General features: G+C 28.6%; 5 protein-coding genes across 6 annotated transcripts in view; 3 read left to right on the plus strand and 2 right to left on the minus strand.

Annotated features, from left to right (window-relative positions):
- The first annotated feature begins 1,756 nt into the window (after positions 1-1,756).
- Positions 1,757-8,601, plus strand: LOC129972864 (divergent protein kinase domain 1C-like). Of its 2 annotated transcripts, XM_056087163.1 has the most exons (4): positions 1,757-1,823; positions 2,083-2,218; positions 4,023-4,880; positions 5,959-8,601. In XM_056087163.1, the coding sequence occupies exons 1-4, from the start codon at positions 1,780-1,782 to the stop codon at positions 6,160-6,162; spliced, it is 1,242 nt and encodes a 413-aa protein (XP_055943138.1). In that variant the 5' UTR covers positions 1,757-1,779; the 3' UTR covers positions 6,163-8,601. The 2 variants fall into 2 exon arrangements, with proteins under 2 accessions (XP_055943138.1, XP_055943136.1); XM_056087161.1 differs by lacking the exon at positions 1,757-1,823 and having other exon boundaries at positions 1,847-2,218.
- Positions 8,602-11,549: 2,948 nt separating this feature from the next.
- On the minus strand, positions 11,550-26,551 carry LOC129971659 (DNA replication factor Cdt1-like). The gene is made up of 10 exons (XM_056085627.1): positions 25,912-26,551; positions 24,813-24,976; positions 22,236-22,457; positions 20,728-20,867; positions 20,506-20,621; positions 17,903-18,091; positions 17,283-17,411; positions 14,197-14,309; positions 12,844-12,932; positions 11,550-11,818 (listed from the first exon to the last, which is right to left on the minus strand). The coding sequence occupies exons 1-10, from the start codon at positions 26,284-26,286 to the stop codon at positions 11,679-11,681; spliced, it is 1,677 nt and encodes a 558-aa protein (XP_055941602.1). The 5' UTR covers positions 26,287-26,551; the 3' UTR covers positions 11,550-11,678.
- A 467-nt stretch (positions 26,552-27,018) lies between these two features.
- LOC129971581 (uncharacterized) lies at positions 27,019-46,744 on the plus strand. The gene is made up of 10 exons (XM_056085480.1): positions 27,019-27,282; positions 32,561-32,709; positions 34,814-36,203; positions 37,161-37,259; positions 37,835-37,980; positions 39,523-39,716; positions 40,564-40,660; positions 41,996-42,128; positions 44,276-44,548; positions 46,091-46,744. The coding sequence occupies exons 1-10, from the start codon at positions 27,175-27,177 to the stop codon at positions 46,334-46,336; spliced, it is 2,835 nt and encodes a 944-aa protein (XP_055941455.1). The 5' UTR covers positions 27,019-27,174; the 3' UTR covers positions 46,337-46,744.
- Positions 46,745-50,934: 4,190 nt separating this feature from the next.
- Positions 50,935-55,387, minus strand: LOC129972528 (acyl-coenzyme A diphosphatase FITM2-like). Its single transcript, XM_056086693.1, has one exon. It carries the CDS (start codon positions 55,373-55,375, stop codon positions 54,362-54,364), a length of 1,014 nt encoding a protein of 337 aa, XP_055942668.1. The 5' UTR covers positions 55,376-55,387; the 3' UTR covers positions 50,935-54,361.
- Positions 55,388-142,775: 87,388 nt separating this feature from the next.
- The window catches only part of LOC129972571 (protein fork head-like), a 1,598-nt gene continuing 194 nt past the window's right edge, over positions 142,776-144,179 (plus strand). The window contains exon 1 of the mRNA XM_056086756.1: positions 142,776-144,179. This exon is cut by the window's right edge and continues 194 nt beyond it. Coding sequence (XP_055942731.1) covers positions 142,863-144,119 — 1,257 coding nt within the window. The 5' untranslated portion in view covers positions 142,776-142,862 and the 3' untranslated portion in view covers positions 144,120-144,179.

Below are 144,179 nucleotides of genomic sequence, written 5' to 3' on the forward strand. Positions count from 1 at the left end.
GCAACGACATACTAAACGTTTGCAAATTGTTATTCCACTCATTTCGATCTGAAAATTGTAAAATTATTCTGTTATTTAATCTGTAAACTGTACAGCTAATAAATTATAATTTCGTAGAAGAAAAAGTGTTAACATTTTCTTCAGTGCAAATAGTGTTTTTATTCATTTCTTTCTTCATTAATTCACGAAATTTTCATTTTTTAAATTATTCCGAATTTTCGGAAATAAATATTTGTGAATCGATAAATATTAATATTAATATTAAAAAGTAAAAAAAATAAATAAATAAAATAGCATTGAACTTTTTTAGTTAATATCATTTTAAGTATTAAGTAGTCTCAATTATTTACTTTCGGAAATGTACATGCAGAATTGATAATTTTATTTTACTAATATAGTTCTATGATTCATCTTTAAACTATTCATAAAACATTCATATTAATATAAGAAAGCAATTACATGATCTTATGTTATTTTTAATATACTAAAACAACTGTAAAAAATTATGTAAAACTACAAAATTAAACTTACCCTTTTCCCCATTTTCCCCCTAATTAATATATAATTGGATCTTCAATAGGATGCAAATGTATTTCTTCTATAAATGAGGATATCAACATGTTTACGCTTATTTTAAAAACACTTTTATTTTTCATAAGAGTTATTTAAAATTGTAAATTCAAGATAATCAAAAATTGTATCCATAAACTGATAATAAAAATAATAACGATGTTAAACACGTGAAATTCTTTTATTAATTCCTTAGAGATTTTTACTACAACGTTTCATTACTACTATCACAGATAATAGAAATGGCCTGGCTGATAACGCAGCATTATTGATTTCTTTAAGCTTTTTAAATGAAATTTTTTATTATTCATTTTACATTGTTTTCTATTGTTTAAGACAACTTACTGAGATGGGAGAGGTACTGCAAAATAACAAAATAATGACCTTGTTACATTAAATAATTCATTATACCTGAAAGCAAGGCATAAAATTTGTTATTTTCTTATCACTTACACAAACTTGTTTTCTATCCAAATTCATTAGATAAAGATTCAAATGAAAGTATAGTACTTTGATACATCAAAGCAACCTTAACCTTTGATCAAAGTAACCTTCAAGTACGTATATATCAGTTGAGATAGAATACTGACGATGATAGTGAGGGTGGTTGCTTTCCTGGAGGATTTTCATACATCTTCTGGAAAGGGAAAACCTTGCTTCAGGAAAATCTTCCATATGCCTCTTCAGAAGAAAATGAGTCGCACCTGTGTTTCGTATGGGTAAAAACCGGGAAACTCTCGCACAACTTACTTGAAGCATAACGCATATACCATACATTGTGATATATTGAAATAAAATTTTATAATATTCGTAAAAAAAAAAAAAAAAAAAAAAATGTTTAACTGTCTGTGATGAATAGCATATAAGCCAATAACAGCTCTTCTACCCGAACAGCTGTTTTGGTAAAATGGTTTAGTTACTGGACTGCTAACCACAAAGTCCCAGGTTTTATCTTAGCGCATCTCATATCGCTAAATGTCAAATGCATCATTAATATTTTTCTGACAAAGTTTCTTTTGAAAATTCAATATTTTTTCTGAATTTTCATAAAAAATTTCTGTTCCAGGAGAACAAAATAAGGCTGCCGAATCCGTTGCAAAGAACTGGCATAAGAACTCTCACACATCCAACACTTCTCCTTCTTTACCGCAGGCCAGTGACCTCCTTTCACCCGAGGATCTGCTTCCCTGAAATTAGCTCTTATTCAGCATGTTTGTTGTTTGTTTGTCCACTTCAGTCACCAAAACTTCTAGGTGGTCATAACACAGTGCTTTTACTTTCATATATTAACCACTATCTTACATCACATTCACTTAAGCATTAATGACGAATTACTAGTATCCTAACTTCAACTTTCATTATAGACATTTCTAATGTTTGTATACGAAGACGCGTGAATTTTGAGTAAAGATGGGAAGAAATATTTTTGATTAATTAAGTTATTATGGCGATAGTGTTTAGCTATCGCTTTTTAGATCGCATTTTATATAGAATCAGATATTTTATTTGTAGGTGGATCTTGCGGAGAAGACCAATATGCTTTCTACTTATACTTATCATCTTCCTTATTATTTTCACTGCTTATATGACAATTATTTCGTATAGTCAATGTTCATTTTTAGAAGTAGAAAATGCCGTACATACTATCGTAAGTGTTGCAAAAGTTTGATTATCTCTCGCACATATAGATTATCTTTTAAATTTCGTTTAGGAAAAAGTGTTTAAATTAAAAAAATTTCAGAGAAATTGTAAAACGATACCTAACGTATCAAAGATTATTCAAAAAATCTTTCTTTTCTTTCTTTGATTATCTTTTGGTTCTCTTTCTACTTGTATCGTAACTCATTTGTTATTTTAACTAAGTTTTCTCTGATTTGTAGAAGTTCTTAACTAGCTTAATTTTTTATATTACTTTTATCGTTATTTAATAAGAATATACTAGTGTTATTTTGCAGACATATTTCAGTCAATTCTGTGTTATTAAGTAACAAGAGCTTCTGTGCCTAAGTGCTTTGGATTGATATTTAGACAAATTATTAAAATAATTATAAATAACAGTATAAAATTCAGTTTTAAGACAACTGAACTGAATCAACTTCACTAATTTACAATTATATTTAAATTTTGAATTTTTATTTTTCAAAATCTACCAATATTGCTATTTTTTTTTTTTTTTTTTTTTTTTTTTTATCATTCCATCTCAAATGCATTTAGAAATTTCTTCAATTAATTACTCTATTTTTATTTTAGAAAACATCAACTTTGTTACAATCATGACTTCATTGCATTTAGATTTGATAGTTTCTTCTCCTTATCATTTTTACAAGAATAAAAAATTTTAATTTCAAAAGTTTTAGATTAAAATTAAATAAATTATTAAAAGAATAATATCAAACACATAGATTTGTAAAAATTCAAAATAAATCTGAATAATGCATTGCATGAAAAAATGACTTATTATAACACATCTTTCAGTTTATAGAGATTTTGCATGTGAAAATAAGAATATTTTCAAAAATATTCCACTATTTATAAAATCTAAATTAATCTTTTGTTTATAATGTATTCTATTAAAACTTCCTATTCACTTTCATAAAATTGACTTCTATTTTAGTTAGAGTGCTTCATACTCACTAGCAGTTTAAATTGATTTCAGTTTGAGATTAACTAAATGCATTCATGAATGATAAAAAGAAAAGAGAGGACAAAATATAAATACTCAATTAGCTGTTTCTTTAAAATATACAAATGGATTTCAGAAAAATAAGGTTATATAGAATAGTAAAAGAATAAGGGAAGAAATTCTAAGCATTATAGTTGCAAATTTGTAATACTATAATGCTCTAAATTTGATTTAATTACATTCATATAATTTTATTTAACAGTGAAAAAGATATTACTGAATCAGTATCTGTAAACATATAATAATTTGTATTACTCACATATCTTCTTTAATACAGTGGAACTTAATTTATTGCAACTTTTTAAACTTAATTTTTTTTAATAATTGAGATTTTTCAGTCCATTGAATTTTCTGTTTAACACAATATTAATGGGACTCAGTTTAGTTTTATTTCAAATTTTATTGAAATAAAACAAAACTTTTAAAAATTTATTTTGGCATTGTTAGCTTTGAATTACCTGTTCTACAGTATATTGAACTTTGTTTAGATGTAAAGGTTAATTATATTTGTTTTAATATTTATCATAATTATTTTTTTAAATGTTAACAGTTAATTTTTTATGATTAAAGATCACTTATTATACAGAATAAAGATATTTTGAAAAAAGAAAGGAAATGTACTGTTAACCTTTTCTGTATAAAGCATAAAGAATTGAGATTTTTTTTAAATTTATTATTGTGCCATTTTATATGTGATTATTATTGGAGTGTTTTTCTAAAATTAATCTTTAATTTTACTTATAAATTATAATATGATTCTTTTTTTTAGTGTGATAAATATCAAAACCAAGAAGCACTTGGTAATCTGTGTGCAGATTTATGTGAATCAAATAACTTAAAACCAAACAGCTGCCTTCCTAATCATTTAGGGAAAGATGTAGTTTTTCAAGCTACTTATTTTGGCAATCATGTGGTTATGAAGTCAAGTAAACTAAACTCTGAGGATTTTGATCAAATTTATTACATTAATGAAGAAGGAATCAAAGTGCATCCAAGTATTGCCACTTTTTATTCTATGATTGCTAACACTGTACAGTCTGAGCTTCATGTTAATATTTCAAGCTTGAATGATAAATCTTTAGAAGTATTAAGCAAACTATGGACTCGAAATTTGAAAAAATTTTCTCTTTTACCAACTACTGTACAAAATGTTGCTATGAGTAATATTTGGTTTCTTGTACAACAAACTGAATATTTACTCATGAAATATTATGAAGATCTTAATATCTTTCCTAAAATTTTAGGAACATGTGGGCCTTTTTATGTAGTTGAATTCATACAGCCTCTCAATAATTTCTTTATTATGTTTTATCCATCTTGGAAAGAAGATTTCATCGAAAGAGCTGCACTAGCTTTGAAAATACTTAATTTTTTAGAAGAAACTGAGAGACATTTCCCATTTTTACATTTTTGTGATGTAAAAGTTGGCCATTTTGGGTTGAACAAAAATGGCGAGGTAAAATTGTTAGATATGGATATGGTTTTCTTTGAAGAATCATTGATAAGGAACATCAATGCTATCCAGAATTGCACGAAAAATCAAGATTGCTCCTTCATAGATTGTCAAGGATCCTGCGATATTGTTTCTAAAACATGTGAAGCTAAAGTAATCGATAATAATTTTCAGGTAAGAAATTTTACCTTTTAATAAATTAATACTAATTCCATATAAAATTTTATTTTAAATAGTCTTTCATGTTTTATTATTATTTCTTAATATCAAATCTTCATTTTGTTATACAAGGACTTGTAATAAAAAACAAAGATGAATGTAATAAAATTCTTTTAAACTTACTGAAATTTCTCCATTAGGAACTCTTTATTGATTGAAATATAATAGAGCTTAAAAAGTAATATTGCTTACATGATTTGTTGAGTCGCAATGAATTATAATATTTGCTTCATCCGCATTCTTTATTATCAAAGAGCAAAAATAGTTTTAAAGGGCATTTTGATTTCAGAATTTTTTTTTCATATTTAAATTATTTTAAGTTCTTTTGTTTATTATTCATAATGCTTCATTTTCTATTGTGTTCTTGTAACTTTTTTCTATTGTGTTCTTGTAACTTTTAAATATCTCATCAAATTGTACCAGTAGCACATGTACTCTTTGATCAGTACGCAACTGCTTGGTGTTTTCACTACTGCTCATAAATCATCAAAATTTGAATGATTCTATCCTGCCTCTAATGTCTTAAGTACTTCTCATATTTTAACAACTGATGTTTCTGTCTTTTTTAATGTGAGGTGGAAAATTATATTTCTCTGATATAGGAGGGTTGAAATTCTGGGATATTTCATGAGCAAGGTAGTGCTTCTCTATGCATATAATATGAGACTATAAGCTTTTGATATGTTAAGTTAGGATTTTAAAATTTTATGTGCTTCATAATAAAATTTTCAGGTATTGGATAAGATTGTTGAAAGAATAAGACACAGATTAGTTTGATCATGGTCATTGCTGTTGATGACTTACTTAGAAAGTACAGCCTGAATCTGTGGGTCTCATTATGTTTGAATATTTTTTTTAGTCCTGCCCTTATGTCACGCTGAAGTAATACATTGTGAATACTTTGTTATTTGTATTGAATTGTAATTTTTATATAATTTATTCTAATCCTCATAGTTGTTTATAGTGCAAGTATATATGCATGAATTACTTCATAAAATGAATAGTCTTTATTAATTTATCATCTTTATTTTAGAGAGTTTGTCGAAATATTCTGACTGGTAAATTAGTGAAATCCTACTTTGGTCTTCTAAGTTCACCTCCTAGATCCATCTATAAAGAGCTTTATAATTTGTTGAAAGAATGCTCAGAAGTACTGGATGATAAATCAGCTCATATTCTTGCAAGTCACTTGAAAAATTTGTTGGTTTTGTATGTACAAAAGGGTTTAACTTATTAGAATATATATCTGTTACATTATGCTTCAGAACAAATAAGAGAATCTTATATATTTATTTATAATATTTTTTAAAGGCTTATTTTTTTATTTACTATTAAGTTAGAAAGCACTTGATCTGCATTTAAATATATATATATAATTTAAATTTAAAATAATTCTTTTGATTTTAATTAACAAAACTTCCAAATATTATCCATATATTTGCATAGCCAATTAAGTCTTATCATGTATATTGATTGATAGATATTGAAATGTACAATTGATTAATGGAGAAATAGTCTATAAATTTTGTACTCAACCTACATAAGGTATATATCCTTTATCAAGGTTGTCACTAAAATATGATTTTAAAAAAAGTCCCCGAGTTTTCTTTGTGTATAAGTAGTATTGGATTAACTGCATGAATAGCATTCACATGCTATTTACAATAAAATAACAATATCCTCCTAGTGTTTTTTTATCAGTGGGAAAAAGCAAAAGGAAATACGCAACAAATCATCATTACCTGGAATATTATATTAAATGAATATTTACAAGCAGAATTTTTTTTCCTTTATTGCCTAAAATTCTGCTAAACTAATTCATATATTAAGGGAAAAAAGATATTGCTCATGCTGTCAAATGTAAAGTCACTTAAAATTAAAGACTTGGGCGAAATAAAATACACAATAGCATTCTTGCAATCATGATACAAACCATTTTAAAATTAATTAACAAAAAGCATTATAAAGCTTTTTTTTTTTTTTTTTGTCAATTTATATATTTGAGCATCTATTTCTGCAAATTTTTCAGTCATTCATCTCATTTTTTTTCCAACAGTTTAGTTTCCAAATTTGTTTTGCATTTGTTGGATGCTTTGTTTTTTTCATCCTGTACTTTTTTCTGCATTTTAAAATTCCACACCTCAGGTGCATAAATTTTGCATACTGTAGCAAATCTCTTGAGATTGGAACATTTAAGACACCTCCATAAAAGTTTATGGCATCAAACACAGTTCTTAAAAATTCTTTTTAAAGAATTTTTTTTTTTTTTTTTCAGAGTTTCAACAAACATATCCTTGTTGATACTAAATCCATTTTTCACAGTCACATTGCCATGCAATATATAATAATTATTTTTATGACTTGCCAAAAATCAAAAGCTTTTGGACCTCAAAATATTAGAATAAAAACCATCTAAACAAATTTCTTCATTAAATGAATCAAACTGTTCTTTTTAGTTTTTTAGAAAAATTTCAAACTGGATTTTTGCATATTCTGAACATAAAGCGGAAATTCTTGTTTTGGAAAAAATAAGTTGAAGCAAATCAATTATTTACTTTTCATTTAATATTGAATCATTTTTCAATAAATATGATTTAAAACATGGTGCAGTTTTTAAAACAATAAAATTTTTGGATGCACATTCAAATATTTCTTTTTGCAGTATTTTTCACAAATATAAAACACTCTGCTGCACTAATATTCAAGTAGCCTTTAGACCCTATTCTAATCAATATCAGTATTTTTTTCTGTTTTGGAAATTGGACTGCTCTATGCAGAAGTAAAAAGGATGAGCACTTGAGGTTTAACAGTCTCGAATAGTGTTTAATTTTTCAGAGCTATGGAGAAGATCTTTTATTCTTATATTGTTTAAAGAAATCAGCATTTTTTTTTTTTTTTTTGAGGAAAAAAATTAAGAAATCCAAAATTTGTTTTTATGGAAAATCTTAAAATTCCCTGTTTTTTAGATGATTTTCAAACTTTTCCCGGTGTCATGGCAACCCAGTTTATGCAATGAATACATTAAAAATATAACTATAATGTGAAAGAGCAATTAAGCCACATTGTGTAGAAAATCATCATATTAGACTTTTTTAGAGCAGTCTGAAAAAGCTTTGAACATTTCTGATAAAATTTAAACTGAGATGTGAAATTGAATTTTTACTTAATTATTATTAATTTATTTATTAAATATTAAAAGTGTTTGTATAAAAATGAAGAGCATTTAGTTAAACAAATATATTTTAAAAGATTAACTATATAAGAATTGTTTTTATTATTAGAAAATATATTTATAAAAAATGAACAATTAGACCTTAAGATGCTTTGCAGCAGAAGCTGTTGGGACAACTAATCTTGAAATCAATTGTAGTGCTTAAAATTTTCAGGTAAAAATAATCAATTTCTATAAACATTAAGAGTCAAGATCTATATATTCATTATTGGAATTTTTTTCTTTTCAAAAAATAATATAGCTGATAATTTCTAAAAAAATATTTTGATGAAATAAATGTTTTACTAACAGTGTTTTTTTTTTTTTTTTTTTCTTTCTGTGACATTATTGAGAAAACCTCCGATATGAGTCATTGATATTTATTATAATTAAATTGTTAATGAAAAACAAACTTGTTAAGAATTATTTTAAATTGTTTATAAATTTATTTACTTAGCTATTAACTCGTAAATCAGTTTCAAATATTATAATATCTTTACTTAATCTTCATAAATTTTACAAATGTTTTTTTTTTTTTTTATATACACACATACAAAAAAAAAATTACAAGTTGAATATTGCCCTTTTATAAGTGGTGAAAAAAGTCAAGCAACTTAAAATATCTTACAAAAAATAATTTTTTTTTATTGTTGGTCATAAATTTTCATCCAGGGCAACAATTTATTTTTTTAAAAAAATTTCTTCCAAGACTATGATTTAGGAAAATTTCCAAATTGAAAAGATATATTCAATATTTTTATTGAGAAATGTATACTGCTTTTAAAAGAATTAATAAAGTAAAAATGTTGTGTAGCTTATCATTTTTCAGAACAAAATTAATTTTAAATATACAGTGTATTGTCATATACGAGAAGTATTTAAACAATTTTTTTAAAAAGAAAAGAATTAGAATTTTTTTAATTGCATAATGAAATACAATGATTATATTATTATTCATGCCCTTGAAGTATTTATCATAATGGGTTGTGAAATTTAGAATGCCTTTGTAAGAAAATGCATTGATAAGGACATAATGCTAACTTCAGTTTTTAATCTTCTGTAAACAAATTATCATCAGTCAGAGGTCACCACCCAATTTGTCCTTCACTGGAACTTCATATACCACTTCTTTATCATTAAATCACTATTTCTTTTGCCAACAAATTTCACAAAGTGGTATCCGAATATCAGTTGGTTAGTATTCCTAACAAATGAAAATGGTGGAAAAAATGGCAGGATATTCAATTTTTAACTACTCAATATGTAGCTAATGGAATACTCAGCTATTAAAAAATATCTATTGCTTGCCAATAAGACAGCAAAGTGAACATGTATGTGTGAAATGAACACAACCCTTCTACTGCAAAGGCTGAAAATGGAACTTAGTTTCTTGGTATTTCAAATATAAAAATCTTTTATAAGTGATTTTCAAAAAAAATTATTGCAATTCTGTTTAGATTTTTTTAATATGTTGAAGAACAAACTGTATTTGTAATGTGTAGAACTTCTTTGATTTGTTAATCTTGTATTTCACTAAGCAGAGGTGGAGATCTAAAGGTTGTCATGTGTAAACATGTTTGTACTGGTGCCTTAATAAAATGGTATAATTTTATCAATTAGATTACCACTTCAACAATTTTGAAATGAAATATTTGTAAATGCAAAATTGAAGTTCCTACTTAAAGTCCAATATTTTCTCAACATAGTATATTGTATAACGAAACTAGATCAATAATGACAATACTTTAGAATGACTTAAAGCTTAATCAATACTATTAGATTAGACACCTTTTCAGTTATGATTAGCAGAAATAGTTGAACACTTGGAGATGAAAATAGGATCATCACTTATCCATTTTGAAATTCCAGGCTTGCTTTTACATAGCTAATCTTGACTGAAAATTAGAATATAAAATTACAGATGAAACAAATTTACCATATTCTTAGTTCTTCACAAATTCTGCTATTCACATTATGATTGAGCTAGGAAAAAGATTTTGCAATTTATGGAAAAAACTTCATACTTTTGTAGTTAAAACATGTAATGTTTCTACTTATAAAGTATCTTGAATATCAAAAACTGTCACACATTTTAATAAGTGCATTTAAATTCAGTTATAATTACATGTTTGGTACTCAAAGAGAAATTTAATCACTATACAAGAACTTTTAAACATTATCTATGAAATACTTACTGAGTTTGATTTTCAGCTGCAATATTTATTATTGAATTTTAAATTTGTACCTGTGTATTTATAGCTAGTCATTAATATAGAATTTTCTTTTGTTGTTGTTGTTAATCTTCTTTAAAATATTTATGCTTATCTTGTTATGTACTTAATTCTATTTAATTGTTCAAAGAAATAAAATTATTTTCTTATCTGTATCTGTTTGCATTTTATTTCAAAAAGCTTATAAAATCATTTTTTTATTAATATTTTTTAAATCTTCAAGTTCAAAACCAAAGTTTTCATTAAGGAACAGTTTAAAATTTACTATTATTCATGCTGGATACTCATCTATTTAAATTTCTTTCCATTTTGAATGATTCACTGCTGTTATTAAAGAGAAAATAAGAGATTTTATTATTTATTAAATTTTTAGGTCAGTAAAAACATGGATTTTTTAATTATAAACCAAAAAAAAGTTTAATATTATAAATCATCCTTCTTTGCTACACTAAAATACAGAAGATGTTTTTAAAAAAATGACTGATACCATCTACAAATAACATTTTACTCATTTAAATATTAACTTTTACACAATTGTTTCCTTCATGCCGTTTTGAAAGTCAGAAGAAATAATTCAATTTCCTTTCCAAATCATAAAATAGCAAAATTTTGTACAAGTATTTGACTTGCGGTTACAAGAATCAAATGATTATAATTATTCTTGTAAATAAAAAGTTTAAAAACAATACAACTAGCTCTGACAAAGAATAAATCAATTTGAGGCAAATATCACTTTTAGCGATTTTTCTATATAGATTATATATCTACACGGACAAAAGTCAAGCAAACTTCTTGGATGAGATTGCAACATTGTGTTGATTTCTAATGTGTCCAAATCTTTTAGTTTTTTCTAATGAAATAACTTTTAAGAAATACTTTTTCTTTGTTATGCTAGTGGATGTAAATAAACTTAAAGTATAAAAAAAACCTTTCAAAGTTCAATTTGTTAATATATAATTTTACTGCATTGATAACAGTAATGACAAAATGCCAAATCATTTTGCAGATAATATGCATTATAAATACAAAAATATCTATACAGAAAATATAATTAGTTATATTCAGTTATATTATATCTAATATTAATAATACACTTTTCTCTCTTGAAGCAAGGGGGGATAATTTCATATATTTGTAAAAGGTACTTCAAAAGTAAAAAGTTATAAAATACATTAACTGTAATTACTACAAATAAAATTTATTATATGAAATTCATTTATCTAAAACCATACAATTTATAGAAAGAAATACATATTAAAACATTTCTTGTAAACACTAAAAGAATTTTTTTTTAAATTCACAAGTCCATTATTAACATGCAAAATTAGCTAACATATCATTTATGTTCCTTTTCTTATCAATAGTAATATAAGTTCCTTTGGGAATTTTTACAAACGTCAGCCAACCAGGAAATGTTTCTGTTATTAGCTTCAAATGCTCTTTAACGTCATCTACAAATAAATAAGGAAGAAGGTAAAATTTGTAAAGCCTTATAAACAATAAATTAACAACTTTTGGCAGTAAAATAATACCAATGAAAGTAAAAAAAAGAAGTATTAAGCAAATTTTACAGATTATTAATGATAAAATTAAACAAAGCTAGGCAAATGGGATCAACTCCCAATTACAGATTTCAAGACACAGCAGTTTTCACAAGATATTATTAAAAAAAAAAGTATTAATCTTATCAAGTTATTTATATAAATAAAATATAGAGAAACATATTCAAATTCTCCATTTGTATGTATACATTTTTAGAAAATTTAGATGCATTTTTTAAAATAAAGCTAAAATTTGCAAAACATAAGCTGATTGCATATTAAGCCTAATATATTATGTATAATTCAAAATTACTTTTTAACAACTAAACCTAATTGATAAATTTGCAAATGCACTAAAATTATCTATAAAAAATTGTATAGATAATATGGATTAGAAATGTTAAAATTATAGTGGCTCTGATTTAGATTATATAAAACAAAACACAATTAGACTTTCTATTAATATCATTTACTACAATATTAGCAGATATCATCAAACACCAATACTGCAAAAACTATCTAGGTCAAGAAAAGTAATTGGAAATTTGGATAGCAATTTTTCTTCTTTTTCAATTAAAGTAACTATAATAAAACACTAAGATGTACCCACATATATCAAATGGTTAGGCATTTTGATACAATCAGATTCTTTGATTTTGCTACATTCTTTTCTTATGCATGGAGTACCAGAATTTTTATTCTTAGGAAAAACTGTCTCTCAACTTCATAATATTGAGACACACAGACATAATACGAGCAGAACAAAAGCTTAATCTAGTCATTAAAATTATATGTTTATATAATATATGGTATATTGATTTGGAAAGAAAATACTGAATAGTGGCTTACACTTATTAGTACACTAATAAATGTATTAAAAGTCAGTATTTAATATCATATTTGTATTAATAATATGAGCATTTAAAAATACCTACCAGGTGCTGACAATGTATTTAAACTATGAATAATTTTCTCAACTGCAACATCAACAGGAACAGCAGCTTTACGTTCAGCTATGAAGTAGCTGGGTACATTAAAGAAAAGTAACTACTATATACAAAATATTTTAATTTAAAATGAAATATAAAATATTGCAATTGTATTACTAACACAACTCTAAAAAGATATGTACATTCACTTGCATGTTAGTAAAGAAGGGGAAGGGAGAAAAGGAATTAGAAACAAAAGTGCACTTTAGTCTATATGGTAAACATAAACGAATTAATTACTATTACTTTAAAATGTGTCTATATATGCAATTCATTTTTAAGAAGTATTCATTAATTTGATTTTTAAACAAACACTGGTGCTCTTTGTAATTTTCTGATGTCTGTTCTTGCAGAATATATTGTTTTGAAGTAAGTAAAAATCTACACTTCTTGAAAAATCAAATAAATTCTCAAAATATTCCAATTTTCTCACTTCATTACAAAGGAATCTATAGTTTCCCTAAAGTTAGTACTGTTTATAGAAACATTCCACATCTTTTCTAATTTTATTTTTAAGGCTAAGAATCTTTATTTTTATTTTATTTATTTATTTTTGTGAATGTTGAAAATACAGCTACATCCTTCAGTTTTCATTCTGGATCTTTTTATGATGCAGACTTCTAAACTGCTTACATGTTTTTTAAAAGACTTGTGCCACATAATTTTAAAAAACATAAAAAATTTTCAAATACAAATTTGCATGTTCCATATGCCATGCTGCATTTTGCGTTATTTGTCTCCTCCAAATCATTCAATATATTGATCAAGGTTTTAAGAAGTTATAAAATTCCACTTCAAACAGCTCTTTCAACTTTCAATATTTGATATAATATACAAAATAGCATTCCTTTTCTAATTTTATTTACCTAAATTATGTTTTTAACAGGTTGTTGTATTATTCTTTAAAATTTGATTAGTTAAGATATACATTTTTATCCTGAAATATTAACACACATAAATAAAGCCAACTGCACAGTTAAAAAAAAGAAAAATTGCCTTTTTTTTTTTTTAGCTATTTATAACTTTTTAGAAAAAAAGAGGGGGATGAAAGTCATATAAAAGACTAGAAATGTAAGCAACAATTATTATTATTGACCTAAATATGACTTAAAATTTAAAATTTCATATTTTAAGTTAGGAAATTGCATCTGTTCCAAATCATAAAATGTAGAACAAAGTAACATATTTAAAACAGATCTTCATATAATTTGTAAATAATTCATGAATTCAACAGATGGAAAAAATTATACATCGTTATTTGTAAAAAGTATATATTATAAATAAATATATAAAGGATACTGCCACAAAATACTGATTATTTTTGGCAATCTTTCTAGCATTGCTTTTCTTTTTACTTCTCCAGGATCTCTAGTCATTGTTTCCAGAAGCTTTGCAGACTCCCGAGCACGAATCTAAAGGAGAGATGGAATTCTTATTTATTTTTTATGTAGAAATCAATGTCAAATTTAATAATGCAAAAAGTTATTAGTTTCATTGAAAGAAAGTGGTTAAGAAAACTATATCAACTAATGATAGAATACTTATAATTCTGATGCAGAAAGAGCTAGCAAGATTAATGATTAATATTAAAGGCATTAAAAGTTGGAATTAAAAGAATAAGTCTTTAATTTAATATGAAGTGTCACTATGCATAATAATGTGCATTGTGAAACTTTTCTGTGAGGATAGATCTGCATCTAAATGAGTAAAATGTATCTTGAGGATTTTTAGCAGGCTGTTTCTTTCTGGAGAGTGTGCTAATAATGTGCTTTCTAATTCTGGAGAGGATCTTCAATTCTTTTATACCTTTTCTTTCTCTTTGAATTAATAAAGGGCCATAGAATTTGTGTTTAAATTGTGTAGTAGGAAAATTTTTGTTGTAGTGGGGAGAAGGGGGAGGGTGTCATACACAGCCATAAAAGGTTCATTTTCACTCTAGGCAGATGGTGCATCTTTTGGTTTCATACCTTCTACTGTTCAGAGTAGGTTTTTTATTTTTCTTGGTCGGACATAGATTCTTTAAAGGAATTTGGAGATGAAGTTGACTCCCCATCCCCCTTTTGTACATGTTTATTCTTATGTTTGTTTCCCTTAAACTTTAACAGAATTTTTTGGATCACAAAGAATCAATTTTTTTAGACACAAATCTGACCTCTTAAAAAAAAAAAAAAAAAAAAAAAACTACTTCACATGTGGTTTGAATCCGAATGTGAAGGTAGTTTGATGAAGTCTCTATGCTACATTTTTAATGATTTTGGTCAATGCCATTTTTTGACACTTATTGTTTATATCTATTTATAACCTAACCAATTTTCTTTAAACATAGAAGAACGAAATAAAAACTAGATGTGGATTTTTTGTAATTTTTAATATCTGAAACACTAATATCTAGTGTGAGAAAGAAAATAGTTGATACAATTCTGGGTGTTTTTTTTTTTTTTTTTTTTACAAATTATTATGATATTTTTTTTTTTTTTTTTTTTTTTTTTTTTATAAAAGGCATAAAAATTGGAAAAGTAAAATCCAAGATTCATTTATAATTTAATTTGCGAAGAAAATTTAACTGTAATTTTTACATTTCTCAATTATTTTTTCTTCTCATTATTCATAAATTTTAATGGAAACAAAATATGAAAATTCTTACTATAAATCTATAAAAAAAAATAATATGCACAAATATGCTCAAACACTGTACACGTAGAATAATAAGTAATCAATTATTCATCTTTTTCCTCATCATTCAAGGTGGTGGTTGTACATTAAATAAATTAAAAAAAAAGACATTGAATACTTAAATCAATATGAATGAAAATATTAGTATCATATAGAAATTTTTGCTGAAAAACAAAGAAAAATTAAAAATAAATTGAATGCCAAATATTAAAAAAATATTACAAATTATTATTTCAATTAGTTATAACAATTAGTCATACAAGTTATAACAGAACAAGAAAGAATGCATAGAAGATAGAAGAAAAGAATATAAATATTACAGTCAGTGAACAACTCATGCTAACAATATAGAGAAAGCTAAGAGTGGTATCAGCATGCTAAGATATATTATCCTTAATATGATCCTAATGAACTGATGTACTTGAAAAGGATTTAATTTTAAAAACTAGCAATCAATAAATATACAGTGGGAAAAGAAGGAAAACCTTTCATATTTAAAATGGAACTTATTTCATAACTGCAGACCTTTTAACAACTCTAAATTACATGAAAACACACAGCCAATTATCAATGATTCAGTCATTTACACAGACATTTTGGATTGCAATGAAATAGCAATAATTTAGAAAATCACTTGCGAGATATTTCCTATGGAAATGCAATGTTCTTTTTCCTCAAAACTCAATTATTCAAAAGAAGCACTATAATTTATTTCAGATTTAAAAAAAAAAAAAAAACCTATTTGTATAGTATAACTGGCAATGCTCTATTTTCAAAATAAGTGTTTCATATTTCAGTTTTACATTCAAAGTCAGATAATGTATCCAGTAACAAAATTAAGACAAAAGCACCAAATAAAACAAACAGGTAATTAAATGCAATTTTGCCTGAACAGCATTTTCTTAATTGTACATAGCTAATAACATGAAACTGTTTATATCAATTAAGTAAATATATATTGCTTGATCAGAAACTTGCAAATAATGCTTTAAAATTCTATACTAATTAATAATTTAAATTGTACTTATTCAGTTTTTATTTTTCATGTTTTTTTATTTGTCAGTGTTGCACCGAAAAAGCTCTATAAAATCACATGATCAAAGGCTGTGCACTATGGCGAGAAATTGGATGTCTCTTGAAGTCGAAGAACTCTTATAAATTCCAGTCATTATATCCTCTATTAAGGACATTTTGTCAAAGCTCTTGTCTTTAGCTTCTCCTAATGTTAAAAGTTAACATACATTTAAAGTATTTAATGCTTTTTGAATATTTTACAATTTAATATGTAGAGTAATTTTTTTCTTCTTTCTTCTGGATCTATATGTGTTTTCTCTAGAGGGTTCTTTGTTGTTTGCAAGTATCCGATATCATCAAGTGTCGTTTGTTCTGCCGTGTTAGGTGGGGTTGCTTTTCAAGTTTCCTGCATGGCCTATGGCTAGATTTCGGTATTGCTTGCATATATTCTGTTATAATAAAATTAGTGTTAATAAAAAAAATATCATATTTCTATAATTTTGAAACACATTTTTCAAGGTTGCATGATTTTTATCCTTGATTTATCCTCAACAATAATGAAATTGAAAGGAAAAATTTATCTTTAAAACAAAATTTTCATTAGATTCAGCAGTTTTCATCTCTGAATGCAAATTTAATTCGATTTCTTTTTAAAACAAAATTTTTCTTATAAATTGTGTCAGAATACATCACATTACCTTTTCTATTAAGTCGGTACAAATGCCTTTTAAAGCAGATTTTGCATTTTCTGGTTTAGTGAGAATTATATCTCCTTTTTTCTCCTCAGCTGCAGATTCTTCAGCTACCCTCTGTAAAGCTTTTTCCACCTAAAATAAAAATCAAAACTGTTCATCAGAAAAAGCATAAGCAAATTTTCAATGCATATTTACTTCAGAAATTAATCATAGAACACAGTCAAATAAAATAAAATTCTGTGAAACATAGATGTTCTTGCAAAAAAAATTAACAGTTTCATGCTAAGTTCTTTCAAAATTGAGCATTTGATTCAAATTACTTAATAATTCTATGCATTAATTAAAAATAACTCTTCACTGTGAGTTTGAATTGCATTGAATGATAGTTGTTAGCATAACAAACATTTCAAAACAGTGTTTTTACTTACTATAAACAAATATATAAATAAAATTTCGTTTGCAGATGAATAATTATAAATATCATATGCAAATTCTACAATACAGAAACATTCTTTAATTTAATGTGTAAAAAAAACTTTCCACATCCATAAGATGGTGGGCTAAATATATAATGCTAAAAAATTAAATTAAAAATAGAGTTTTTGCTAAAAAAATTTACAAACCTTATTTTTACTTTTTAAAGAACCTTTTACTACATTTAAAACATCTTTGGCTGTATAAATTTTTGAGTCAGGCGGTTCAGGGAGTTCAGCAGGCTGAATATCTGGTATTGAATCGAGAGGAAATTTTGGATGCCAAAATTTAATGCTGGTACCAGAAACACTAGGAAAGTTTATTCTGTCTAAAAAGTCCTAAAATAAAAACATGTAAATATTCACGAGTGAGAAAAACAGAATTAATTAGAGAAATGTAAAATAAAATTCTTATTTAAGTTAAAACAAGCAAAATATATTTAAACTTGAAATTAAAAACAACAACAATTACTCATGAAAGTTAAAAAGCATCACTAAATTTAAGGAGTACTCTTTTCAAAAAGATATATATATATATTTCAATTTAAAAAAATTCAACACAAAAATTAAATAAAAATAGCATAATTTCAATTTGAAATAATAGTAAGAAATTTTATCAGTGACAGCATTTTAAATAAACTAGAAAAGAATGTTATCTTATGATTATTAAAAGAATTTTTGATTTTAAATACATGGTTCATACATACATGGTTCAGAAATACATACAATAATTTTATTAGCAGAATTTTAAAAAAAAATCCAAGTATATAAACAGATTTTAATGTCATTAAGTTTATAATTACAACTACTGAAATGAAATAAAATATTTTTCCTTGATGAATATTGCTCAAATCCTTATTCCTTCCTTGCCTCAGTAGGAATTTTTAGAGTTTATGACTTCATTAATTTAAATATTCAATAGATCAAAAAACTTCAAAAATCAATACACAAGAAATCTTCATGTACATCTGTATATTTAAAATAATATGGGCAGCCAAAGAGCCTATCACTCAGTCACGCTTACTAGACAGATTTCAATAATTTAAATTTTATATAAAAACCCATTACCTCTAGAGATGTGGAAAAGGTAACCTGCCCTCTTCCAATCCTTATTTTTTAAGGAAATAATAAAAACACTGTCCCATTACACATTACATAATTAGAAAAACTGTCGCATATTTCATAAGTCTCAACCCCTGGATTCATTACGAAAATTTTAATTTCATATATATCATCAATGGTAGATTGCTCTTCTAACTCTTTATTTCAAGAGAGTTACAACTACTCAAAATTTATTGTAAAATAAACCTTCAACAGGGTCTTTAACCTATATGATTGGATATAATTAACCAATTTTCATTGCCAATTTTGCCTCTTTAAAATTATAGCTAACGAGTCATAATGCTTTATCATTATTTACAAATTTTGCTTATATTATTATAATTATAATTTTATTATGATAAGATATAGATAATCAAAATTAGCATCATGAGCTTCCATATGAAATAAAATGGGGGAGACTGCACATTAGATATTTTATTTATAGACTCTGAATTCTGACAAAGATTTTCTTCTACAAAGAATATACAGTATGCTTTGGAGATTTCACTCAAACATGCATTGTGGTGGAGAACAGGGATCCACTGATGATATATCTAGATGTCATCAACTTTCAAGAGAAATTAAAGTTTGTGAAATTAGTTTCAGTTATTGTAACTGTGAAAGAGGTTTATTTAGTTTCACCAATTGTTTTGAATATCCTACAGATATTAGATAGTAGCTGAAAGCAATTAGTTATTAATGATTACAGTTATTTATGTTTACTCATTCATTCTTAGCTTTTTCATATTATTAATACATTTACTTAACGAATGAAAAAATATCTAACAATTAACAAAGCTTCCTTTTGTATCAGAAAATAAAATTTGCAAGATATTTACTAGAAAATGCAGAGCAGTATGCAAATTTGACGGGCAATAACAAAAGAGATTGTTTACATCTAGAAAAAAAGATTGAACTACTATAATTGTCTCCCCTTCTGAAAATTAATTTTATTACCATATTAAGAATTATTTCATACAACAGATCATCTCTTATCTCAGTACAAAATCTTTTTGAATTACTTAGTCATAAATACTGAGACCATATGAGAGTAGTATAGGTATTCTTCAAAAATACAAAAATATGTTATTGAATAGAATAACTACAGTGGTTAACACTTTTTTTTTAAGGGAATAGTGTGGGGGGGGGACAGAAAAGGAAATAAAATTTCCCAGATTATTAAATTTTTCTAATTTGGGTACAAATTTCAAGATAGTTACCCATAAAAAGTAAGAGAATATAAAAATTCTTCTATTATTATGATTTGAAAATATTTCTCAATTTCCAAACATGATATGAATATTTAAATTTTCACACATGATTAAAAAAAATCATGTAAAAAAGTTAATTTCTCATAAAAATCCTTACATCCAATGATTATTCTGAAAAGTGCTTTAAAAATCTTCAATTTTACATAATTAATATGAAACAAAAAATTGTGGTATTTATTTCACAAGTTTGACAACACTTGCTTTCAAGTATAGATGCTGGTAAAATAATAATAATAATAAATAAATAAATGCACAAAGCACAATTTTGCACTCTAATTAGAGAGAAATCATGAATTTTGGCAGCTAGAAAAGTATTAAATTTTTTGTTTCCATTTCCACTTAAACAATGTGACACGTCATATATAGAATATATACAAATACCTGATGATGTTTCTTCACCACTTCTAATATATTGTTATTAAATTCTCTTTTTCGATCAAGTAAGGTCTGGGGGTGCATAGATACAAATGCATCAGGCTTTGCTATATAATTGCCATCTACAGGGGCAGAAAAAAAGGAATAATTAAAATATCATAATTTTATCTGAGGGAAAAAAAAAAGCTTTGAAATGCAGTGTTAAGTAATATTTAAAAACTTATTTACCTTCATCTTTACACAAATTTGGTGAAATAATCAATTCATATTCTGCACCATCTATTTTCCTAGTAGGTTTTTTTAATTCCAAAGTATAAGCTGAAGGATATACAGTCATAATTTGACCAAGATGCAGTTTTGCAAAATTTCTGCAATTTAAAAAGACAAATGGAATTACATTAATTAGCTTACAAATCTGACAAATACAAAATCTATAATATTTAACGTATATCATAAAAATTATTATAATTATAGTCCATGACAACTTAAGATGACAATCAGCAAAAAGCTGCACGATACCATATCATGATGAGTGATGCTTTTTTTTGTTTTTTTTTCCCCTCCATTTTACATCTTGTCAAAAAAATTATATGGCATTAAACAATATTCATTTTAAATATAAATTTTTATTACATAGAATATCAATATTGGTATTTAAAATAAAATTATATCGAAGTACAGGGATTACTTTCAATTATATTAGATCCTATTCAAAGCTATCTAGATGAATTGATATACAGCATAGCTTTTCTTATATATCAGAAGCTGCTTAATATGATTATGGTTAATGATATCATTTGCTGTATATTGTCAAAATTCTTTGGTTCTAAACCAACACACTCAAATGCACACAAAAATATTGATTTATAGTTAACAATTTGAAGTAAGGAATGAATTCATCCTTTATTTTCAACCAGCATTAATAATTGACATTTGAAAAATTTCTTGTTCCACTTTGTAAGGAAACACCTGGCAATCGTTTTTTCTGAAAAATGAGATTCGTATTCTTTTCTCTGGGCAAGAGTGGTCTGGATTGATTTAAAAGGACAGCTATGTTGTCAAATGTTGGTTGAAATCTAAATAACCATTAACCACTACATGTATTTATGTTTGAAATACAAAATAAAAATGGATTTAAAAAGAGCAATGAGTTGAGTATTAAAGACAAAATTGAAATTCTTAGCAGGCATGAAGATTCACTTAAAATAAGATCAACACAATACTGCAGACGAGTCAAAATTTTCACAATCTCTTGTCTGTATAATTTTGAAAAACTGTAAGCTTTTTGTGAGCTAGGCTAAACAACAAATGTTGGCAATTTTGATGGGAATGAATTATTTAAAGAAAGTTTTCCAATAAAGGCTAAAATGAGTTAATTTTTTATTATTTTGAAATGTAGTGTGCAGCATCATATAATAAAATTTAAGATAGTACAAATATAAAAAATAAATGCTAAGGAATAATTGTGAACAAGTAATGATGAATGTTTTTAATTGTTATTTTTGAAATAATTATAAATGGCATGAGATACATGTTTGTATTATTTTCCTTTCATGTGATAAAAAATACAACTGATTTCCCCAAATTTAATTATTATAAACCAGTTAATGATATTTAATAAAAATATCAAAAAATTTTCCACTAAAAAAAGCATTAATTGTCTGTAAGAAATGCATATTGGTATAAAATATATATACAATAAAAAAATAAATAAATAGCATTAATTCATCTAATACCTTTTCATCATCTTCTGCACACCTTCTTTGACTTTCTCAAATGTTACTTTTTCTTTCCTGTTGTTCAATATACTTACAACTGTATCCATACTTTGAAACATCTCACAAAGTATTTTATATTTCACTGGTAATATTAAGGAAGTTGATGGAGATTCGACCAAATACCTAAATCTCTCATGAGCTGGTTTTACTGGAGATGTTTTTATGGGGGATGTCTTCTCACTAAAATGAAAATAATAATAATAATAAAATTATAATCTAATTAAGATAATATAAGGATGTTACAAAGTTTTCTTAATTTTTATTTCATTACTTGGTGAGAAATTGACAATGCAAGTATTCTTATAGATTTTTAACAATTTTTGTTAAAAAACTATATGATCTTTATGTGCATAAAGAAAATTATATAGTATATATAAGCTTCATAATTAGTAATAATTTTAATTTATAGTTAAAATTAAATCAACAGTGAAAGAAATTTATTCTAAGCAATATTTTCTAATATTTTGTTAATTCACAGAGAATAGCAAATATTATCTAATTTTAGGACAAATAGTACAGAAATATTTTTTAAACTTTATATTTAATTGTTTTATACTTTATAAGTCTTTTTTAATATAAAAAAATTATTACCATATCATTTAAGTTTGATAGGTTATGTTTATTCTAATTTTTGATCACAAATTGCATAAAAATTAAGAAGAAAAATCATAAAAATATGACCAGGTATTGTGAAAAATATGACTTGTTTCAAATAAATGTAATAACAAATATAAATAAAAACAAATCTCTTTCATTAATATAAAAGCTCATTTGTGATTAGCAATTTACAGAACAGACAGCTGAAACTATGACCACCAAATTATATTAGGATATTATTAGGAAGCTGAATATGTGCACTGCAGTGTTCTCAGCTACTTTTTTTACCACTCACTTCTAACAATAATTTTGTATCATTTTAAAGTGCAAAAAAAAAAAAAAAAAAATCAAATGACATCAGTCTGAATATCATACGATATTTCATTTCATTCTAATGAATTTTTTAAAATTATCATTACTTCATGGTATGCCAGTATAAATTGACATAAAGGAGGAGTATTTTCCATGTCTTCAAAGTTGAATATCAGTGATTTATATTGGTCATTTTTAATTTTATTCAATGTACAAGGAAATAATTATTCCTTTAACCAATTATAGCAATAATCTCTTTAATTTGTATTGGCACACAGCAAAAAAAAAAAAAAAAAAAAAAGCTTGAAGGTCAAATTCTTTAAATTCTTGAAGTTTCAATGAATTGTGAGCAATATCATTCAAAAAGTTGTAAAATTTTATCAAAATAAATAATTTGGTTAATTCTTGTAGTTGCAAGAACAACAACAATGAAAAATAAAAGGGGGATTTTCTTGTTGTAGCAGGAATGACTATGTTTGGCCATTCTCCTCAAATCTAAAACAATTGATAATAGCAAGTATATAGTTGAGAGGAAATTTATCTCAAACTTCAGGAATGAAGGTATATAAAAAATACCAACATTCCTGTATCAAATATCTCAGCTGACTTTCTGAAATTCTTTTGGTTAGTAAGTCTTACTGAATCCTTTATATGCTGATGTATATGAATTTTTGTTGGGAAAATCCAACCTAGAAATGTTATTTTCATTTGATAAACCAATAAGAACAATTCTACGATACTGAAAATTCTGACAATGCCACCTTTTTTTTTAATATTATGTATCCAAATTAGTAGAATATTAAAAATGATTGGATAATTTTCATCAATAACAAGAAAAACTTGACAGGCAGGATTTTTGGCTGAAAATGATTATGATGTAGGAAATTTACCCTTTTTAACAATCTCAACACAGTCATTCAACATTCTGATTAATTGTTCAACAATTGCTACATTTTTCAGCCACATGATTCTGTAAAATATTAACGGAAGTTTTCCCCCACTCTTTGGAAATAAGGTTATGTGTATAACAAAATATACACATACAAAATTTAAATTTTTGTATCCTTATAATGCTATGTACAAACATATTAATACATAATCTATTTTTAACGCATAAAACAATATCTTTGATTTTTTTTTTTTTTTTTTTTATAATTTGCAGTTATTATAGACAAAAATATACTTGCGTTTTAATTAACTTCAACATGAAAATTATTTTAGCTCAATAATTCAATTATTATAATTTAAATTATTTATTACTAAAGTAGAAATATCTTAAATCTTCTTTCTTATTCAAGAGTCTTTTACATCAACACTTTTTCAACAATTAAACATAAGGGAAATTACTTGCAAAAATTAACATTATGTGTAATTATGAAAATTTAGCATTAATACTTATATAACTCTGTCACTGTTTACTTTCCAATTTTCAAATAAATTATTTGATCTTTTACTGCAATTATTATTCCTTGTTTTCGAAAATTTAAATGAAGGAAATCTTAACCTTAATTATTAATAAATTATTATTATATGATTGTTGAACCAGCTGTGCCATAGATAGCTGTTATTCTATAAATATAAGGAAAAAAAATGAAAAGAAAAGAAAAAAATTGCAAATATACTTACATTTTGTTTGTAGATGATCTAGCAACAGATGTTATTTTACATGGGTTTGATTCAAAATCCTTTATCTTTGATGTTTTTTCTGAAAAGCTGGCTAATGCTTTTTTTAGCTCCTCTTTTTTAGAACTAAACAACAATCTAGATCGAGATTGGTTGATAAGTGCTTCCTATAAAAAAAATTCCTGAATTGGTATATTGATTTTTTTTTTTTGATAATTTACAGTTATATAATCAGGAAAGATTCCATTGATATGAATAAAATTTGTTATCCACCTATAATTATTTTATTTTGGTAATTTTTACATGATATGGCAGCTAAACATTGTACAATTCAAGTTACAGAATTTAGATCCTGAGAAACACAAGAAGGAATAAAGGCCACACAACTAAAAAGTTTGAATTTAAGTAATTAAAAAAAAATGTTATGGATGCTAATAATTGTTATACAAATTCAATATTTTTACATTTAACTTTTTTTTACTATACCCGTTTTCAAAATTTATAATTACTTAAGAAAAGCAGCTTCATGGCTGAGGATATGCATTTGCAGAAAAATACAAGTAGAATCCTATAACACTAAATTTCCATTTTGGATAAATAGCATTGTAAAATATAATTACTGAAGAATAAATATAAATTTATAGAAGTATTTTTCTGTTGGTATATGATGACTTATTTCTCGCAAGCTATTTTTTTTTCCATGTAAGATTTATTGGACACTGATAAGGTGGCAGTATTTATTGTAATCAAATATATAAACATTTAAAAAATTAACAGGTTTGTTATAGTATTCAGATATTAGAATTACAGACAGGTTTCGGATTTTATGACATAAAAACAAAGGAAATACATATGAAGCTTCTGCAATTTATGCAAATACAAAGATTAAATGAATTAATTTAAATGTATAACTGAATTCTCAAATTTAATCAAGTTCTTAATAATATTATGGACATGGGATTTTATACAAATCATTTCAATTAAAACATTACAGGTTTATGTTTGCTTTAAAGTTTCATTCAGAAAATGCAATGGGCAATAATCTGGTAACAAAATTAAATTATTTAGATAAATAAGATTTAAAAGATGTGAGAAAATTTACCAATTTTTCATCATCAGTCAATATTTTTTTAGGACTAGCAAGCTGATTTTTAGCATTTGGAGAGCTAACTTTCAATCCAGACATTGATTCATTTTCAAACTTGTTAACCTGCAATTTTCTGCGAGCTGGTTTCTTTGATTCTTTTGTAATATCACCTTGTACAGTCATAGTAGGCTTCTTTTTTGATGGAGTACTTTCTTCTGTTGTGTTTATATTTCGCTTAGGAGATTGGCAAACTGCTGCCTTAATTTCTTTCTTTTTACTAACATCCTTAGGTAAGGTTTCATCAGATAAATTCTTAACTAATTTTAAATCTTCGCTAGCTTTCCCACGTTTTCTAGTAGTATAAAATCGCGTTATAGTGGACTGTGCCATTGTTGTGGTAATGGTCAATTGACAATAATATCAATTCACAATTACGAAGTCCCAGGCGAATTGTTTGGGTTTTTCATTGACCAATCAGATGTGACGATTGGCGGTCTCTTTTTTTTCCAAAACACATAAACTTTAGGCAAATAATAACTTGTTAATTATTATAAATATTAATAATTCGAATATAAACCATTAGCAACAAAGAAAAATATTAAAAATAATAGAAAACATATAAATTAACTTTATAATAGGCGGGAATGTAACTGAGAACAGCTTCAGTCACAGTGATCAAACATAGGATTTTAAAAAAATTGATGAATCGAATGAACTACATTTTATTTAGAAAGTAGTAGGTAATTGGGTAATAAACTAATTAGATTAATAGATTTCTAATTTCATGATATAAATCCTGGTTATGAAAACGAAATAAATTCAATCTCATATCAATTCTCTTTATACAGAAGACATAACGTTTTCGCTGTAAATCAGAATATGCATCGTTTCTCTCTCAATTCTCACGTTTATAACAAGATTTTTAATTAGAAACAAAGCAAATGGAAGCACAATGCATCCATTATGTTTCACATATCACAAATCAACCATTTAATAAAAAGTATTCGGTTTCGACAAGTGTTCTAGGACGACTTTTATTCAAAGGCATCTTCTAAAATTCAGATACTATTCCTTAAATCTGGCAATGAAGAAACTTCATTCAATAAAGTTTTGGTATTCAATTCCAACAAGTGACAGGAATGTGCTTTCATGTATTGTCAACTCATTTATTTGCCATAAATATGCACTAAAATATGGCCTTTAAATATACAAGTATTACTTAATTGAGAAACTCAAAAAATGTTATTTGATCATTCTTTTGTTTCCTAATTCAAAGACATGTCTCAAAAAGTTGGAAAAATTGAAATTGTTATTAAAGGTGGACAGCCTTGGGGATTTCGTTTACAAGCTAAAGCTGAAAACAGGTCCGTCGTAATTGTGGATGAGGTAAGTGTATTTATTTACTTTGATTCTTTCTACGTTACGAATAAATCAAATACAAGAAAAATCGACCCACTTATGTCAATAATTATGAATATTTTGTAAATTAAGTTTAATTCTATTATATTGAATATATCGACCTAGAAAAGAATGCATTAAGAAAGGGTCTTTTTTTATTTGTTTTAACCATGAACTGATTTTTATTTTTCTGTTAAAAATATTATATGGTTGTTTTGGAAAGATGTTTTCGATCTGCTTTGTTGTAATATTATGAAATGATGTTTATGTACTTCATAAAAATTCTTATTAGGAAATATTCGGTTAACAAATTTCAAGAAGTATTTTTTTTTTCAGTGTTTATTTAATATAAATCAAATATATTCATTTTCTTATGATGCATATTATAATCCTGTTAAGAAATTGAAGATTCTTTTTTTAATAACTTCACTTTTTCTGTTTTGATGGTATCTTGGATATGTGCTATTAGAGACAATTTTTCAAATCTTATATGTTTGTTATGCAATGTTCATTTTTATAAATTTGCATCGGCTATTGAATTAATTCGAATTTAACACATTATGTATTCCAAGAAATGTAATTTTCCAGCTTAATAAATTTATATTTACTTTTGACTTTAGTTGAATAAAAACTTCCATATACTTTTAAGCAAATAGAAAACTATTTCATTAAAGCTAGCATTGAGCTTTTGGAAATTATTTATTTATTTCTTATATTTCCAGTAAAAAAAATGTAAATTTTAGATATGCATAGTTTTTAAATATCAGTTTGAAATTTTATACAGTTTTCTTAAAAACATAAAATTTGTTTTGCTTAATTAAATTTATTTTAGAATTAGATTCCATCTTTATCTAACTTTTATTCTAGCATCTATTTGATTTTCACTTTCTATTTTGTTCATATATATTTTTTATAGTCATTCAGGAAATGTTAAAAGTCCTATAATACAAATCACACACAAATATATATAATAATGCATGCTATCCCTGAACTTTTAGGCATCTAAATTAGAATTTACTTTATTTGCCCATTTCTTATTTGTATGATATAGTCATGGCATCTAAATATTCTGTATTTATAAGTATCTATTAGATAGTGAAAAAATATCGAACTGACTAACTATGATTGGTAGTAAATATAATATTACTTGAGTAAATATAATTTGAGTTATTAATACATATTATGATTTATTGAATCACAATATTTCTAATTTTTTTGTTATATATTATATTGATATATATAGCTATGTTAGTATTACCATTAAAATGTATTTAAAGAATGTATCTCTTTTTAATGTTACTATTTTATATATATAGTCTTTAAAAAATTTTTAATATAGGGAATGTTATATATGGATAGATTCCTTTAAATCTGTATACTATTAATTTAAAAATTTCAAATTCTGATCTAAAAATGATAAGAATTAAAAGTTGTCTTTTTCTTGCATTATGCTTTCAAAATTTTGAGGAAGCAATATTGCAATAAACTATTGTAATTGGAAACTTTCAATAAAAATCCATCTTCAAAACATCTTGAGGTATTGGATTTGTTCAGTGAGGAAAAAAAAGAAAAGAAAAATCTAACTCTGCATTTTCTTCAAATTATTTTTCTGCATTATGAGTAGTCTGATAGATTGTACTTTATTTTATTTTGGATGGTAAATTATATGCACTTAGATAGTCCATTGCATTGTGAGCCCAGACTCTGTAAAATATTTTCTACTTAAGGCCCATTCCACGGTAATGTATGTGACAATCGGACTAAAAGATATGCATAAATATCTGATAAATTTATGTACAAATGTAGTGAAAGTCAAAAATTTAATTTTGTTAGACAATTAAAAAAGAGTTTTAATAAATGGTAATGAAAAATATATTTGTATTTAAATTTTGAGAGACCTTTTAAAATTTTTTTTAGATAGTCACGTATGTGACAAAAATTGGAACTGTGATTTGATAACACCAACTTTCTTTAAAAAAATCAGTGAATTATATGCATGAAACGTGCTTAAAAAAAGTTTCCCATAAGAAAAAGGTTTAATGAAGACAAACTAATAAATGCATTAAATATTTCTTTAATTTTTCAATTAAAAAAAAAATGTAACTTTACAGGTCATGTATGTGACAAGTAGTCATGTATGTGACATCGTTCAATTTCACATAACTGCATTTTGAAATATTACAGTATTGCGACCGTTAATTATAGGTGTTGGCAATACTCTAATTATGTCATCCCGCTGAATAACTCCTATATCATTCTCTTGATAAATGAAGTTGCATACGGATACCTGCTTTAGGAAAATAACATTGATTTCGGTGTTATCTAATGCAGACACCTGTGCTACATAAGGCTTCCAGGACTTTTTTCCAAACACTTTTACAAGTAAAAACTTGCCAAGTGAAATATATGCAGAAGTGTGATTTTGTGCAAGTAATGGAGTTCTTTTCAAACACTGTTCTGTATTTTTACAAAAGCATAGCTCTTGCACAGTTGTATCCAAATTTTGCTGACTTGTAAATAAACAAATGTGTTCATCCAAACATTTAATTATGTGGGCTTTTTTAATTCCTGGAACATCCTTAGCTAAATTCCAATCAATTTGAGTTTTATCTATATCCTTTTGCAGCATAGGAATGACAGTGATATTTTGTACTACTTTTGCAGCAACTGTAGCAAAATCAACTGCATTCTGTACTATAGCTCTTCTTGCCTTTACTTCCGCATAGACTCGGGACTTTGCAGTACCTCCTATCCCATCAACAACTCCCTTTCCATGGGAAGTTGCTGAATATTTCCATTCGAAACTAGAAAAATGCTTTTGTGTTTTGAATAAAATAAAGAGGAAGTAACAAATAAATTTGTTTTTAAACTCGCTGGATGGTCCATCGCTCCAAATTATTAATTTTGGTTTATTTGCCTGAAATTTAATAATTTCCAAAAGCTTCAAAATGAAAGCAGACACAGATAGCTTAGATTTATCTTTAGTATCACTTACAATAAGATAACTCTGTGTTTTATGATTCTTTTCAAATAATGCAGCTGTAAACAAAGTTACGTTTTCCCGGCTCCATAGTGCAGACTGTATTTCACTTTGCCACTCACATGAATAACTCATAGCAAAATCTACTTGCAATACAACAGTATTGCTTTGCTTTATATCAGATTGAAAGGCAGCAGCTTGGATTCGTTTAATTTTTACATGCTGCTTAAAACTTTGAAAATTTTCTAAAACATTATCAGTTAATTCAGCTATGCAACCTTCATTGGTTTCTTTATAGAAGCGCTTATTTTCTGACTTAACCCATTGGTGCCATTGTACATTAGAAGCATTATTTAATCCTTTTTTGCCAATAAAATCTAAAAGCAATTTTCCAGCATTACATTTATCACATTTTGTTTCCCAACACTTTGATTCCAAGTCTGAATTGCACAGCACTTCTTTCCAAAAATCATTGTTATAATCAATATTTAATCCTTTTAACAAAAGAATGAAATTCTCATGACTCTTGCATTTACACTGATCACTAGGTGTGTCTTTAAGAAGAAGAACATTTTTAGGTCTTAAACTGCAAAATTTTGAATATCCAATATTAATGCTTGGATTTTCTTCCTTAAACAAAGCATGTGCTTCTTTCATATACATTGTAAGAAAATGTTTACGAACACGTTTTTTAATGCCATTTTCCCAAATTATCATTTCATCATGCATTCCTGGAGCAGTGTAGACTATGTCTGCTCGGCACAAGAAGTCTGCCACAAGTTCTTTGTTTTGATTATTATCACTGATATTGGACTCTCTTTCCTTTTGCAGTTTTAAACCTACCTTTTCCACTAAATTGCTGACTACAGCCATTCGTTTTCGAGGTGAGGTTGGTAAGGCTTTCAAAGTTTTTTTAACTGCTTTGCCAAGTGTCTGGGGAACTGTATAAGGAGAACATTCTGGGGTAGTCGCAATAGAAGAATTCAAACTTGAAATTTTTGTAGAATTACTTATCTTTTTGGCTGCTCTGCATTTCCTCTGCCTTTCTCTAGCTGCTTGCTTTTGTTTCTTTTTCTCCTTTTTTGTCATAGTTGCTGCTTTTAAATCTCTTATTTTTTTCTGCCTTAGCTTTTCTTTCTCTTTAAAATCAGGATCATTTCTTTTTTTCTCATAATATCTCTTTTGTTTAGTAGCATTTTTTATTCTTTGTTCATCATCCATATTTTAAGCTTAAAATAGCAAAATAAGACTAAGATGCTTAAAGATAGCAAAATCTGACTTGCAGCATACTTCAAACACAGTGTGCTGTGAACCTTTGCTTAAAAACAAACATTAGGTTATAGCTGGAGAAGTAAAGGAATGTACTGCCATCTGGTGAGATGAATTTAAAATAACTGCTTTGGATTTTATAATTCAATGTCACATACATAACTGCTTGAAGTCACATACCTGACCATTGAAAATTATAAATTAATTATAATATTTTTTAAATTTTTAAATGCAGTTTCATCAAATAGTATGATTATATTTAGAAAATAAAAATTTAGAACTTTCTATTAATTTAATGATGCAAAAAATAAAAAAAAAGTTTTAATGGTCATGTATGTGACACTCCACAATCTTCATTAGCTTTGATTGTTAAAACAAAGCCAAAATAGACATTAATTTGTAATTTTTTGATATAGTATTACTAAAAACATATTAACAATTGAAAATTAAAATTCTATAGGCACCTTATGAAAGGTGAAATAATTATAGAAACCTTTAAAAAATATAATAATGAAACAGGCCATTTACAAATTCTCAGCCAAGGTTTTAAAAAATGCAATTTTTGATGAGATCTAATATTTTTACACAAAAATCAAGTCAACAACAAGCAAAATCAGATATTTTTCATTAAAATTATGTGTTATAACCATGATAATAGATTAAAAAAAAATTTGCCCCTTGGTTTCAAAATCCATGGAATGGGCCTTAATTGTATGACTAGACTCTTTGTTATCTTGTAATAATTTATTAGAAAAATTAAGCAGAGAAGAAACTTATTAGAACTTCATCATTGTCAGTTTTTAGCATTTTTTTTAATGAACTGAATTGTTTTCAATCTTTATAAAATATATTCATGAAATTAAGTTCAGTATATTGTGATTTAAACTAGAAAATTTTCCTATGTTAATGCATAAGATTAATATCGTTTATAAATATGTTTAGCTTTTTTTTTTTTTCTGTTTTTCCTTTATTATACTGAAAGCATGATAAAATTTAATTACTATATATTTCTTACAGATTGTAAGAGGTGGAAGAGCTGATCAACAAGGAGAGCTGAAAGTTGGTGATCATGTAATAAAAATAAATGGTATCCAATGCTTATCTTTAGCAGATGCTTTGCAGCTTATTGATTCTGCATTTCGCACACTTACAATTGTTGTTTGGAGGTAAGCTTTGCTACTATTATCTATGATGCACCTTCAAATGGTGTGGTTGTGGCCAAGCATAAGTTTCATTAGAATCCAATTTAAAATGTTTCTTTTCGCCTAAGAAATAATGATTTAAAGAATTGTCAAAAATAAATAAGATAAATTTTCGTTTGAAAATATTACTTAAAAAAATTCTAATGCTATATTTTCCAAAATTAATTCTTTCATAACAAATAATTTGTTATGTAAAGGATTGCAAATAGTTCAATTTTATTCTGTAACTAGCGTATTTGAATACAGTTTAAACTTTTCAAACTGAAATTTATAAAATCTGCAATGTTTTTTGAATGTGTAAATGTGTTCATTTAATTCTTTGTTTACATTATTATTGTTGGAATTATAGTTTATTCTATATTAACATAATCCTTAAAATCAAATCATTGCTTTTAATAATATATATTCTATATTTATAGCAATATGGTAATAGTGAATATAAATAGATAGTTAAAATGTTCAGCGAAAAGATATGCAATGTCTGTGATATTCCTTCATATGTTATTATTTTTTATATATATTCTGAATATATTTGAAAGGGAAAGCTAATATATGGAAACAAGTTTTGTAAAAGCAAGTTTTTGAGGTAATGTCTTCTGGTATTGATTAGATGAAATTGAGATTAAAAGTATCACTATAAATAATTTTTACAAAAATTAAAAGAGGAATAGTATTAATGATCAATCAAAATAAAGAAGCAGATTTAAAATATTTATTTCTAATAAATAATAGTAAATAGATACATTAGGTAGAGGAATGTTTAAAGTTTTAATCTTTAAATTTGAATAATCCCTTTTAAAGTTATGATGTTATTTGTTTATAACATCATAACTTTAGTGCAGTGCCTCAAGAAAAATAATTTTATATACTACTGTCTGGAGAGAGTTAATTTGCTATTGTGTTGCATCATGCAGTTTATTGTAAGTTAACAAAGAATTGCCTTGATATAAACAGAAATGCAGCTAGTTCAAGAAATTCATAAAGAATGGAAAAAGTACTTTTCATCCTTGCTAGTCAAATGAAGACATTGATTATATCTAAACTATTTTCAAGCATATTCATAGGAAATTTGCAAGTAAAGGAAGCAAAGAACTTAGAATTATGCAACCAGTGATATAGTGTGTGCTGCATGCATACACCTGTTTCTATTCAAGAACAAATTGTTACAATAGCGAGCTTCATAATCAGGACCAGTTACATCACAAATGGCAAAAAGTTGACTTTTGATTTGATATTTGTTGAAAAACAGATGAAACTCATTTTTGATTCTTGGAATAAAATTCTGAACTTTCCTCTATCCAGTAATGTATTATATGTCTCACTACCAATTATTATTTATTAGAAATAAATATTTTAAGTTTGCTCTTTCTCTTTTTTTGTTTTTTTGTTTTTTTTACAGTTGCACCACAAAGGAAGATTTATCTTCAACTAATATATCAAAATTTATGTCATTTATGTGTTTTTTTATTATTTATTTAAGTTGCATACCTGAAAAATTTAAAATTTTTCATAGAAAGCAGATTATCACATAATATTTAAAATGCTGCTTAAATAAATTGTACAACTTATGTGGCTTGTCAGACTAGAAAATCAATATAAATTTATTGCATAATCCATTCGATATTATTCATAGCTTCTATATCATAGAATCTATCAAGCTAATCATTTAACAATATTGTATCAACTCAGAAATAAACAGTGCCAAAATAAATAAAATTCTCAGAGGCTGAAAATTGTTTGTCTGAAAAAGAGTAATTATCACCTTAAATGAGGTATGTTTATATAATGACTGTATGCTCCTTTCAATTTTTTTTTGTCTGAAAAAGAGTAATTATCACCTTAAATGAGGTATATTTATATGACTGTATGCTCCTTTCAATTTTTTTTTTTTTTACATGATTGTTTTTTGATGGACAGTTACATTTTTTGTTTTTTGATGGACCGTTACATTTTTTGTCAGATATATTTTCACTTGAATAAAGCTGTTTTCTAATGATTATTAAATTCATGCTTAATTTTTGGTTTTTCAATGAAGAAGTAATAGAAATTATTATTTTTCTCTTTGCAGGACAAACAACTTCTTAAGTAAAGATAAGCCAAAAGATTATTTTGATGCTGTGCATCAATTTGATCAGATGCCAAACAATGCTCCTTATGAATCCCAAAGTACTCCACAAAGTACATCAATCTATGAAAATATTAATTTTACATTTCAAGAAGGAAAACAAAGAAGCAGAAAATTCTCCCCTATTGAAAAATTTTGCCATGTTAATAACAAAGATATTTTGACCACCAATTCTCAACATTTACCTTCCAATACCTCCAAAGTGTATCCTGCAAAGAATGACTATTATAAAAATAATTTTAAAACACCATATTCTTGTGTAGATAAAACATTCAAAATTGAACCAGAAAATAAGGCTGCTTATGTTTATAATCCTGAAAGGAAACATCATTCCAAAACACAGAAAGATTTGCATCTCTATAGCAATGTGCAACCACTTCCTGCTTTAAATTATATGCCTGAAATTAATAAATATGAAAGAAGACATTTTTCTAGAACTCCAAAAGAAACTAGGCAGTATAGCAATGTACATTATTTTAACAATTCAACATATGGAAAGATATTTAATATTTCTGAATCCCCAGACACAACACCTGTGCCATCCATTCCAATTCAAGGAAATAATATGCCCACTGCCAATCATAATTTGGGGCAGTACCCTATTAATAACACACCAACCAATAATACCAAAGTCTCAACTGAATATGATTGTTGTAGATACCCCAACTGCCATAATAAATACTTCAACTGTAAAATACATTCACCTCCTGAAAGAGATGTTACATATCCTGCTAGACAGTCATTTAAAAATGATTATGAAAATATTGATTTTATTTCTCAACCTAATTTTACTTATAAAGATCAAAATAACTGTGATAATTTAAATTATGAACAAAACATTGAAGAACCAATTTTAAATTCTGTGCCTTTTGGAAATGAAAAGAAAGAGCTTGATTATAAAACTTTAAAATGGAAGAACGATTCTGTGCCATCAAATTCCTGTGATTTTCCTGTAATCAAATCATCAAATAATCCTTCTAATTACAAATTAGAAGAATCATTAAATTATATTGTTCCTAAAACAACCTCAGATACTCCTACTAACTCAGTGGGTGAAAATTCAGTGTCACCTTTGTGCCATTTTTCAAACAGTGCTTATGAGACAAAAGTTAATTCTTCAGTTAAAGCTGATGATTTAACTTGTCAATCTCTTAAAGATTCTAATATTTTTCATGATAAAACAGTATATGGTCAAATTAACCATGTGTCATACAATGTGCAAGGAAAAGAATCAACAAGTAAATGTTTATATTCTTCCTGGAGCAAGCCATCCTTTAGCAAAAGGATGTTTAGTTCTATGAATAATGCTTCTTTTATCAAAGAAAATGATATGGTAAGATAATAGCTTCTATTATAAACTGCTGTTATTTTTTTACTACAAAATTTATTGATGTATTCTCCCATTTATATTCAGATAGGGAAAAAAGATTAGCATTTTATATCAGTTCTCTATAAATTTATTAATAAGAATATCTTAAAATCATGGTAATGTATTTTATAAGGCTTAAAGTTTTCTCCATCAAAAAAAAAAAAAAAAAACTCTTAAAAGTATTGATATTTTATATATGAAATATACTTAATAGATTGTAAACCTTTTGTATTAGAATTAGTGTAATATGCATAGTCAAACAGTATGAAGAAAAATATATTAAGTATGGTGTAATACTTTGAAATAGTTATTGAGATATTGTACTGATGAAAGAAATCTTTTATGTTTTTATAAATTTTGAGATTTTTCAAAATTTTATGCTGAATGAAATTTGTATTAAAATAATAATCAAGAGACTTCTTAATGCTTGAAAAATTTAATGTGATTGAGTCTAATTCAAAGAAATTTTATTTGTATTAAAGCAAACAAAATTTCTTTATTAACATAACTTCAAATTTCATGTATTTGTATGTTTAAAAATTATTTGCAAATTTGTAATAGAAAAGGTAATTATTATATTGATAATTAAGATATATGTGTATATATTAAGAATAACTGTCATAGGGATAAAGTAAATAATTAATAGAAAAATAATGATAAAAAATTGATAAATTTTATTATTTTGTTATTGTTATTTTCTTTGTCAATGTGATTTTAGGCATATTTTAAATTTCATTATTATGTATTTTTTTTCTATTGTTCTTTAAGAAAGAGGATGAAAAAATGACATTAAAATAAAGTTCAAATTTAATTGGTAATTTCGTTTTATTATGTCAGCTATTTACTTGGATTTTAGAATTTTTTATATTAAAATAGTGAAATCATCAATCCACTAAATCATTCATTTATTCCTTTGTTTAGTTTTTTGGTGCCAGTAACAACTCTATGTGTATGATTTCTAAAGAAGCAGCTGTTGTGAAACTCGTTTCATCAAGACCTCAACAAATATATGTAGATGAAGTATTGAACTTTGTTTTAATTTTTAGTTTAACATTTATGTCTTCTAAATAATAACAGTTGCAGTCTTGTTTTTTATTGTAAATAATTATATTGAAGTAAACATATTCTCCTTTTGTTTTCTATATTTTAAGAAATTTAAAATTACACTAATTTTATCTGCTTACTCCAGAATATTACCTTTCTTTTATTCTGTATACTTGCTTTCCTATTTTAATTTTTATAGTAATTATTATTAATAGAAGCAAAATGGGTTTGTATTAAAGAAGAAAATGCTGTAATTTAATGAAAATACTTATTACTCTTTTGAAATTATTGTTGTTTAATTATAAATTTATTTAATTTACCTATTATTTTCTTGTATTATTTTACAGAATATTGGGGGAAAAAACCCAAATGTATTTGGAAAAATAGGAGTAATTCATTAATTTATGCATGACTGAATGATTAATTGAGACTTCAAAGAACTTATTTTATTATTATTATTAAAGATATTTATTTAATATAATAGCATATATCACATGCTGAATTTATTGCATTCCTTATTATAATAATTTATGGATTAACGTATTTTAAAGGATGACGAATTGAAAGAAATTGATGCAAACAGGAATAGAATTGCTGCATCTTTTTCACCAATTAATGCATCTCCACCTTTACCATCACCACCACCTGAAAATGACACAGAAATATTACCATATCATGAGCCACTTCCATCACCTCCGTAAGTTGCAATTCTGTTTTTATGAATTTGCCTAATAAAGCAATATACTATAAAATATATCAACAAAACTAGAATCAGCAGGTTTCAGAATATTTATGTGATTGTAAATATTCTTATCTCAGCTTTTTTAAGCAGGTATAACAGTATTTATATGGTTTTGCAGCTTATAGATTGTAGTGATGAACAAAGTTTTACTTTACTTCTTATGAAATATTGCATGCTTCATGTCGAAAATCATGCAGTAGTATTTTCAATAAAATATCATCCAAGTTATTATTCTGAATTAATTTGCTAGCACTCTTAATTTTAAAAAAAAGAATGAAAATGTATTTTTTTCCCCTTCACTATAGCTTTTGTTTCTTATTAGGTTTTATTTTAACAAAATTGGTTATTAATGCTAATAATAAAATGTACTAATAGTAAAATTAAAAAATAATTAATTATAACACTATTATAATTAATTCCTGCAATGAAACATTCTTATTGAGACATTCCTAAAATGTTTTTGCAAGTAAAATTCATATATATATATATATATATATATATATATATATATATATATATATATATATATATATATATATATATAATATTGAAATAACAATTTTGATGTTGCCATTTGTGAATTATATGCTCTTTATAGAATTGCTTGCAAGATATATTGAGCATGGGGCATAAAATGATATATGTACTTTTAAAACTTAGAATTGATATTCACAATTTATGCTGAAGGATACAGATATGCGTGTATGCTGATACTTTTTCATTGTTTTTTCTGGGGCTACATCAAACAACAGATGTTTTTCTCTGCTACCAATTGACGATTAATAAACTTAAGGCATGAATATCTGCAAGCTTTCAAAGCATCGCATCAGAGATGCTTAGAGAATATGAGATAAACAATCATTTAATCCTGATTTTTTTTGGAGATGCTTATGATGAACATTTATTATTGTGTTGAATTTAAAGTTTCAACTGTTATTTGTAATTTCCAGTAGCACTACTTTGCTAGCTAATTTGAAAACATCAAACAAATCCTAAGAATAATGTTTTGGCCATTTTGATTAAAAGATATTATGTCTTGAAATGAGAGTTTTGCTAAATACTATTCAGATATCTACAACCTTCTTTGGAATTTCAACTCCCTATTTGAGAAGCTGTGTTATAGAGTATAATCATATAGGTCATTGACATAGTTTTATTCTTTTTGTCAAAAGTAACCGAGAATGAATTATATTACATTATTCAAAAATATACAGGAAAAAGCAATAAATAAAAAAGTAAATAAATAAAAAAGTGATTGAAAGATTGATTAATGATTTTATTTAATGTATAAATCTTCAAATTACTGTGGTTTATGTGCTATCAGTACTAGTGCTGTTTTTTATTTTTATGTGGTGTTTTCCTGAGTATTAAAATATAACTTCTTTCTATTTCAATATTATCTTATTTGAATTTTTTTGCAGTTCCAATTTTTTTTTCTGAAGTAAATTTCCAAAGACTATTTTTTATTTTTAATTATAATTCTTTTACTTTTTATAGATTATTTGTTTCTGAACAAAAGCAAAATAATGGCAGTGAAAGGGTTGAAACCATTTATGCAAACTTAGAAATGTTAAAAATTCAATACTCTGTTGTAAGTTCTACTTCGCAAACAAATACCTCAAATGAAAAACATTCTGTAAAATATTCAAGCAGTGTGGAAGATATTGCTAGCAACATCTCTTCAGAAGAAAGTAGGTTTTTTTTAATCATAAAAGTGCTAGTTGTTATTTTAAGCTGGAATTAGAAGTTCTTGTTTTTAATCTATTATGTATTTCTGAATATAAGTCCATCTTTGTATAAGTTGGAAGTGGATTTTTTTTCTTCAAAAATTTAGCTGAAATTCAATAAATATAGGCTAAAATAAAAATCTGTAAAAAAAAAAAAAAAAAAAAACTTTTGATTCTCTGATATATTATTATAAGATGAGAATATTGCCAAGGATGGATTAAATATTTTCCAATTGAGCCATTTGAAAATAAAATGCCAGGTGCCAATATCGATATTTTTTATCCTAATAATGCTATATAAAGCTAGCACATATTTTGCATTCATTTGCAATTGCATTCTTATATATGATTTGTCATATTTGTGCTAATCTTATTCTTGGTTACATTTTATTTTGTGTTTGGAAAAATGAGTAAAAAAAGAAATTCTTAGGCAGCAAATTTCAGACTGCAGGTGATCAGTTTTGGTATTTTTTCATTAAAACACAGCTAACTGTACAAATATTATATATTTTGTTTTGGCGACAACACAACAAGTAAATCAATGTCCTGAAAATCATTTCAACTTAACAAATAATTTATTTCATTTGCAATTTTTTCTTAAGCTTAAGAAATGTTATATTTGGCATTTTATTGTTTGCACTTCGCTGACAGTAAAGTATCAATCTTTTTGTTAAGTAAGTTTGTCTGTATATAAGCCAATCCTTGTAATTTAGCTTAAAGATTCTGAAAATATCTTGACCTGTATACAAAAATATATGGCATTTGTGATTTTTTTTTAAAAAAATTTCTGATTTAAAAATTACTTTTACAGGTACATCTCATTCAGTCCAGTCGGAGTTTGTTGAGGCAAAGCCCCAAGTTGATGATCCATTTATGGAAAAGATATTTCAAAATCAAGAAAAAAATTTGTAGGCAACTTTTTTTATTTTTAATATTTCTTTGATCCTTTATTATTTTTAATCATTTCTTGTAAAAATTTCTTAATAAATAAGATGTTTGTATAGTGAGGAAAGGATATAGTCGATAAAGGATATAAATAGGCAATTGCCAACTTATGATTCGTAATTTCTCTTTTGGAAAATTGAATAATCTTTTGCAATCAAAACTATTGTCATAATTCAGGGAGGGAGGGAGGGTATATTCAGAAATGATATTTCAGGACAATTCAATTGAATCTGAATTATTACAAGTTATTACAGAATTATCTACAAGTTTCTATCTGATTTGTTATCTACAATAGCAAATTATTTTCAAATTTTTTAAAATTTAATTCAAATTTTGATTCCATACCAAATTTTTAAGCACACATAACCGTCATAATTGTTTCTATCTTTATCTATAGTATAGTGTAAGAGGATTTAGAGATATAAACAAATAAATAAATAGTTCATTTTGTTTTACTGAAGAGGAAGTTAATATTTGCACTACACACGTACTAGCATTTGAGATTTATTTAAGGTTACTCCTATGGCAGAAAATTTCAAGTACTGACTATAAATAGATTAACTTATTGTATATGAGATAAATTTTGTATGTATTGAAGGGTAAAAAAAGAATTGAAAGAATGCTGAAAGATTTGGGCAAAACACAATCAAATTAAATTTTCTGTATTCCTGATAGGTATTGCATTTATGTCTGAAATGCAAGTTATATGAAAAAAAAATATACAAATATCAAGGGCAACCTTTTTTCTTTTATTAAAAGAGCTAATAAAATAAGAAATAACTGTCCAAAATTTGGAATCAAAGTAACGATAGATATGTTGTAATGTTTCAAAAAATGATGCATTTATTAAAGGGTTAAGATATGTCACTACTTTGAAAAGGTCAAAGATTATTTATTTATAAATTAAATACAATATTGGTAATAAAATATAATACTATATACTATAATAATACTATATAGAATAAATTTGAACCTTACTTTTGATATAAAAAAAATACTTTGCATACTCTCTCTCTCTTTGTTTTAATTTGGCATCTTTAGTCATTAAAGGTTTAGTATTTTGCAAAATTTCTTTAGAAATTAATTATTGAATACAAAAGGATGTATGGAAATTGCATTTTACATTAAGTATATAATATACTTCTTATTAATTCCTGAATTTTGCTTTTTTGAGTAATAAAGAATACATATCAAATTCTAAATAGCTTATCAAGAAATGTTAAAAGAATTTATTGTATCCATAATTTAATATTTTTTTGCTAAATTTATGTTTATTTAGTTTCTTTTCTTTCCCCCAGGAGAATGCTTAATCTTCCATTTAATAGTGCATACTTTACTACCTCAGTACCAAAAGCAAAGCTTCTTACTCGTTATACATCTAAACTTCACCCCAATAAGATGACTGAAGTAAAAGAACTTTCTAATGAAAAGGTAATTATTTATTTGCAGGCTTCTATAGTATTTATAACTGATATGCATAAATTAATCTTTTTTGGTTTGTTAAGCAATCTGGATCAATATATTTTTTAATTCTAATATAACAGATCTTTATTAGATTAGCTTTTTTTCATGAAGATTTAATGGTTTAAATATTTTTGTGAGCTAACCGAAATGTATGAGCAATGTAATTATTGAAATCTCTGAAGGTTTATTTTTTCAATATCATGTTTTATTTTGCAAGTTATTGCTATAGTTGTGAAAATTTCATATCCATTAGTTATATTATTTTAATTTTTTTATTAACAGTTTTTTTATTGTTTTTTAAAAAGTTTCTTATTTGTAACTAAGCAATTTCATGATTTAATAAATAAATAAAAAAGCAATTAACCACATCATCTGGAAATGATAGTAGTGCTTAAGTTTCTTATATTTTCTTCTGTTCCTTCTTTTCTCATTGTTAACTGCAAATATTTTAAGACCATTAATTTCGATTCCAAAAGTAAAATGCTGCAATTTTTATCCTTAGACTGGTCAACATTAGAGTTTTTTAACTTTCATGATTCTTCCACTCTTATTTTAGAAAACTGGGGTTCTTTCAATTTACCTCAACTTCAATTATATTCCATTAAAAGTCTTTGAATATCGAAGTTAATTTTTTGATTTCTTTGCTAGTTAAATTTTGATTAAGTGCAGTGACATACATTCTGTGATGTATGCCACTGTATAGTATTGTATGTTACCGTTGTTCCAAATCGCAGATCTATTATTTTCCTAGTGTTTTATGAATATTTAGATAATACTCGATAATATTTTCAAACTTTATTAATAATTAATTTATTTAATTTTGCTTGTAATATTTAAACCCATCAGCAATATAACACTATTTACCTTTTAGAGCTTTTAGCCTTAGATGGAAAATGGAAGGAATAACTATTATAATTCCTTAAATATATCCACCCTTATTCAGAAAATGTCACTCTTTATAGGAGAAAAAGAACTTTTTGAAGATTGCATTTTCAATTAGTCTCAATGTTCTACTGCTGCACATATATATACATTAACTTAATTCAATAATTTGAATTTTCTTCAAATTGTAACACCGGAGACATTAGAAAGAAACATTTTTTTTTCCAATAAAGAAAACTTTTTCACGGGCTTCAGAATATGAAACAAAATAAGAAAATATTTGATAGTCAAAGACAAAAAGAAAAAATTCACATGAAATAATTATAGTTATATTTGATGAATTTTTTTTATCTTTTAAAAGATCCTTTAATAATTTTTATTTTCAAATATTATGGAGTTTAACAGAAGTCATCCTTAATGCTTCTATGATTGCAGTATGATTCTATTTGGAGAAAATTTTAGAAGCTCTTACTTGGAATAAAACATGGGTAGCAGCATCAAGGAATAAAATTTCTTCAAAAATTTTATTTATTTATTGTAAATCTTTATGAATGTATTAAGGAATGCAGAAAAGTAATTGAAAAATTAATTATCTATTTCAGGTAAAAATGTTCTAAATATTTTATTTGATTAACTAAGTATCTAACAGTTCAAAATTAATTAAAGACAAAATTTGTAAATGGTGTAAACATGCAACAATATGTAGTTATGGTACTGTGAAATTACAATATCCTCCATGATTGTGTCATCACTGTCATTTGTTGCAAATCATGCTTTTGATTATTTTTTTTTTTTTTGTATATCATTCTTATATATCAACAATATAATACATGTGTTGATGTATCAAATTAGTATTAGATTAAAAACTTTTAAATTTAATATTTATCTTAACCAGTCATGTTATATTACATGTACATGAAAATATTCTAAAAGTTAGGTTTTGCAAGCTTTGTATTCTTGAACTGTAAATCTACTAGTTAGAATTGTTTTAATACTTATTGTTTCTTCTGCTTTTATAGTTTTATAATTATAGTGCTTTTCCATCTTGATTATTTATAAAGATACAAAATATGTGATGAAATTTATCTTTTGAATATTAAAATGTCTGCAACTGCTTCCTTATAATGGTACAAGTAAATATAAATATACAGTACTTACAAAACATATGAGACTTAAAACCAGTTTTGAAAAATACTATCCATGCTATTGGTATTAAATTTTTCTCTCTTTAGGAGGAATTAATTGCAAGTCTCAGGAAGAAATTAAATATTTTACTTGAAGAAGAAGCTGCTCTACAGGATGAATTGCGACAAAATGAGGAATTAGGAAATAATCTTTCAGATAAATTAGATGGCACTGCCACACAAAATGAATTGAAAAAATTTAGAAATCATGTCCAGGAATTGGAAAAAATTACCAACTTATTATTATCCTTATCTGGAAGATTAGCAAGAACTAAAAATGCTCTTTTGATTTTACCATCTGATGCTTCAGCTGAAGAAAAGGTAAGTAATATATATATTATGAAAAATGAGTTTTTTTTTTAAAGATTAGTTTTTATTAGCATTACATACATATTTTTGTTAGCTTTATATGATATTTAGAAGTAAAAAAAGTATTTAATTAATAATAAGCCAAGTACATTATAAATCAATAAAAAAAATTCCAATGTTAAATTACATATAACTCAAAGGTTCAGAAATTGAACCATTTTTAATTAAATGCTGATTTAAAATACTCCAAATTTCCGTTTGTTAAACAGAATGGATCATAAATCTAGTGATCTTATCTGAAACTAGCCCTGTGATTAACTTTTATTTACAATTTGTTTTTTCCAGAATAATTATCTTGATTTCAATTGTTTAGGATCCATAATAAGATACTACTTCTTGAGGGAATTCATTTATTGAAGTGTACAGCTCCCTTTGTATATTTTCAAAATTATTTAAGAAATGATGGTATAATATATGATTATGTTAAATGACTGAGTTACTTATATTTGATGGTATCTCATGGGATGTGGAAGATTATTATTTATTTTATTCTTTGAAAATATATCAATTTTCATCTGCAACTAAGGCTTAAATTTTCAGTAATAAATAGAGTTAGTAGTATTCAATTAATATTTTGCAGTGCATCTTTCCATGACCTTGTTTCTTCCTTTCATTTCTTTTCTGCATCTGCTAATATGAATACTTCAAATTCTAATCAAATACCCGAAATGTTAAGTGAAAACATATTGTAAACATCAAAATGTTTTGCTTGTCAAATTGAACCTTTCAATTACAAGAAAAGAAAAGTGTAAATTATATGATTCCCAGAATTTTACCCCTCCTAAATAAGCAATTTTAAAAGAAGTGTAAGAAAAAATTGTTATTAATATTTTTTGCTCAAAATTATTATTACTATGAATATGTAAAAATAGAAGGTTATTACCCTATTAATTATATTAAAAACACCAAAAAGGAGAAACTATAAAATTATGATTTTTAAAAAACTATAAAAAAATGAATATAAAAAAAAATATTTAACATTTTTATAGATATGTATGAGAAGATTTTAATTTTTGCCTTTCCTCAAAAATAAATCTGTTAAAAAATTCCAAAGATGATATTTTGACTTGAAAATCTAATTCATGATATATGTCAAAAACTCCTAAGAATTTTGTGCATACATGTTGATTGCAAATAGTTGATTTTGTGATACATGCAAATAGTTTCAGTTTATCCATGGAAGTAAAATGAAAAGGCTGGAGCTCCAATTGTAGCAATTTGTAGCTCCAAAATTTGTCCTATAAATAGCACACAGGTTGTTAACTGGCTTTTGCAGATAAAGAAGGCTTGTAAAATACTTCTGTATGCTATGTGGGCTACAACAAAAACTATGCCACTAATTTTATACTATGAAAATAATTAATGGTATGACTATATTCTAAAAATTTTAATCGGATACCTTTTCTGGTGGATTTTATTTTTGCATATTACTTATTTAATTATTTTTTATTTAGTATATTTTCATCAAACTGTTATTTTTGCTTCCTTTTCTAGGTGCTTTTGGACACGAAGTATAAGAAACTCACTCAGCAATATGAGGAAGCTCTTCATCTTCAAAAAGATATCGATAATAGAAACAAACAAGTATTAGTTTACTTGCAAAAGTATTTAAATAAAGATGAGCTTGCTGATTACAATCACTTTATTAAGATGAAAGTCAAGCTTTTAGTGGATTACAAAGAGTTAGTGGAAAAAATTAAATTGGGGGAAGAACAGCTTAAAGCTCTAACAAACAGTTAACTCATTGATTCTCACATTGAAAAATGACGTTTATAGTTTGTGTGTGTATATATATATTTATATTAATTTAAAATACTGCTGGACAATGACAAATTTAGGAAAAAAAATTTTAACTTATTAAATGAAGCATTTTTGCTATTATTGTTTGTAAGAATTTTTGTTACTTCCTTTACTCTCAGGAAATGGAGTGTGATATATTTAATATTTGAAAATGAAGTGAAAAAAAAACAATAAGTATAAGAGTACTTTTACAACAAATCAGCTAAGACAGAATTGCATATTTTTCTAATGTGCCTTATTTTATATTTTTGTTTAAAATGTAACTAAACATGTTACATAGTTAAAGGTGTTGCTGTTATATTGCTTTTTTTGTATTTTTATGTGCTAGAATTTTAAGAAAATGATTTTGTAAAGTAGCTCATTTATTTTTGAGAATTTTAATTTCAAAAAGTTAGGATTTTTAAACAAATGTTTGAATACTTTACAATTGTTTTTTATGATATATGTTATTAAATTTTTAAAAAAAAAAAAAGTAGAAAATCTGTCTTGAGTTTTTATTGATTGATTGATTACTGATTTCATTTACTTCATGGAAATCATTTGCTAATTCATTTTTCCAACTTAATCAGCTTGTACAAATCGTAATACTTACCAAAATTTAATTATAAAGAGCAGAGTTATAAAGCATTTTTACTCTAACAGAAATTTGAAGTTTTTAGTTTTGGACAATGATACAAAAGAATCTAAAAACACTATTAGCAATTTTTTCACCCAACTATTAAACAATTAAGAAAGAACATCCATTTTTCTGACAGAATAAGTTTCATGGTATTGTTTAAATATCACCAGAATGCTTTAGAAATAATTTTTTAAATCAAAGTAGAAATCTTTCAGATATGTTAATTTAATTTCGTAAAATTATTTATATCATTAGTGTAATGGGAAAAAAATTGGATGGTAAATTAGTACAATGAAATTATATGATATGCCTTCATATTTTTCAAGTAATGAGTTTTTTCTTTCTAATTATACATGATTTTCAGCTGCGATGTTTAATCTGAATTGTTTCGAAAATTTCTTTCCAGTTGTTGAAAGAATCAAAGAAAAATGAACAAATAAGTTAAAATAGAATGTGTAACATTATATAAGGCAAGATTTGTTTCAGAAAATGTTGAAACTGTTTGCTTCAGGAAAGAGTGTTTATTGACTTAGAAACCAAAATGCAGATTGTTCACAACAAGCAATCTAGAAAGATATATGTATGTAAAGGATATATTTCTGCTCATCAAGGTATGCTTGGAATGACATGAAATACATTTTGAGACAGCATTTCACACTTATTTTTCACCTTATATGTAAGGAACAGATTGATGTTTTGAGAATATGGATATGAGGCATTGCTGTTCTGAATCCTTTGAGTTATTTCTTTTTGATGACAAAATCCATTCTTAAAAAAATCGTTTTAAAACTCTTGACTGACCAGCAGGACCCTCCCCTCATCTTTCCCAAACACCTGCACTTTGTAATATATGAAAAAAGCAAATATGCCCCTTTCCTGCATTTGATTAGTTCCAATTTTCAACACTATCTATAATTTTAATGACAAGACCCTCACCAAATTTTATTTATCCAGTATATTGGGTTTTTGAGTAGATTTTATACCATTCATGTATTGCATTAAAGGTATATAATTAACATGTTGCGAGATTTGGTCCAAAATTTGATAACAGATTTTGAATTATGGTTTAAATTAGTTGGCTTGTTATATTTTTAGATTATCTTGTTTACAAGCACGCAAATGTAAAGATCATGTACCAGATTTCATTTGTCTAGTTTGCCATAGTTTTGAATTATGTTCACATATTGGCTAAAAATTGCAGAATTATATTTTTGTGCTCAATGCATGTGTAAACAATGGAAATATCAAAATTCAAATTTTAATGTTGATTACAATACATTGTTTTATATGCAAGAAAATAAAGTAGGCACTCAAAAAATTTATATATTTCATAGTTTAAATTTATTTTGCTCACAGCTATATTTTAAGGTTTAATTTATTGAAATATCATAACTTTATCTTATGTTCAAAAAATACAATTCTAGTATAAGTTATTTTAGGTTTGGAATTCTATTTCAAAGTTATAGCCTTACACTGTTTAGGAGTATTTTTCATTTATACATAGTTATGAAATAAAATTAAATAACTTTAATTAATGTAATAATGTACTGTAATCAAGATAGTGAAAATTTGGAAGATAAAATTAATGTGTAAATTATAAAATTAGAGATATATTAGTTATTGAACTCCTTAAAAATTAAATTTAAAACTGATTAATGCTTGCTTCCCATAGTTATAATTTTAAATTATTTTTTGACCTTTGTAAAAAAAAATCAAAATTGTAGCACTAATTTTTCCTGATTGAAATTGTTTACTTGTATATTTTGTTAAACTTTTTTTGAAATTCATTATTATATTTTTCCCAACCTCAAATGAAATAGTATCCTAGTGATCTGATAGACAGGTTTTCTATGGTATATAAACAGTAACACAAAAGTAACTTCAGGTTCACCCTGAATCCGAAATATGTTCCATTCTGATATACAAGCTCCAACAATTAAAAAAAATAAAGCTGTGAAATTTTGAATGAGAGAGTAAATAAATTTAATATTTCTAATAATTTTTGTAATCAGCATAAAAAGTTATGTTTTAGTCAATTAAAAAAATTTATATAAATATTTTCATTCGATTTAGATTTATATTTGCAAGAAGTAATTGGTCTGTTGCAGTTGGAACCATTCACTTTTGGTTATGATTTAAATTTCTAGATTGACACTTTGTAGCTACATTGAGTTATAGTGATAAAAGTTTTTTTTATCACTATCAGATGCAGATATTGTTACCCAATTAGATACTGTTACTCCTATTTCCAGACACATGCTTGTGCATAAATGTCTGATAATCAAGTGATAAACCCTAGCCAAGGTAGCCAATTGTTTTTATAAAACTAACTTTCAAAACTGTGATGTTTTGATTTGATCATCAAGCTGGGACTCTTAATATGCAATTTCTGCCCTCAATTTTAAGCATCTTCAGTGAAATTCAATTTTATCTAATTATGATAATGATTTGGCATAATTTCTATAAATTGTGTGATGTGATTATATGGATTGCAGATAACAGACAAATTTTTGGTGTAAAAGTTACCAAATTTAGCACATACTGGGTAATAATGTTCAATTTTTAAAAAACTTCAATAATCAGTTTTTTATTATGAATCGTCAATGTTTTATAAGGCTAACATTTTTATAATTGCTATTTCAACAAAAAATTATTTAAATTTTCAAAACTAAAATTATTTCAATTTCCCAATATTGTGAAATCTATTAAATGTGTGTGTATATATGTGTTCGTTTTTATTATTATTATATAATCCAAAAAGGTTGCTTTTTAAATTTCTCATTAATATACGAGATGCAATAATAAAAACTATACTTCTTGTATTTTAGATATAAATAAATTAGCATTAAATTCACAGGACAAAATTATTTATCAAAGATTCATGAATCACAATATTTAAATTTTGGTGAATAATAACTAAATGGAATTTTATGCTTAATAATCTAAAATGAATTGTAGTGATGTATTAATTTCAACAGGAGCAATGTATACTATTTTCTCAGACATTAACAAGAAAAAATAAAATCTGTATTTTCTTTTAAATATCTATAACATAGATTATAGAAATAAGTTTTCTGTGCCATTTGATGCAAAAGGATTTGATTTTTACACCAAGTGTTGCATTTTATAAAATTGCCATCATTACTTTTCCTGTTAAATTGCTGTGTTTTATATTCCAGACCTACTCTCCTCCCCCTTTCCTACTATTACTTTAGTGAACTTTTTTCTCATTCCAAAAGTTTAGACAAATAAAGCAAGCATATTTTAGATTAATAAAAAAATAGAAAGAATTAGTGTTTGTAAAATTGTAAAAAAAAAATTATTCAAATGAAGATGGATTTCTGCATTATTTCACTAATTTTGGAAAATCCAACAGAAGTACTTGAGAGACCACTAAAATTACAGATTTAGATACAAATGAGATTAACATCTCATTTTAAACTACATAAGAGTTATTTTTTATGGACCTCATAATTTTAATCGTGGTCAGACAAAAAAGATATCTGATTGCACCCCGACCCTGTCTAGTTCAGAACACACTAATACATTTCAAAGATTAATACAGTTCCTCTTAGAAGGATTTCTCGTACAAAATGCTAAATAGATTGATACGCATTCATATATAAAACTGACAATTTATATCAATGTATAATACTTTTTGTACAATAAAGTAAATTCAATATTTTGTAATTGTTAAAAATTCACAAAATTTTGTTAGCATATTAATGAATAGCTAGATAATGAAATAATAAGCTTTAGAAAAAAAAATTGTAATTTTCTGCTCATTTTTTATAATTAATGTTATGCTTCTGTACACTGAAACCATAACAGATTGATAGAGTGATTTTAAAGTTAATAATCTCATTAAACTTGTTGTGTTAATTTTGCAATAAATTTCTAAAAGTATGACAGACAAATATTATTAATAACAGACCTTTAATCAAAGCATAAAATATTTATAAAACAACAAATATTGCATGCATATTAAGATTTCTAAAAAGGTAATACAAGTATAGCTATGATAAAAATGTCTGTGGTTTTATTTACTTAAACAATGAAGCCACTGAATTCAGTTGTAAGATGTTCAAACAGAATGTATAGCATAATAATAATAATACACGATACTGTTTGGGGATTTTAAGAAACTAAAAAATTATTCGTATAGGAAGAAATAATAATATTTCAAAAAATACTTGGTTAACAGTCTTGATTTTCAATTATTGTAAGTTATTTTAATAAAACATGTAGTACTTTATAATATATATATTGAGTTTCAAAGACATTCAGTAAACAGAGCCAATAAATTAAACTGTGAATGAATTAAAAAGAGTACATGTGTAGATAGAAAATAAAAAATTATTAACTAGTTTCATTTACATGTAATAATGATTTAAGATTAAATGAAAATATCAAGATATTTTAATACACTGCATTATATTGCAATGAAAAGTTCATTAAGTACTATTCTAAATCATATAATACTATCAAAAAGATTCATTTTCACTCAACAAACATAATATATACTAACCTAAATCCTCATTAAAAAAAGAATAAAAGAAAACAGTTGTAAATGAATTAATAACATTTCAGCAATGCTGCTTTATCAGATGTTCAGAGAGTTTTATTACCACGCATATATTTAGAATAGGAAAAAAATCTAGAAACCAAAAATCACAGCAGTAGAAAATTACAAATACACAGCAAACATAATATAGAAAGATATTTTCTATTGAAAAGAACTTTTTAATAAATTAAGTGTATTTATATTTACATGACACAGATGTGCTTAAATTTTTCTTTTTACATATTGTTTAAATTATGAATATATATATTAATATTCTATAAACAATAATGCATCAAATGAAATAAAGTGAAGAAGGCCTAAACATTCTTACTTTAGCACCATCTAATACAATTTTCATTGCCAAAGCCTTAGCAGCCATTTATAAAAAGATTGTATGACTTCATAATGCATCTCAGGAAGTCTCAATACTTGTTATAAAAAATATTTACAAAAACTATAATGATCTAAAGATTTTATAAAAATCACATGTCATAAATAAATAAATAAAGACATACAAATACAGAGAATTGCATCTAATGTAATTCTCACTATAATTGACCATCCATGTCCATCATAAGTAGCAGACAAATCTCATATGGACATGCCTGTTTCCTCTTGTCTTAATAGGAACATAACAGGTCTAATAAGAAGTTAAAAGTACCAAATAGATATAGAGAATCAATTTCATTGAATTAATAATGATCAAATTTTAGTTATATTTTTTTAAATATTTATAATTATACTAAGAGAATAATTGATTTTATCAAATTATTTTTGTTAAAACACAGTCATTTATTTTAATGATATTTCAAACTGCATGTCATATTAAAATAGTTACTTATATAGAAATGATATAGAAAATAAATATTAATATAAACAGCTGAACATCAATTCACACAAAACAACAAAAAAAAAACACTAATTACTTCTCTAGATGAAATAACAAAAAAAGTAAAAAGAATAATTCAGATATATTTCATCACACAGGTATATTGATGTTTTATGTTATAAAGTATTAGCAAAAGGAAGTAATTAGTAAAAGGAAGTTCTTAAAGCCTCACCGGTATTATCTAATTCAATAGAGAAATTTCCTGATTTACAAATCATCAGCACTTTTTTTTTTTTGTCTTGAAGATACTTTTAATATGGAGACCCACTTTCACCCCTTACAGTTTTGAATGATAAAGCAAAATATGAATCTCTCTTTACAGAATGAATGATATATTTTGTTTTATCATCACTCTATTCAATGATACATCAAAGCATCTTCAACACATTTTACAATCTGAAATTATTGCTCTCTCTCTCTCTCATTTTTTAACTCACTAGTTAACGAAATTAAGCAAGGAATTGCAGTGACAAACAATAAACAGAATTCTACCTTTCATATAATTTGTAAAACAGATACCAAATGGGTTTTGTAATTTCTTAAATTAAAAGGCTACTGTATTATAATATAAATAACAAAAAAAAATTTTATCTATAAATTTGAAACTGCTATTTTTTTAAATTTAACTAAGAGTAATTTAACTATTTTGTAACAAAAAATATCATCTAAGCATTTTAAAACCAGCTTTTCTCATTTAAACTATAATGTAAATTTAATAATTTTATGTTAAAAAATGACATTTTAACTTGACATTTCAACTTTTTAGGATAAAATCTCAAATAACAAACTCCAAAGTTACTAGTTTATTTGAACTTACTGTTTGTTACTTATTGTCAGACCAAGTTTCAAATTTAACAGGTCTTTACAATTTATTACTTTTTAACTCATTAAGAATAATTGGGCTTCAAAGTCATTTTAAATTGAGGATCAGAAATATTAATATATATATATGATACATTTCCTAATTTCTCAAGGAAAAAAGAATATTTTTCAAACTTAAAAGTTTTCTTGTATCAAAATTTTTAAAAATAATAATAATTAAACCTTATTAATCATTGAATAAAATCTGACAAGCCTTGTACAAAAAAAATATCACATTATCTAATACAACCCTAGCCTTCATACATAGAAAAACGAGATCAATTTAAATACTAGAGCAAGTCTTAAACTATGGATTCTTGACTTCTGGTAAGTCATAAATGTGGACTTCTGATTAAAAAAACATTAAAACAATTATATTAGTTTGAATTATTAACATTTCAAAGTAGATATTATTGAGAAAATCACTATGATTAGAAATATTTACATTTCAGTGATAAAAATACTTATTTTTAATTCTTTTTGTTTACTAAGAATAAAAAGATTATTTTTTCTCTTTATATGCATACTTGGGAATTTAAAAAAAATGTAGGCATAATTCTAATAAAAGTGCTCCAGATAAAATTTTAAAAAATGAACAAGAAATACCGACATTAATAAAGCAATGGCAAGAGTTGGTGATAATTTTAGTCCCATTACAGAAATAATAATAAAACTATTAGAATTTTAAATATTTTGGGTATTTCCGAAATGGGATAGAGAATCTTAAAATCTCAGAAAGAAAAGTTACCAAAACTCACAACCTAAAAGAAAAAAAGATGCTTAGAGAATAAGAAAAGTAACAACAACAATAATTATATATTAGATTCAGATCAAATATAAGTAATCATTCTATTTATTATATAATAAATTGTATATTTACAATATTTAAATAAATTGTTAGAACATGCCATTAAGGTCATGTAAGTAAATAATATAAAAACCTTTAGGTTATAGAACATGTTCATTTCTGCAATAGGAAAAATTGTACTTAAAATTAAGATATGATTTTTTACAATGGAGTATATTAAATATCTATTGAAAAAATCCATGAACACACGATTTTTTAGATGAAGATATCTGTTCACAGTATTTGAAGCATCCTTGTCCAGGAAGACCTGGAGACATACCACCTGGTTGTTTATACCACCATTTGTATGTGAAATACCATACTAATATTGCTACTCCACCTCCTACAACTTTTTGTACCATAGAATGAAAATACAATATTGTTGCAACAAGCATTACATCCCACAATATAGCAAACAGAGTGAGAGTAATAAATGCACTCCTGATGTAAGGAGTTAATTTACTATAATTATCTTTCAAGTGTTCAAGCTCTTTTTCTGTTAACGGCTTGAGAGGGCTTTCTTCATCAAATTCTTCATTACGTATTAAATCACCTATTCTTTCCCATCCACGGATAGCTTTGGCTTCTTCTGCGATAAGTAAGCTGCAATATATTAATAAAAATGCATGCCCTGATATATCAAAACCTTTCCAAACTGACCCGCCTTGTAAACAACTGGCTTTGGTAGTATATTTGGGAGATAAACAACCCATAGTATAAGCTTCTATCAGAATGAAAGCTTTCGTAAAACAGAACCACACGCCAGTTCCTATCAAAAGACGGTAGAAGTGTTTTTTAATTCTGTCTGTATTTCCACAGCAATATACGTACGATGTTAAACCCAAAAACGCTGAAACTGTTAATAGAGTCCAGGCCCAACCCCATTTAACAAAATAATAATTAAATAAATTGGTTTTTCTAGAGAAATAAGATCGAGGTAAGGGTGCAAAATCTCCAATCAACGATCCACACACCAATGCTGCAAGGTAAATAGTGATCTTGATTTCAGTCTCAAAAAGAACGATTTTTCGACAAACATGCATGACAAGCATAACAATTATATTTTTCAATGTAGTGGGCTCCGGCAAGGTTTTCTTTCCAGCTGAAGAGCTTTTTGCATAGAAATTTTGCCATTTCAATTCCCGAGCAGATTTCCTTTTCACGCCACCCATGTTTATTTTCCTTTTACTCGCATCCATATGAAAGAAGTGTTGAGTTGTTGCAATTTCACTTCCAAAGATAGAATTTAGAAATTGTTAGGAAACTAGAACAGAATGATGGACCTAGTAATTAAAAGCAATTATTCTCAAATAAATAGATTAATTGCTCAAATAAAGCTGAAAATATTCCTCAAGTTTTACATGATTACCTTGAATTGTTACACTCCAATCATAGCAGCAGTAGTACTAAAAAAAAAAGTTCAGTTTCAAATATTTTTGTACAGAAAATGCTTTTAATTAGTTTTATAGTTATTTCATTTCGTGTTTTGTTCTGTCCCTTTTTAGAATTAACGACAGACAGATAATAATTAAAAATAATACTGGAAAGCATTTGATTGAAATGTAAAAGCCAAGTATCCGGTTTCGGCGCTTTGAAGACTGAAAATCGAACCACAGTTCAATTTTCAATACTTATCCAAACTAATTTTATTTAACTAAAGTAAAAGGGGTATTCAGAATTTATTTAATATTAGCATACAGCCTCATATAAAATAAAACTCCTTAAGCATTTCTCCTTTACCATAATATACGAAGAGGGATTTCGAGTTTCGATAGTTCAGTAGATAAAATGTCGATCAATCAACTCAAAGCTCCCATGTTCAAAACACCAATAAGTTGGAAATGGTTGAAACGAGAGATTAAATAAAAAATAGCTCATAGAATTAATGAGAGATACTTATATAGATGGTAAAAACTTAATTTTTTTAAAGTCATGATAAATAAATTTTATATTTTCAGCATTGCATAATATTATATAATACTTATAACTTTATTCAATACTGCATAATTTTACAAGGTATTGTATAGCATTGTTTAATATGACAAAAAATTTTGCATAATATTATAAGATTCTTACATTTTACACTGTTTTACTATTGGGGAAAATTTTGTATAAAATTACCTTTGCAGCTTTTGTGATATTCTACGGTATTATGTAGAACTTGGACGGCTTCACATATATGATTTGCAAATGAATTTCTGATGAATAATTCTAAAACTCGAAATACTACCATTACGTAAAGTAACGTCTTTTCATTACTTAAGGAAGTGCTAAACTTTTATAGATGTCTGAAAGTATTCGTATTAATATCTTTTAAAGCTGTGGCGTATTTACAATGAGTGAGGATAGAACCTGGAACCTTATGGTTCGTAGCCGAGTAACATGACCACAATACAAAAGCAATTACTCGTGTAGCGTAGCTGTTAACTGGTTTATAAGCTTTCACCACAAAGACATGAAATGAAATTGATAATTCATGGCAAAAAAAATTCCACAATTGAAGGAATACAATTAATAAATAATTAAAAGTGTTCTTTGTGTGAAATTAATTGAAGACATCCCCAAATTCTAAGAGATTCTAAGAGAAATTATTATCTGACTTTCACGGTATAGCGAGATTAAACAGCACACGAGATGAAGTATTTATTGTTCATCCTTCCTTGGATCCCATTTTGGCTTTGAAAACTTAAAATAAGCACAAAAATATTACTTTCTCGAGTTACAAGACTGATGCATAAAGCATCATATCTTACTCCTTGCTACGCCATAGATTAGCGCAAGATATTTTGCGATGTTACTACAGCGAGTTCGCAAATTGTACAGACTAACTCTATGGCAAAGGATACCGACGTGCTCTGATTGGTTTAAGCCTTGGCAATGTTTTGTACTCATAATAGTGTAGTTATCGCTTATTTGGCTCAAACCTTGCAAAACTGTGCCAAACTGTTTCCGATCTTTGTTGATATTCTTGAATCCATTTCTAAAATATGTGTTATAGAAATGCAAGAAATAAGTTTTCAAAAGAAATGTATAAACTATTTACGTATATATTTATAAATCTTAATATTAAGTTAATAACAAATGTCAAGATTAATAATTAGATTGTTAATAACTATATGAATCTAAATATCTTAACAAATATAGCACATTTGCAGATAGACATCTTATGGTAATAATTTCAATATGAACTTAATAAATAAATATCTCCTTATTTTATTTTGCATGAATATTCAATAAGAATTATAATGATTTCTATTCCGTTTAATGTCATCTAAATATCTTAATAAATATAGTATATTTGCATATAAATATTTTATGGTAATGATTTTAATGTGAAAATTTAATAAAAAAATTGGTCGATCATTTCCCTTAAAATGAAAGCTTAATTTTCAAGTCTTATTTTAATAATACTCCACAGAAAAATTGCTACCTGTGCTAATTCTTTATTCACAAGATCTGAAATACGAAAAATAGCTCTATTGTCATCAATCTCAATTATTTTATAATTGTATTTCTCTGGAAGATTTAATTTCTCTATTTTAAAAAATAACAGGCAAAAAAAAAAAAAAAAAAAAAACGTTGAAACCAAACAATGCAACAGGGTTGCAGCAGCTCCAGCATAGAAAGTCTGTGCGAAATGAAATCGACCAATCAGAGCACGTCGATATCCTTTGCCATAGAGTTAGTCTGTACAATTTGTTACATTGTACTACATTGTTACTACATTGTTGTTTTCATTTTTGATTCGGTTTTTAATTCAGTAAAATATCGTGAAGATATAAATATAATAATATTTTGCATTTTGTGTTAATAGGGCAGGCCCTTAATCAAAGTAAATATTTCTTTATTACAATCCACTACTGTTTCGCTGGAAGACGTAAATACAATTATTATATATCGTAGACTGCAGTATAAATTTAGATGATGTGAATAAAGCAGTTATATCAGTATAAAATTGGATGATGAGTTTTGTTTATGAATCTGCTTAAGCATAGAACTGAATAACCCATCTTAGCAGTTGTAATCCTTGAGTTAAATCCGTAATATTTGAAATTAGTAATAAATGTTCACCGAAATATTTTTAAATTAAAATTTCTGAATCAAATAAATTATTATTTTTTAAAAGATGAAAAATAAAGTAGACGAATCAAATTGATTATTTCTATTGTTGGAAGAAAGTTTTTTAATCTAAATATTTAGATTTTAGTTCCAAAAACTAAATATTACTGAATTAAATTTAATGTTAATAGAAAAGAAAATAAATGAAGTTATCTAATAACATTACTTCAATGTTAGGAATAGCATTTTAAGCTAGAATTTGGAAAGTTAGAAGAAAATTCAAAGGCAAAAATAGATATAGGTGAAGTTTTTTTTAATAAATTAATCATTCCAATGAGAATGTAAATCGGGGGGAGGGGGGGATCTGTTGTTCTGCAGTTGTTTACTCTTTCTCTCTCTCACAAACACCACAAATTTTGCGAGGCAATGTTATTAAACCTAAGGAAGACTAAGAGAAAATTTCCTGAAAATTAATTAAAATATTAATTTTTTATTAGTTAATGACTCCGTTGTGTGTTTTCCACAGAGTGCAAGGAAAAAGTTGAGACACCAGATTGAATTCAAGGTAGTTAAAATACGGGAAAAAAGAATATTCAAATAAGATTTTTTTTTCTAAGATATAGGAAAAAACTGTCTTGAAAAGCGTTTTGATATTTTCTATTTTAACTTGCACGTACTCAAAATATAGAGTATGAATCATAATCGTCAAAAAAATTCGAATTCGAGATTCCGACGAATTTCCACGTGTCAGACCTTCCTGAGTTCGGAAAATACATCTTTGTCATTATGTCTTACACACGATAACTGAAAACTCTTTCAGCTAGATGGATGAAGTTTGACATATAGATTTTAAACCAAATTTGTTGATTTCTGATAAATTTTGAAAGAAATCCATTATGAAGAAATTTTTCTGTCCGATTGCTCAAGTACAAGAGAGCATGAAAGTTATAAAACTTTAAGAATCTAGATAGATAAAACTTGGTATCCAACTTCAACATCTAACATTCTTATCAAGCTTCGAATCAAATGTTGACCATCAGTCAGTCTGTATTTTTACTTGCATGTAAAGGCAATAATTCATAAAAGGAATGACATAAATGAATAAAATCCGGTGTATGATCTTGTGACTACAACTATACATGGTGGTACATGTGTTAACCACCACAATACCACTACTGTTTCGCTGGAAGACGTAAATACAATTATTATATATCGTAGACTGCAGTATAAATTTAGATGATGTGAATAAAGCAGTTATATCAGTATAAAATTGGATGATGAGTTTTGTTTATGAATCTGCTTAAGCATAGAACTGAATAACCCATCTTAGCAGTTGTAATCCTTGAGTTAAATCCGTAATATTTGAAATTAGTAATAAATGTTCACCGAAATATTTTTAAATTAAAATTTCTGAATCAAATAAATTATTATTTTTTAAAAGATGAAAAATAAAGTAGACGAATCAAATTGATTATTTCTATTGTTGGAAGAAAGTTTTTTAATCTAAATATTTAGATTTTAGTTCCAAAAACTAAATATTACTGAATTAAATTTAATGTTAATAGAAAAGAAAATAAATGAAGTTATCTAATAACATTACTTCAATGTTAGGAATAGCATTTTAAGCTAGAATTTGGAAAGTTAGAAGAAAATTCAAAGGCAAAAATAGATATAGGTGAAGTTTTTTTTAATAAATTAATCATTCCAATGAGAATGTAAATCGGGGGGAGGGGGGGATCTGTTGTTCTGCAGTTGTTTACTCTTTCTCTCTCTCACAAACACCACAAATTTTGCGAGGCAATGTTATTAAACCTAAGGAAGACTAAGAGAAAATTTCCTGAAAATTAATTAAAATATTAATTTTTTATTAGTTAATGACTCCGTTGTGTGTTTTCCACAGAGTGCAAGGAAAAAGTTGAGACACCAGATTGAATTCAAGGTAGTTAAAATACGGGAAAAAAGAATATTCAAATAAGATTTTTTTTTCTAAGATATAGGAAAAAACTGTCTTGAAAAGCGTTTTGATATTTTCTATTTTAACTTGCACGTACTCAAAATATAGAGTATGAATCATAATCGTCAAAAAAATTCGAATTCGAGATTCCGACGAATTTCCACGTGTCAGACCTTCCTGAGTTCGGAAAATACATCTTTGTCATTATGTCTTACACACGATAACTGAAAACTCTTTCAGCTAGATGGATGAAGTTTGACATATAGATTTTAAACCAAATTTGTTGATTTCTGATAAATTTTGAAAGAAATCCATTATGAAGAAATTTTTCTGTCCGATTGCTCAAGTACAAGAGAGCATGAAAGTTATAAAACTTTAAGAATCTAGATAGATAAAACTTGGTATCCAACTTCAACATCTAACATTCTTATCAAGCTTCGAATCAAATGTTGACCATCAGTCAGTCTGTATTTTTACTTGCATGTAAAGGCAATAATTCATAAAAGGAATGACATAAATGAATAAAATCCGGTGTATGATCTTGTGACTACAACTATACATGGTGGTACATGTGTTAACCACCACAATACCCCACCACCACCACCAGTAAGTCGGTGGAGTTTATCACGCCAGTTATGACGAGCGACGAACGCGATTATCGCGCCAGGAGTTATGGCGAGCGACGAACGTTGTTATCGCGCCAAGCGTTATGGCGGGCGACGGCGAGTGTGTGTGAGTGGTTGCTAAAGGTAGATGGAGCCACGACAACTGAACGAAGGATGCGGCTGTTCAGAACGAGAGTCACCAATATGCAAGTTTGAAGGTTCGAATTCGCAACGTTAGTGTTCATAGCCGAGTAACAAAGCCACTAGACAAAAATGTACACTCCTCTCCGGAAGTTGTTATTTGGCTTATGATGTTACCACCACAATATCATGCCAAATTTGGTTCATTCGATCGCCAAAAAGGCGCTCATAATACATATTCGCATGAGAGATTCCGTAAAAATGTTAGATTAAATTAAAGATCTATATTTTGTAACTACTGGCCGCCAAGCAAGGCCGTTAATTTTATGCTAGAGTGCTGGGGGAATAAAACCTTAATTGGAAATTATGCCAGAAAGTTTCAAAGAGACCATTCGAGGTGGTTTAAAAGTTGATTTAAAACACGACTACTTGCTTTTAACGATCGACGAAGTTTCAAATTGTTCAAAACGAATGACTTCATATTTGATGGAGAAGATTGGTATTTAGTTTGCCATGCTTAATTAAATTTTGTAAAAATTTTCAAAAATTATGAATAACTTATGAAGAAATAAATTTTCTGTTGCACTTAACACTTATAGCACTTAAATAAGAATTAAATAAGCACTTAAGTAAGCACTTAAGTGCTTCTTTAATAGCACTTAAGTAAGAATTAAAATGATATGGTTTTACTGTCTGTTTGTTGGAATCATGGGAAAAAATATCCAAACGATTTAACTTGAATTAAATAAAACCAATAGCTCCGGTGAATTAGCTGAACGCAATAAATAAACAAACACAAAAAGTAATTTTTTGAGATTAGGATTAAGGTCAGGAATTGAACGAAAAAGAAATTAATTTGCTATTTAATTTTAATCAATCTGATTATATTTGTTTTTCAATCAAAAAAATTATATAGTGAAAAATATTAAAGAAAAATATTAAAGGATTTAAATAATAAATACGCTTACAATCTCAAATAATCATAAGTAGTGAATAAGCAAATGAAACACAAATAAGTATACTATAAATGACAAAATTGCAAATATAGTGAGGAGCGATTAAATACTGTCCTCATTGACAAGAAACGGGGGTAAAGAATTATTTCCAGATTATGGCAATAGATGTCGCTCCAATAAATACTTCTTGCTATTACTTTTCTGCCTTTTTTTTTTTTTTTTTGTGTGTGTGTGTGTGTGTGTGTGTGTGTGTGTTTACATTTAACTTATCGAAATATACTAAGTAGGCTTAAGAAAATAATCAGCAATTTAATAATAATTTTTTTAAAAATCACATTTGCAAAATTTCGTTTCGCCGACACAAATTTAAACAATAGAAAATTGAGCTTAAAATGTATAAAGGAAAAATTTTCAAGATATAGCGAAAATAATATACTATTTTTCATTGCCAAATTTCATTTTAAAATGAAGAAGAAACGTAAATACCAGCTTCTGTGACAATAAAATTACTTTAAATTTGATTCTATTTTGAAAAATTCGTTTGATCGCTTTTATTATATAACACATGTTTATGTATAGCAAGATTGTTTTTACTAATAGCAAACAATAAATTGCAAAAATTTTCAAATTTTATGATAACAAAACATGAATAGATTTATGCTATCAATTCAAGAAATTACAACAGGAATTCACAGAAGATTTTTTAACGGAAAATTTTGAAGGTATGTACTACAGAACCGGACAAACAAGAGATTTTCTTCCTTATGATGAATATAAATTTGGAATACTATTTAATTCTTCTTCTTTTCAGAGATTAAAATCCAACTCAGTATTTGTCATGTTGTACAGATCAGAATTATTATATATTTTTTTTTTTCTTGTAGATGTGTGAAATCTTCATGTTAGTTGTATTGTGCACGTAACATTTTCTATCTTTTGCAGTGTACCATTATACTAATACAATTTTCTTTTCTTTTTAACAATTTAATCTTTATGTATAAGTTTTTGGAAAAAAAACCATCTTTACATCTTTTATAAAAGCTATAGGGATTTTTAAAAAAGTTTTTGAACTTTAAATTTCCTTATTCTTGAAGCTTTTATTTCAGACTAACAGTGCCTGCACGGCGTTGCCATTGACATAATGAAATATTAGCGAAATCAAAACCAAAAAAGTTTAAAATGAAGCTATCAAAATGAAGTGAAACAAAATTTATTTTATTTTATTTTCGTGAAAAACCACGGCAGTGCTCGTCAGTTCCAACCACAGGATCAATTTCAGAAATTTTAATTTCATATAAAAGCTTATGACCTCAGATATGTCATTAATTGTCACTTGCTCTTCTTCATTTTCCATTTTCCGGAGAAATGGAAACAATTCTCTTTCACTTTTTGTTTTCGAGATGAAAAAGTATCGACTGAATCCCCACATAACCATTGTACCGATTTAGAAATTCATTATTTCATATCAGTACTCATGACTCTCAGATATGTTATCAATGCTCTATCGCCTTTTTCAAAAGATATATAAATAGTACAAAACATATCTCGCCATTTGCAGAACCAATACTGCAACCAATACAATGCAATACAATACATATGAACGTTGACTCTAATAATGTTACATTGTAATTGATCACAATTAAGCGAGTTTCTTTGTACATGCTGGAACTAAATTTTGCAAAGAACATATTGATGCATCTTGGCTTTAAATTCAATTTATAATTAAAATTGAGTTAATAAAATTCATTTTTCTGAAACTATCTAATCTTTTAAAAAAATTTTTGTCCCAGATTTTCCACCGATTTATACATAACAATTCAGATTTGCGAAATGTTGCCAAACGGCGATTGACAAATTCACCAAGATCTTGCACTCGTATAAATATTTTTTATGCCTAAATTTTTATGATTTATGATTTCCTAATTTGGCAACGCGTCAAGTCAATGAAAAAATGAAATTTCATGGGAATTTTTTTTAAATTTTTCACTGATTGGATCAACGAAAATAAAATCGTTGAAATCCGGAAAACAATTAATTAAAAACCAATGAATGAAAATATTCTTGTTTGAAATTAAAAATCGAATAATTACTTACAATAGTTTAAAAAAGATGACGGAATAGAAAATTGGAGGCAGAAATTTTAGTTTAAATTTTTAAATCTTTCCTGGAAAAGGGATCCATTTTTTAAATCTTTCTTAAGTAAATTATGTGTTAATTGTGTGGGCTATTATGTTATTAAACAAATTTCTATTGTGCGATAATTGTTTGCTCTTTTTGTTAGTACAATGAATTTTTTCCTGTAACATTAAAAACCATACTGTGTGCATATAAATGTAATAAATAAACCAAAACAATACAAAACATTAAATTAAAAAATTCTACATATGCATCTCTTTTACATCTTGTACCATTTTTTCGTAAATTATTTTATTATTCATATAAATATGATGGCTCTATGGAAATATTTATATTTGCTTTTTAGAGCAGTTTTAAATAATTTTGTATCGGTAATTTTTTTTTCTTAGAGTTAAGAGTGTGGCGAATTGTGATGAGCGAGGATAGATCCTGAGACCTTGTGGTTCGCAGCCCAGTAACATGACCATGATTCAAAAGCAATTGCTCGGGTAGCGTAGCTGTTTACTGGCTTATAAGCTTTCACCACAGACTCTCCCTCCAGTGAGATGAACGATATGGCTGTTGAGTGGTGATGTATTTAGCTGTTGAATCTAATGTACCTGTACTCATTAGAGTAGCGCCAAGCGTTATGGCGAGCGTGTGTGGGTGAGTGGTTGCTGATGCTGTTGCTACGTCAAGTGAGTCTGACGTCTTTGGTCTGCTGTGGGTAGATGGCGCCACAACAGCTGTACGAAAGTTGAATGATCATGTCCGGGTCACCAATGTAGCGGATTGATATGAGTGAGGATAGATCCTGAGACCTTGTGGCTCGCAGCCCAGTAACATGACCATGATACAAAAGCAATTGCTCGGGTAGCGTAGCTGTTAACTGGCTTATAAGCTTTCACCACAAGAGTTTATTGGAATTGTGGTTCACAACTTTTATCTTGAAATTATTAATTTGGTTTTCATGTATAATTAGAAAATAAAATATTATTTTTAACTTGGAAATAAATAGATAAAGTTTTGTTTTGCAAATTATTTTTCTGCATTATAGGCTGCCCAATGTTAATGAGTCCTAAATGGTGTTAGATGTTGAACAATATTTGAACCTTTGTAAGCATTGTATAACATTATTAACTAATATAACTTCTGTTGATCAGAATGCTTTCTTACCTAATATTTTTTTAAACAAAAAAATCCCTTTGCAAAAAGTCAATTTATTGTCTGAAATATCTTTAATAAAAATGGGAATATCAGTTGAATCAGCCAATTTTTAAACATCAGTTCTAAAGTTTTATACTTCAAAATCATCTGCATCTACTCAACTCAGCATTTTTACTATTTTTACATTAGGAAAATCACGTATCGAAATTTAAAGAAAGTAGCTGGCTCATACACATTGATATATTTAAAATAATAAAAGCCATAGCCATTAACAGCCATTGGCTCGATTTCACCATAAAAGTTCATAATCTCCAGATATGTCATCAATGGTCGCATGTTCTCATTTTTCGATCGGGGGAAAAATATTTCGTTAGTAAAAAGAAATTCAATAAATTTAAAGGTGACCAAAACTTTTCCCTCTTTTTTTTATAATCTAACTTCACTATAAATTATTAAAAAAATAAACCTCAAACATTTTTGTTTCCATCAAATAATTTATACCATTATAAATTTCTATACTTTCTACTTTATCTCTTGTTAGTTACAGATATCTGAAGCTTAGGTTCTATTACTCCTATCTAGTAATGGATTGAGACACTTTGCGGTCCTATGCAGTGCTCAATACGAGTCCCCCTCCCCTTTTTTTTAATAAACTAGTAAAATTGTATTCACATTTTTAATTTAACAGATAAGTAATCATTCATTTTAGATTAATTATTTTCTTTAGTAAATTTGTCAAAATGGGTGTCTTATTTGTTTATTAATCACGATTTAAGATTCTCTGTATCCATGCTTGTGCACAAGGTTATTTAAATAAACACTTGAGGTTTTTGAATGATATAGTAATTATATAATGGAATGGATAGAAATATGATAGATAATATATGATAAAATGCAAATATTCGCCTAATATTGTATATTTCATATTTTTTTATAAATTTATTCATTTGAAAACTAAATAATAACATTTTAATCAACCTGTTTGCGATCCTTTGTCAGTCCAACGACCTTATTCAGCTGCTAGTAAGAAATCCACCCCTGCTCCTGTGTCCGATTTATACATTACCATATATTTCACACGTGTATAAAGCGAGTCATTTAACTTTCTTAATGCATTTCTATATTTATATGCGCTTCAAAAGGTGCAATAACAGATGGAATCAAATTTTCTCACAGCACTCGACAAGAGCAGCGCCACGCAAGAGAAAGTCAAGCAGGGAGGCCTTCTCAATAAATAGCTCCCTGAAAGTGAGATCTCAATACCAAATATTATACATTACGATTACATCCATCTCTTTGTCACTTTCCCACGCGAGGTGTCCAAACATTCCTTTTCACTCGCCCATTTAATCTGTTATTGATCGGACAACATATCGGTTAGACTTAAATCACCATTAGACCCACGACGAAACCGGAAACTGTTTGCTCTAATCCTCCCTTTCTAGTTACATTTCAATCAATGGGTGTTATTTTGATCGGCGGCGAATCTGCAGAAAAAGTAGGGGGATGGGTTGGATTTGCGAAAGCTTTCTTTCTTTTTCTTTTTTTCCCTCCTTCAAATATAACTGGAGAACCTGCAGCAAGCTGGTGACTGGATTGCGCTTTGAAGAGCTTTTAGCAGCTTCTGGATTTGATGTCTTTATTTATGTACATGCAATTTCGTTTATCGTTGTTGGAGAGATTTGAAATCGATATATTTTTTTTTATTATTTAGTTTTGATGTTTTATCAGGGCCGTTTTTTTATAACTAGTAATTCTAAACGACCGCGAAACACTCTCAAACAGTGGCGCACTTGTGCATCAGTCAGAACATACTAATGACTTTATACATGTACTTTGACTTTGCACTTGTACAGGTGCATTAAAATGACTAGCCGATAAACCATTTGTGACGAAAGATTGGTAAGAATATCAATTGCAAAAGGAATTGCATCTAATCATCAATGCATACATTTGCAATAACAAAAACCAAATGATAGAAACATTATTTCCTCTTAATAAATATTAAATTGTAATACATATTCAAAACTTAATTATAAATGAATATTATTAAATTATCTATGAATTTAAAAGCAGCAATCTTTGACGTTCAACTGTTTCACCGGGTGTATTGTTTGTGTTTATTTCAATTAAATTTCTTATATATAACTTCTCTTGGATCATAACTTGATTTCTTCTTTAAGGTTTTAAAACTATGTTATTTTAATAGCTTTGCCCTTGTTCTATTTATTGAGAATTTAAACATTCCTAATGGAGCCGTGCCCCTTCATAGTGCGATTTAATTTAAGTGTTTGAGTAATTTTTTTCAAGTTCCAACATTTTTCTGGATATAATGTAAATTTACTTACTGAATTCGCATGTTTAATTAGAAAATTCCTTTTTAAGTCTTCAATAATGGATGAAAGTCAAGCGATTAATTAATTGATGGAACAAAGAAAACGGTTTGAATTCCATTGTAAAAATGAAATCTATTGCTGAAAAATAAAGCACAAAAATATTTTTATTCAAATTCAGAAAAAAAAAGTATGCAACAATTAAATCAATTTCATTGAAACGGCATTTTCTTATATAATAAAATATTGCAGAAATCAGTTTTGCGTATATTTGCAATTACTGCTCAAATAATGCCAAAATGTAGAGGGTGATTCGTCAAAATATTGAGTTCGAATTCTTTGAAAATTATAACATTTCTTTTTTATGTATTTCCTAATCGAAAAAGTAAAAATTGAAATTTTACACATCTAATGAGCAAAATTCAACCTCCGTTTCCCGCACTAAAAAAATATTTTTAAGCAAAAAAATATTTTACATCATCAATTGCGAATTGTTCAGGTCAATCATGACTTGTATTCCCCGCATTGCTCCTCTATTCACGCGAGAGGTGATCGCGTTTTCGTGTTTATTTATTTTGCGAAGGTGACGACATACAATGAGTTGACATTGGGGATTCTTAGGCAGTATAAATTTGTTGCAGGTGATGTCATGCTCCCCTGGTTAAACAAACTCCTGGCCGTGACTAACGGATGGCAAGTCAGTTGTTTGCTCTCCACAACTGCCTGACAACCAACTGTATTCGCTTTGCGGTTCGAATTTCTTCAAATTGAACAGTTTTAAGACTAAGCAGAACTTGAGAAAGAAAAAAAAAAGTTTTCATTTGAACTACAAATCTCTACAAATAATAAAAGAGAATGTGTGTCTTCAATATTGTATTTACGCATAAGCTATACAAACAATAGCTTAGGTCACCATATTCCCCTCCCCTTCGTCTCTTGTAGGGATAGGGAGTCCCCAAAAATTGTCTCAGTCAACGAATGTCATTTATGATATATGAACTACTTAAATGGAATAATAAAGGTTCCTAAACTCAAATAACTCAAATGGCTTAGTTTCTCAACTTCTAAACCCGACATTAGCGTTTTGTCTGTTTCTTCTATCTCTTTTTATGTGCATGAGTATTTGTGGTTTACTAGACAAATCGTTTGATTTTCAGATTTGGCACAAATATGCTTTACGTGAATGCACACTACGGGGCGGGTTTTTCCAAACTTTAATTAATTAAAAATTAAGCAAAATATTCTAGTTTTTCTGCAATAATTCCTGAAAATATTCAACAAAATTAATTTTTACTTCATTTTAAAATTTTAAAAAATGATACTTTTAGAGATATCAATTTAATTATTATAAAAATTTTCCTACATTTTTTTCCATTCAATTTTTTTTCCTGCATAATTTTTTTGATGGTCTGAAATTTAAACCGTTTTCCACGTTCCGTGATTTTTTTTCCATTTTTAAATGCTATATAAGAAATTTGTTTAATATCTATAATTTATATGATGAATTAGAAAGTGAAGTTGATACTAACTACTACGAAAACTTGAAGATAGATTATTTAAATAATTTCGTTATAATAGCATTATGATGCCGTGGTTATTATGATGTTTTATAATCACAAAAGCAAAATTGATGTAAAGTTTTTAAAATAATACATTTTTGTTGTCTGTCATAATTTGAGCCTTTAAAATATTTTCTTGTGGAAATCATGAACATTAAACCACGCATAAGACATTTAAGTGAAAGTAAACACAATTAATATTCTCAGAGAGCCAACTGATCTTCAAAGACGGCTAGTAATCAACATAGAAAGTGATGGGGAAAAAGAAAGAAACTGAGTGAAAAGAAGTTCAGTTATTAAAGTAATCTTTAAGGAAAGGGCTTTGAAGTAGAAGTCATTTATAAAGTTGTCCACTCTCTTCAGTTAGTTGGAAAAATCCACAGTAATGTCAACAAAGTCATCGAATTTAAATTTAGTTCTCTTAATAATTTTTATATATGCATCAAGGACAACAAAACTTCTGACTCATCAACCTTCTTTCTATCTAATTTTATTATAATACTAATTTGAAAAAAATATATAGAGTTTATATTCACGTTATTTGATGTAAGAACACTTCCAGAAACAAAAGGTTTGATGTTGTGCTTTTAATATGTTAATAAATAATGATGTTAGATTAAATAAATTAAGAACATAACTAATGATGAAAAAATTCTGCATGTAGTAATTTTCAAGTGTCTTATTGCTCTAGTTTATTTGTCTAGCTGTTCCACAACTAAAATAAGAACAATAATAAATTCTTTTAAATACTTTTTCTTTCTTGTAGATTGAGAAATAATGCATTAGAAAATGATGCAAAAGTCAAAAAACAAACAAAATTGACTGGAAATCTCATAGTTGTCTTGTATCTTTACTGTATCGACATGTTCGAAAAAAAATATATGCTTTAGCTACCCAAAACAGTGATGTTTAGATTGATGGTCTTTAAACGGAAACAAATGTCTGTTTTAAATTGCGGAACAAACTCTGCAACGGAAATAAATTTTGTTGCATAATCCATATATACATACATACATACATACAAAAATCTATCGGGCTAAACCAGCATAATATATAAATATTTATTTTTTCCATTTATTTATTCGCACCCACATTATAGATGTTGTTGGGAATTATTTTCTCTACTTTCATCATTACCCACGTTTTGCTTCTTATTATTTGCTTTTTATATGTTCTTGCAATTTAAGTTACATATTGACATCAATCTTTGAAAATGCCTGTTTTATTTGTTACAAGCTGCCTTTGGCGTCTATATAGATAGCAGGAATTATTGGTAATCCAAAATTTCAATTGAATCTTTTGTTCAAAACTTACTTTTAATTTCTTCTATAGCACAGTATTTTTAAAGTCCAAATTTCGGTAACTATGTAATCGCACTATTTTATTTTTAAGACGAAATTTTTTTTTCATAGTACTATACGATTCTTTAATTTCCTCTCATCTCTGATAAAATTTGTACTTTAATTTGAAAAGAAAATGAATAAGCCTCACCTAATCCAATGACATGCTTACTAAATCGAAGCCGTTTTTAAAAAATATAAGAACAGGAAAAATAATTCATTTCTGCAGTTTTGTATATTCCACTGAATATACTTTCTGATTAATGTAATATATCAGCGGATAATTTATTAAACATATATCTGTATTAATATAAAAAATTCAACTTAATACAATAAAAAACAAAACATCAAGCTACTTTAAAAATATTTTAAAATGTGCGAACATTAAAAAATACTCATAGTTGCTTACCTCTAAAATTAAAGTTTAGCTGTAATTGGTAGTCACTATTATAATTAGCTGCAATATGTAGTCACATCGGATTATTAAAATCATTATTAAATAAATTATATGTAAAGTATATAAGTATATATAAATATAAAGTACATTAAGTATATAGTATATATAAATATAGATAAAGTGCATAAGTTATTTATTTATAATGAAATATTACTTATTCTATTTGTTATAATCCATGTTTTTTACACGTTACATTCATTTATGTTTCATGTTATATTCTTTTTGATAGGTCATACAGAATAATAATTTTTAATGACAGACTTGCTTGAATTTCATTATTTCCTCTTAATCTGTCATAATAATCAGATGTTTTTAATGTAAGTTTGTAAGTAAGAAAGGAAATCATTAATTTATACTTATTGTTAACGCTGAAAGAATTTTTTATTTTAATAAAGTTTCTCTTGATATATAATATAGTAATAAATAAATAAATAAGCACTTGTATAGTTTTACTAATTTCTGCTAATAAAAAGTAAACTTTAGTAAACCATTAACATCTTGACTAATTTTTTAAAAAAATCGTTGAAATGTGAAATTGAATTAACTAGTTATTGTAAATGTGACTTAATATTGTGCATTGCTTGCGATTGTAGAATTTTTAAATCCGACTCTGATTTTATACAAAAGTAGAATTTAAAAGTCCCCCCCCCCCGAATATTAGATTTAAAATAGTGCTGCACTCAAAAATTATCCATGGCATGGCTGAAAATTGTAAACTTTGGATTTAGTCAAAAATCTATAATATAAAAATGTTAGCTTTTCATAGAAGTATATAGAAAAGTCAGGAGCGTAAACCTCCTGATCCCCCTCCCACCCGAACTACAACTAAAAGTATAAGTGTATTGGAGGAGGAGATATAGTTTCCTAGAAAAAGTCGTTTTATAAATGAGTCGACAGAAACTGTCATCCCCTAACGCCAAGATATAGTTGTCACCAATTTTTTTGGCGCCTGAGACTCGAAATTTTGCTGATGATTACGAACATAATTGATTTGTCTCCGATGGTCACAGCAGGAATAAGCAACACCCCCTCATTAGGGAAACTTCCTTTCTTTCGTATGTAACCCTTTCCTACCTTTTCCCATCTGTATCGTCTATCGCGACCGTAGAGTTCAGCTCTATAGTAGCGACACTGTGTCTTATCATGGCGCCGTAAGTTAACCTACAAGGGTGGAAGGGTTAAATATGAGGGACATTAATTTCTCAGAGGGTGGATATATGTCTTTGTACACGTGACAAAGAAATTCGTGTGAAGAAAGAAAGAATGGCGTCTTATTTAAGTCTTAAAAAAAAGAGAAGACAGAGATATGTGGGAAGATAACATACTATTGCTTCTTTTGGACTAAAAAAAAAAAAAAAAAAAAAAAAAAAAAAAACATTTTTTTTTTTTTTTTTTTGCTTAGTAAAGATTGAATTTAAATATTTAAATCTAAGTAGCTTAGAAAGCTGATGACGAAAGATATCATAGCCGACTCTTTTTGTGTTCTTGAAATTACAGGTTGCAAATTTTTTCTTAGTCTGTGAAATAGGATTAGAAGATTAGAAGCATTTAGTAAATCCATTTTTATTTCTGTCATATAGAAGATGGTTTACAAATTATTCGGTGTACGAGCTGATACACTTGTGTTGCTGAAAATAAAAGCACTTTTATTTTTTATATTAATAAAAAAACTATTTAATGAGTTGTTCATGAAACTTGCACTAAAATCTTTCTTTTGATTCAGCTTTTTTAAATAAAATTTGAAATGCTTATAGCATAACAATGATTTAATTTTAGTTCCAAATCAGCTGTTATTGGTTTCATGGTCCAAACGATATATGAGAAATAATCTCAACCCTTGGTTGAATGTTAACAATACGCCAATAATTCTGTTTTTTTAAAAACATATATAATAGTTTTAAAGAATAAAAAAATATATTTACATAAATAATAATAGCTTTATGTACAGTAATAATTATGCTACTAAAAAGGTCTCTTGTTAAAAGGTACTTTACTTTTAAATAAAGTAAGAATGGTATTTGCTCGAAAAGAATTTTAATTCGCTTAGCAAATTCAAAAAAAAAAAAAAAAAAAATGCAGACTACACTAAGAGATTTCGAAAACACATGGGAAATCAGTTTTTACAAACTATTAATAAATATTAACGATTCATATAAAATTTAATTGATTAGATTTAAGAAATAGCAATTCGGTAGAAAATAAAGAATGAGTTTAAAAGATCCATAATATACTCATTTAAAATGAATGCAAATGCTAAAAATAAAATTACCTTTTCCGTATACGGGAATAGAATATTTAATTAATAAAAAAATTGCAATTTAATTCAGGGTTAATAAAAACTAACTATTTAATGCAATACCGTATCATTTATAGCTTAATAAGCCTTGTCAAAGCGCCGCTGGTTGCACATATAGGATAGAAGAGTTAAATATAATGGGCATTAATTTTCAAAAGTAGCATATCCGCTTTCTTTGCGTGTGTATGGCAGAGTCAAAGACAGAGATAATCTTCTTATTTAAGTAAAAAAAAAGGGGGGGATAGATATAAGGGTAGATAACATACCAGTTCTTCTTCGCGTCAAAAAAAATCTCTTGAGTGGCTTAACAAAGATTAAGTTAGAATTTTTAAATCTAAGATATCTAGAAAGGAGATATGGTAAGATTACTCATTTAGCCAATTCAGAATTCAAAATATATGTTGAGATTTTCCACCTTTGACTTCGAATTAACCTAAATAAATTCAAATTACAGAACGATATTTTAAAATTACTTTAATAGAAAAATCTTGGAATTGAAAAAGAAAAGAAAATTGGATTTCGTGTTGATACATTTAAAAAAAATGATTGTTTTAATTGAATTTGTCTGGATTACGGACGAATTCAATTAAAAACTTCTGGATCTGTCGAGTAATACTATACTTTATTATTATCACAAAATACGTTTGTGTGTATTTTGAAATTTTCAATCATTTGGATTCTGATTTTCCCACTCGAAATTAAGCCACCTTTTCCAGTCCCAACACACGCATCATAAGAATTTATCCCCAGATAATAATGCAATAATGGAGAAACGAACCCCTAAACGGCGTTCAAGCTAGGAGGGGTGAGAAACGGAAAAACAGCAAATTGTTCCAATTTCTATAGTCCGTTGTGGCTCAAATAGTCAAATCCAGACGGACTTGCGTCCATCATGAGTATACGGACTGTTGCATTTTTCTCAGCCCTCGTGTCAATCGGGGGCAGCTGCGGTTAACACGTGGCGTGTCACTCCCCTTTGTCCAGGCGACATCGGGGGTCAGGCTGATAATGCTCGTTGCAGGGAGGGTCGCTACAGCAATTGACCCGGTACGTTACTATTACGTTTTATGCAACGGATGAGAAACTTATATGATGTGGGAGCATTGTTATAGGATGTAATTACGGCCTGCAGGGTAAAGGTGGGAATGATTCAACAGGTGATATGTTGTGGTACTGTGATTTGTAACCGACCCGGACTTGATTGGAAAGGTCCAAATTACCTTGCGGATGAAGTGGTGGGAATAAATGTACTGGTGACTCTATTGATGTATACCCTATCGGCTAGTAGATATTTGAAATCCCCTCCCACCGAAAATATGGTATACGTTGAGAGGAAATTGGAATTTCAGTTATGTAGATTTTTATTTATAGTATACATTCATAAAATTTAAAATATAAAATCATTTTTATTAAAGTGGGAACTAACTTTCTCCAGAGCCTCTTGGGAATACGTGTTTTCCGATAATTACCTCTTAAATTTTAGTTTTGTCTTATTAATATGAGAGATTTTATAAGAATTTCTTGAAAAAACTTGTATGAAACCAAGATATACCAATTAAATGACAAAACCTTTTTTAAAAATTGAAAAGAAAAAAAAAAGCTTTAACCTTAAAGCTTTTGCCTTAAGCTTTAAAAAAAGCTTTAAAGCTTAAGGCACCCAAAGAGATATAAAGAAAAAACCTTTTAGTTCAGAGGTTTATCAAATGATTTTCTTAAAATTTCGCAGCTAGCTCAAGAATTATATAACTTTATTTCTGTACTAAAATATAAGCTGTCTATCCATCCACTATTTAGATAATGAATTTGACAAAAAAAAAAAAAAAAAAAAAAGATGACATTTTCAATTTTTTTAAGCAATGGAAAGCATTACAATAACTATAGAATATTTCTAAATGAATAGATTACTAACTCTCTAGTTCAGGAATTGCATAACATACTGAGAAATTATTATGCTAAATTTAAACAAAAATATACATTAAATTTTAATTTATGAGGGTTTTTTTTAGAAGATTCTATCAAAGATAAGAATTTTAGAAAATTGCTTCTAACGATATAAAATAGCATTAAAAAGTATTTAAATGTAAATATGAAAATCTATGAAATCCCCACCCCGCGAAGAAAAAATGGATAAAATTCAAACGGTTTTATTAAGAAAATTGTTTCAACCGTAAGAATATTAAATAAAAAAAATCATATTTTCACAACAGCAACAACAAAAAACGGTTATTTTTCCTTAATCTTCCTTAAACCAACATAATTGATTCCATACATGTTAATAATGTTACAAAAATGTTATTAAACATGTCTTTGTCTGAATATATGCGTTTTGAAAGTATTCAACTAGTTCGTCAATTATATCGCACCTTGATCCAGCCACCGAGCTTTTTTTTTAATGGTAAATTTTTTTGCAATATATTGTACCATTGCCCTCACTGTCAGTGAATTATTGTAATTCGATAATTGGAAAATATGCCCAAAATATTTTTAAAAAGGATTAAAAATTGAAAAAAAAAAAAAAAGCTTTTACAACAAACTGATATATATCATTAAAAATATATTTTTTTTAAATTTTACGTTGAAAAAAATTTATTTTTGGGCTGTAATATTTTCTGTTATTATCGCGAAAAAAATGAAAAAAATTCACTTAATTTTTAATTAATTAAATTTCTAATTTAAAAAAAAATAATAAATCTCTTTGAGGCACCCAAATTAAATGATGTAGCATGTAGAGTGACAATACACAGACATACACACGCATTCATCTTTTTTTATAAACAAAGTTGAGTCCTGATGAAATTGAAAATGCAAATATTAAATGTTTCCTCGTCATTTCCGCTGTATTCAAATGAAATTGCATGTATGCATAATCTTATAATGAGGTAAATGTAGTTATAGTAAATGTTGAATCTTCCCTGTCAATTTCATAGCTCAAAAGAGCAAACGAATAATAATGTTCTAAATTAAAGAGAAAAGTGGATCTTAAAAACTATTGCCTATTGTAATCATATATGTAGAAATTTCTGCATGGAAATCTGGTTTTATTCTTGAACATGGACTACTTTGATACAGTGCATGAATCGAAAATTTGAGCGCAGGTAGCGTTTCTTTATTCAACCGTCTTTTAAATGGTAGCACCGTGCAGGCGATAGGTGATGATTTATATGACAAATATTATTTGATAGAGAATAATTATGAAAAAGTTCGAAGACATCTATTTAGAGAGAAGTATGGTTTATAATACTAGAGGGCAGAAGGTTTTCATTCAGTTGTAAGTGCGTTTCTTTTACAAATCTATTAGTTGAGTCCGAATTTCGCTATGATGAGAGGAAGCCAAGTTGGATTTTGCTCATGGAAATTAAAGCTGATTTTCTCTTTTTTGTTTTCTTTCAATGCCGAATGTCAGTTTTCTGAATTCATATAAATTAATCGCGTTGATCTCTTTAAAAATCATCTTAAGATAATCTTTACTTACAAAAGGTAATTGTTAATTCATTTCCCAATGTTTATTGTGAAGAGTGTATGACACTAAATAATAATATACAGTAGAATCTCAGTTATCTGGCATTCAGTTATTTAACATTCCATTTTAGCTGACATCAATTCTGCAATAAATTAAAATTATAAATTGAAAAATTCTGCATGACATTGAATAATATTCAGTAGAATCTCAGTTAGCTGGCATTCAGTTATTTAACATTCCATTTTAGCTGACATCAACTCTGCAATAAATTTAAAAAAATTCTGCATGACATTAAATAATATTCAGTAGAATCTCAGTTATCTGGCATTCAGTTATTTAACATTCCATTTTAGCTGACATCAACACTGCAATAAATTAAAATTATAAATTGAAAAATTCTGCATGACATTAAATAATATTCAGTAGAATCTCAGTTAGCTGGCATTCAGTTGCTTAACATTCCATTTTAGCTGACATCAACTCAGCAATAAATTAAAATTATGAACTGAAAAATTCTCTTCAACAGCCGTGAGAGATCAGTAAAGTCAAAATGATTTCTAAGGATGAACTTTTCTTCTTCCTTACTGAAATAATGTTGAAATGTATTGAACAAAAGGAGAAAATGAGATGTATAGAAAATGCGCTGTTTTTTGACGAGACATGATATAACAGCCAAAAAACATGGATTTGCATAGGAGCATTTTATTAATACATCCTTAAAATAGACTGTTTTGCTTTCATAAATTGTTTAAAGTCTCATTTATTTTTTAAATTAAGTAAACCTATTTTATTAAGTAAGAAGCCAATTCTTTTCTCTTTTTACCGTTAATTACGGTACATCTTGACAAATATTGTTTAAATACGAATCATTTTCCAAAAAAAAAAAAAAAAAAAAAAAAAATGTAATTCCCTCTTTTTTGTACTATAACTCAGTATTTTCTCTTATATTAGAACTGTCTGCATATTTTGGTTTGTTAAGTCTCTATTATATGTGAAATCACAAAACAAATATCCTAACTTCGGTTATATAAGAAAGAACAATATTTTCGCCTCGAATGCGCTTCTGGTCATCTGAATCACCGAATCAGAAAAATGCCGAATCTGTTTAGAAAATTTAAAACAGAGCATTCATCTGATGCAAGACAATCCGTCTAAGTGGAGCAAACTTCCTTTCAGTAATCTTATCTAATCGAATATGTACATTCTGCCGTGGGTTAAATGTACTCACGTCTGTATGATATAGGACTTTGGACAGGGAATGACTGTTGAGACTTTGTCCTCCCTCTGGTCAGGGCTGTAAATTTTGAGGCACACCCCCGTCAGACCTCACGCAGCCGCAATATGATGCGCTAATCTTATCTAACATAACTTCAGTTCCGTCCAACAAAACTTTCCAAACCAGTCAAAATAGTCCTGAAATATTCTAGAAGTACTCAAGTTAAAAACTTCAGGTGTACAGAAATTATTTATGTTTAGGATGTTTTATAATTAATTTTTTTGTGTCGTTATATTTTATATTTCATGAGAAAGGAAGAGTTTAAATATTAGCAATTTTCATTAATGTATATTCTGATTACTACTCAGTTACAAATGTGACTATATTTTTATTGAATTCAGATAATTATTTGACGTAAGACTAAAATGTGAGGCGTTTTAACTCTAGCAAAATTATTATTGCGTACAATACATCCAGCTATATGTAATTTCATGGAATAAAATTCAATGTATGTACATCAGTGGAACAAATGTTTTCAATTTCAAAACAAGTATCAAAAGATGATACCAGATGATGCATTTCGATGCTGTAAGAGAAATATATATATGATAAATGGATCCGTAAATTCAGTTTATGTAATCACATTCGCATAACAAGTATAACAAATGCAAAACAAATATATAAAAATTGTAGCATTATCATACAATTACAGTATGTGTATGTGGCTTCAATCAACATTTATTTCTGTATTTATTTATATTGTTGAATTTTGTACAAACTTTTTAGCGAAAAATGAATTATTTTTCTGTTAAACAAATTGTAAGGCCAAAAAAGAAATCTGACTACCGTACGAAAATATTTTTCAAATCTCCTTTAATAGTTCAGATTTATTTTTAAAGTAATTACTGTTAATAATATCTGATGTATGATTTCATAGATTAATTAGTGAAAACTGTATAGAAAATCTCGTGCACATCTCGAGAGGGTTTAGGAAATTAAATAAAAATATTATTTGTATTACACTTTAGATTTAAATTTATAACAACATTAAATGGGAATATTCATTACAGTGAAATATTCTATGTTTACAATGTTATCGAACACTCAAATTAATCTAATTACTAAAACAGGTTTGAAATAAATAGTGATCCCCTATCAGAAAAAAAATCAGGCATGACACATATTTGAAATAAACAAACAAACAAAAAAAGCCAAACATAAATATCAAGAAGTAAAATAAATACGATTAAACGAGCAAAGATATTACTAAATTTATATAAAAGCTGCTTGAGATATTAAAAATATAGCATAATTATTCATGAAAGAAAATCATTCTATCTTTAAAATGATAGAATTCGATTACACAAATACTGAAATCGGCATTTCTACAAAGGCAACACAGAATGTACAGTAAAAATAATGTTGAACGAAAATAGGAACAATAACTTGCAATTCAAAAGAGAATATTATGAATCAACAGATCTCAGGTTATTCACTTTTGTTACAATTTTGATAAAAAATGTAAATAAAAATTGTAATCTAATTGTAAAAATTGTAAGTTGCATCATGGAATCGTAATTTACTAACATTCTTAGTGATTAGTTATTTTCCATATTTATCTTTTCAACGTATAAAAGAAAGTAAATAAAAACTGAAGATTACGATCCTGTTACTGTTATTCAAGTTCGTAATCATTAAAAAGTAACAACCTTTCGCCAAAACAGAAGTTGGATAGGCGCCAAAAGAGTGTTACGGGATACTTTAATTAATTCTAATACTATAAAGAAATGAACTAATTCGGCAACGCAATTTGAAATTAATTCAAACCACATTATGTACGTTGAATTACACGAATTTACTCAATAAATTAATAAATCTACAGCATTTTTAATGTAGATAAAATTTTATTCAATTACATTATCTTGTTTGTATAGTTCTCTTTCTAAAAGACTTTTTTTTTAAAAAAAGGCTAAAGATTATTTATTTATTTTTTTGAAAAAAAAAAGTCTAAAAATTATTTTTTTTATTTTCCCGAGACAATAATGTTTATTCGTGATAAAAAATTTATAAAAAGCATAAAGTTGTCTAATCATGAATTTAAATCATGTTATAAATTCAGAAAGATAATGCAATTTAAATAACGTCCCAATAATGTTAGCCAATATTATATTGTAATTATTATATAAACAGAAAATAACAACAAAACACGGTAATTTGAATGGGACTCAAAGGTTCCTAATTTCTGATTATTACTTTAATTGACAATCGTATAAATTTAAATTGTGCCTTATTATTTTATATCGATATGAAATAAAAATTAAATAATGTATGAGTCAAAATAAAAGAAATAAATTAAATAGACAAGAGTTAAGAACTAATTACAAATAAATAAAACTTAATTAAAACTTTAATGTATAGAGTTATAGAAAAAACACTGAATTCAAAATATATACAGTCATTTCAAACGACCAAAAAATGTTTCTCACCTTTCGTGTAGATATTAATTATCGTCGATCATTTGTGAGATTGAATCAACTCCATTTTAAATCGAAGCAATAAACGATAATTTTAACAATATATAGCAAAATCTAATTATTAACTAGTTGATATAGTGACGTTAGTTGAAATGAAAATATTTCGAAATCTAAATATAAGTAATACTTTTAATGTAAAAAAATATTTTTTTATGAATTTATATTATTTTTAATACACAAAATCCTCTTAACTTCAGCTTCTTCGTTTTTAATCAAAATGAGAAAATCAGTTAAAACTAAAACTTTTCGAAAAATCGCACTGCAGCAAACGATTTTTTTAAAAAAAATCGTCCAAAATGTAACTTTATTCACAATTATTAAATTTTTTTTTAAAGAATAGCACGAAATATAATTAAATTTTATGAATGGCAATTCGCAGATAATAAATAAATGATTTAAAATATTTATAATAATTTCATTCTATAATGGTGGCAATTCTAAATCTAATCTATTCTTGGTATGGAAGCACAGTTTTTAATTTAAATACAAAAAAACTAAGTATCCAATTAACTGCTTTGAAAACTTCTCGAGAAAATATTTAAGGTAAGGTTTAAGGTATCATATACTTGCGAAAAAAATTATATAAAATCTATTGCATGGATTGGAAATTTATATCATATGAATTTTATTTATATAGTTGCAAATCGTATTGACAGTGGCAAATGGTTTACTGGCTTCAGTTGCAGCTGCATGCGATATACTATATTTTACAGCGAGGAGCTCAACTTATTTGTAGACACAGAATAATATTTAATAGTTTAATATGTTTCCAAACATAAGCACAAAAGGATGGATAATATTCCATTGCTGATGATAATTAGTGGAAATGATCTCTTCGAAACATTTTCATACATTCTTTAATAAATATGCATTACTAATCATATGCCATTATTGAACAATGTTTACGAAAAAGCCATTTAGCGTGCTATCTTTGGCGATTAATCGTTGAAATACGGTTAATATATAAGTACCATACAACCGAATAATCATTTTGGATTCCCTTTTTTTCCCAAAAAGATTGAAATCGAAACTTAGCCCCGAACTACATTTAAAATCGTAAGTAGGCAGATCAAATTTCACATACTTAAGTCATTGTGTTTTTGAGCTATAGCGTATACATATTTGTGAAAGTACCGAGCATTTTCACAGTTAACCCTTTGAGAGATGTGGCACAAAATTTGATAAATATCTAAACGTTACTTGCTAAAATTATAAGTCATATCACTCACTCACCGACCGGCCCGAAGGCACACGGATAAAGAAAACTGAATGACCGGACCGCCGCAACAGCAACACTGGCGGGAACTGTGGTTGAGTCCTAAGGGCCATCACCGGCCACGGTACAACTCTTCCCGAAGGAAGTACGTCCCGTCATCGATTAGAGGAGCCAGATCCCCCATCTTTTGCATACCCTCCCTGGTAGTGAGATCCAACCACCATACCGGAAGCATCTCATCCTCTTTTCGAGGTGAATCCCCGGGGGTCATGCTAAAATTATAAACCAAATTTCATTTACTTAAATTGTTATACTTTAGAATTACTTAATGCGGTGATTATAGGACAGCAGTAAACTTGACTGATTTGGTTGCAAATTTGATAGGTATCTACACTTTAAATGTTAAATCTATATATTAGATTTTATCCATCTAGCTCATTACATTTTGTAAATATCGAGTTCATTTGTACTCGGACAACAGGACAGACTTTTCCTGAATGGATTTTGTCGAAAATTTGATATTAAGACAATATACAAAATTTTATCCATCTAGCTGAAGGCATTTTTGAGTTATCATGTTCACCCACAAATGGACACAATTCTAAAAATGCGTTTTTCATGTTCAAGGACGTCTGAAACGTGGAAATTCGTCAAAATCTTGAGTTCGAAATTTCTTGACAATCACAATGTTTTTTCTTTGCATACGAGAAAGTAAAGAAAACATCGTCGCGAGTGTATCGTATCGCGATTGGTAGCAATTGATAATCGATGTCTGCGAATTATTTCGCTTATAAATAAAATAAATTAAGGTTGTTGTATAAAAGAAAAACATTGTCTTAATATATTTAGTTTAAAGATATTCTCTAAACTGAAATTTTCAAGGTTTGAAGTTTATTTCAGTTCTAAAGCACGATTAAATGAAGTCAGCACAAATGAAAGCTACTTATTCTATGAATAAAGATAAACCTTTTTTTCGTCTTGACGATTGCTCAACATGGAACGAGGATATGTACTATTAATTTCTTTAAGAAACAACGCACAAATTTGGATTCGACTTTTGTTATTTAATTTTCTTTTTTCAAAAGTTAAAACTACATCTTCTACTTTGCACTGAATCGAATATTGAATTTATACAGTTTTATTTCAAAGGTTCATTAAAGGACTTAGAACGCTTTCCGTTGCCGGCGTCCTTGGAGAGGGGTAGCGCATCTTCCCCGTGATCTGGGCGTCTCGGGTTCGAATCCCGGTTCGGGCATGGTTGTTCTTCACCTGTGTTCTATCTGTGAGGTGTACTATGTCCCCCCCCACTCCTATAAAAAGGGGTTGTGTAAGCGAATTTGTGAGTTTCATCTACATATGAGCTAGAAGTCAGACTTCTGTCCTCGGATGCTCAGGGGTCTTTGCCCTCAGAAGCTACTGCATCCTCTTTCCGTGGTAACGCGGACACGACATCATCAACACTTTCCGTTACTTTATGCCTCTCCTGTCTATATTTTAATTGAAGATGTCCCCACTGGAAACTGTTTAAATCTCTATTTTAATCTACTTCTAGAATATCATTAGAGGAATCTACGGTTAAATTAATTGAAAACTATATTGCGCAGTTACATATGTATATCGGGCACACCATGACATATGACGGAAAGTCGGTAGACCGAAGATAAAATGTTTTTATTTGCTATTCATTATTGAACAATAGAATTATGTGTTTGGTTAACGATATCTGCAAGTTCGAACATTCCATATTATTAATTTAATATACTTTTATCGCTATATTCAACGTACTGCATTCTTTCTGGGTCTTAACCTTGACGTTTCCAAGCACCGAAACCAAAACTTACCAAATAATTCAAATTACTAGATTCATTTTTCGATTTATGGATTTTATTTAACTCAGAACCGATATTAATTATGATCGAATGTCGGATAACTGAATTTTTACTTTCATATTCTTAGTTTTAATTAATATTTAATATCAAATTTTTGAAATAATTAAACGTATCTTTTCTTGAAGATCTATTAGAATTAAATAGCTTTTAAATTCTGATATGTAGTACAATTTCCAATTTGCTTCAATATTTTCCGGCATTCAATCAGCTCCTTCGACTCACCAAACTGTTCAGCTTAAATAAAAAGCAGCAAAGTTCAAGCAATAAAGGTTAGGCATTGGAGATTGTGGCCTCTTGAATTCTTGTGCTCCGTTATTTGGTCATCCCTATTTGGATATTAAAGCGTCTTAAGACATTAACGTCTTAGGCTTATCATTAATGAAAATTTAACAGTTGATTCGATTTAAGTGTACGTGGCAAATGGCAAGGACATCAAGTCAGCTTAGCTTGGGGATGTTTGTAATATTACATCACAGCACAACATAGGAGAATGTACAGTTATACTTCTCTTCGTGACAGTTGTGTCACGCGTATTACTCCATTCTTTGATAATTCCAAAATTTTATTTCAAATGACAAACTTATGGTTAACAAATCAAATAACATCTTTTATCTGATAAGACGATTGAATTTTTTTTATTTTCATAAAATAGTGTGATAAATTATGTATAGTTAAATTCCTTTACGTGATGATATGTTAATTACAGAACTTTCCCGTTTCTGTAATCAACTGTTGTTGTGCATGGTTAACTTTGCTATTCAAAAACAAACATGGGTCAGGCGAAGGTCATTCTGATAGCCTTGATTAGGGTATGGGCACGTGCCCAGGCCAATTATCACAATAACATCGAATACAACAAAAATAGTTTACATAAGAGGCATTATAACACCAAACTAACAAATACATATTTACAAAAGCCATCTTCAAACCAAACCAGCATATCAAGTGTAAATTTCTAGATATCTAAAAGTAAAGAAAGTAAACGCAGTCTGGTTTCTTGCATTATCGATATTCGATATGTCGCACTGCACGTTAAATACTTAAACCACGGGACATCATAGGGGGAAAAAATAGAATAATTGAGAAATGTTTTTTCAATTGCAAAAAACATTTTTTTATTAATAATTCGGGGGGTTATTTTTCAAATTTTTTTGGAAATTTGTTATTTAAATAGTATTGATAATCATCTATGTTAGAAAATAAAAGCTGTTTAATATGAAAATAATATCAAATTTTAAACTAAAGATTGATATAGCAGTATTGATATAGCTTTTAAATTTGAACGGTGTATAGTTCAGGAGTTGTCCTTGTTATTTTATTAGGTTTACAGTCACAAAATCTCTCTACAACAGACGTCATATAGGACTCCTACTTTTTCTTGTATATAGTAAAATCTAGGTTAAACAAGCTAAAAAAGGGGATTGTAGTTTTGCAATGAATATATATTATTGTATCAATGAATATTATTTTATGTCTAAATACAGGCGCAATTAATTCTGAAATGCTCTGATTAAAAAACAAATTCAAAACTTTCTTTGTAGGTTAAATTAATGTTCGTTTGTAAAGTTAATTTTATTAGTCTCAGTTATTTCGCTAATTTATGAGAGTTATAGCAATTACTTCCGTATACTACAGTACATGCTTTTTGAATTTTGCAATTTCAGATACGTTTCAGATAGCCAGGATTTCGGTTATCCAAAAGGTCAAAAAGGTCAAGGAAAAACATTCGAGTTCGTCATCTTTGATTTAGAGAATCACGTGTTAAAATGGCTACTTTCAAACTAAGCAAACTTTAGGGAATTTATTTTCATTAAAAGAAAATGCCGCCTTTATTAAGATTTTAGTTTATGGTGAATACTTTATAGCAAGAGACACGAAAGTAGAGAAGTACTGACAAATGAAGTAATAAACTCTAAGCATTAAAACTAAAATAAGAAATTCCTTTTAATACTAAAAAAAAATATTACCTTATAAGGCATTTGTGGGCATCAATGCTTCGTTTTGAAGTTGTTGGCGCTCGTAATTTGCTTTGGGTAAAACTACATAATTTTGACTCTTTGATATAAGAAGAAATGATACCCGAGCTGGCGTCCCTTTTACTTTCTAGTATAAAAAGTATAGAAAAAATATTGTAATCGTCAAAATAATAATAATAATAATAAATAAATAAAAAAAAAATCAAACTTGGGATTTTGATGAATCTCCATTTTTTTTAATTATTTCACGAATTCGAAAAACATAATTTTAATATTATGTCTATCCATCTACCTGTCTAACTCAAAAACGCTCTAAACTAGATTGATGTAATTTGGCTTATGATCATTACATCAAATTCATAGATTTCTGTCAAATTTGGGGCGAAATCCACTCATAGGAAGTCTTTCTGTCCGGCCATTCGAATATAAATTAACACGATGACAAGGAGAGCTGAATGGATAAAATACGGTACACAGAATTAACGTCTAAAGTTTAATATCCCAACAAAATTTGAAACCAGATTTATCAAAATATTGATTTTTCTGTCGGGTTTGTACTTTCATAAGTACCAGAAACGTAATGACTTAAATATATGAAAATTTGGCATGAGATTTTGTGACTACAGTTGCAGTCAAATTTTAGTTTCAGTCGGTTGGAAACTGTGCGTCTAAAACATAAATTCGATTTTCGTGTTGTTATTCGCAGGGACTAATTACGAAAAATAATTCCCAAGGATTACATGATAGATTTAGTAAAAATATTAGATTCACGAAAAGTTCGATATATCGTAGCTATCCTTTGCCACTGCCAAACAAAGAGTCTGAAACCTTAGCAAGGTTCACAATTTTATGCGGGGGCTGGAGGAGAGATAACATTATTATTAGAGAGTATACGCGGAATTTTTGGGGGAGATCGATTCCCGCTGATTTGCACACGATATCATCGAAAAGATATTTGACTCCGAGAAGTTTAACATGCACGTCTTTTCTACAAACGAATATGTATTGGAATCGAGTGTCGAATCCACAATTCTCCTACCGCAAGCGCAGGAAGGTATCAATGGGATATCATAGCTCTTAAGTATTGATAAATAAGTCTCAGACCATAGTAGTGTTGTGAAGAGCTTATAAGCTAGTTAACAGCTACGAAACACGAGCAATTGCTTTTGTCTTGTGGTGTTGTTACTCGGCTGTGAACCAGGAGGTCCCAGGTTCTATCTTCGCTCAATTCAATCCCTTCAGTAGTTCCTGTATAGATATTGAGGTACTGTGATGCCTACAGTTGTTTTTTACGGGTAAATTCAATCTCTAATTTTGCATATAATTCTTTAAAAAGTTTAACGCATTTTGCCTTTTAGAGCTTTTAGTCTCCAAGGAAAAAGCAAAGGAAATCTGCATGCTTTCATTACTTCATAGAGTTGGGAGAGCGGGGGTGGGGGAGACCTTCTCAAATAATTCCAATATCACTGAGATATGAATTATCTTCCAAATGTGCATTAATAATGCTAGTTTTTTTTCAAACATAAGATTTTAATTGAAGATGAACTTTAGTAAAGTGTAATTATTGATATGTTAGCTATTAGTTTTTTTTTAGCTTGTAAAAATTTTATTCAAAATTCGAAAATGAATGAGAAAAAAAAAAAAGGGATGTTTAATGATTTATAAAAAAAAAGTGATCAAAAATAACGCCGAAAAAGTTTTCCTTAAATAATGTTGATAATAGTTACCTTATTTAATTTTACCTTACATTTCAATTTCTTTCTTTCTTTCTTTTTTTCTTCCACAATTATGCAAATCTATATGAATGAGAGCAAGGAATGAAAAAAAATTAGATAAGAACATTTATTTTAAAGTTAAATTTTCAAAAAAAAAAAAAAAAAAAAACAATTAATTAGAAGTTAAAAAATGTTTAGCTAAGAGCTCTTAGTTAAAAACTTAAATATATGAAGTCAAAATTTTAAGTATTTATCTCTTATTAACTAAACATTAACTTATTCAAAATTTGTTATGAAGAAGCTGCGTAAAATTTTACGACTAGACAGACTATGTAGCTGCCTAGAGAGGCAGAAATAAAGGAGATCATAAAAGATCGGTTAAAGACTGTTATCGGTTTAATTGTGAAATAAATCGATTTATACCAAATACTCATTTTAAATGAATTATAAAATATTAGCATAACATTCACTCTTTGACAATTATGCGAAACATAAGGCCTAAATACTAAGAATACGTTGTTTTCGATGAAATCTTCCATTTGTTTCGGCATTACGTATATTTTCAGTGCTCTTGATTTGCTCTGCATTCTTTGCTTGACTTTTCAATCTCGGAAACAGAAAGTTAGTACATATTTAATAAGAAGCTATTCGTTTTGGAAATATCAAATGTCATTGAAAGGAAACAAAAGGGAATAAAAATAATTTGGAAAAAAAAAAAAGAGGGTGGCAACAGAAATATATATAGAAAATGGAGCTCAAATACCAAAAGTTGGACAAGGCAGTGTAATCTTTGTTTCGACACTACATATATTTTCTGAGCTCTTAAATGGTTCAACATACTTTCTCTATTTTTTTCTACACATTTACTACATATACAGAGCTCTTAAATGGTTCAATATATTTTTTTTGTTTTTTCAATCTAATATGTAGAAAGTGGGAATGTATTTACTAAGGAGTCACTCGTTCTGGAAAAATCAAAACTCATTGAAAGAAAGCAAAAATAATCAAAAATAATTCGAAAAATTCAGTTGCCAAAGTCGGTACGAAAAATGGGGCCCAAATCCTAAAAGCTGGGATTCCTTGTTTTCAAAGTAATCTTTGATTTGTTTCAGCGTTACATATGATTTTCAGAGCTCTTAAGTTGTTCCGCATACTTTCCTTAACTTTTCAATCTAATAAGTAGAAAGTTAGGAATATATTTAGTAAGGAGTCACTCATTCTGGAAACATCGGAAGGCAGCAGATCTGAACAAATTAAAGCCAGACTAGTCTGAAGGAAATATTTAAATATCCTGAACGCCGAAACATCTCCCGAAGTAATGTCGCTCTCCCGTTCCATCATAAGAAAATTAACGATGCTTGCCAACATCCCCTGCTCCCCACACTTTCTCTGTTCTCTCACAAACACTCCCCAAATGAGCTTCTCGTTAGGGAAAGACGTTCGAAAATTTCGTAAATTTATCTTCAGAACAGACTCCTGGCTAAATAGTTCGAGAACTCCTGTTATTAGTATTCAAGGATTGTATCTCGTGTGACGAAAGTTAATTTTGTTGCATTTGTCAAAACACTGATTGCGGAACCCTTGAAGAATCTCTTCAGGCTAGTAGGCGCATGCGCTTGAGTGCATGGAATAGGTTTCGTTGCTGTGATTAATGGCAGGGAATTTTATAGGGAAATTGGGGAATGATCATTTTCTTCTGTATGTTGTAATGATAGTCCTGAAATATTAGATGGAAGTTCTTGTAAAATATAATTTTTATTCTATCATATGCGAAATATAGAGAAAGTGCTGCATTAGTCAAAATATTAGAGGAATGACTTTAGATTTTTACTACCTATCTAAATTTGGAAATAAATCTATTTAAATTTTTATTTTCTCGTATATGTTGTATAGAGAAAATATAATAAACGTCAAAAAAATTCGAACTTGAGATTTTGATGAATCTCCGTGAATCTCCTCAAAAAAGCTTTGAGATAGACGATTGAAATCTGGTATAGGATCTTTACACCAAAATTCAATTTTCTATCAGTAAAATCTGTTGAGATTAAGTCCGTCTGTCCGGGTGTTTGAACATAAGTGAACACGATAACTACAAAACGAAAAGAGCTAGATCGATAAGATTCGGTACATAGATTTAAAATCTATTATGTAGACACTTGTCAAAGTGTGAGCCAAACCCAACAAAGGGTTTACTGTCTGTCGGTCTGTATTTTCAGAAACATGTAAACGCTATAATTCAAAAACACAATGACTTAAATATACAAGTTAGGTGTGGGATTTTGGAACTGCAAGAGTAGTTTTTTTTCTTTTTGTCATATTTTTGTTTCAGGCGGTTAAGTAAACCCTACCGACTAAAGCACAAATTCAATTTTCGATTACAATTAATCGCATGTTAGGAATTAATAATAATAATAAAAACAAACCCCTCGCCACAGGTGATACGAGAGAGCCAGAAAAAATACTAAATTCACACTCAAAGGTAAATATTACGTAAATATTGTACGACAATATCATACATAGGGTTCTTTGGCATAGCAAGTTTATTAGAAAATATGCCAGAAAGTTTTGAGGAAACTACACCTGCTGATTGTCTGTGTATACATGATATAATTCGAAAACCCAACCAGTTAGGCCGATATAATTTGACATGTGGTTTTTCTTACTCCAAAATTTTAAATCCAAATCAAATTATAAATGCAATCTTGCAGTTGAAACGGCATTTTCTTCAAACACATTCGGTTTTCTAAAAACCACTTTATAAGATTAAATACACATACACTCGCGCTGGCAAACAACACGCATACATCTTAATCCATTTGCGAAAAAAAATTATAAGCATGCACATTTAATGAAAAAACTGTACAAATTTTTACTAATTGCATCAATTTTTTACCACTTTTTTTTACCACAGAAAAATATAATCAAAATGTTAAGTCAGTACTCTTGTTGAAATGCACTTTATCACTCAGTCTAGTAACTTATCCCATTTATTTAAATGCATCCTGGATTTGGAAATTTAAAAATCTGTCAACTGACCTGGACAAAAAAAATTGAACTATTCTAATTCGTTAAAGCCTGTAAAGGGGTTAATACAAGTGAGTGAGTTCTTAGAGAGATTATATAACCTAAACGGATAAGCCTTTCCTCCCCTAAGTAATCGCCTGCTGAGGTTACTACACCGCACCATACCGCACATAATGTGACAGGCTTAGATAAAAAAATGAAACGATCCTTTTACAGTTCTTATCAAAGTTTTGGCCATTCAAAATAAGAATCTAAGAATCGAATTTAGATGGATTCCTAGAAAATCGGCTAACTATTATTTCTCAGATATTGTGAGAATAAGTGAAGTATATTCTACAAAGTATTTTAATAATAATTTCTGAAGTATATTCATACAAAGCGGATTAGAAAATGCACTGGGTACAGGAATAAAAGATCTATAGAAAGAAGAGCCTTCCATGTATACCTTAGAACTTGTTCTAAGAAACCGAAATTATTCTTCTAAGAAACTGATGAATCATCCTTAGTCAGCCTATATCTGAACAACAAATAAAAAGCTATCGTTTTGGAAGAAGAAATGTTTCTTCCAAAAAGAGTTTTCTGAAAAAAAGTTGAAAATGCCTATATATATATATATATAAAGAGAACCTCTTCTTTTAATAATAAAGACGAATGTGCTTGCTTGTATGTATGTGTGCTTTGACGCTCTACAAGATGCATGCACCATTTGATAAAGAATTACCAATGTTAGCTTATTGGAAAGTAGAATGCGTTCCTCGAGAGAATTTTAATGGAAACTTTAATAAATTGAAAATTAAGTGAAATATCAGTGTTTTTCTGAATATAGGTTATATGTTTATTAAAATTAAAGTTTAAAAAATAGTTTATTAATGTAGCTATTAAGACCATGTTACACAAAATATTTAATTAAAATTGTTAGTAACAATTAAGTCCGCTGAACTATCTATTCACTAAAAATAGCTAATCTCCAGTAAAAAATGACAAAAAAAAAAAAAAAAAAAACTGACGAAAGTGCTTGAAATGGATTCAATAAGCATACGGAAGGGCTTAGTTTACTTTTATGTCATGAAGCCAGTTGGAAACTGATCTTTTTTTTTTCGCTGTGGTTCAGGCATCCATTCTTTTTCTGTAAAGTAAAAAATGGCAAACCTTTCCTTACCTAAACGTTGCATAGTTGCTAATCGATCGCATGCCAAATGGTCAAAGGATAATAATTAAATTTCTTGGTAACCTTCTTTGATTCTTATAGAGATTTAGGAAATATCTGCGTTCGAATTACTAAGTCTTCCGAAAGTAATGAAGGTGCAAATACGAATGTGAATAAGAAAGATATTTTGAAAGCAGAATAAGGGAGGATTACTTTAAATGGATTTCAAGAACCCGAAATTTTTCTATCAAAATCCTGACGAATCATTTCTTAATCAAAAATTCCGTGATCTAATTGTTGAATACAAAACTACTGCTTTTTATTATCAGAAAGTTAAAATGTTCTTTTAAAGAAAGTAAAGAAAATCACCAACGAAAGCGAGATTAGAAAATCCGAGATACATAGTTTTAAGTGGATTTAATGTCATAAAAGGCATTTCAGATTTTCTGTGCATCTGTAGATTTATGTTATATTGCCATTGCGCCTTTGCATACTGTATAAGAATGTTGAATTTTTCCAAGTACGAATTTTTCACGCGATGTTCAATTGTTAATAGATCAATAATCAGCTGATCAAAAAAAAAAAAAAAAAGGTGAATGAATTTCTTCGTAAAGCTCTTTTTTTATTCTTACAAAGATTTTAAAAAATAACTGGCCACGAATGAATGATTGTGCATTTCGAAAGTGCAAATTTACAAACGGTATTTGAATAAGGAAAAGAAAAAAAAAGATTATAGGAAAGAAGACACTTTCTTTAAAGCGCTTTAGAGTTAACTCTAAAATTCATTTCAAAAATAACAATTTTTTTCTATCATCCTTTAAATCTCTTAATTATTATTAATCTTTTGTTTTTATGTTTGATACCTTTTTATAGAATTTTATTAGATTGAGATCATTTTCGAAATTATCCAATAAGTCTCTTGCATTTTGCATATTTTATACATTCAATGCTCGAAACTGCTCTGGATATTTTTGCCCTATATACACTCAATACTAATTTTATTTTTATTTTCTCTGCTGATAAATTTTTATTTACAGCAACCTTGAATATGGAATTCTTCATGATGTATTTGGTTTGTATTAGTTGCTTTGCTTCTGTGAAGAAGAAATTTGATTCGTCACTTTTACAAAGTGAAATGGCAACGCTTGCGAATATCATTTCCCCCTCTCTAAGAAAATTCTAATAAAAGGAATTCGATGTTGTTAACATTCTTCTTGTGAATATATTTTGTAAATAAACAATTTTTTTTTCTTCCACTCATTTTATAGTACGTGTTGAGTGACAAAAAGAAATAAATTTTTTTTCCCCCACTGTTTTCCTAAGAAGGATTATCCTCCATATATAGAAACTACTATAATATTTTTGATTGTTTTGCATTAATTAGATTTTATGAAATCTGAGACGTTATTTACTTTACCCTTATACCCAAAATAAAAAATAATAATATAAATAAAATTTTAATTATATGTATTAATAATATTTAAAATAAAATTTTAATGTCCATATATGCGTCAGACGATTATTTAAAACGATGCCAAAAATGTTATTAACAGATAATCGAGAGAAGGGGAAACCCCAAAACAAATATTGCAGTAACATTTTGTCCTAGTCTTAAAAATATAATCGTAATGTGATATAATATACAAGAAATCATCATCGTTATTTCCTGTAAATTATATTACAGTCTATCCAATTTAGTAAGTGTTTCATTTGAATAAAAAAATAAATTTTTTCGACAAATTATACATTATTTTAAAATGGACTTCTTTTCTTATAATTACAGCAAACAAAAAATTAGAAGCATAATAAATTTTTGTCCATCTTTGTACATTATTAATCTTTCGGATTCGTATTCGATTTAAAAAGCTGTGCCTGTGAATTATTTTGAAACAGCAAAACATTTTTTTAAAATTCGCATTAACAAAATTCTTTACAGTAAGATTAGCTCTCTTGAAATGACAAAGGCAGCACATATTCTTTGTTCTTTTAAAACCGAAAAATTATGAGACGCCTTTCCGATTGATATGGTGGCCATAAATTCAAAATCGGAGCATTTAAGGAATCTATACTGATTGTAGTTGAAAGAACCCGAAAGACAGGGTGACCATAAATTCAAAGACAAAGCATTTAAAGAAAGTATTCTATTGTTGACAAAAGACGCAACACAGTATTTTGCCGCTATCATGCTTTGAGCAGGTTGCGTCATTGAAAATTCAACAATGTGTCGCTTCGGCAACTTATGTTATCTCATTCGGATTGTGAGATGATTATCTGGATGAAGTGACCACTAAATTTCTTGTCGGAAAGGTTTAGAGACTCACCCACCTTTTATTGCTAGAAACAAAAATAGAAAAGACCCCAGATTGTTTCGTTTGAATATCCGAGCGTTTTGCTTATCGGAAACGCTGCTACAGGAGGTCTTGACCCTAGAAGCATGTAACAGATTTTCTGATTAGACAATTCTGTTCGATTGTACATTCAAAGAAGAAGAATGAGCTGCCCAGGCATTCTGGTTAGATAATCGAGATAGTATATAGCTTTTAAATTACTCAAATACTACTTATCTTTGCCAAATAGTTAGAATACCGATTATTCTTGAAGCAACTGTAGTTGATACCCGCAGATAATTGATTCCTCTATTATAGATTCCGAATCAGATTATGAAATAGGCAAAGTAGACAATTGTCTCTGGGTTTTACAACTTTATATGGCCTCGAATCCTTCGCGGTATTTTCAAAGTCCTTTAATTTTGTGCTTTCATTTACTTACACTGACCATGAAATTGAACTTATTCAAGTTAAAATCAAGTATTGCTTAAATTATTTTTGGAGCATCATCCTAGCAACATTTCTTAACCAAGCTCCATTTGCAAGTTTTATATTATACTATTTTATAATTTAAAAAAATGAGGCGCTTTATAATTAAAAAATACCTATCCTTTTATTAAAAACTATTTTGCCGGCGTCCTGGCATAGGGGTAGCGCGTCTTCCCCGTGATCTGGGCTTTCCGGGTTCGAGTCCCGGTTCGGGCATAGTTGTTCTTCATCTGTTCTATGTGTGAATGTGCCCCCCCCCCCTGTAAAAAGGAGTTGTGCAAGCGAAGGTGATGGGTGTGAAGCTAAAACGTACTCTTGGCCCTAGTTGGCACTGCTAAAACAAGAGATGTTCCCTTGGCTTAAAATCGCTGAGTTCGTCAACGAGCTTGTCCATGGCAAGTGCCATTATAAATAACAACAAATATTATTTTTATAGTATAAAAAAAATACTGTCATATTTTTACTGCTTTCATTTTCACATTAACATTATTATTGTTTTGTATTTTATATATTTATTCTGTATTTTTATTTTTAATATTATTTTTAAGTTTTACTGGAGGATATTTTTCTGCGCTATATGCTGAAATCAACTTTTTAGAAAGGGATCTGCAGTCTTAAGTTTTGCTATTTCAATTTTTCAAAATATGCTACTAAGATAAAACTAAAATCGATTTAAAAAAATGATTTGTTTTTTTAAGTTATAAAGAAGAAAGATACCCTGAAGTTTTCATTGCCTAAGGGTCCCTAAAAGGTTTAATCCAACACTGCATGCATTGATTATTTTTAAAATGTGTTAATAAGTGTATAAATGTGTTTTTCTAGCTCGGGCAGGTCTGAAACTTGGAGATTCGTCAAAATTTCGAGTTCGAATTTTTTGACGATTACGATACTTTCTCACGTATACGAGAAAGTAAGAAAAAGTGATAATACTCTAATGTGTCGAAATTTATTTTAATACACATTGTTTCTTTCTCGATTCTTATCTCCTTACACGAACCTGAATTTACTAAATTTACATTTTATACTTCTTAAAATCAGGTGAATTTGTGTAACAGACTTTTAAACACTTTCCCCTAAACTTCTCCAGAAATTCCCTTTTCTTTGGGGAAAACCAAGCGATCTGGAAAATTTCTCGGCAAACGAGCGACATTTAAGAGGAAGTGCAAACATGGCGGGCAACTTTAGTTTTAAAACGTGGACCTTTTAATGAGAGATTACGTCAAAATGTCTTCCCAATCAGTTAAGCGGACGAAATCACTGGTTGTTGACTTTGGAGGGCGGTTTTGATTGACTCCTCCTCCTCTTTTGCTGCAACTCTTAATCGACGCCGGTTGCGGGGAATATCAATGAGCTAATAGCTTTCAACTCCCAAGAAATCAACGGGTTAGAATTCTTTAATTTTGTCGACATTTTCTAAAATGCCGCCTTTGTTTAGGGAATTTTAGTTTAAACGAAGTTGTGGATTTTAAATTCACTGGAAAGTGAATCAAAAGAAGTTTATCGTTTTACAATAAGCTCTGCAAAATGATATAAATCGAATTTTTGTTCAAAAGATTATAAACTAATAATTTTGGTTGTTCAATAGATGCATTTTTTAAAAATAAATTATTATTTGACATGTTAGTATAATAATATGCCTAAAATTTCAGAAATATTAATTAAATAATAAATTTTGAATATTTAAATTTTTTTTTTAATTTTGGAAATAATTTAACAGCATGTAATAGTAATTATAACACTTTTATTGTAACAGTGGTACTACAATAACTAGACAGATATTATTTATTTTGCAATAATAATCAGAGGGAATGTCTCCCTAAATTTTCACGCATATTCTTTAATAAACTTTTCATGACAGAGAACGCTTTAAATGGGATACATGTACAATAATTACAAAATATTAACTTTTGGCGTGAATTTATTATTTTTACTGAATCTATTGTGTCATCCTTGGCGAGTATTTTGGCGATTAATCCTTGGCATTCGTTAATAGTATTTAAAAAAAAATCGAATTTATGTTTTAGACACGCTTTCTTCAACCGATTGGGACACAAATTTGACAGAAATCTATGCTTGTAGTCTCAAAATCCCAAACCTAATTTGATATATTTATGTCGATGTGTTTTTGAATAACCATGTTTACATATTTTTGACCGACAGACAGTCAACCCCCTTGTGGATTTGGCTCAAAATTTGGTTGGTGTCCACAATATAGATGATAAAAATGTGCATTTTAAGGAATTTTATTTATCCAGCTTTCTTCATTTTGTAATAATCTTGTTATCACACCTTCAAACAGCCGAACAGACGGAATTCCTCTGAATAGTTATTCAGAAGAAAATTTTATTCAAAACAACAAAATAATAAATCGATTATTTTACTAAACTTGCTTTTGTTCAGATATTGAGAATTTGAAAATTAATCCATGAAATTTACAAACTTATCTATTTAAATACATGAAATTCGTCACATTTCCATGACATAAAATCATGATAAGGGCAAATGATATGTTATCTAATCATGCCTTCTAGTGGCGTAAAATATTTTTTTTTCCTTATTCATACAACATAAAAAGGCAGCCACAAAATGTATTATATTCAACAAATTCTGATAGTTGAAAGTAACAAATAAACTTAATTAAGGGAGAGGGAAACAGTTCTCATCTTTAAAATAATAATTAAAAACTAAACGACATTCTAATTTTATAATCTTTTTCAAATTTTTTGAGCTAATTAGAACAGCTCTCCCTAGCTTAAAACGAAAATGATGAAATACATTAATTTTAAATTCATTGTTTTCCTAATTAGTTCAAATATTTTTTTTCAACCCATCCATACAAAAGTGAGAATGTTTATCCAAGGTCACGAAATCGCAATCCTCCCCTTTCCCATTTGGCATTGTAAGACACTGGGGAAGGCAGGAAGAGGAAGAATTTGCTGAAAATCGTGAACACGGAATAGGCATAGATTCCTGCTCCGGGGAGCAATACAAGAAAATTTCTCACAATTGGGAGTAGAATATGTACTTAATTAAGGGGGTCAGGAAAATATTTTTCTCCTTTAAAATAACAGTTTTCTTATATGCATTGATCCATACAGGGTGTTTCTAAAATCAAGAAACAAACTTTAGGAGTAGATCATGCATGTGGGAACAAGTCATTTTCGACATCAAGAATATAGGATCCCTAAAATGAAGTGTATGCCTCATATTAGTGGTATAGCTCGTGACGTTTGTAGGGAGGAAAAGTCGGTGCAACATCGAATAAAACAGTTACTCTAATAAATTTGGTTTCGATTTATTATATCAAATTCTAATTAACTAAATTTTGAGAAATTTTCAAAAATGCTTAGAATGAAAAGTAAAATTCTAAATGTAAGAAAACATTCTAATTCTAAATTAAAAATAGCATTCTAATTTTTTAAAAATCTTTTTCAAATTTTTTGAGGTTATAATTAGAACATCTCTATCTATCTTAAAACGAAAACGGAGGAAATCTCTCTCTCTTCTTCTTCTTTTTATTTTGTCATTGTTTTCGTAATAAGTTCCAAAAAAAAAATTTTTTTTTTAACCAATCAATACAAAGGTGGGAAGGTTCCATCCAAGGTCACGAAATCTTCCTCCCCCATCTGGCATTGTAACACACTAGGGGAGAAGGGAGGGGGATGAGGAAGAAACTGCTGAAAATTCTGCACACTGAGTTGGCATAGATTCTTGCTCTGGGTTGAAATATTAAATAGTTGTGGATTGTAAGACTCATTTTTCATAGCCAGTGTGGAATCGGTAGACATTTTTTACGTATTAAACTAATATACTTTCGTACTTCGTATTACGTACGTACCTTCGTATACGTATCTTCGTATCGTATGTATATACCTTCAAAATTAAAACTAATAAACTTGTCACTAAACATTTCTTGTCTTTTTTCCTGTCTCTTTTTCTGATTAATTTATAGGTGTATGTCGATACGATATCGTTGATAACACGTTTCCTGCCGCGTGACTCACCTATGATTCACACCAACTATCTAATTAAATTTCCTTTTCTTCACTACATTTAAAAGATTAAAAAAGTGGTTCTCTAAGTAAGCAGATGGTAGGAACCAAAGGCGTGAGACATGGAACATGGCAGTCAGCATGTTAAAAAACGTTTTGTCCGTCATTTATAAATGAATCACGTAATTTATGAATTTTGTCGTATAAAATAGCAATTTTCAATGTATAATTATCTTTTCAAAATAAAAAGGTATTTGGGAAACCAGGTCTCTTAAATACTTTGAGATGGATTTCTATAGAACGGAAAAGTTTAGAATTGTCTAATATTCAGCTTCAGGATTTTTTCCCCCCTCACAGCGAGTTTTTATTTAAAAAAAATGAAGAAAGAATATTTTTATTGGTAATTTGTTGTCAAACGTGCCAGTTTGCTCAGACGGAATATTGACTTTCTTGCCTGTTAAACTAATAATATAAAATACATTTATTTTAAATTTCGCCTTGTTATAAGTGTGAAAAAAACATTTTATTGGAATCAGTCTACTACAACTTACTTCACTGCAAATTAGAGTGCATATGTAACGAAATAAAATAGAAATGAAAGTCTTACTTTTAATTTTAATATCCAAAGAAAGCCTTTTATAGTTTGAAACAAAAAATTAATTTGAATTTCCTCACAACAATAAAAATATTGTTACAGATTGTGCGCCAAATTTAGTTAAAGAATTAATTTAAAATTAGAAAAAAAAACTGTATGAAAATGCAATGGTACTATTAAAAGGGCATTTATTTATTTATGATAATACAAAAATGTCTTTTTTTGTGTGTGTGCAATAAAATTTTCAGAAAAGCAGTTGAAAAAAACAAAAGCTTGCTTAATTTTTATCCTACATATTTTTAATTATTTTTGGGATTTTGAAAAGTGACTTTCCTGTTGTTTTGAAGAGCAACGTTCCAAATTTTATCAAAATCGGATAAATGTTTGTTTTTTGATAGTTAATATCATCGAATTATTTTGCATATTTTAAATTAAAGCATACCAAATCGTATCAGTTTTTAGCAACATCGTTTAAAAAATATTGAAATGCAGTATAAGAAAGAAAGTAGAATTATTGAAAGCAGTGAAAAGTATCAAAGTGTTTGCTGTTGCCAAGTGGGACCAATTCATGGTAAAGTGATACATGTCAAGTGTGCTGCGCTAGGGAGAATTTGAAATCCATTGCGCATCTTCAGATAGAAACAGAGCATACTACTATAAACAAACAAAACACAATTTCATGGCACGCATAACTACTTTCACCATATACAATAATGTTATATGAAGTGTCGCTATTTTTAATGGCATGCATAATTACATTCATTGCATACACTAATGTTATATGAGCCAGCGTCCTGGCATAAGGGTAGCGCTTCTTCCCCGTGATTCCGTTGTTCCGTTTTTCTATCTGTGAGATGTGTGAATGTGCCCTCCTGTAAAAAGGGGTTGTGCAAGCGAATGAGTGATGCGTGAGTAGCTAAGTCGTACTCTTGGCCCTAGTTGCGCTACTAAAAAAAAAATAAAAAAAATAAAAAAAAAAAAAAAAAGAACAAGAGACGCGTCCTTACCGGCTTAAATCTCTGTCTTCGCAACAGCGGGCTTGTCCATGGCAAGTGCCATAAGAAACAACATGTTATATGAAGTGCTGCTATTTTTAATGGCATGCATAATTTCATTCATGACATATCACATACACTAATGTTATATGAAGTGGCATTGTTTTTAATGGCATGCATAATTATATTCATCACATACACTAATGTTATATGAAGTAACATTATTTTTAATTTCATTCCCAATTATATTCATCACACACTGTTATATGAAGTGGCGCTATTTTTAATAGCATGCATAATTATATTCATCATATACATTAATGTCATATGAATTGGTGCTGTTTTATTCTACTTTTTATGCATTCATCAATTTCGTTCATCGATTTTTTTTTTGTCATATTATAATAAAGTATTATTTAAAAAGTTTCCTTTGTCTGAAAATGAAATTTTAATAATTTTTTAGCAAAAATTATTTAAAAGTTTATTTCACGTCTCTCTCCCTCTCTCTTTTTTCTTTAAATTTTTTTAATGTGATAATATTTTTATTCGACGCTATATAGAAATAAAGTAATTTGTCTACATTTTATCTAAAAGCTCTATTTATATTTACTTTACTTTATTTTGATGTTTATTTAGAGAAGAATACACCACGGTGAAAGAAACACACACAAAATCAACAAGAACTGTTTGCTAGCAAATAAGTAAAATTATGCTCTCCAACCTCTTGGTCCACTTTTTTCTTGATTTTTATTTCTTTCCTTTAATCCGAACCGGGCTCATTCAAGGTTAACTGTCTATTTTAACTTTCTCCCTTCCCATTCTTTTTTATAAATCCTTCCCTATTTTAAAAGCCGAAAGGCACACACCTGCACGGACAGCCCACGTGCGGTTCGCAGGTGGTAACAAAAGTTCAATGCGTGCTACTTGCAGACCTTTTCTTACCCTTCCTTACACCTTGAAGACCTTTCTTGACCCATCCTAAAGAACGTGGTGGCCTAGTGTTCTGTTCGTCAGGTGTACCAGAATGATAGGATTTGGGAAGAATTCTTGGAATAAAAATAGGTCTAAAAGAAATAGAAGGTAAGTGAAAAACGAAGAGACGACAGCATACCGATACAGATTATATGGAAAAAATGCAGGATGTTTATAAAATATTCATTAATAAACAAAATTAAATTGAAACATTATTTTACAAAGCGTCAGGACATGTTGTTGTTGTTGTTGCTAATCTCCATGGTCTGACGTAGTCAGACCAAATCCAAAAATCCGTTGACAAGAAGAAAGTCAAAAACGAGGAAGGGAGAAGAATAAATTTCTCCCCAATGAAATCCTAGACAGTCCAGAATATGTTCAGCAGAGGCCTGATGCTGGCAGCATTTCGGGCAAAGAGGGTAAAACTTTTCACCCTGAGAAAAGAAAAGACATTTAAGGTGGCCACTGGCAAGGCGCGACAGGCAAGTGTTGGTTTTTCTATCACAAGGAAGATTTAAGGACAGGCCCAGCTTATTGGCTCTATACCAATCATGAGTAGGGGGAACCATCCAATTCTTCTTATTTAGGAATTTCGCCTGAGAGAAGAGTTCTAAGTGTGTGAGCTCAGCAGAAGAGGAAGTCGCTAGGCTGCTTCCTTTCTTTGCAAGCCTGTCTGCTATTTCGTTACCAAGTAGATCCACAGCGTCAGGACATTGTTTATATTAATATAAATTTTTAGTTCCAAGTAATTTCCTTTACGAATTGCATGTTTATTTAAAGCCACAACTAGGACTGGGCGATGACGGAGCTTCATCATCACGATATATCGTCCAACACATATCGATATTTTTCGATATATTGTGATATATTTATTTATTTACAGCTATTATAAGTTATAAACAGCATCTCTTAACATATTGACTGATCAGAATGACCCCAAATAAAAGGAAGTTTCAATTTATATAATAAAAAAATCGTTTTCTTTTGAATAAAAATAGTTAGAAAATAATTCTATTAAAATCCCTTTAATAAAGTATATCAATGTCAAATCAGGTATAACGGAACTTCTTTTTTTATGCTAGTACGCTTGTGTGGAAATGAGCTGCGAATAAAATTGCGTATTTAATCTGAATTAATCATTTTTGTTTTTATTTCTGAAGATGAATATTTAGCGATTATACAAAATATTGGCAACAACCTTCTAATAACCACAATTACTTTTTCCATAATAGTATCATACTGTTAGGGAACAGAAGGCAGTTATTCCAAAATGACATGCTTAAAGCAATTATTTTTATATATGAGAATATGACAGTATTTATAGAAATATTAACAAAAATTATGTATGAAATTGAAAAAGAGTGAAGAACAACAAAAATAAGCCCTAACTGATAACCAAAACGGAATCGAAAATGCAAATTAATTGTGAATGTCGATTTATTGCATCGCTATTCATCGTGAACTACACTCATGTTCAAAATTAAGGTCACAAACATAAAATTTGCAAAAAATGAAAAACAATTCACTGTGTTGCCACGAAATTTGGCACAGAGGTATACTACAATGGAAGAAAGAACATAGACATATAACAACGTGGAAAATATTTTAATTGGGAATTAAGAAACAGGATATATCAAAAAGTGTTACATTATGAATCAGTGATAAAGCATTTATCTCGGGAAAATTCCTGTCTAATATGGAATGTGACCACCGTGCACTGCTATACTGGCTTCACAACGAGCTTTCATACTGTTTATGAGGATGTCAATAAATATTTGGAGCAACAAAGCTCATTCTTCCAAAAGCGCGGCTTTTAACTCTTGGAGGGTATTAGGAGGGGGGTTACGCTGTGCAATGGCTCTTCCGAGACCATCCCAAACATGTTCAATAGGATTGTGATCCGGAGTCCTCGAGGGCCAGTCCATACGTCGAATATCCTCTTCCTCAAGAAAATCATCAACGATCTGGGTTCTGTGTGGAAGCGCGTTTTCATCCATAAACATGAAGTCTGGGCCAAAAGCACCCCGGAGCAACCTCACATAGGCTTTAAGTATCTCATCCCTATAGTGATGTGCATTGACAGCACCCGCATCGAAGACGTGCAGTGGTATACGTCTGCCCAACATTATGCCACCCCAGATACGGATTTCTCTGCCACCAACTCTGTCGATTTCTTTTACGTAGGAGGGATGATAGTGAGCTCCTCGCTCTCTCTATATGAAGATTCGACGAGTGTCACTCTGTGTGGTAAATCTCTGAAAATTGAACATCACTGAAAAGAACACGCCCCTGTTCTTGCTGTGCCCAAGACTGATGTGTTAGGCACCAAAACAGCCGGGCTTTTCTGTTGGATGCAGTCAAAGGGACGAACTCAACTGGTCGCCGGGCATAAAGAGCCCTTTCTGCTAGACATCTGTATACGTTTTGTCTGGAAATTCTTATTCCAGACGCAGCAGCAAGAGCATGAGCAAGTTGAGTAGCCGTTTCCAGCCTATGCCGTCGTGAGCTTAAGGCCAAATAACGATCCTGTGCAGGCGTCTTTGCTCTGAGACGGCCTTGGCCAGCCTTCCTGGTTGTAGTACCACTTGTTTAGAATTGATTCCACAACCTGGATACCACATTCGGTGCCACTTGTAACCATCGAGTCACCTCCGCTTGAGACTGCCCAGCTTCAAGCCTACCAACGGTTCTCCATCTCAAGACATCGTCTAAACGATTATGAGAACTCATTCTCACTGGAAACAGGTTAATTTTTTTGTTTTAATGCAATATTCACAAAATTGCAGGCAAAAATCCAAAATGCTAACTGTCTAATTTCAGTAGTTCCCCCAAAACTAATGCTAAACAACATTTTTTCTCACAAAAAATGGTTAATATCGTGTTAGCGGTCCTTCACAATATATAAAATGCAATTTGTTTAAATTTTACTGGTAGCCATTTAGAATTACTTTGAAAAACATTTTTGTGACCTTAATTTTGGACATGAGTGTAGTATTCAAGATCATTATTTCGATATATCGATATTCTTTGAAAACCGGCATCAAAACGATTTTTTTCGATAAATCGGAAATTGGCACAACTCTAGCCACAACTGTGCAATACTATGAAAAAGCGACATGCATTCTCTGGTACATATTACATAAGCTACTCACATATGAATTTAATAAATATCTACCTTCCGAATAAGAATCAAATGATGGTTAAATAGTTCCGAGGGGGGGGGGACATGTTTTGTATCAAAGAGGCATGAGAGTGATTTTTTTTTATGAAATATTCCCAGTAGGAGAGTAGGTAGAGATTTACCGCCACCTGTTATCACACAACTGAACTTCTTTTTCTGAGGATGTTTTGAAGAAGCGAGTTTACGCAGTAGAGATTTGCAGCGACAAAGAGTTAAAAAAATAGGATCAGGACAAGAAAAGTTACTGTAACTCCTTAAAGGTTTAAGAACCTCTGGTAAAAAGAATCCAGAATAGACTCGATATTTCCCGTGCAACTGACGGTGCTCGGGTTGAAGTGGATTAATTTAAACCAGTGGGAGAGATCTCTCCAAAAGTTTCTAGTATAATCTATACTTATAATAAAGCTCAATGTGTGTGTGTGTGTGTGTGTTGGCGCTCTACAGGCAAGGTCATTTGACATACAGCTATCAAATTTGGTACATGCATACCTTAGAGGTCGGGAGTGTGCACCTGGGGTCCCTTTTTTTGAAATTTTAATTAGAATTTTAATTATTAATTAAAAACTAACTTTCCCGCCAAAAAAATCTTCCATTTTCCCCACCGCCAACTTTTCCGCCAAAAAAATCTTCCATTTTTCCCACCGCCAAATGAGTAAGAGTTCAGTTGTTTTTTTTCCCAACAGAAATGAGGCTAGGATTAACGCTTTTCGGCGGATTATTTCAAACGATTCTGTTTATTTTCTTAATGTTTTATGCATTTAAAATTAAACATTGTTAATGGATCCATGTTTCAGATTCATTCTGAAATACTTTTGAATTAAAATAACACAGAATAAAGGAAATTAAAAATGTATAATCTGCATAGCGTTACCCCAACTGGCGTAGAAAAATTCACGCATTTGCGTTACCGTAATTGGCGAAGAAAATTCACGCATGCGCATTCTGTTCCGATTGTTGCCATGACAACCATTATCAACGGACGATTTAAATTATTTTTAGGTTAGTTGCATGCTTTTGTAAGTAAATTGTACATATTTATGTTAGTTATATATTTTTTGTATATGCTTATAGTTTTAAGTACATCGTTTTTTAAGTAGTTTTTTTAAACCTGTTTTCGACCGATTATTTTAAACGATTCATTTTATTTTCTTAGTGCTTGATGCATTTAAAATGAAACATTGTTAATGAATCGATCTGTTCATGATGAATCTGAGAAAATTTTGTTGACAAATTCTTGAGATAATACATAAATTAAGAAAGATATTCTTTAGTGTCCATAAAGTTTAAACGCTCAGTGACTCTATTATCAGTAATCATATTATTAAAAAAAAATGCTTTGTTTCAGTAAAAAATATTATTATATTAATTGCAGATTAATCATTTACACTTTAATTTAATGTAAAGCATAAATTCTACGGGAGCTAACAGAAAATTAGAGAGATACAGATTACGTTATGACTGAAGGTCTTTATAATATTATGAGTGAATTGAAATTTGAAATTTTGAAATATTTTAATGAAGAAGCTATTAAAGTAGGAATTACATAAAATATTTAACTATTAAAATTTTAACGAGCATTAAGATTGGCGAACCGGCTGGTCGCCAAAGGCGGCTAGTCTCTAATAAAGGTGTTATCCCAGAGAATGCCTCACATAGCATCAGCACACAATAGTTACGAAATATTAACATTTGACTTGAATTTAGCAATTTTACTGAATCTATTGGGTTATACCAAAGCCTCAGCTCTAACTGAAATGCGAGCGGCTGAGTCATAGGAAAAAGTCTGACGAATAGTAGCTGACTACGAGCTGACAGGTGCTTAGACAGCCTTCAAACCGTTGGTGGTAGCTTCTCATTTTCTGTATTTCTTTCAATAAACTATGTATTAGACAGATATCACATTTGTTTTTTCATAAATAGGTACATTTTTCAATAAGATAATGCCTTTCCACTATTCAGTCTTCAACTGCAAAGGGAATTAGGATAATGGTCCAAAAGTGTCCATTTTTAAATTTCTGGAGGATGAAAAATTAAAAGCCCAATGGACTCACAGGCTCCTTCGTGAGGATTTCAAGTCAAGCGAAGGCTCAAGAGTAAGTACAGCTATTCAATAATTTTGTTAAAGGATAATATTTGTATAATTTTCAATTTGAATTTAACAGTGGATAATGTTATTATTAACAGTTTGAATTGCTTCCTTTATTTTCTCTTTGTTTCAGCTTAAATTTATAGAATTTTCTTTCAATTTATTAATAAATTGAAAGAAAGATTCAATTTATTAATCATTTGAAATTAATAAATTGAATCTTTCTTTCAAATGATTAATAAATTGAATCTTTCTTTCAATTTATTAATAAATTGAAAGAAAGATTCAATTTATTAATCATTTGAAAGACCGGTTCAATAATAATCTTGTATATCGCCACATAACGATAGGCAAACATGTTTAGAACAACATAATGTATTCTTAAAGTAAAATTTTAATTATCTTTTAATATGTTTTCTTGTTACAATTGTTAGTTTTATATGTTTAACAATGAAAATTTCAATCCGTTTTAATAGGAATTTCATTAATCTTTCAATTTTCTTTAACTTTGTATCCTATAATTTTAATTGCAATTATTAAATCAATATATAACAAAAAAGTAAATATATGTACAAACATGATCAATTCAACATTTCAATTCATAAATTTCGAAAACATGCTTTAAAGGAAACAAAATGATAATGCAGTAATTTTTTTAATTTGTGGACATTTATCTACATCCTAAATATAATTAACCAATCTAAAGTAAGAAATAGTTTGAAAACGAAACTAAAATGAAAACGAAACAAAACAGTTTCGAAATCGTAACTAAAATTTATTACCTATTCAAACTAAAACCAAAAAAAGGACTTCATAGTATTTAGAGAGTGCAACTGCAGCTACTTCTAAAACACAGATGAATTGATACAAAAGTATTAAAATCAAGTTAATAGGAAAATCAAAAAAAAATAATATATATATATATATATATAAAAGAATCCGGCCTGAAGACTTTTTCAAGGGTCACCCTCAGGCAGGGATTCAAAGAAAGGGATTTTTTCTGTGAAGGAAATACAGATATTTGTCTAATAATGATTCCTCGTGACTCGAAAATCCCCTGAAATTAGATATATACCATTATCTATATATACCTTATCTCTTGATATATCTTGGTATATCTCTTGGTATATATACCATATACCAAGAGATATACCATTTTAACAGAAAGGAAAATACAAAACAACAAATTAGAAGAAAATAACCACTACTAAGTAAAAATACAATAACAAAAATAACAATAAAAACAAAAAATACCATAAAATAGCACTAAAGGAAAAACGAAAAGGCAAGTACATACTATTTGCAGTCAAGGAAATTTTAAGCTATCGATTGTGATTCCCGCTTTTTAAAAACACTAACGGTAAAAAAGCTAACGGTAAATTAGGTAAAAAATTGTAGGCTCCCAGCACCATCTATTGAGTGATCTAATATGCAAGGAAAGCTCTATTTTTATTTAAGCCAAAGGATTAATCCCAAACCTAAAACCTTCTTCTTTATATTTTCTTCTTTATTCTTTCTTCTTATCGGATTCTTTTTTATATTTTTTTTAAATAATTTTTTATATTTTTTTTGGTTTAATTTTTATTTGGTTTTTTTGATTTTCCTATTAATTTGATTTTAATACTTTTGTATCTAAATATAATTATATATATAATTTCATCATTAGTTCATTCTAATTTATCTTCTACACTTTCCCAGATCCGTGAACTGTATTTTAGAAAAGAAGCTGTTAAAAGAAATATGGAATATTTTCATGAAGAAAGTGGCTGTATTCTAATAATGTATTTTTATGTACTTTGTTGTAAAGTATATATAATATATTTAATTAGTGATTTTTTTTTGTGCATCTTATTATATAACGTGTGTTTTCTATGTCCTTTCTGTACATACATTTCTAACTTACTTTGCATTGAATAATTTTATTGACACTATATACTATATTGCATTGAATAATTTTATTGACAAAGTTCATTCAGAAATTTAGAAAGCCTTGATTTGCATTTATTATGTAAAAATCTTTTTAAATTGTCTTATTCATGATATTTTCTATAAAATTTATAAGAAAACGTAACAATTTCATATATCTTTTAATTAGTTTTGCATCTTGTCAAAGCTTGCATACTTTATTTAAAAGTGTTTTTAAATAAAAAGGTTTGAACTGTCTTATTTATGACTTTTAAGATTTATCAGAGAAATTTTATAGATATTGCAGTCCAGGATATCTTTTGATTTGAATTTTTCTTTTTGTGAGAACTTGTAGAAATGTTTTTAAATAAAGTGATGTAAACTTTCTCATTCATGGCAATTTCTTTTAAGATTTATGGGAGATGTTATATAGATATTGTACTCCAGAATATCCTTTAATTTGAGTTTTTCTTCTTGTGAGAGTTTACATATCTCAAGCAAAAATATATATTGTTACGAATCTGTGATGCTGCTTCCCAGCATAGTTGGTTCCATCATCAGAAAGACTGTTTTACAGTCATCTGTATTGGACGGAGTCCGGTGCCGCGTCGGAGGTCCCAGAGCTCGGCGACAAACTTGGCGACCATTTGGCGACTTGGCGATGAATTTGGCGACTTTGGCACCAAAATAGATTATACCCGAAACATCGAGAATTTTCCCGATCCTTCCATTAGGAACTGAGATACGCCTCGAAAGTTCCTGATTGGTTGAGAGGCTTCTAGCCCGCCTCCTGAGACCTATAAAAGGAGGCAGTCTGCAGCTGCCGAGAGTAGTCGGAATCGACAGTAAAGAGCGAGTCTTCCAGAGATTAGCAGAGTAGCGACGGAGTCAAGCTAGTGCTGAACTGAGCTGTGCGCTACTGTCTGCAGTAGAGTTTTGTTGTGTTCTGCTGTGTGCACGTCTCGTGGCTGAAGATAATTGTTTTCTCTGTGCTGTATATAGTTGTCGTCTTTGTGCTGTCCTGTGTGTCTTCGTGTAAATAAACGTCGTTGTTTTTTTTCTACTGCCGCCTGCTGATTGAGCGTTCTCCACACCATATAACTTCCACTATCCAAACGAACCCGGGAAATTTCGTCGTAATATATTACATATATATAAAATATTACAAATCTCATTCATCATGTTTTTTAATAAAGCTGTTAAAATGTCTTGTACATGCTCAAAATTTCTTCCTTTTTTTAAAAAAAGGAGAAATAATATATATATTAATTCTCCAGGATATTCTTAAATTAAAGTTTTATAACTACTTTCAAATGATGCATTTTATAGATATTTCATAATATAATTGCTAGAATAAAATTTTAAAAACTGATTTGAATTTTAAGAAATAATATAAAGATAAATATGCTTTATATTTAATTGAACCAGTATTTTATAATAGCCAAACGATGTGTTTACTATAGAGAAAGTATGAAATACATCGGTTTCCCCGTTTGGCTGTTGTGATCGACAGACTTCTTTGGATGACTCCTTTCAGCTGTCTGGAGGCGTTGTACTATAGGAGGTGTTGGTTATATTTGGCGAGTTATTTGGCGATTAATCCCTGGCATGCGGTTAATAGTATCCGAAAATCGAATTTGAGTTTTAGATTCGTTTTTCCGAACCAATTGAAACAAAGATTTGACGCCAAACTTCACTTATAGTTGTAAAATCACATACCAAATATCATACATTGAAATCTTTGCGCTTTTGAGTTATCGCATTTACGTGCTTCTGAAAGTATAGAAAAACGAAGGCCAACCCCTTGTTGTCTTTGGCTCAAAATTTAATTCGTGTCTACACTATAGATGTTAAATCTGTGTACCGAATGTTATTCATCTTCGTTTTGTAGTTATCATTTTAATCTACTTTCGAACAACAGGACCGACAGATTTCCTTCGAACGAATTTTGCTAAAAATTTGATCGAAATCTACAAATTTGGGACATATCGTATACCGAATTTCATCTATCTAGCTCAACGCGCTTTTGAGTTATCTTTGTCACATGCAGATAGACGGACATTTTCCAAAAATGTGTTTTTATAACCCGGAGAGACGTGGAAAAACGTGGAAAATAAACTATTTTATGTTGCCCCATATTATTTAAGTGTTATCTGAATGCAGCCTTATCATTAGTTGCTAATTATACTTTCATTGGTCAATTGGTGGATATTATTATTTGTAACCTTAAAAATTTTTTTTTTATTGAGGTATTCGTCCTGTATGACAACAGCAGCAGTTTTTGTTTGTTTTATGGTTTTGTTATATTGTATTATGTTATTTTCAATCTTTGTATTTTATATTTTATATTTTGTTATTGTTTATGTAACCATTCTCAAATAATTGTTATATGAAAGTGAACTATTTTTTTAAGCATTTTATTAATTGAGAATATTTAATTTTAGTATAGATTTTATATAGTATTGAATCTTGATTTAAAAACTTAGCTCTTCACTTTTAACTAAACTTTACATATTTTAAAAAGTTTATAATAATAATATTATTCATCACAAATTTGAAAATCTTTGATAAATTATAATATCCTGAGCATATTATAATGAAAATATCATATAATAATAAATCATAAAATATTATAGAACAACAACACTGACTGTGTACAAGTGTTTTGATTTTAGTCAAAATAATGCCATGCCCCCAAAATATTTTTTGGCTTTTCTAAATGACTGAAAGTAACTAATATTAAAAATAAAACAATATGCCAATTGTAGATGCATGAAATATCCTTTAATCATAATACACATGAATTAAAAGTTGCTATCACTTTAATAGCTTTGAAGAACGAAAATAATTTGTGTGAAAATAATGCCAAGTCATATTTAATTCCATCCGAATTTCAGTAGACGAAACATTTTTTTTTCTGAATATTGATAATCATTATCCCAGAAATCATCTATATAAGAATCATATGAATTACTATCGACATTCATTTTCTCCTGTACTATATGGTTATAGTCGAAATTTTAACTGCTTGCCGTTTTCTTCCCCCTAAAAAAGTTTCAGAAACATCTGGAACAAAAACAAAACTCTTGACATATGTTGCCAATAGGGATTGCAATAGGGACCAAAAGTTCAATACCGGTATTCGGTATTTTTTAGATCTTAATACCGGTATTAGAAAATTTAAGAAAAGAAAGAAAACACGGGTGTTTCTTTATTTTATTTACCAGTTTTATTAGAGAATGTAAATATCACAAAAATAATTTGTAACTTATCAATTATAACAGTATATAAAGAATCGCAAAAAAGTAAAGGAACATCTTCTTTATTTCAGTCACAAAAAAGTGTTGTTGTTGTTTCTGATCCAAGATGGTATAGCTGCGCTATACCACCTCCACGAAACCAAAGATCTCTAAAAAGTTCAAAAATAATAGCGGATACCTTAAAATCTCAAAAATCGTAAAATTTAAACATTTAAGAATATGATTGGGGGAGGCTTGATCTGCCTTGCACCAAGGAGAATCAGCAAAGATCCTCCGTCCATGTTGGAATGTAAGGGATTTGGTGTGTCCACTTAAAAAACGAGAGACAGACGTTTGCTGTTTTCTAGAGATATTCAGACGGTGACACCAACCGGGACTCTTACCAAAGTACCAAGAGTGAGCAGGTGGAACTCTCCAAAGTGCACTCGACTCCATCTTTTTGATAGAGGAGATTTCAGAATAAGTTAGTGTTGCATCACCATGAAATATGTCAGCTGAGGCAATCTTAGCTAAATTATCCGCTATCTCATTACCATTTAAATCAACATGTGAGGAGACCCACTGAAAGTGTATAGTGTTCAGTGGAGAGCCTGGCAATAATAATGTTTAGATAAACAAAAAAGTGTTAACATCACTATTCAGTCTCTGGTACTATTACAAATTTTTGAAATGTGATCTTAAAAACATAATGCATCAATTGCCCTGTCATTAAGCCTGAAATGTAATTTTGAGCAAAAATTATCAGCTGTCGAAAACGCTCTTTCGGCATCTACGTTAGTTAGTGGCACTGTTAGCAATGCGTGATATAATTTTCCCAAATATTTACCTCTAAATACCTCATCTTCAAATAAATCGATAACTCGTCAGATGGTTTTGGATATAGCTGATTTCTGTATTGTATTTTGGTTTGTTGAATTTTTTTATCGCTAATTTTAATTTTTGTTCAAGAGACAATTCTCTTCACATTAGTGCCATCATAATCTCCGATAACTGTACTGAATTCTTCTGAATGTGGATAGGTAAAAAAAATTTAAGAAAATTTACTATAAACTTGATCAGATTTGAATTGATTAGTTTCTTTTCTTTTTCATTTTTAAAATCATTATAATTATGTAAATACCGTAAGACATTTTCTATTTCGGTATGCCTTTCTTCTGTGCGATTTTTCAATGTAATATATAATTCTTCAGACAGTGATGTGTTCTGTTCTTTCAATGGCTGCAATATGAAATTTATTTTTGCATTAGCTGTTAATAAATTAGAATCTCTCCGACATAATGCCTCAACAGCCAGTTTTAATATTAAGTTTATATTAAGTTATAACAACCTGTTCTGGATATCAAGTCGAATTCACTATCTGAAAAATTAATTTGCTGGTTTAAGTCGATTATTGCTTTTGGATTGGATTTCTCAGTTTCAAAAATCGTTCCATCATTAGGAGTAAACTGTTCCAGCGTGTTTTAGAATCTCCTCCTAAACATCTCCTTTCATCGTTCCTCTCACTCCTATTTTGTCAAAGTAAACCCATACTAACGCATGTGCAAAAGGTGGAGGGTTTTACAATCCGTTGTCATACAGTATTTTATCACTTCTCTTGATTGTACGATGCAACTTTGTATTCACAGTCTAATTAATTTCGTCCATTAGAGAGATATAAAAACAAAAACGTATACTGTTTTGCTATGTTGACGATTCCTGAACAATTTACACAATTACAAGACAATTTAAAAAATGTCTAGTAAATACCGAAAAATCGGTATTTAAACTTGTGAATACCGGTGTTACAAAATGATTCAAATGGCTCAAAATACCGGTATTGCAATCCCTAGTTGCCAACTAGTAACATTAGAAACAAAAAAAAAGTGTATATATGTTATTATAATTTTCATTAATAAGCAACAGATTACAAAGTTGGATTTATTTTGTTCCAAAATTTGGCTTGGCATTTTCTTGCCCTAACTCCCTTATTATTTAAATAGAGCTAATTTGGAACATCAGGCCTTTGTACACCAAGATGTCAGAGTTTGTGTTCATTTCATTTGTTCTATGTTTCACCAATCTAATAATTACAATAATTGTCCATATGAATTCAAATTAAAGTTGTACTTCGATAATCTGACGTACTTCGGAATTTCTAATGATTGTAAATACAAATTAGCCTTTTTTGTTTATCTTGTTGTTATGTAGACTGAAAGCAGAAATTTCAAAGCAGTCTTTAGAACTCAAGATGTTGTTCCAAGAAACGGGACTTCTCAGAAACCACTTTTCCCACTCCCACGAACATAAATTATATATTATACACCACCCTCTTAAACGTTCGCTAACACTTGTCGCGACGCCACTCTTCTGCTCCCCTTGTCGTCTAATCTACCCCGTGATCAAAGGGTTGAGACTTCGGACTAGGGGTCAGCCCCCTCCCTCCACACTCAGCGGGGCGCTTTCTCTGAAGATTAAAAGACATGTGTTGTGAAACAATTACAAGAGAAGAAGATAACATTTTTTGATCATTACAAACTAACAAGTTGTTCCCTCCCATTTTTGTGAAATGTGAGCTGCGTAAAATATGGTGTTCATGTGCCATAATTCTAGCTTAAGGTGTAATCGTGTCGCGAACTAACATGAACTGTCGCCAGCAGTATCTGCGTTGTCGCTTCCCGATACATCTGTTTTGAATGTCACGAGCAAGATCTTGGTAAGATACGAGGAGAATCTGCCTAGAGAAACATACAGATACGCCAACTTAGTGTTGTTCTTTGGTTATTGTGATAGATTGCTGTTGTTTACCGTTGTGTCTAGACGAAAGATATCGGACTTAGGATGTTTTTGCTTCTCTTTTCTTAAGTTTAAGCTTGCTGATTAAGTGTCAATGAAAATGAATCCATCCTCTGCCTTCTAACAATAATAATGGATATGCTGGTAAATGTAAACCAACTGAGAAAGAGAGTCCAATCAGATAAGTCAAATCAGGCAGGCAATGAAAAGATTTACAGGCTCTTGCTCTTTCAGTTAGTATCAAGAAAAAATGTAGTTCTAACAGAATAAGAAAAACAGAATATATAAAAAAAATATATAAAAAAAATTTCCCCAAAAAAAAATCTTTATAAATAATGAAGAAGACTGCGTAAGTGCATTGATGCTCCAGGCCAGACTATTTGACCAAGAGCTAACACGCTTCTGCATATGTATACACGGAAAAGTAGGAATATACACTTCTTAACGATTTTTTAAAATATTTAATTAGAATTTTAATTAAAGAAATACCAAAAGGGCTCAAAAGGGCTTTTGATATTTTTTTCCTCGCAACTTCTATAAATATAATAGAAAAAAAAGGGAATTTTACTAATTTTAAAATTTAGAAAATTTGTTTTTTCAAAGATATAACTTTAGTAACCATAAACTTTTTGTCTAGATTTGATTAACATTAAAAAATGCTTTAAGTATATTTTAAAATAAGATTTTCGTTGATGTTAATTAATCTAAATTTTTTTCATTATTACTAGAATGGCCTACTAACTAACGTAGATACAAAATGCTAACTACAGTTTATTTTAATCGATGCCTGTTTGCAAATGGATTTCCTAGTACTTTCACTATTTAATTATTCTTATAATTTCAGATGATATTAATGAAATCTATAGGTTAAAAAATTCAAACATCTACATAATTAATCCAAACTAACAATAATTATAGCACCTCTTTGAAAAACCATACACATATAAGTTTTCTACATTTACATACTTTTTTTTTCAATTTATCATAAAATCATAACAATAAAATTTAATTCTATTTAGTAGGTATATTGTGATATTTTAGATTGATTTATACCAATAACCGTCGGGTATGGTCCCCTCAAAACTTTCTCGTATACTTTCTAGTAAAGAGTTATTCCATTCCTGCCACATAAAATTGCTGACCTTGGGTAAGGCCATGCATACTTTGCATGGCATTGGCGAACAATAATGACTAAATATAGATCTTTGAAGTTAATCTGGCGATTTTTACTGAATCTGACTTGCGATCTTTGAAGTTAATCTGGCAATTTTTACTGAATCTGACTTGCGATCTTTGAAGTTAATTTAGCAATTTTTACTGAATCTGACTTGCGATCTTTAAAGTTAATTTGGCAATTTTTACTGAATCTGACTTGCGATCTTTAAAGTTAATCTAGCAATTTTTATTGAATCTGACTTGCGATCTTTGAAGTTAATCTGGCGATTTTTACTGAATCTGACTTGCGATCTTTGAAGTTAATCTGGCAATTTTTACTGAATCTGGCTTGCGATCTTTGGCGATTTTTTTTCTCGCATTGATCTCTGGCATGCTGAAATCTAGTCAAATGTTCAAAAGTTGAATACATATTTCGAAGCATTTTTTTCACAATTTTGGGCTCGATTTCAAAATTGAGGCCAACATAGAACTACAATTATAAGCACAAGATCACGTATCAAATTTCATTTAAATCATTGCATTTTGAGTTATTGCTTGTATGCGAATGTACCGATCGATAGACGGACAACCCCTAAACAGTTCCAAAATTAATGCGGGTCTACATTTTAGATACCAAATTCACATTTAGATACCTTCGTACCAAATTTAATCTGTCTCTAACTGTTTACATTTTCTAGCTGTCGTGTTCACTTGTACTTGGATAAACGGGTAGGTCCTCCATACATCCTCTATGATGATTTGGTTTCAAATTTGATAGAAATCTACAAAATTGAGTTTGTAAATCAAATTTCATCGGTCTAGCTCAACGTTTTTGAGTCAATATATTCAGAGATATACAGAGTGACAGGCAGACATAATATAGGCAGAAATATGTGTTTGGGACGCAAGGAGGTCTAAAACATGGAGATTCGTCAATTCTTCATGGAATTTTTTGACGATTACAATACTTTCTCTCGTATAACAAAGAAGAAAAAAACAACCTCAAATTAAAATGATCGTTATTGATAATCTTTTCTCAAAGAGAAGTTTGCAAGGAAATAATCTGTGGTGTCTAGTGTTAAATCGGTTTCATGACCGAATGGCTGTAAATCCGATTCCACTAGAGATCTGTTGTGCATGCAGTTCAGTCGCGTACCATATTTGAGTGTCTTGGGACAATTCCCTCCCACCGCCATGGCGAGTATAACCGGAGATGAGGGCGCCAATTCAGATCTCTTTCCTTGAAATCTGACAATGGTTTAAAATTACGGGGTTTTTAAAATAACCCTCGTATTGCTTTCAAATGGGTCATTGATATAACTTAACTAACTTGCAAGGGAATACTTAATTTGAAGTTTTCTTTCGATGGTTATAAAATAACCACATTGTATTGATTTCTGTTTCAAAACATTTCATTTTGGATTCTATATAAAACACTTTAATTGAATTTAGGAATAGATTGCCGAAATAGAACCACGTGGATACTTTATTAACGTATAATAATGGAAATGTAATTTTAAAAATAATGCAAGTATTGGAATTTTTTGTAGCTGATTTATATTGAAATCAATGTAATTAATTTTTTATGAAATACATTTTATTGTATGAAGAACGAATTGCTTGCCCACCCTCAGATCACTAGTTAATCGAATCGGACTTTGAAAAGAATTAAAGGAAAAGAATATTTTTTTATTCTGAGATTCATACATTTTTTTTTTCTTGTTTTATTTCTTCATTGAAATATGGAACTTTAGTTCCTGGTCGTTATGAGACATTTCATGCCATTTATTGTTTTTTTGCTTTGGCATCTGTTTTTCTGATTTTTGGGGATTGTTTTATATTATAACTGTTTTCTGGGATATTTTCTCTAGTTCAAGATAATATTATCATTGGTTTAAACACACTAGTTTTGGCAACTGTTTGAAGTCCACCTTTAACTTGTAGACAAAAATTTAATTTTATCCTTAAGCTATTTTTGCAAAATGATTAAACTAAATTTTAGTTAAAAAAAGTCTCCTATCTGAGGATATAAAATATTCATTTGCTTAACTTAAAATGGCATTACAGTCAGGTCGCTTGTTGAAATATTTAATTGATAATATCTAAATCTAAATACTTGCAGCCACGAAATACTGTCTCTTAGAAATATCTTCGTGCAGCACACTTGCATAGTTACAATGGTCAAATCTTTAATGTAACTGGAGTTACGATATAAGTCCAGGATTAGGATTAGTTATATTAACATCCCATTTATAAAGCAACACTAGGGCTATTTTCGGACGGACCTCGTCATTTTGAATCACGGTCAGATGACGAGATCGACACCTGAGCTGGCACCCTCCAAACTTCTCCACACCACACCAGCGTAAGGATGTTTGGCCCTAACGGGTTTAACTAGATCCCTTACACGACAGTTCTTCGGTGGAATCGGGTCTTGATTCCGAAACCTTACCACCAGGCCACCGCGGCTCCATGGAATGTTTGTGATGTTTTACAGAATTATTTTAAAAACATTGAAACGAATAGTTATTATAGCAAAGCGACCCCATTAAAGAGATGTTCCTCTGCAATAATAATTTCAATTAATTATAGCGGCATTAGTCTTTATTACTCAAAGAACATGACTAAACTGTACGTTAGACATTCATCCAATCGCTAGTAACAAAGAAATCGGAAATCTTTTATCAGTATTGACGACTGTTATCTTGAAAACAATTTTATCAACATCGTAATCGGAAAAATTATCAATTATCAATTTTTCCAACCATTTATGATAAGAAAATAGCACACTGACCAGAGTAAAGACGGTTTTAAATTATCGAATGGATTCAGATTTGCAAAAATTAACTAGACAATTTTTACTGCACATCACAACTTGATTCGAAGTCTAATTATATAATGTTATTGAGGATTAAATGGCGAAAAATCCATGCCTAATTTAGATCTATATGTTTCAACAAAAGGAAGTTATTTTGTTGTTCATCATTTCAAGCGTTCATCTTTCATAATGTTTAACATAAATCTATAATATGTTTATGATAATGCTAGTGATGGGCAGGTTTGACTATACCAAAATTAAGAATTATATGTTGAATTACAGATTAATTAACCAAATCCTACGCAATAAGATTATTTAGTTTTAACAGTGCTTAATATTATTTAGATAATAGGAGAAAAGATATCATTGAATGATTTGGATTTCAATACACTAAAGAAAAGGGTTACAAATCATATTTAAAATAAAATTTCTTTAAAAAAAATTTAGGATTAATTTTACACTACTGATATTATAGATATGGTAATTTTCTAGAATTTAAAATAGTGTATAAATCCCTTTTGCTCAATAATATTTTCTGAAATTATCGGAGAATAACAACAAAATTTTATTTAAGACTTAATTAATTAAAAATTCATCAAAAATCACCAATAGTAAATTTGGATGTGCCCTTTTAGAATATGCATATTTCAAATCTGACAAAATAAGACCAAAGTCTGCCTCCTAATTCGCTAGCAAACAGATCCATGCCATACAAAATTATCCACGTATATTATTAGAACTATTTCTTTCTCTGAACATTTATCTAATATATAAACTACTGTAGTTATTATTACTCATAGTAAGTGACGTCAAACACCGGTAGCACTGAATGGCATGATTCACGTTAGAAATCTGTATTTAGATATGAATTAGAAAGAAATATGATGCATTTGCTTAACGTTTATTAATTCGGGTTTTAACAGCGATCAAAAAGAGACAAGAAAAAAGAGTATATTTTTTATGAGTGGCAAAATGTTTTCCTAGCGCTTTTTTTGTCGCCATTAAAACCTAATTCTTTAATTAACCATTAATTAACTAATTATTTAATTAACCATTAATTCTTATAAACACAATATGTCTAAGTATAATCAATATTACTAAGCAAAATTGAAATTTTTATTTTAATATCTTTATTTGAGTTTTCTATTTTGCGACTTACATAAATAAGTTTCATATTCCTCAAGGATTTAAATCTTTTTAAAAAAACAGATCCTATTCGCGGCATATATAGAAAAATTTCGTCAGGTAAGAAACAAATAATTTCCCTGATATTATATAATAAAATATAGAGCTAAGCAGCTATTAAACAGTTACAGTAGATATTTATCATTTTTGTTTATTATTTAGAACCATTAATATATTCAGCTCATACTTTTTTTTTTCTGTGAAAACCGGAAACAGGCGTTTTTTTGGCGAGAGAATCATTTTTGGCGCCAAATTCACATTATAATTTTATATTTTCCCCTGCATATTTCAAAAAGGATCAACATACCATTACAGCCATGATAAGGCTTTAAAGAACCACAACATATGCGGTCTTATAACACTTTGTTCCAGTGCAGTGTGAAATGATTATTGGTATTTCGATAATGTGATTAATAATTATGTATTATCTCAAGAAATTATTCGATACACGTTATGTAAGTAAGTATTGCTTCATTTCAAAATCAAAGATAGAGATCTAAAACCTGTTTGATATTTAAGTAGACATGAATTTGCATGTAAAGATATCTTTATATTACTTTTATCACTTTTATCATATCTTTATATAACTTTTATCTGTATATCACTTTTATACATTAGATTACATTGAATCCATATTTCTTATATAATAATAAAATGATGAATTTAAGTTGTATATTGCTTACTTTCTACTATGAGAGATTTGTTGATCTAGGTTCTATAATGTATATATAAGATACATTTCCAAATGTCATCTAAAAAGTAGTTTAATTTAAAAATATTTGTTATAGAAAGAACAGTAAAAGTGTTTTAATTTAAAGAATTTCGTATTCACTTTTTTTAATTCGATAAATTAAATTTTTACGTATAACTATATTTGGACATTTTTGCTTAATAGCATAATTATTATTATAAGGTGAACAAATCCGCTGATTTTTTTTTTTAAATCCTTTTTAGACCTACATCTCTGAGTTAGTAAATATTTAGGAAAAATGTATGAAAAAGTATTTCGTGTATTTATACTTAAATAGCATTTGTTCTTATAATATGAAAAGATATTTTTTTTTTAACAATATTGGATTTTTTAGTTTTTTAAACTAATAAGCACTTTTGTTTATGTTGTATCGCTGTACGAAAATGCGTAATAACAACAGCAATTCTAACACCAAAAATGTTTTATTCCATTTTAAAATTCAAATTGAATGCGAATAGAATATCAGAAGGTTAGATAGAATGGAATACGAATCCATTATCTTTTACCTAAAAACTGCTTTGTAATTCCATTTTATTATTTTTTTTATTATTCTTACATTCTATTATTTTCTTATTCTTGCATTATTCTTATAATTATATTCGTCACATTTTTTTATTAAACTGAAAAGCTTCAATATTTAGCTTTTGATGAAATAATTTATTGTTCCATAATAAATAGTAATAATTACAATTATTATTGTTATAAATTTGATTTTAAGAAGTTTCGTTCACTTCAATATTTTGCCTTATTCATTTTCAATAAGTCATGAAATACTTTTCTTTGACGAGTAGCTCCTAGAAATTAATTTTCTTACATACCTAATTCATGTATAAGATTAAGTGTGTAACGAGTCATATTGACTTCGATATATTAATATATCCAGTTACAAATACATGATAATATTAACTTTATGTTTACATAGAATCCAATGTTGGAGGTTACAGAAATTTTTAGTCTAATTATTGACATTTTAAGATTCAAAGTTAATCAATACGATTCGTAAATTTAAATTATCATGATATGTTATTTTTAAATATGATGCATTCTTAAAAATTATAATGTTGTTTTAGTTGGTAGAAAAATATGACAAAAATAAATTTATAATAAAATGTTTATAAAAAAATTCTAATAATAATATTTAACTATTATTATAATTCTTAATGTTTAATTTTTTTATTATTTATAATAAAAATGCTTAATTATGTAGAATGCTTTATTTTGTAGAATATTGCAGCATATTAAATTGATTAGAATTCCCGATTTCACATTTTTCTTTTCATTTGTGAAATTGTCATCTGCTGATTCAAATAATTCCTTCTTGATTGTTTAACAAAAGCCAATAATTATAACAGACGATCCATTTGCGAATCATAATTTAAAGATATCGTTTGCACCTGGAAACATTAAAGATATTTAGATCTATTAAGTTATCTTTCTGCTTTTGGCAATGCTCAAAATTAGAAATTTTTTTAGAATGATTTTTTTTTTCTAGTCTGAATTTTATCTGCTTATTATTTCTCAGTTAAAATTACTGCAGGTCACTTTATCAGTTTTTTCTTTATAAATGCAATATTATAAGTGAAATTAATAAGAGTGCTTCTTCCGAAAGAGATACCACATTTTTAAACTGTAAGTGAACTTTTTAAAATTCTGACTAATTGTGTAATTCTAATATAAAATCCATCTCAAAATATTTAGAATTGTCTATCATTTGTTTTGGCAATACCAATGGAAATTTGAAATTATTTTGTATTGGTTAACTTTTTTATATTTTAATTAGTTTTGTCTTCAGTCTTGCCGCTTATATGAGCTTTCAGTGTGAAATTTCGGTTCGAATACTTCAGGAAATTTCAATTTTGATGGATTATCATGGTTTGTGTGTTACGATTATCACAGTTTTCATTTTTTTAAAAATATTTCTATTAACTCAATAACTATCATTAATTCCACTATTATAGAAGATATAAGAGATTATTTTTTTTAATAACATAATGGAATTGATAATTCACATTTTTGAAACTGTTTGATTATTAAAATATTTCACCAATTCTCAGTTTGATATTCAAGTTCATTTCATACAAAAATAAATATTACATTTAATTTAAAATTTTCTCTTTTCACTTATTTTCTTAAAAGCCCCTTATTCATTTGCAAATCCAAAAAGCCAAAATAATATAATACTTAGAATAAAATGAGATATAATTTTACTAAATCGTCCGAAATCAGTGGTACTAGCTTGATTGATGGTTCGATAGTATTTTACCACAGACAAGTCTAGACAGAAAGACGATTGTCTGTATTGGTTTGTCAATAATAAAACCAACCAGGCAGACAGGCGACTTTAGATGGCTTTCGAGCTTCTTGTAATAACATCATTTCTAACTTCAGCCCATCCAGGAGCCAAAGTGACAAATTCAACCCTTTTGCGGGGATGTCTTACACTAAAATTATTCCCCCTCTTGCTGAGAAACCCTATCTATCACACTTTGTCCCCATGAGCGTCAACGATAATGTTGGAAAACAAGATTCTTTGTGCAGGTAGACCTGGACTTGTATTCCTAGACGGCGTCGCGTGCCAATTTTGTGGTGTCTGTTACAATATCAAATATAAACTGGATTGGCGACTGAATTGTAAGGGTTTGTTGGACCTCCTCTGAGAAACGCTGTAATTATGACAGATGACTTCCATTCTTTGAATGGGTTGACAGCTCTAGTAAAGTTCTTATCTTTTAGACAGTAGTTTTCAGGTAGGAACCGAGCAGCTGACGATCGTGTTTCGAAAATTGTAAAATAAATAAATAAGAAAAAATAACATCGTTGATTAAAAATTTTGTATAATTTAAGTATTTTAGAATATAAATACATTACATAGACGTGTTTTTTTCCCCCCTGACAAATTTAAAAACGTGATTTTAAAATTGTTAAAAGTTGTTATATTTCACTGCATTATTATTCAAGGTTATATATATATATAATTTTAAAAATCATAATAATGACAATAATAATTGCCATGCATAATATACTTTCTTTGGGAAGGGCGATAAGTTCTCTGAAAAGCGGTGTTATGAAAATTTGTGGTATTATTAACTATACTATGAGAGATTATCTAAATGGCTTTAGTCGGCATGGAGTTAAGATTAAAATAAGATCAGGGAAATCAAGATTCGTTCTTTTTGGTCATTCTTTATTTTCAATAATATTAGGATTTGTCAGATCAATAAAATTTAATTTGTCAAACCAAAATTATAATGAGAAACAGCTATATAACATTTTGTTTATGCGCATGCGTGCTGGCACAGATACTATTTCCTATTCCACTATTTGCAATTTAATTACATATTGTTATTTTTATTGCTTGCTTTAATTTTTCTTTATGCAATATTTTCTTTTTATAATTTTGCTTATTTTCATATAATTCAAAATAAATAAGAAAATTTGAGGGAATCAGAGAGGAACAGCATGGAAATCAAATCGATATAAATGAATAGACATAATTTGAATTTTAAGAACGAAATAAAAAAAACTGTGCATCAAACATTGATGATAAAAAATAATTTGTTTATTAGAATATATTTTGAGACATATCGAGGACGTCTGGTTGCTTAACACTGAGGCTTAATTATTTTGGATCAATCACTTCATTCAAAATTTTTAGCAACCGGATACAATGAAGTAGATGAGAAAATACTTACAATTTTTCTGGTTAAAACAAATAATAAAATAAAATAAAGCAAGTTTGGGTGTTTTTTTTTTTTTTTTGTCTTGATTTTCTAAATTGTGGGCTTTTATTTTTTTAAGGTTTTCGTATAAGTAAACAGAAATTTTTTTAATTAAATAGATTAATTCCGGCGATTAGCTTTATAAATTGAATCAGATATCTGTGTCAAATTTTGAGCGAAGTTAGTCAACGGGTAATTTATTATAACTTTATCATAAGCAAGTATACAAATAAAGGGGGGGGGGGAATTCGGACTCGACATTTTTCAGATTTTCCCGAAACACATATTTTTATAGCTATATTTGTCTGGCTGTCCTTCTATCTGCCTATGAACAGGACGGCTCAACAAAGCCTTGAACTATACGAGTCACGCTTGGTATGCTGTCTTTTTACCAAAGGCTAAATTTCTATCAATTTTTCAACAATGTCTATTCATAAAAAGTATATCTGTCCTTGAACATTTGAACATGATATAACTATAAAAAGTAAATAACTTAATGAATAAAATTTATTATATGGTTAATGGAATTTACATCTAGATATGTATCATATTTTGAACCAAATATATTAAGGATTTGATTGCCTGTTGGTGTGCACATTCGCATCATATGTAAATATAATAACTGGAAAATGCAATGACAGATAAATAAATTTGGTTTTTGATCTTAATAAAAATTTTGTGACAAAATTCGTCTTTAATCGATCGAAAAAATGCTTCCAAAATACATGTTCGGATTTTATTATTATTATTATTATATTATGAAGCGCAAAATGCTCATATACAAAACCTCTGAAATTAAAAAGAGCACTCGTGGCGTTCATTGCCAAGGTCTTTAATTTTATGCGGCGTTGAATAATGGGAAGTATGTGATAAGGTTCTTTATTGGGAAGTATGTGATAAAGCTTTGAAGAGTACATTTTCACTTATTTGTTTATATATTTTGTAAAACAACAAAATTGTACATCCAAATCAAATTCATAAAAGTACCATAAAAAGAGAATAACATTTTTGCTGATTTGATATTTTGGCATTCATGATATTTGTTTCGAATATAAGCTGATAAGTAGTAGTGTCTGTCTGATAAAATAATTTCGATAGTTGATTATCACTTCAGTTTATCAAAAATCGCTGTGGAAATTAAATTTAAAAAAAAGTGGGTGTGATTTTTCCAAAACTTTCTCACACATTCTCTATTAAAAGGTGTTGATTCCTTCTCCTTCCCCACGTAAAATTGTAGACCTTGGACAAAGCCGTGAATGCTATGAGTGCCGAAATTTATTTTTTCAGAGTCCTAGACATAAGAGTTTGGTGCTTCGTATCATAAAAAAACAAGCAATATTTTTGTATTAAGAGCATGGCAATTGCGAACTATAATTATTAAGCATAGATCTTTTGAATGATTCTAACCTTTTTTTTTTATGAGTTCAGAGTGAGTTAGAATCTTTTCTGATTTATTTTAGAGATTAATCGCTGGTATGTAGCTAATACACAAGTACCAGAAATTCGAATATGCGTTTTGAATGCCCTTTTTCCGATCGATTAAGCCTAAAATTTGACACAGAATTATAATTATAGTCACAAGATCTATCAAATTTTATTTAATTAAGTCATTGCTTTTGCATGCATGCGAAAGTTCAAAGTAATAACTGTTCAAATTGTTGACAGATTTGATTCAAAATTAGATATGGTTTGATATTTTAGATGCTTAAACAGTGTTTAAACATTTAAAGGGTTAAACAAATTTGATCTACCTTGCATGTTTCGTAAATGAGAAAGTAAAAAGCGGGCGGCCTTTTGTCTTAATATACAAGAAATTTTGATTTTCTTTCTTTTTAACCATTTAAGTTTTTGCTCATAACGTTACAAAAGATCTGCGACTGACTTATTTTCCATTAGGGTATCTACACTTCCTTACTAATTATAATACAATAACAATAAATATATTAACAAATGATCAAATAACAAATACCACAATATTTTCTTCCCATTTTTACAAGTTAATATATCTCGTGCATAATATTCCAACTACTTTTAGGTGTAAACTAGGGGGTGGAGGAGGCTTTAGGAGACACATTAGTTCCTCTATGTATAAAGACAAAAGTAAAGAAAGAAATAGTCTAGGTGGGGGGGGGAGCGGAAAATGTGCGCAAACAGTGACGCATACTCTCTCATTACTGCTAAGGGAGCTTCATGTTTGCTCGTGCGTCGGGGTGGGTGAATTGGCTGTTTGCTCTCGTCTGCTCGCCCCCTATTTGGTGTACACCCCCACATATTTCGTATAGGTTCTCCAGAATTGGCGCCTTATGAAGGAAAATAGAAACGCCATCTATACTGTAAAAGAAACGCGCCGAATATTTTTTCCGAATATTTTATATAGAAATCAAAAGGATAAGAATCGTCTGCAAGATGACAGTCATTCGAAGGAATTTATAATATTGGACCACTCTATGCGTGAGTTTTCATGGTTCATGATTTTAGTTATATAACTTGCTTTATGATTTCTTTTTTTATGTTGATAAATTTAATCCTTTGTTTTCTTATCTATCGTGATCTCTCTTCTTTCGCATACCATTAAGTAAAACAAGAATATTTTGCATCGAAATCGAAAGGGAAAGAATAACTTGAAACTTACAAATCATCAAAAGGATTTTACAACTTTAAAGCATACCTTAAGTGAGTTTGCCCGTTTCCCGATTCTACTTATTCATTGTAAGTTTTTTTTTTTTTAAATTCTTTTTATTTAAAAAAATCTGTAAAATTTCTGGCTTTTAAACAGTTTTGTTTGCTGTAAAGATAGATTTAAAAGATAACATTAAAGGGCCTTTTACGCGTTTCTTATTGAAAATTCGTTCACATTTATACATCGTTTCATAAGAGTCTTGTTTCAAATTTGTAAACAATTGAATGATGAAGTACCTTGTTTTAACGACTCAAAGCTTTAGTTAAACAATCGTTTTCGGTATTAACGAAGACTCGAATCTTGTGAGATCAGAAATTTCTTTTGTGCAGTATGTGAACTGTGATTACGATATGAAATGATTTTGGTATTATTCACATTTGATGATTTGATAGAAGACAAATTTTTTGATGCTAATTTATAAGTGAGTGGTAAAGAAAAATGTGAAGAATTTATTCTTTAAGGACGCAAGGGTCCCTATCGAAAAATTCGCTTATATTGTTTGTTCACATTATTGTTTAATTAAATGCTTACCTGCATACATATATATCGTATAAAATAAAAAATATATAATTTGCACACAAGATATGCAACTAAGGTATAATATTTTTCTCAATTTTGTGATAAATATTAAGTTTTAAAATTTAGTTATTACTTTAAATGCTCTGCAGTAATATATTAGCAATATTTTTTAAACTTCAAAATGATTGCTTTTAATTTATTAGAATTAAGATATTAGAAATTAGAAGATTAGATATTAAGAATAAGAAATTAGATTCTCATTACTAATATTAAGTTTGTGATACTCGAAATTATTCATTACAATTTCGCTTGTGCGTTTCTTTATTTACATGTCCTTTTATATCAGTCCCTTAAAAGATGTATAAGTGGTGCTTTGATGTATTTTACTGGATATTAACTTCTGCATCCTATTCTATGATTTGTTTCTTTTTCTTGCAATTTAATATTTAATTCAGTGCCATATGTTACGCATACATTTTTTTAAAGAGACTTTTTCCTTTTTCAAATTATTCACGTTGGTTCTGTATTAAGATTGGTTTCATTCTTGTAATATTTGTACCTTCGCTGAATTCAAATTACACAGTTGTTTCATTGTGTAAAGTTAACACTTTTTTTTTGGTACTATACTAGTCAGGGTATTTCTCCTATCATTTTAATATATATATATATATGTATCTCATGTTTTTGTATTTTTACGGGATCATACATATGTTTCCTGTGAGTTTCCAATTGAATTCTAGTGTGGTTTTAATATGTACGTTTAGCATCTGTTCTCTATAGATAACAAATCAGAGCATTTCTCATCCTGCTTCCCGTACTTAACACATGCACGTTAGCCTTTGACCTTTGATCGAAGCAAACGCAACTATTACTTAGAAAAACTTTTCAAAAATTCTCTATTGGGTCTTAACATGCAATGTCGCTACACCCACACTTCGTCATCAATACAAGTTGAAAATGCACTCTCAAAGATAAATATCAACAAATAGAACATCAAAACAAATTTAGTTTAAACCATTTAAAATAAATTCGACAAATTACAATACAATTCGGATGGCGAGATTATTTCATCAGATCAATCAGATATTACAAAGTAACGAAATAAAGACAAAGTTAGTTTCTTGAAGCACTGGTGAAAGCTAATTTATTAAAAATAATTATTTTTATGTTTTAACATGATACCCAATATTTTACAGATGTAATTAGGTATTGGATTGGCAAGAAAATCTGTTTGACCATCCAGATGTCCAGTTGTAACATGGTAACATAACAGTTGGTTTGGTCTGCATTTTTTTAACATGAGATTTTACGGCAAAATATCTGCAACTTAGATAGCTTTTTTTTTATTAAAAGAAGTTAATCAGTTAATTTTAGATAATGTTAAATAGTTAATTCAATATAATTCAGTAGCAGGGACCGATTACCGTTTGAACCTTTACAAAACAACTAGTGACGTTCAGACTGAATTACGTTAGCCTTAAAAGATTTTAAAAAAAAATTAAGAAATTTTTCTATGGAATGAAACTGAAATTTTTGACTTGTTATGTATGATTCTCTCAATAAAACTCTCTCGCTATCTATATTTTTTTTACATTTAACACAGACTTCATTCTGTATCAGTAACTCTTATTGCAGCTATTAATATCAGCTGTATGAGATCAGACTTTTTAAAAATTCTTCTTGTTAACAGTTTATCGGTCATAATCTCAACTACTATATGACGCATTACTGCTCTTCTATCACAAACATGTTAACTTTAATCTTGTTAAAGGCCTTACTTCTTAAAGGACATTTCGATAAGGAATTTGATAAAAAACAAGGAAAGAAGAGTTAGTTTAAAGGAATTTTGGAATAATTTCTTGTAGAAACTTCTTTTGTTTTAATGATCCACTTCTGTAGCTATTTTCTTTGTGCTCTAGATACAAACAATTTTTTTGAGAGAGGAAGAAGATAAAATTCTAATTTTTCATTTACCTTTAGCTAAACCCCTTCCCGTCCTCTCTCTCTCTCACACACACACACAAAACTTTTTATTCGGAATGTTTTTTATTTTATATATTATATTTATAGGTGAAATTATTTAATGCGTAACAAAGTCAATAATTGGTCCCATTATACGTATGAAATGCACCATTTCAGTTTCATTTTGGAATCTATTCCGCATCTTTAAGGAAAAGAGACGTGACGGCATAATGAAAATAGTGCAAAGTGAAGTTGGATGATTGTGATGTGATGTGATGTGTCTGTAAATTTATGCCAGTAGATGCGTAGGAAGAGTAACATGCGCTTCAAAAATATTGTCAGTGCATAGTCCAAATATGAATCCTATTATTTTCGATAGCTGATGGTAGTCTACTAAGCTCACTTTAAATAGAATTTGGTGTATTTTACCATTCAGCCCTTTTCCTAAACTGCGATTTGTCCGATTCATCATTTCGAGGTCATCTCTCTTCCTCTCTTGAAAGTTAGCAAAAAACTTCCTTTTACAATTTTTTCATATATATACACACATATAATAAAGCATGTTTTATGTTTAGCTTCATATCATATTGAAGAGAATTGAGAATGCGTTTCATAATTTTTCTCTTCGGCCAAATGAATCAAAAATTTCATTCCGGTCAAAAATTACTATGTAAATATTATATGCTAAAATGTCGTGAAATGCCATCTAACTTGTCGTGTTTCTGAATTATCGAGTTTGCATAAGCTCGAATAGCTTGATCGACCCTTACCCCGTTGAAAAATTTGGTCGAAAATTTGACCAAATAAAAAAACAATAAAACGCAAAATAAACTAACTAAGAATAAATAAACCGCTAAACAATATACAGAAAGACAGACTAATATATATATATATATATATATATATATATATATATATATATATATATATATATATATATATATATATATATATGAAAAAGTAATAGATAAAGGAGAAGAATATTGCCTGTTTCTTCTCTTAGCAAAGAATCAGAATCTGTCGCCAAAAATGAGCAACCCTTGGCGCCGACTCCGCTCTTCTATTTGACCACTGCTGCACCAAAGTCCGAATCCTAACTCCAGTATTTTTTTTCCTGTTATCATATCCGAGAGAAAAAGTTTTTTGGCTCTCTTCCGACTCCTTTTATATTGCCGCCTATTCCCCCGGCGCATGATATCCATGCTGTGTGTTTGAGAAAGAATTGGGGGTTCCCATCAATTGCGGGTGTGGTTAACTATAAACATTTTTTTTTTCTTCTGTTTCACGAAGAACAACTAATAATTAAGTGCTAATGAAGTGGTGTTTGATCCGATAATATGCCGATTATCCTCTTTGAAGGTACCCAAAAATGATAATTTCACAAGGAAAATCTGATCAAATTTTATTTATCATTTTCGTTTTTACTTCCTCGTATCGTCGATTTTGATTCCAAAGTCTTCCAAAGAAATAAATTTGGTTCGTATATCCAAATTTTTTAGAAAATGCAATTTACTTGAATACTAATTGAAAAAAAAAATCGAGCAATATTATTTTAAAACTCTCGTAAATCTTTTGACTGTATTACTTTCTTTAGTGGACATTTTAAATACTTAAAAATAATAAATACTTTTAATTTTAAATACGTTTTTATTCGAATCTTGGAAAAACTTCAATTTTTTTATTTGCAGGGTATGTTAATTAAAATGTGCGTTAAAAATAAATATACATTAAAAAAATCCTGCAACTAGTTTTTGATTAATCGCCACTTTTCAGATCTACCTGAGATCGAAGAAAGCATTTTCGTAACTAATGTCTGTCTGTCTACACAAACTATAATTAAGAAATTATAAAAATCAATTTTGGTATACAATATTCACATCAAAATTTCATCTCAATAAAATTTCCAATAAAATCCATTCGCGAGGTTCTACTTGTCCAACACTCGAATTTGTAGACTGTAGTTAGTAAACTCGCTTTCCTTAAATCTACTAAGCACTAAGTGTGTCTTATTGTGTAAGTATACGAGGAAATTGAGGAGAGAAAACTCTTGAAGACTATTTTATAATAATAATAATAATGTTTTATAATATATATCATTATTAACATGTTTTTTATTAACTTGTTTTCTGCTTTGTTTGTCTGTTTTCGGTGTAAATTTTGCAATAGATTTTAAATCAACTTCTAGATGAACTAGAAATTTGAAACTTTAAACATATTTTTCATAACTGAATGACAATGTGATATTAACTCGCTTTCTTTCCTGTCTGTCTGATCTGTACAAATTTTGCAATCGGTCGAAAACTTCCATTACCGACAGATGGCGCCATGTTATTTCGTTAATGATTCGAGAAATTAGCTTAAAAATGATTTTGTAATTTCACACATATAAACATAAAAAGCAGAAAATAATTATTTTATTCTCTTAAATTCGTTTTTAAAATGTGGCATATTAATTTTTTTTATTTATATAATTATTTATTCAATATTTCTATATTCAAGATATTTGTTTTAGATGTAAACTTTTACTAATAGTGACAATTATATAAAATTATTTCAATATTAATTTCTACCTTAAGATCAGTTTTATGAAGTAGGTAATGAAATCACAGGACCACATGGATTAACATCACTGAATATGCCAGCTAAATCTAGTTTGTCTTATATTGTGTAGTTTCTACACGTCATTTTATTACCTGCAAGGTTCACATACCATCTAATCGCATGATCTCTTATGCTGTGCTATTGATTTCAGATTATTTTATTACTTGCATGAATTTCCAAGTATTTTACAATCATTTTTATTATTTTTCGTTCAATTCAAGATAAATATATAATATGTATAGTAAAAAAAAAAAAAAAAAAAAAAAAACAGAATAAAACTTTTTTAAAAGCAAGCATTTTTTTTTGAATGAAATATTTTTTAATGGTGTAAATGCATCAATTTAGAATATTTAATTTAAATCTGAAAAGTTTGACCAAAGAATCAAAAATTGGTACTTTTCCGTCAAATTTAGACGGCTGATTGCTGTAGCAGAGTAAATCTACTTTTCTTTCATTTATTAAACTACAATGATTATATTCAATGTATTGAAAATAATTATTCAAATTTTTTTAAAAAAATTAATATAACACGTTTTTAAAAATGGACTATAAAGTACCAAATAATTTCTCCTAGCCCCAAACAGTTGTCTTGAAAGTTTGTGATATTTCACGTGTGTAAAAATTTATAGCAAACAGAAAATCAAACATACAGACAAGAAAGCGACTTAATATTGCATTGTTATAGCTCTGAGCTATGTTTAAAGTTTCAAATCTCTATTTCATCGGGAAATTAATTTAAAGTCGATTGCAATATTTATACGAAACAGTCAAATAGACAGAGGAGAAAATGAGTTGATAAAAACATGTTTAAATAGGGAAAAAATATACAATTTTTCTACTTTTTAAGTATTGAACTGTTTACTGATATGTATAATTTAAATCAAGTGTGGGACAGGCAATCGAATTTCAAAACATCTGGTCATTTTAGCACAGCGCATCACCAAAGTACTCAGTTTTTACAATCATCTTAAGGGGATTTCTGACCCTCGAAGATTTATGGCGGCTATCCTCTAGCCATCCCGTCTCTTACAGCGTCGACTCCAGCCTAGATTATCTTTCGCTCGTGGGGGGTCGTGTTCCTAGCATAAGCTATCGATTAAGGCGTTAAGTAAAAGCGTCACACATTTGACTATTTTCATGTAAGTAGAGTAGATGCAATTGAAAGTATATACGTTTTGGAAAATATTCACAAGTATGCATTGTTTTATGAAATAAAAATTCATATTTCAAAAGTGTTGCCATTTCTTTACTTAGAAAAATATCCATCGTTATTTTTAGGGATAGTGAAGACTTAAAACTATTAATGTCTTTCTTAATTAATGACTTAATTAACCTTTTAAATATTAGGAATTATTTTCCCCCAAAAATTATTGATCTTTCTTATCAAAATTTTATAATTTTTGCCTTTACTTTATCTTTTACCCGCTTTCTACACCTTTTACTAAGACTAGCATTTTCTCTCTCTCTCTCTCTCCACATTTCAAGGTTTCCGTTTGGAGATCTTACTCGCTATAAGAAATGTGAATTTAATTTAAAATTTACTCAATATGTTAGGTAAGACATTCGTAGAAAGATAACCTACGAATTGCGTACAAGTTAACAAGCCATTAATAAGCCTTGGCAGTTGTTAATGGCTAGTTGTTAACAACTGCCAAGGCTTATTAATGGCTTCATTATAGATACCTTCCAATTTTCAGAATATATTTATTGAATTAATCAGCGGGTTGTCTTCTTTGCTCGCGTGCTCTCTAATAAAGGAGTTACCCTCCTCCCCTCGAATAAAATTGTGGGTTTCGGGCAAGTCCACGGATGCTGCGAGTACTCACCTTTTTATTTTCACACATGGAAATTGTTTGTTTTATAGTAAACAAGTTTTTAAAAAATAATACTATGCTATTTGTTTTTATTTAAAGTAATTCTATGTAAAAATAATAAAAAAAAACAGTATTTGTATAATTAACTGTATGCTATTTTCGAGAAATATTTACGAAAGATCGATCTTTGACTTTAATTGCTGACATGTAGTTAATACACAAATACCAGAAAATCAAGTGTGCATTTTAGACGCTTTTTCCGACCGACTGAATCTAAAATTCAACATAGAATTAAATTTATAGTCGTACAATCGAACACCAATTTTCATTTATTTAAGTCATGCGCTTTCGAGTTATCGTGTTTACATGCTCGCGAAAATGCAAAAGTACAATTTATCTGCTGTATGTTCATCAAGAGGAAAATTTACCATTTACGTCATTAATATATCGTATGAACTGAGGATTAAGTTATTTCTCTTATTTAACACAAAAATACTACGAAGTTCTTTTTCTTATGATTCTCTCTACTAATAACAAAGATTAATGTGTGTGTATTGACGCTGTACTGGACAGATCATTTAATTTTTTTATAAATGGGACTGTATAATGCGGAGCTATTTCTTGAGAATTTTAATTAGAATTTTGATTGATTAAAAATTAATTGATATGTGTCGTTCTTTTCCCCACAAGTTAACTTGAAAGAATTTTACCTAGTCTGGAGCAGCATGGAAAAATCTATGGCCCTTGTGCCAAAAAACTAATCCCCACATCCACATCCCCACAAGTTCCAAAAATGTTATTGTATGAAATTGACTTTTATAACTTCAAATTAAAAACATTTTTCCCTGATACCAAAATTACGATCGTAAAAATTTCTCCTGAATTTTGAAAACTTAAAAAAATATATTTTTTGCATAATTTGTATCAATAGATTTCATTGCTGAACTGAAATTCAAACTTTTTTTCATTGTTATGTCTAATATTTAATCACGTGATTTTCTTCCATTCTTAAAAGCTAAGCAAGAAGGATTCTGTTTAACATTTGTATTGTTTGCATGAGAAATAAGGTAGATAAGTTGTAATGTTACGAAAGCTAAAATATCCGGGCAGCTAAGTCTTTAATAGGGCTATAGTGCTCTGGAACCTGATCCTGTTAGAATGGTTTACATACAAAATGAACAGAATGAGTGTATTGAAATAATATGGCTATTGATAGGAACCAGGCTATTAAATGAAGAAATCATTGAATATTACGTTACGCATAATATATTTAATTGCACACAAACATAATCAATATTTTTGGCGAACCAGCAAGTTGCCAAGCCGGCTGATCATAAAGAAATGTTTTTTTATAACAAATATGCTATTATTTATTTATTTTGTAAAAATTAATCGACAAAGTCTTAAATATCGATACATTTATTAACTTGCATTCGGATATGTAGACCTACTATTATTATAGCAAATAAAGATTATTCAAAAGCACTATCTTTTTGATATGAGAAAACTTTTTCGGTTATTTGGTGAATTACCGCGGTATTCGCTTATCCGCAGTTGTCGCGTCATCCGTTTATGCGGATAATCTTGAGTTTACTGTAATACATGGAATTTGCCAGCACGCTCTGCAACAAAAGGCACAATTTGTGAATTGTTCAATTCGTGGGCCGTGTAAATCAAAGTTTAAGAGTGACAAATGTTTTTGTTTGCAGAATACTACCTAAGGGAGGTCCTATCACCCTTCTTAAGAAGTGTTGTAAATGCGACTTATCTGCACCAATACAATGAGGAGAAAACCCTGTTTCTTCAGACAATGACGATGAAATACAAAAGAGCTTGCGATGGAGGCAACATGCAAAAGCCGCCGTGTAAGTGTCACCAGACTGTAGTTCACTTGATAATCTTATCCTTTGGAATTTCCTTTGTCGCCGTGAACAAGGGTCAGGTGAGTGCTGATTTCACTAATTTTGTTTTTGATTTACAGTTAAACAGCCTCAATGTCATTTTTACAATTCTGTAAGATAAAGGAAAAGCAGAATAATGAATCAGATAGGAAAAGATTTTTAAATATATAATTATAATTTTTGTACAAGCTATACAAATTATAAACCATAAGTATTAACGAAGAGTACTAAACATCTTGTGCAGAGAGAATTTACATTTTTAAGATGATTTTGATAAAGTAATTTTTTTTCTTCTTTCAAGTAGATGTTTTGGAATAAAAAATTCTATCAACAGTTTTTTATTTGAAATGAGAAACATCGTCTGCTTTTTTTCAATTTATTCTTTTAAAACGAATGTCGTGTTTAAACGAACTGTGGATTGAAGGACATGTTTTTGAGCTTTCCGGGAAGAAATATTCTTATTCCAAGATTAAAAACTTTCTGAAATGTAGGGTATTAAAATCCCTAATTGCAAAATAAACAACATTATTAAATGGAAATAAAAAAAAACAGTCAGTCATTACTTTTTCATAGAAAGAAGACCCCACTCGAATTCCAAAAAAAGTATGCACTGTTTTCAAATATTTTTAAGCAATCGTAAATCGCGAAAGTAGAAATCAATTGCATTATCTTTAAATACACCTGTAGCAATAATAAATAAAATAATAAACCAAATTTATAACTTTAAAAGAATAAAAAATGTTCAGCAGCTTTTTCCGTGGCAAGTGGCTCAACGCAGAACAATTTGTAAAACTTGTATGAAAACTATTTAACAGGAAATAAATGGAAATATAGTAATATATTGCGACTCTTGATGAAGCATGCGTGTAACTGCAAAAAATTTCTATTATTTCTAGATCTATTTATTATCGTAAAGAAAAAGAGAATCTGTGCAAACATGGTTCCGTTAATGAAAGAAAGTTTCGTGAGGGGTTTATGATTATCACCGGGTTCTCGTATAAGGGGGAACTGAAAATAAAAAAAGATTGTGGAAAATATTAAAATTAACCCAGCGTGTTATTCATAGAAAGTTTTACGTCTGGTATTTTCAGAAAAAGCGAAATGGTGACCGTCTTTCAACAAAGCGTGAAATTTCATCAAAGCAAGGCTATAAGTCATATTTCGATAAGTACACTGCATTCATTGAAAAAAGGGATGTCAAGTATTGTATATATATCTTTACAAGATATTCTTGCGAAGTTTCCCCTTTGGGCAATTGGGCCTTTGAAAAGAAGCGAAAGACAGAGGTCCTGTGAAGAGAGTTCTTTCTAAGCGCAAATCTACCAGGTGTAATAGACAATCGAAAATAGAAGAAGAGGAATAGAAATCGAGGCTTTTCGATATTTTACGAAAAGTTTTTTTTTTAGAAAATGGAAACAGTACCCCCGAAGGGCACCTCGAAATGAGGATGAGAGGCTTCCGGCATAGTGGTTGGATCTCGCCACCCTGGAGGGTACACAAATAGGTGGGGGATCTGACTCCCCCCATCGATGACGGGACGTTCTTCCTTCGGGGAGGGTTGTACCTAGGCCGGTGATGGCTCTTAGGACTCAACCACAGTTCCCGCCAGTGTTGCTGCTGCGGTTGCCCGGTCATTCAATTTTATGGTTTAAATCCGTGTGCCTTCGTGGCGGGTCGGAGAGTCGGATGGTTGACTTATCATAGAAATAGCAATATAGATTTATAGTTTAGAAAAAGGTTGTTAGATCGAATATTTATAAAATCATTTCATTTTAAATTTTAACTAAACAGTTCCTAAAGGATCTAAAAACGTGTAAACTCTCTTTGTAAATAGCAAGTTAATGAATTGTGTGTATTCAGAGAACTGAAGTTAAGATCATGGAAGAAAAGATTATGCAGTATTGTTTCTTCTAATCGATCGGTATTAAATACGATTCCAAACTATTTAAAAGTAATAAATATTAATAATATATTCGAATAGCTTTCAGTTTAAAAAAAAATCAATGTTTCGAGATTTTTTTAAATACACACAAAAGCTATTACATTCCAGATACATTTTTTTTCTTCTTTTAACGTAGAAAAACATATCACATTATCCAAATGTGTGGCAATCGCTAAAATTTTCTGCTATTTTCAACTTGATTTGCAATTTAAAAGCAGTAAGGCACATAACGAAATGATTATTGTCCTCTTTTGTAAAATAATGTGTTTACATTAAAAAGTCCCCAAATTAATAATAGGTGCATACTTTAATCTTAAATATTTAAAAGCAATGAAACACGAAATTATTATTGTCTGTAGTTGAAAATGCAGTCGAAATTCTATATATCGAAAAAAAAATCATATATATAAATTTCAATAAAGAAATAAATATTATCATTAAAAAAATCGCTGTTAATGCTCCTCGTGTCTCAATCCGTACAATTTTGAACTGTTTAGCTGTTTATCGGCAGATGGAGCTCCGGAACAGTGATTTGACCTAAGAACTACCATTTTAATTAAAAATGCTATCTATTATTTATTCATGATCTAGATATTTCCTCACATTTCTGGGTAATTTCTCCTAAAATATTCCTTAACCCTATAAACGTGGAACCTCACAAGTGATGAGCAAGTCATCTGTTCTCTTATATTACGAGTTCCCTTCAGCTAATAAATCCATTTTAGTATTTACCGATTCTTTGCAACTTCGTTATAATATTAAAAAATTTTCGACATTTTATTACAAAAAGCAATTATACGTAATTAATTTTTGAGAGTATAAAAAGGACTTGAAAGAATTAAATTACCAAAAGAATTTATTTTTTTAAATGCATAAAAGTTACAATGATTTTTCTTAATTGTTAATACCGAACTTGCAAATGTATACTTTTTTGCCCCCCCCCGACTTTATTTTTTACTATTTTCAGTGCTTTTTTCAAAGATGAATATCTATTTTACAATTAAAGATTTTTCTTTTAGAAATCATACTCACTATAAAAATACTGCAGCTAAACTGAATTGAAAGTAAAATTGTAGCTCCATAGAACAAAATTTGAGCATAATTTTTGACTCGCTAACATTTGTGCACTGCTTTTTCGTAAAAACCCTCCGAATTTCCAAGAATTTTTACTGCAATAGGAGACGAGAAACAAATATTTTCTTTTTCCATTTTTATCCTTTTTTTTTTTTTTTTGAAAAAAATATAAGATAGCTTTTTTATTAGAACAAGTATACTTAATTTTTTAATGTCAAAATTTTCGTTCCCTAATTTTTTTTTCTTTTTTTCTGAAGGAAATTTATATTTAGAGTATTGCGATAAAAGAGAATTTCGCTGTGTTTGAAAGGACAGTAAAAGTAAGAATATACGATTTATTTTGTAAGAAATTAAATTTCGATTTCAAAGAATTAAATCCTTATTTGTTTGATTATTGCTATTCAAGTCAGTTTGAATCCCTACAGTGAGAAAAGTCTGTACTTTAAAGCTTCTTACAGTTCCATAACAAATATTTGGTTATAATAATGTTATTAATATTATATACATATTTTTTGTAAAATACCATGCACTGCCAAGCACTCTTTTTTTCCACTATTCCATAACAATACCTTTTATTTCAAAAATCTGTGTACTGAGATAAAGAAAATATGTCGCGTCTAAATTTTTATAATTGTTATTTTTGTATTAAAATGTTTTTACACGAATAGATAATTTTATGAAGGCGTATATTATTAATTGAATTTTTATTCTAAAAATATTTAAAAGAAAAAATGTAAAAATCATTATATATATATTTCAAAGTTTTTATCACTGTATTTCAAACGATTTGTTCTTTTTACTTTCTCGTATATGTACTATAGAGAAAGTATAGTAATCGTCAAAGGACTCGAACCCGAGATTTTGAGGAATCTCCACTTTTCAGACTACCTGAGTTCGAACCACACATTTTTGGAAAATTTCCGTCTCAAAAACGCTTTGACCTAGATGGTTGAAATTTGGTATGCTGTTTTTACACAAAATTTGTAAATTTCTTTCAAACTTTGAGCAATATCCATTCAGAGAAGTTAACAGGGTAATTACAAAATGAAGAGAACTATATCGATAAAATTCGGAGAACAGATTTAGCATTTATTGTGTAGACGCCTGTCAAATTTTGAGCCGAATCCAACTACGGTCGACTGTTTGTCGGTTTGTACTTTCAGAAACATATCCACGGGATAATTCAAACTGCAATGACTTAAATATATCATATTAGATATGGATTTTGTGATAAGTACAGTTTTGTATTAAATTTTTGTTTCAATCGGTTAAGAAAAACGTGTCTAAAACTCAAATTCGATAATCGGATACTATTTACTACATGCCAAGGCTTTAGCGCCAAATAATTCGCCAAGGATGACACGATGGATTCAGGAAAAATGCTAAATTCACTCCAAAAGTTAATATTTGTTAATAATTGTGCACCAGTGCCATATAAGGCATTCTTTGGCATTTCAAGTTTATTAAAGTGTATGCGAGAAAGTTTTGGAGAGACCTACCCCTCTGGCTAGAAATTTCATTATGGATGAGATTATTTCAAAAATCAATCAATTTTTAAATGTGTAACTTTACTCCTTCCGCCGATACTCACAACTCCAATTTAATTGAAGAGTGCCTCCAAGCAAATAATTACAATTATTTGGACTATTTGTATTGTTTTATTTGTATTTATTACAGGAAAAAGCGTCAAAATAATTGCTCACAGAAAAATTTTTTGTATTGTTGCAAATCTAAAATTCCAAAAATTTCCTAATTAATGTCTCTAAATTTGTTACGGAATTGGACTAAGTCTTTCAATAAGGATTCCTTTTACAATAGATGAAAATGTAAAATTGATTTTACTGCTGTTGAAAACGAGATCTTCAAAACGAAATGACAAACTTTCCGTTTTAAGTTTCCTTAAGACATGCAGTTCTTATCTTCTTGCATATTGAGATTAAACTTAAATCTTTGTTTAAGAAGAAACTGATCTGTCTGTCTACTAGCTTATATTTTGAAAGAAACTAATCTCTCTACTTGCTAAAAGTTAATCTCTTGGAAAGAACTTGTTCCTCTCTCTGCAAAAGAACTGGCCTTGCTTTGGTGATTCAACATTTGTTTAAGTTAAGTAAGTTCTTTTATGTGCAATTTTCGGAGAAATGGTGGCGCCGCGATTATCCTACGTTCTCCGAATTGAAGCTTTGGGACCGAAGGATTATTTGTTTGGAACTTGATCCAAGAACAGCCCTGTATAATATAACAGCAAGGGTCAAATGTTTTCTAAATGCTGTGACGTGGAAGATCAGAGAGAAGACAGATAGTTCAGGTGTCCTCCTCTTCTTCCAATACCGGTTCAGAATTATCAGTTCATCCTCAGTTAGATTCTTAAATTAAACTTGGGAAATATGCTGAATATCATTTCAATTCCTTGCATTATGTTATTAATTATTTGCAATTAAGTAATAGTTTGAAACCATCATGACAGAAGCAACGTTCTAGAGCAGCTTTAATCGCAAACCCCAATAATTTTCTTTATAAAAGTTTTTTTCTCTTCCTATGATACAGTACCTACATTTAATTAGTCTAGCATTCTAATGTATATGAAATGCAACAGAAATGTTTGAAAAGAATTAAATGTTAAACGTCAATTTTTATTTAGTATAAGAAACTATGAACTCTGTGCTGAATTAAATTTCATAGGTGCCCTTCTATGACCCTAGGAAACCTAGAAATACATTTAAACATCGTTCTGTGATGCTGCAATTATTATTGAATTTGTAAATAATATCGATTTGCTAAAAGTAAGGTGCAAAATGACCGCATATCGAAATGTAGAATCGTAAAATGTGTCATTGCCTGATTGCTTCATTTAAACTTTTGAAATCAATCAATCTATAACACTATGCTCTTTTATGCTATGCTTCTCTTAACATAAAAGGAATTTTGAATTTAAGTAGCGCTTGGTAAGATATACTAATGAATTGTATGCGTAATTTTATAAGGAAATTACAGTAATGTCAGTTGAATTATATTTTTATTGAAATTCAGTTAACCTTCCTTTGATATCGCTGTTTCAAATAACGGTGAGAAAATTGGGACAACTCTGTTGTCACATAGCTCGGACTTAACAATATACGCAATATTTTTGAAATAATATGAAAGTTTCTATTATATTGCTTTTAATTATGCTGAGGGGGTTCATTTATCTTAGCGTTGCCAAGGAATAAGGCATGAGGGCCTATTAATATATCAGTGTAGAAATAAATCATCTTGTATTTTCGCTACAATGCAAATTAACTCTACCTGCATTAAAAGATACTGTATATGATTTGCCATTTTGTACTCATTTAAATATTGTTTGATTTCATGCATTGTAAAAATAAACGCACAAACACACACACCTTAATGTATGAAAAATGACTTATCATTTCGGCTATGAGGCCATCTTCTTCAATTTAAAACGGAACATTTTTCTAAGAATCAAACATTTTCTACTTCAAACAAACTGGACGTTGCTTCTTTTTATTTGCCAATCGACCATGACCTCTTTTTTTTCGTACTTATCGTGTCTTAACTTATCTTACTTTTTTATCATAAAAAACTTCCCTTTTCTTTTTTTTATCGTAAGGTTCTTAAAGAAGTCAATGATTTCTAGCCAATGACAAGTCAGATAAAATCTCTTTACATTATACGAGTGCGCTCAAATTTAGAGATTAAAGAAATTTATTTGAATAATAGAATGTAATCATTAAACTTTACGTCCCAAATTTTGCATTAAATAACAGAGTGAAAGTTTGGATTTATTTGTATCAAGTTTATGATATTTACTCTAACCATTTGTTTCTAAAAAGCAATATTCCCTATTATATAAAACTTGACGCCCCCCCCCAAATAATATTAACATAAAACCCAATAAAACTTTTTAGAAATGTCATCTAATTTCGTTCTCAAAAGAGCAGTTGATATCTTTTACTGTTTAACTAGTCACTACCTCGAAATATCTTCGATATATTAGGAAAAGATTTCCACTTTCTTATCCTCTGACTGTCACTTACTCCCATATACACATCACTCACATTCCCCGCCTCAGCGAAGATTCCTACCAATGAGCGTGGAGTGCGATGCTCGATCAACGAATGTGATGCAAGAGGCTTTCTGGTAGGCGTGTCTCTTGGGAGTACTAGTTGGGCGCTTCCCGACGCTTTTGTTATATAAAGAATATTTGTTCACGGCTGCTGGCGGAGGTTTTAGTTTGAACTAGTATACTGTGTATACGAACTTCGTTGACACGAAAAGCATTGGATGTGTACTAACCAACATAAGATGATAACAGATATTTGGACTGTGTGACTTCTTTGACGTTATGAAGACTTTTTCTTCTATTGCACTTTTTTTTATCTGCATTCCTCGGTGGATATCAGGAAATTAGTAAGTGTTTATTTAGTTCTGAAACTTCAACACCCTAATATAGTTGGACCCTTCAAGATAAACTTGAAATTTATCTTTCATGATTGATTCTTTCAAAACCAAAACAACATTTAAACAGAACGATAACTTCGCTCTATATATTTATTTTTAAGCTGATTGAATTTTTTGAATATTTCCTTCACTTTATTCAAAGAAAGTCTAAAATTTCAATTTTAAAAATATATGCAATTTTACAGAATTTATGTTTTCTGCATTCAAAAATTTAAAATATAAAACTTCGTCTTATCTTCGGTACAAAGCTATTTAAATAAAATCTCTTATGGTTTTACATTATCAAAAATTAATGGCTATTTCACTGATATTTTATTGCATTTCATCCTGATTTCTTCATTCTCGGAGTAAAACTGTTTGCCTTCAAGAACTTCATGTTGACGCACAAAAACTTCGCTGATTGTGCCACTAGCATGCCTTCCGGAAATTACATGAACTCTTCCGCGATGCCAGTGTCAATGAACTATCCCACCGCAACTTTTGGGGGCAGTTTGCTGTCCCATCAAGGTTTGGGTGCTGTTGCTCCCCCGTGCATGACCCAACCCATGCCTCCCATGGGGAGTATAACATCTCTAAATCAAAACGGTGTTGGTTGTCCACCGGATATGCAATCTTTGATGCCTGCGGACTATACTCTTCCCAATTCAGTGGATCAAATCAATATGTCGAATTTTGTAATGGCACAAAAGATGAAAAATGACAGAGCGTTTCGGCGCTCCTATAGTGCATCTAAACCACCGTACTCATACATCTCGCTAATAACCATGGCCATTAATCATAGTCCCCACAAAATGCTGACACTAAGTGAGATATATCAGTTCATCGTCGATCAGTTCCCATATTATCGGCAAAACCAGCAAAGATGGCAGAATTCCATAAGACACAGTTTAAGTTTCAACGATTGCTTCGTGAAAGTACCAAGGACTCCAGACAAACCAGGGAAGGGAAGCTTCTGGAGTCTCCACCCTGATTCCGTGAATATGTTCGAAAACGGGTGCTACCTCAGACGGCAAAAGAGGTTCAAGTGCGATAAAAAGGAAGCCATCAGGCAAACCCAAAAAAGCCACAAGAGAACCAACGAATCTCCCACCAGGACTGAAATCGAGGACCCTTTAAAGCTGAATCGCAAAGAATCATCTCAGAAACCTGATGAAATACCTCAATTGATCCCATCTGTCATCAACCATATGCAGCTACCACCAATCAGCGAAGCCTATCCACAGATGAGTCAAGCTCCTGTTGTCAGCACCAACAGCATGTCCGATAACCTCAAGAATCGCATGGATTGCTGCAAGCAAGAGTTGAGTTATCCATCACTGAAATATGCAGATTCCTGCGCGATTCCTGAACCTCAAGAGGCTGGCAATCCTCAAGACTGCATGAAAACGTTCTCCAATTACATGAATCTTCCACCTTTGAAAGTTGAACCTTGCAACTTTTCCGCAACCAATCTCCCATTCTCCATCAATAACATTATATCTCATGATCCCAGGATGGATCCACGGAACTTTGACATTCCAGCAACCCCGTACAGCACGTATGGTACAAGCTATCCATCTAGTGAAAACATGTCGTACTTCCACACGGCACCATTCTATACAGTGCCACAACCAGTGACATCTGCTCTGTGAATAAATCAGCAATCAAATTAAATGGTAAGAGCACAAATGATATTACTTCTGTTGGGTATT

This window comes from Argiope bruennichi, chromosome 6, assembly GCF_947563725.1.
Source record: "Argiope bruennichi chromosome 6, qqArgBrue1.1, whole genome shotgun sequence".
Classification (NCBI taxonomy): Eukaryota; Metazoa; Arthropoda; class Arachnida; order Araneae; family Araneidae; genus Argiope; species Argiope bruennichi.

What these genes read in the sequence shown, in the direction of transcription:
- LOC129972864 (XM_056087161.1), top strand. Translation starts at nt 2,015, where the DNA reads ATGGCGATAGTGTTTAGCTATCGCTTTTTAGATCGCATTTTATATAGA. An exon ending in AAAATGCCGTACATACTATC is followed by an intron (nt 2,219 to 4,022) that starts GTAAGTGTTGCA and finishes TCTTTTTTTTAG; the next exon opens with TGTGATAAATATCAAAACCA. An exon ending in TAATCGATAATAATTTTCAG is followed by an intron (nt 4,881 to 5,958) that starts GTAAGAAATTTT and finishes TCTTTATTTTAG; the next exon opens with AGAGTTTGTCGAAATATTCT.
- LOC129971659 (XM_056085627.1), bottom strand. Translation starts at nt 26,286, where the DNA reads ATGGCACAGTCCACTATAACGCGATTTTATACTACTAGAAAACGTGGG. An exon ending in AAATTTGTGTAAAGATGAAG is followed by an intron (nt 20,622 to 20,727) that starts GTAAATAAGTTT and finishes CTGCCCCTGTAG; the next exon opens with ATGGCAATTATATAGCAAAG. An exon ending in GTACCGACTTAATAGAAAAG is followed by an intron (nt 14,310 to 17,282) that starts GTAATGTGATGT and finishes TCTCTCCTTTAG; the next exon opens with ATTCGTGCTCGGGAGTCTGC.
- LOC129971581 (XM_056085480.1), top strand. Translation starts at nt 27,175, where the DNA reads ATGTCTCAAAAAGTTGGAAAAATTGAAATTGTTATTAAAGGTGGACAG. An exon ending in CCGTCGTAATTGTGGATGAG is followed by an intron (nt 27,283 to 32,560) that starts GTAAGTGTATTT and finishes TATTTCTTACAG; the next exon opens with ATTGTAAGAGGTGGAAGAGC. An exon ending in AAGAACTTTCTAATGAAAAG is followed by an intron (nt 42,129 to 44,275) that starts GTAATTATTTAT and finishes TTCTCTCTTTAG; the next exon opens with GAGGAATTAATTGCAAGTCT.
- LOC129972528 (XM_056086693.1), bottom strand. Translation starts at nt 55,375, where the DNA reads ATGGATGCGAGTAAAAGGAAAATAAACATGGGTGGCGTGAAAAGGAAA.